At 53.2% G+C, this 136,971-nt stretch overlaps 7 protein-coding genes across 23 annotated transcripts in view; 4 read left to right on the forward strand and 3 right to left on the reverse strand.

The window, feature by feature from the left end:
* Positions 1 to 486: 486 nt before the first annotated feature.
* Positions 487 to 60,527, forward strand: RANBP3 (RAN binding protein 3). 13 transcript variants are annotated; one of them, XM_047777367.1, is made up of 18 exons: positions 491 to 665; positions 22,641 to 22,696; positions 29,254 to 29,442; positions 38,120 to 38,156; positions 38,242 to 38,328; positions 41,260 to 41,331; positions 46,514 to 46,579; positions 47,479 to 47,571; positions 48,779 to 48,897; positions 50,011 to 50,130; positions 52,151 to 52,254; positions 53,267 to 53,345; positions 54,461 to 54,563; positions 54,978 to 55,102; positions 56,549 to 56,669; positions 58,317 to 58,459; positions 58,856 to 59,048; positions 59,147 to 60,527. In XM_047777367.1, exons 1-18 carry the CDS (start codon positions 644 to 646, stop codon positions 59,188 to 59,190), a joined length of 1,773 nt encoding a protein of 590 aa, XP_047633323.1. In that variant the 5' UTR covers positions 491 to 643; the 3' UTR covers positions 59,191 to 60,527. The 13 variants fall into 13 exon arrangements, with proteins under 13 accessions (XP_047633327.1, XP_047633323.1, XP_047633325.1 ...); XM_047777369.1 differs by having other exon boundaries at positions 494 to 665; positions 54,993 to 55,102; XM_047777368.1 differs by having other exon boundaries at positions 530 to 665; positions 58,856 to 59,039.
* CAPS (calcyphosine) lies at positions 60,454 to 62,192 on the reverse strand. 2 transcript variants are annotated; one of them, XM_047777382.1, is made up of 5 exons: positions 62,100 to 62,192; positions 61,909 to 62,015; positions 61,658 to 61,835; positions 61,316 to 61,396; positions 60,454 to 61,247 (listed from the first exon to the last, which is right to left on the reverse strand). In XM_047777382.1, the coding sequence occupies exons 2-5, from the start codon at positions 61,989 to 61,991 to the stop codon at positions 61,146 to 61,148; spliced, it is 444 nt and encodes a 147-aa protein (XP_047633338.1). In that variant the 5' UTR covers positions 61,992 to 62,015; positions 62,100 to 62,192; the 3' UTR covers positions 60,454 to 61,145. The 2 variants fall into 2 exon arrangements, with proteins under 2 accessions (XP_047633338.1, XP_047633337.1); XM_047777381.1 differs by having other exon boundaries at positions 61,316 to 61,522.
* Positions 62,193 to 63,805: 1,613 nt separating this feature from the next.
* Positions 63,806 to 67,565, reverse strand: VMAC (vimentin type intermediate filament associated coiled-coil protein). Its single transcript, XM_047777383.1, has 2 exons — positions 67,325 to 67,565; positions 63,806 to 66,033 (listed from the first exon to the last, which is right to left on the reverse strand). The coding sequence occupies exons 1-2, from the start codon at positions 67,513 to 67,515 to the stop codon at positions 65,715 to 65,717; spliced, it is 510 nt and encodes a 169-aa protein (XP_047633339.1). The 5' UTR covers positions 67,516 to 67,565; the 3' UTR covers positions 63,806 to 65,714.
* A 374-nt stretch (positions 67,566 to 67,939) lies between these two features.
* NDUFA11 (NADH:ubiquinone oxidoreductase subunit A11) lies at positions 67,940 to 75,505 on the forward strand. Its single transcript, XM_047777385.1, has 4 exons — positions 67,940 to 68,735; positions 73,684 to 73,776; positions 73,889 to 74,011; positions 75,330 to 75,505. Exons 1-4 carry the CDS (start codon positions 68,639 to 68,641, stop codon positions 75,440 to 75,442), a joined length of 426 nt encoding a protein of 141 aa, XP_047633341.1. The 5' UTR covers positions 67,940 to 68,638; the 3' UTR covers positions 75,443 to 75,505.
* A 32,229-nt stretch (positions 75,506 to 107,734) lies between these two features.
* LOC125124298 (3-galactosyl-N-acetylglucosaminide 4-alpha-L-fucosyltransferase FUT3-like) lies at positions 107,735 to 109,082 on the forward strand. The gene has a single exon (XM_047774445.1). It carries the CDS (start codon positions 107,735 to 107,737, stop codon positions 108,818 to 108,820), a length of 1,086 nt encoding a protein of 361 aa, XP_047630401.1. The 3' UTR covers positions 108,821 to 109,082.
* A 2,733-nt stretch (positions 109,083 to 111,815) lies between these two features.
* NRTN (neurturin) lies at positions 111,816 to 125,593 on the reverse strand. The gene is made up of 3 exons (XM_047777386.1): positions 125,491 to 125,593; positions 115,259 to 115,470; positions 111,816 to 112,405 (listed from the first exon to the last, which is right to left on the reverse strand). The coding sequence occupies exons 2-3, from the start codon at positions 115,425 to 115,427 to the stop codon at positions 111,981 to 111,983; spliced, it is 594 nt and encodes a 197-aa protein (XP_047633342.1). The 5' UTR covers positions 115,428 to 115,470; positions 125,491 to 125,593; the 3' UTR covers positions 111,816 to 111,980.
* Positions 125,594 to 135,106: 9,513 nt separating this feature from the next.
* DUS3L (dihydrouridine synthase 3 like) overlaps positions 135,107 to 136,971 on the forward strand; it is a 5,058-nt gene continuing 3,193 nt past the window's right edge. For 3 of the 4 annotated variants that reach the window (XM_047777387.1, XM_047777389.1, XM_047777390.1), the window contains exons 1-3: positions 135,107 to 135,331; positions 136,070 to 136,358; positions 136,580 to 136,971. The exon at positions 136,580 to 136,971 is cut by the window's right edge and continues 118 nt beyond it. In XM_047777387.1, coding sequence (XP_047633343.1) covers positions 135,225 to 135,331; positions 136,070 to 136,358; positions 136,580 to 136,971 — 788 coding nt within the window. In that variant the 5' untranslated portion in view covers positions 135,107 to 135,224. Of the gene's footprint in view, positions 135,332 to 135,411; positions 135,550 to 136,069; positions 136,359 to 136,579 lie in introns of those variants that run through there. The other variant, XM_047777388.1, reaches the window with a different exon arrangement.

Raw genomic sequence — 136,971 nt, forward strand, 5'->3', positions numbered from 1 at the left:
CCAAAAGCCAGTGATCTTTAACTTCTGACTTCCACTTCCCCCAACCATCTCCCACGTCTCCACGTGATCTCAGAAAAACGTCTGCTCAAAGTACTGGTCCCTTAGACGGAGAACAGGTCTGGGGTGACTTAGGGCACCCCACGACCCTCCTGCAGGCCCCAGGCCTGCCCGCGTGGAAAGCCCCCCACTCCAGATCCAGCGATTTACCTATTAGAAGGCCTCGATCGCGGCGCCCACCACAACTCACGCTCCCACCGAGGAGGGCGGGACCGCAAAACGAGCGAAATGCCGGACGGTCAGAACCCATCCCGGCCCGGCCGCCTTACCGACCGTTGCTTCCCGCGTCGCCCGGGAACTCCACCACGCATGCGTCTTAACCTACCCACGCCCACACACCCCCCACCCACCCTTGATCGGCGGGAAAGGGAGGCGGGGGCGGTTAAAACGCAGGCTCGTGCTCCGAGCTTGGTCGGGCGGGGACAGTGATCCAGAGCCCCACTCCGCGCCTGGCTCAGCGCGCATGCGCAAGCTGCCTGCCTCGCTCGGAGTCAGCTTGGGAAGTACGCACGCGCGGGAGTTTCTGGCAGAAAGCAGACGAGCCCCGGCCGGCGCGAGGCCTTGTGGGAGGGCTTAAGGAAGTAAAATGGCGGACCTGGCGAACGAAGGTAGGGGAGGCGCCGTCGGGGGCCAGCTGGCGGCCAGGGTACGGGCGGCGGGAGGCCTTGGGACCACAGGCCCGAGGGGTGAGCACCTCGAGGTGCGGGGAGCCTGTGTGCTCCGGGAGGGCGGCCCAGCGGGCCCTGCAGCCGCCCCCCATTGCGTCCCCTCAGGCCGGGCTATCCGCCCGGCCTATCACTCCCGGCAGCCCCAGCCTTACCACGGTCTGGCTAGACGGCTCGGGAAACTACGGGGGGCTGCGGCCCTGAGCTCTTTCCGCCTCGCAGGCCAGGCCTGAGGCTGAAAAGGGGCGGGAGGCGCGCCCTCAGCGCCTCGGTCACAGATGTAAATAGATCTCCGGGCCTGGTCGTGGGCCCAGCGCGCCACGCTCCCTCCCCGCCCCCTCGTTCTCGGTACCTGGGCTTCCCCTCTTCCCTGGCCTGGCTGCCGTGCCGCCCCACCCCCTAATCCTCCACCCGCCTGGAGGCTTCTCATCCTCCACCCGCCTGTCCCACGCCGAGGATGGAGAACGTCCGGTTTGTTTCGCCCCCACCCCCAACACGGCCCCCCAGTTCCCGCCAGTTCCCCCGGATCCTTCGTGGCGACCCGCGACTCCGCTCATTTAGGCTCAGTCTCAGGATGTGGGCCGCCGAAAGCCCTGGCTGCCTTTCGGCCCTTTTTTGTTGCACTTCCAGAAAGAGGCAGGCTGTATGATTCTCTCCTGCGGAGCGCTGACATCCCACCTGAGCGATTTTGACAAGGTTACAGTTCGGAATGGCCCAGAGAAAGCGCTCCATAAGTCGATGTCTGATGAAATCAACCGTGATGTTGAGATCGCTGTAGCTTCAGGGCCTCTGAGGCCTATTTTTAGTTCCTCCGTTTCTAGGTGCACAACTACAGGCAAGCTCTCTACCTGCCTGGCCCTGATTCTCCCTTACCCTTGTCCCTGCTGTCCTGAGGTTTCCATACTGAACTGCACGAATGGCAATAATATGTGCTCACCCTCGTGGAGCGTTTGGCCTGGTACCAGGTACTGTTCAAAGCCTTGAGGTGTTACCTGGATTAAGCCTCACTCCTCGCAATAGCGCCCTGAGGAAAGGACTGTTAACCCCCTTCTTGGTGAGGAAACTGAGTTTAGAGTGGTTAAATTACCTGTCCAAGGCAGGTCACACAGCTAGTAAGAAGCAGGGATGTGAATCAAGGTGATCTGGCTTCAGAGGCCCCCACCCCCCATTTATGACTGTGTAAGATAAAGGAGAGGGGTGCAGAGGGGTGAGGCATTCCATTCATAAGATCCATTTAAAGGCGGAAGGGGGAGGAGTTCCCTGGTAGCCCAGTGGTTAAGGATTCGGTGTGGTTTGGGTCACTGCTTGTGACTCGGGAACCTCCTCATGCTGCAGGTGCGGCCCCAAATATGAAAAAATAAATAAAAATAAAGGCAAGACAGGGACTGAATGAATGGGAATCAGTATGACATAGTTTATATATTTGCATATTTCATTGTCTTGAACTTAGGATCATCGTATCCAGCATTGTATTTGACATCTCCACTTGGCTAATAGGCAAAGACAAAATCCCTATCTTTCTCCCCCAAACCTGCCCACCCCACCATCTTTCTCCCCTGTAGTAAATGGCAGGTCCATTCTTTGAATTGCTCAGTCCAAACACCTTGAAGTCACACTTGACTTCTCTCTTTCTCTCATATGCTGCAGTAGATCTTGTCAGTTCTACCTTGAACTTTATTTCCAGAGAGTGACCACTTCTCACCACCACTGCTGCCTGCCACTGCTGGGGCCTCCCTTCCACCTTTACCCATCTAACAGTTTCTCACCCCCAAGGCAGGGTGGACTCTTGAGACCTCCCTGCCCTCTTCTCCCACCACAGTGTTCCCACCTTACTCTGCTTTAACCATTCTGGCTTTCTCATTGTCCCTTGAGGGGTCCATATCCTGTCTCCTTTACGCCTTTGGACCTGCTGGTTCCTCTGCCTGCGTCAGCTTTCCCCCTGATATCCCTGTGGCTTGCTCCTTCACCTCCTTCAGGTTTTTACTTAACAGTACTTTATTACTGAGAACTTCTATGGCCCACCTGTTTCAAATGGTATCCACATTCCCTATTCCCTCCACCCTGTTTCATTTTACTCTGCAGCACTTAGCACCCACTGGTGTGCTAGGTTTACTCATTTGACTATTCTTATAAAATATAAGCTCCATGATGGAGAGGATTTCTGTCGGTCGTGATCACTGACTGATCCTTCACATCCAGAATAGTGCCCGGCACAGAGTAGGTCCAAGATACGTTTATTGAATGAACACATGAATTCATCAGTGATAACCTTAATTGTGAGGTAGAACTTTGAGCACAGGGAAGAATTGTGGATTCCTGTTTTTCAGGGATACCATTCTAGCATATGCTCCAACACATCTGCTGTCAGTTGTAAATTGCATAGTTGAATGGGTAAGTGTAAAATAGAGGAAAGAGGATGTTTTGTACTTAAAAGTTTTTGCCCAGTAAATGCTACACTGAGTACTTTGACTTTAGTTCTGGCGTAGCTGTCCTAAAAAAAAATAAGATAAAATCTTAGTGGTTTTTTTATGCCTCATGTAACTCTGCCATTGATTGGTTGTCATGTGTTTTTTTATTCCATTTCTGATTTTGGCTTGTGCACCCAGTAGGATGTTTAATTTCTTATCTACAGTGTGAACTAGGACTTCTTGCCTATGCACTTTGAAGCTCTGGGACTGCCCCGTACGTGTGCTTTCCCACTTGTTTAATTTCACATGTCTTCTTGGCGTCTGTCTTTCCAGAGTGGGTTCCTAAGCATAGCCATCCTCACAACCAGCTCCTCCAAATCCTGGGCATCGGTACAGTCGGAAAGCAGCACAGGTGATCCTGATATGCAGCTAGGGTTGGGAGCCACTGGAGTGAGTAGTACAGGTTAGGAGTGCTGTGCTTGTATGCAAAGAAACATTTCCAGTTGTGTATCCAGTACAGCATCTTGTTGACCCTCGTTGCCATGGTGATCTCTTCAGGGCTGTTGACAGCAACTCCCACAGCCCTTTGTTGGTAGTCCTTAGTCCCTGAGTTTTAAAGGCACGTTGGAGTGCTTCTCTCTGGGGGGCGGGGGGGGGGGAGGGGGTAAGAGTGTGTGTGTGTGTGTTTTACTTGTGTCTTGGGATATTTTCTGCTTGGCATTTCGCTATTAATACATCCAAGAGTCATTAATCATCCTGTCTCTGGAGCTGTCTTCCAGCACCAGAATTGGAAGGCAGCATTTGGTCCCTGGTAAAGGTAAAGAAGACTGGGAAGAGGGTGAGTAAGCAAAGCATATTTGAGCTATAGGAAATCTTGGATTCCAGATCCCGCCTTAAAAGATACCATGTGTGTATGAATCGTTGCCAGCCTGTGGACACTTAAGGTGGAAACCCGAGAGACAGTATAAATCAGGGTTCTCAATTTGGTCCTGTCAGCATTTTGGATCAGATGATTTTCTGTTGTGGGGGCTGTCCTCTGCCTTGCAGATTGTTGGGCATCATTGCAGCATACCTGACTCTACACTTAAGATGCTGGTAGCACACACCCTCCCCTGCACCCCTGCCCCAGGGTGCAACCAAAATATGTCTTCACACCTTGTGAAATGTTCCAGAGCAGGAGGTGGGCCCTCAGTTGAGACCCGATAGTATAAAGTGCTGGTGGGCTCAGGCTTTGCCTGAGAACTAGGTTTGTATTTTGACTCTGCCTTGTACTCTAACTTTGGGCAGATTCTTAACCCCATTGAGCCTGAGTTTCCTCACCAGTAAAGTGAGAATAACAGTGATTCTATCCATCCCACGGTTGCTATGAGCCTTGGCTGAATCAATGCATGATAATTATTTAGCGCTTATCTCAACCCAGTAATGAACAGTCAGGAAATGGTAGCTATTTTTACTATGGGAGACTCATGGACACATTTAGCTGAAGTACTCAGCAAAGCAAGAGAGAATGAGAAGTGAGTCTGAACAGGCAGGTGAATCCACCCCCACTGAACAAGATGGCCCTGCAAGAGCCCAGAGCGGGAGGCAGCCAGCACTGGGCTGTTGTCCTCTTCAGTTCTGTCTTGACTTTGACTGCGTGATCCTCTAGGCATGGGTACTCAGCCTCAGCACTATAGGTCTTTGGGACCAGGCATTAATTCTTTGTTGTGTGGCTGCACTGGACATCATTAAGATGTTGATCTGCTTTCCAGGTCTGCGACCTGCTTTGTGCCAATACCACCCTCCCCCTCCCCCAGTCAGGACAACCAGAAATCTTCAGGCGTTGCTCTGTGTCCCCCAGGTTTGGGGTGGGCGGTGGGTGGTGCCTGCCCTCCGTTCAGAACCACTGATCTGGCTTGACCAAGTACCAGTCTAGAGATTTTCAAAGGTGGTTTGAGTTTTCTCAGTTCTCACCTTCCTTGTTGACTTAAACCCTAAGCCCTGAGAGGCTGAGATGCCATTGAGTTTTTATTGATGAGCTAGAACTCAAACAATTGGAATCCTCCTTCACTTGATTCTCACCACCCACTTCCATTACCCTAAACTTAATTTTTAGGATAAGTGAGAAGCAACTTGAGAAAGTTTTCATGAAGTTATGATAAACATTAGGCCTGAGATTTGTCCTGAGTGCAGAGTATACATTTGACTCTCCTGTGCCTCTCACACCTGTAGCAGATGGGGCCTGGTGGTGCTGTTCTGAAGTCTTTATACACCTGGAAGAAATTTTGTTTTGCCCGAAGTCCTGTGTATAGGCAGAGAAGCTAAAACTTTCCCACCAGGTCTTCAGCCTACCTCCCGGTTATCAGGAAAGTGGACTTGCCCCGGCAGTCCCATCACTCTTGCACATCATTGCGCATGAGGGCTCGTCAGGATCTGCCGTGCGCTTCTGCTCTGAGAGGAGGCAGCAGGAATTTGGTAAGGTTAGAGCATGTGAGCGTAGGATGGAGTTCGGAGCAGGGAGAGTGTTTGAGGCTGGCGAAGGGGACATTTTAGGTACCAGTCCAATTCCAGCCTAGTAAGTGGGTTCAGGCACGGAGAATAGGCTGGGGTAGAGTGGAAGATGCGGGCCATTTGGGGAGCAATAGGATGCACTTGGGATGGCTGAAAAGGGCCTTTTGAAACAATTTTTTTAAAGTATAGTTGATTGGGCCTTTCTTCTGTAATGAAAACTGTGGGAAAGGCAGACGGCAGAAGTGACTGCTATTGACTTGGCAGGTCCTTGGTAGCTCTCCATGGTACTTCGAAGCCATCAGAAGGCAGATGGGTTTGCATCCCTCTATTCAGGATCTTATGGTAGTGCTGGCAGCAGGCAGCAGGGGTTCTTTGTTTTGTTCAAAGGGAATTGTTGTGGGGTTTTTTTTGCCACCTTTGTGCAGTAACCTTATGGTCTCGTGGAGTTGTTAGGTGTGGCTGTGCACTACTTGGTAGAAAACTATGTAGCACAGGGCCTCAGAGTAAAGCCCTCATGTGTCCACACCCTGCTACATACATGGTTGCTTGGCACTTGCTACTCTTGCATGGCACTGGCTGTGAATCCTAACCCTGATGGCACTTTGTGCTCATTGAAGGAAATTTTAAAGGAAAATAAAAACTGATGCCCGGGCTGCAACATTGGAGATTGTTGTAGGAAGTCCAGGTGTCTAGGCCCCCACAGATGTTTTACACATGAAGCTGGAATCAGAAATCACAGGCAGGAAGACGTTCCCTTGTAGTACAGTGGGTTAAGGATCTGGCATTGTCACTGCAGTGGCTTGGATGGCTATTGCGGCACAGGTCAGTCCCTGACCCGGCAACTTCCACATGCCTCGCGTGTGGCCAAAAAAAAAAAAAAAGGAAGAATTTTGAGATTTCAGGGGAAAAGTAACCCAGGTTTCTAATTTCTCTTAAAAAATAGGAACCAGCTTCAGCCTGTATTCTTGCACAATAATGATTTGCCAGGACTGAGGAGCAGCCACCACCTTGAGATAGACTATTTGCCTTCCTGGACATCACAGTCCCCACCAAGCTTCTTGGGACTTGGCCTGCTTCCTCCTTTTCCAGTGCCTGCCTGACCTTGGGTTTCAACCCTATTATAGCAGCTCTTAGATGCCGTGTTCATTGCACTCAGGGTACTTTTTAGCAAAGAACCACAGCAGAAATTTCCTGACCCTGTGATTAATTCAGGGTTTAGTGTCCTCGGAATGCTTGTCCTCAGGACAGCATATGGCAGCGAGTCTCCAAGATGGTCAAGGGGCCCTGGGAGTCCCCAAGACCTTTTCAAGGGGACTACACTTTCAAAATGGTTTTTATAACAATGCAAAGGCATCATTTGCCCATTTTACACTTACTCTCTTGTGAACGGACAGTTTTCCAGAGGTTGGGATAGAGTGTTGTAGCAGCAGATGGACTGCAGAAGCAGACAAGAGAACCCAACTGTCTTCTGTTAGGCCAGACGTTAAGAGATTTGTCAAAATGTAAAATAACACCCCTCTTCTCCCTAGTGTTTTTGGTTTCACAAGTACTTATTGTTTATAAAAGTGTATTAAGTAAATCTTACAGACTTATCTTAACTAAATTAACTAATTTTTGACATTTTCGTAGTGACATGGTAAGTATCAGTAGCTGTGGCTCACATTCGCAAAAACTCTCGGGGATTCTCAATAATTTACAAATGTGGAAAGGGGTCCCAAGGCCAAAAACTTTGAGACCCACTGCATGTGAGATGGGAGCCCCAGTGTGAAGGGCCTGAGTGGGTTCTGTAGGTACATCCATGTGAGTTTCTCCCCTGTCTCTGGCCTCCAAGGAATTTCAGACTGGAACTGACCAGCTCCGGCTGATAGCTTGTGGCACAGTTGGAAATGCTTTGGTTTGTGTCTTGCCACTCACTTGCCCAGGAGCTTGGGAGAATTGACCTCAGTTCCTGCATCTGTGGAATGGGAATAAGGCTAATCAAATCTGTGGATTATCATGTGTCAGGGACGTATGGCAGGTAATTGGCCCACTGGCACATGCAGATCTACATCAGTTACCCCTGGCTGTTCCTATTCTAATTGGAGGCCAGAATAGAGAGAAAGCTCCTTTTGGATTATAGCCGAGTTCTCCACCTCACTGTTAATGACATCAGTGCTGATGGGAGCTGTCCTGTGTATTGTGGGTTGTTTAGCAGTGTCCCTGGCCTCTACCCACATGATGCCAGTGGCATCCACCTGTCCCATCATGACGAGAGAAAATGTCTTCAGACATTGTCAGATGTCCCTTTGGGGACAGAATCGCCCCCATTTGAGGACTTCCGGTTTAGGGGATTCCGTTGACACACACCTCCCCACCCCACCCCCAATACTCTTTGTGACATAATCATCTGATCTATTAAAGTCCTAGGATGCTACACACATTTAAATACAGAAACTGAGTGGAGAGGGAGAGAAGAGGTAATTCACAGGAGCTGGGGGGCGGGGGGTTAGCCTGGTTTGTACAGGTCTGACCTACTGAGGATTTATTTGAGTATATTATGTGAGTTAGGGATCTGACTCAGTCTTTTTCTAATTAATACATGATTTCTTAACCTCAGCATACTTGATATTTGGGGGTAGATCATTCTTTGGAAGACTATCCTTTGCACTGTAGGGTGTTGATTAGCCTCCCTGATCTCCATCCACCAGATGCCATTAGAGCTTCTCCCCATCATGAGAACCAAAAATGTTTCCAGGCATTGCCCAATGGCTAGGAGCTGAGGCTGGAGCAAAATCACCCCTAGTGAGAACTAGTGGATTATGAGATTAAGTAAAACTATCTGGGAATAAATTACTTGCCGACTAGAGCTTAGGGCTCACCCTCCCGACCTTTTTTTGTCTTTTTTTGCTCTTTCTTGGGCTGCTCCCTTGGCATATGGAGGTTCCCAGGCTAGGGGTTGAATCGGAGCTGTAGCCACCAGCCTACGCCAGAGCCACAGCAACGTGGGATCCGAGCCGCATCTGCAACCTACACCACAGCTCACAGCAACGCCAGATCGTTAACCCACTGAGCAAGGGCAGGGACCGAACCCGCAACCTCATGGTTCCTAGTCGGATTCATTAACCACTGCGCCACGGTGGGAACTCCCCCGACCTTTTTTTTTCCTTCGTGGCCTTTTGGCAGCCATAGGCATCATGGCATTGTGGCCTTCATGTTCCCTGTTAAGGAGGGACAGTGCTTTCCATGACCTTCAGCACTGTTCCAGGTTCAAGGTGAGAACCTTCCGGATGCTCTGCGTCTGGACCAGTCCCTTTCACTAGGGTTGAAACCCAAGGCATGTCTGCAAGAAGAGTCTGCCTATCCCATTGTCCCCTCCTGCCGCTGAGTCTTGGAGCCCAGCTCATCCTTTCCAGTGAATCAATAGCGCTGACACACGGGGCACTTGTTCTGAAACCTGACAGAAACCATATTGGTTAGTCCATGCACATGTTTAGGAGGCAGGCCTTGGTTTTGCAGTAAGTTTTAAATGCTTTTGCTAAATTAAACTCCCCTAGGCTTGCCACACAGAATTTCAGGAATTTGTCGGCTCAAAATTAATGTCCATGTTGCATCTGTAACAGCAGAGTGGGAACGGGGAAAACAGTTCTTCACTTTGGCTTCTCCAATGGCAAGTTTGCCAGGCTCCCCTTTGTTCAGAGGAGAAAGGATGTTTTGCAGCATTGGTGTGGCCGCTGGGGGTCTAAGAGGCCGGGGTTATTCATCATCAGTGCCACCCTGGGGGGCCCTGCTGGTGGAGTCTCGTCAGAAGAGTGAGCGTCTTGTGTGCTGACAGCATTGGCCCCTGAGTGAGGGAGACGTGCTTTCACAGCGTCCTGGTCATCTCAGTCTTCCCTCAGCTCAGGCATCAGAAGGCTCTGTCCCCACAATAGTCAGACTCCATCCACCTCGACCTGGTTCCAAGGCTGCAAGGCTTGCCTGAGCTGCCATTGTCGCTGCCACTTCTCACCAAACCCGGACAGCAACCTGAGGGCTCTTCTCTGGTCCCCTGGCACCTCATTCTGCCTCCCTGAGATCTCTTCTAACCGCTCCCACTTCCCTGACAGCTTACTATTGAACTTTCTAACACACAGAAATGGAAAGGGTTGCATGAGGCCACTGCCGGGGTGATCTTTCAGAAATGCGAACCAGGTCGTGTCAGTCCCTGCTTGGACTCCTCAGCATGCGCCCTCCCCAGACTCACTGCCCACCTTCCCCGAAGGAAACTCCAGTCACGTTGGCCTCCAGGTTCTTTCTGTCCTTAAGACCTTTGTACTTGGGATTCCCTCTGCCTACTGTGCTCTGCCCTCGCTCCTGGCTCACTCCGTGTCTGAGGTTCACATGACACTGGAGAGAGGCCTGACCCAATCATGCCCCCTACAGTCCCCTTTTGCCCTGTCACTCTTTCTCAGTGCCCTGCTTTATCCTTCTGGCACCTGTCTCCAGAATTATCTAATTATCCCTACTAACTTGTTTTTCTCTTCTCTTCCCACGAGGGCTGTGGCTTTGTCCAGCTTTCACCCTGTCCCCAGTGCTTAGCGTCTTGCCTGGCACATGATGCATGCTCAGTAAATCATGCTGCTGTGAGCATGGCATGGCTAGTCGGCCTTCTGCCAGGTGTCACCTCAGTGATTCCCTTGGCTTCTGAAGGACTCGAGGAAGGGGCTGAGCGACTGAGCATCTGTGTTTAGGTATCACTTGTCCAGACAGCTGTTGGAATGGGCCAGATCGTGTGGAATTTATCATTGTTGGGATCCTGGTCTTGAATCCAAGACCCCTGCTTTGAGATGGCATCAGCATATTTGCAGTTCTGTATATAATTATGGAAATGGTAATAATGCTGACATGGAGTTTGTACAGAAGACCAGCCACTTCCAAGCACTTGATGTGCATCATTTCTTTCTGTCCTTCCGACTGGGGTGTGGGTACCATCCCTGTTGGACAAACACAGGCAGTGTGTGGAAAAAGTGAGCTGACTTGTTCGGTTGTCGAGGCCGATCTGAATACACATAAACACACATAAACCAGCACCCGCATTCCCGAATTTCATCGGTTCGTCTACAACTTCAGCAGAGGTCCTGTAGTTCTTAGATTGCCTTCCTTTGAGGGGATTTCTCTTGTCTTTAGTGGATGATGGGTCTCCTGGGTCTTCAGCCACTTGGACTTCACCTCAGCTGTGCTCATGTTGCACCACCTAGTGGCAGAATAGAAAAGTGCTGTCAAAGCCAGCCACCTGAATTTCTTAGTTTTAGGTGAAGTTGCTGACTGTATGATGTATTTAATAGGTTTATGGGATTTCTGTTGGATTTAAGGCACAGAAATGTCCAAAGTACAGGGTCTGTCCCAGCAGCTCGTGGCCTGTGTGGATGGGGTGGGGGTGGAGTGGCAATACTTGTAGAAGTAAAGAAGGTAGATGTGGCCCCAGACAGGTCGTAGGGAACGTGAGGCACCTAGCTTAGAAGTCATGCTTAGGGTTCTTGTCCCACCTTTGCCACTTACCAGTTCTATGACTTGGGCATGGTACCCGTCTCTCCAAGGCCTCTCAGTCTTGTTTGTGATTTGCAAGTAATATCTATGCAATAGGGCTCTGATGACATTGAACCAGATGGGGTGTGTAAAGCAGCTACCACTGGGTCTAGGAAGGGCCATTCAACAAATGTGAGTTGCTCATTATCCCCACTGTTGTCAGAAATGTGGGGTGAGGTTAGAGCATTGAGAAATGGCTTGGGTTTCAGTGGGTGAAGGTAACCACATTCCAGAAAGAAAGGCATAAGATCAAAGATACCGTCCTCTCCCAAGGCTCTGCCCCACTGTGGTCTCTGTGAGTGAGAGTTGCCTAAGGAAAAATATATTCAAGTACCCAAAAAAAGGATGAAGGGGCCCACCGCCCACTAGCTGGGCTGTGTAGCCGCTGCGCCTATGGTACACTAAGGTTGAGAGAGGCATCGCCTAGCAACAGCATGATTGAGATAAGTTCCATTCTTCACCAAAGAATTAGTTGGCGAACAGAGTTGACACATCAGTGACTAATTCACCTTTATGTTGCTGCACAGGACTGTTTATAATAATTCCTGAGAAAAGAAACGACTTGAAGGATCGAGATAGTAAGTGTCACAGGATTAAAGCAGTTGCCATGTATTAACATACTGTTGTTTGTGTTGGCAAGATGCTTTCCATATTTTTTGCACAGATAATAAGATTAAAACACATCAGCCCAGGATTAAAGCTCATTTTGCACAAGTACCTTGCTGACATTTTGGTCAAGAATTCTAAGTGTCTTTCCAGATGGGGGCTGTTTCCTGGCAGGTGTTCGAGTCATCATTTAGGAGAGAAAATAAACAAAACAGGCAAAGATAATCCAGATTCCCTTCTCTGTGTGTTTTCCTGGGTCTACATATTTTCTTCTATTTAGTTCTACAGACATTCTCAGAGACAGGATGGTGCCAAAGCTTGTTGCAGGGCAGGCCTGCCCATGGTCTTGTGTACATTACTCCCTGCACAGCATGAAGAAGGGAAATTTGTGTGCTGGAGTGGATGTGTGTGTGTTTTCAGCTTAGGCTGAGAATGTGTTACAATTCACAGAGCACCCATGGTTACACACTGGACAGATGAAAGGTCACATGGCTTGCTTCACCCTTGAGTGTGCACCTTGGAGCGGGTCTTGATTCTTCCCTTGAAGATCCTAAGGGTCTGCTGTTGGCTTCACTACACGCTTGTCCAAAGCAGATGGTCACTGACAACTGCTTTAGACTGGATATTACTTCTCAAAACAAAAGTGTGTTAGTTTCTTAGTGTCAGGGCCCACCTGAGCGGAAAAGATGGGAGGAGGCAAACTGGGATGGTGACCTGCAGTACGTGGATAGCAGCAGTCAGGGGCCCGGGCTCCCGGGTCAGGCCCACCAAGTTGGAGACCCAGCCCCACCATGGACAAGTCATTCACTCTCCCTGAGCCTCTGTCCCCTGTTCTGTAAACTAAGGAACTAGTTTACTCTGAAGGTGGCTGTGAAGATTCAGGAGGATGATACGAATAAAGCGCTGAGCACTTGGCCTGGCCCATAAGTACTACACACCCAGTACCACTGGGTTTCTGGGAAACCCCATTTGGGGATGTCCTTGCTGTGACTGTATGGCACAGGCTGGCATAAGTCTAAAGATGGGATCCTAAGACCTCTGTCACCCTGGAGAGTTAGGACACACACCCTTCTACCCCAGGGCCACCTCCTTCCCTTGGTTGCAGCAGGGCCTTTGCCTCCTTTCCTCATGTCCCAGCAGGTGCTGCTACCCACCTTGTGCCTAGGGGCTCCCCCTTCTTAGACTGGTTTCAGGGAGGTGTCCCCTTGCTTCCCTTTCCTTGCTGTGTCTGAAATAAACACAGGTCATTTTGTTTTAAGGGTTTTTGGCACCAGTCACTCTCTGGACAGAAAAGATACAGATAAAACCTTTGAGTCCTGTACCCTCCCATACCTGTGGTGGTGTCAGGAAGCCCAGTGTTTTATTTCTCTCAAATGTGGGGCTTTTGACTTCCCCAACCCACTAAGTATACAGGCCCTCTCCCTGACATAGGCTTCGCACTCTGATGACAAGAGATGACTTGGGGCAGGGGCTCGGGAGAGAGCTTTTAGAACTTCCCATGCGTGCACCCCGGAGCCACCTGAGGATGTTCTCCAGTCTCAGAGCCCCTGGTCAGTAGTTTGTTTCTTTTCCTTCCTTCTTCTTGCACAGATATTATTTAAGCCTTATGTTAACATCGCTCACATCTCTACAACTTTGCAAAAACCCAAGAGATCAAATAGCTCACTTGCATTTGTGTTGCTTGCTAGCATGATTAACTCTCTACCTCTGTTATCTCTTTTTTTTTTCCAATTCTTTTACAATATTTTTTGAAGTATACTTCATTTATAATGTTGTGTTAATTTCAGGAGTACAGCAAAGTGTTTTAGTTATGCATGCATATATATCTTTTCTTCCCCAGAGTCTTTTCCCTTATAGGGTACTACAAAATATTGAGTATAGTTCCCTGTGCTATACAGTAGGTCCTTGTTAGTCATCTATTTTCTATATAGTAGTGTGTTTATGTTAATCCCAAACTCCTAACTTGTCCCTCCCCACCTCTCTCCCCTTTGGTAACCAAAAGTTTGTTTTCTCTGTCTATGGGTCCATTTCTGTTTTATATATAAGTTCATTGGTATCATTTTTTTAAATATATTTCTGCATATAAGCAATATCATATGATGTTTTTCTTTGGTTTACTTTGGTACGATAATCTCTAGGTCCATCCGTATTGCAGCAGATGGCATTATTTCATTATTTTTATGGCTGAGTAATATACCACATCATTTTTCTCTATTTCTCTGTCCGTGGACATTTAGGTTGTTTCCATGTCTTGGCTACTGTAAATAGTGTTGCTGTGAACATTGGGGTGCATGTATAGTCTCGGCTTCATTTTTTTTCCCCCAGATGTATGCCCAGGAGTGGGATTGCAGGATCATAAGGGAGTCTCCCCCCCCCCCCTTTTCTTTTCCTTTTTCTTTTTTTTTTAGGGCCGCACCTGCAGATTATGGAAGTTCCCAGGCTAGGGGTCGAGTCGGAGCTTCACTTGCCAGCCTACACCACAGCCACAGCAACATGGGATCTGAGCCTCATCTGTGACCTGTACCATAGCTCATGGCAACGCCAGATCCTTAACCCACTGAGCAAGGCAAGGGATTGAACCCACATCCTCATGGGTACTAGTCAGGTTTGTAACCTCTGAGCCACAACAGAAACTCCTGGGAGCTCTATTTTTAATTTTTTAAGGAACCTCCTTACTGTTTTCCATAGCGGTTGTACCAATTTATATTCCCATCAACAGTGTAGTAGGGTTCCCCTTTCTTCACACCCTCTCCAAGCATTTATTATTTGTAGACTTTTTGATGATGGCCATTCTAACTGGTGTGAGGTGGTACCTCATTGTAGTTGTGATTTGCGTTTCTCTAATAATTGGTGATGAACATCTTTCCATGTGACTTTTGGCCGTCTGTCTTCTTTGGAGAAGAAGTGTCTGTTTAGATCATCTGCCTTTTTGGGGGGGTGGGGGGTGCATGGCAGGCAGAAGTTCCCAGACCCAGGCCAGGGATCGAACCTGCATCACAGCAGTGACAACACCAAATCTTTAATCACTCCTGTAGGTAGTCTTTACATTTTGTTGGTGGTTTCCTTTGCTGTACAAAATATTTCAAGTTCATTAAGTCCTATTTTTTTATTTTTGTTTTTATTTCCATTACTTTAGGGGACAGATCCAAAGATATTGTTGTGATTTATGTCGAAGGGTACTCTGCCTGTTTTCCTCTAGGAGTTTTATAGTAGCTGGTCTTACGTTTAGGTCTTTAATTCATTTTGAGTTTCTGTGTGTGGTGTTAGAGAAATGTTCTAATTTCATTTTTTTTACATGTAGCTTTCCAGTTTTCCCAGCACCATTTATTAAAGGGACTCTGTTGTATATTCTTGCCTCCTTTGTCCTGGATTAATTGATCATAGGTGCATGGGTTTAGTTCTGGGTTTTCTATCCTGTTCCATTGATCTGTATTTCTTCTTTTGGTACCAGTACTATATTGTTTTGATTGCTGTAGCTTTGTAGTGTAGTCTGAAGTCAGGGAGCCTGATTCCTCCAGCTCTGTTTTTCTTTCTCAAGATCACTTTAGCTATTCGGGGTCTTGTGTTTCTGTACAGAAGTTTAAATTTTTTGTTCTGATTTTGATAATTTTTTTAATAAATTTTTTTTTTTTTTTACAGTTGCACCTGTGTCATATGGAAATTCCCTAGCCAGGTCTAATTGGAGCTGCAGTTGTAGTTGGTGCCACAGCCACAGCAACACTGGATCCAAGCTGCATCTGCTCTGCAGCTTGTGGCAACAGCAGGTCCTTAACCTACTGAGATGCCAGGGATCGAACCTGGATCCTCAATGATAGGTCCTTAACCTGCTGAGCCACAGTAGGAACTCCCACTATTGGGAATTTGATAGGGATTGCATTGAATATGAAGATTGGCTAGTATAGTCATTTTGACAGTATTGATTCTCCCACTCCAAGAACATGATAGTATCTTTCCATCTGTTTGTGTCATCTTCAGTTTCTTTCAGTAGCATCTTAACAGTTTTCAGAGTACAAGTCTTTTGCCTCCTTAGGTAGGTTTATTCCTAGGTATTCTTTCTGATAGGGTGGTAAATGGAATTGTTTCCTTTTTTTCTCTTTCTGATCTTTCGTTGCTAGTGTATAGAAATGCAACAGATTTCTGTATGTTAATTTTGTATCCAGCAACTTTACTTAATTCATGGATGAGCTCTAGTAGTTTTCTAGTAATAGCATCTTTGGGATTTTCTATGTATAGTATCATGTCATCTGCAAACAGTGACAGTGTTACTTCTTTTTTCCATTTTGGATTCTTTTTATTTCTTTTTCTTCTCTGATTGCTGTGGCTAGGACTTCCATAACTCTGTTGAATAAAAGTGGTGAGAGTGGCCATCTTTGTCTTACTCCTGATCCTAGAGGAAATGCTTTTAGCTTTTCACCGTGGTGTATGATGTTGACTGTGGGTTTATCATATGTGGCTTTTATTATATTGGGGTAGGTTTCCTCTGTGCCCAGTTTCTGGAGAGTTTTTGGTTTGTTTCTTTGTTTGTTTGTTTTAAGGGCCACTTTCATGGCAAGTGGAAATTCCCAGGCCAGGGGTTGAATCGGAGCTGCAGCCGCCAGCCCACACCACAGCCACTGCCACTGCCACAGCAACGTGGGATCCGCACTGCATCTGCAGCCTCCACCACAGCTCATGGCAACACCAGATCCTTTAACCCACTGAGTGAAGCCAGGGATTGAACCTGAGTCCTTATGGATACTAGTTGTGTTCATTACCACTGAGCCATAATGGGAACTCCTGCAGAGTTTTTATCATAAATGGATGTTGAAGTAGTTTCTGCTTTAGGAGAAGGGCCTGCCACCTTGGGAATCCCTTTCTTACCCAGAGACCTCTGTACTCTACAAGGAGAATGGTCTGTGGCCCCTTGGGTCAGGAGGCAGCCTGCATCTCAAGGACTCCCAACTTCTTTGAAGCCATCTTGATTCATTTGCTCAAGAAAGAAAGTACCTGAATGTGATTGGTGCTTACCTTCCAGGAGCCTCTATGCTGGGCCCATGCAGGTGTGAATGGACCAAGGAGGGGATGCATTTCACTCCTGTTGCCCTGGGCTGCGGTGTTTCTCATCTGTCTTTAAGGGTCTGGAGTCCGATTGTGCCCACCCTGACCATTTTCCTTCAGTGCTGCCTTATTCCTCCCACTCCTGGCCACCTGACTAAATGCCACTCATCCTTCTGCTTAAGTGACACTTCCTTTAAGAAGCCCTCCCTGATCCACTCCTCCTCTGCAGCCTCACCATGTTGGGTGCCCCAGCTCTGTGTTCTGAGTCTCTTCTCCATGTCACCTGAGTCTGATGTCAGCTCCTCGCAGACAGGGGACATGCCTCTCCATGTCATCACCACACCCAAAAGCCAGCATGATGCCTGGCGCACAGTGGGCACCCAGATGTGTGGAGCCACAGAAAGTTGCAGTTGTCAAATGGATGTTATTATTGAATCTGTGAAAGAGCAAGAGGTGCATCTGCGGAAGTGGTTCCCAAGCTCAGCAAGGTGGACCCTGACAGTCACAGCCACGACATCAGTGCTTCTGGGAGCAGGGCTCCGAAGAAGATGGGTTAGAAAGTGTGTATGGCAGGGCCCACACATCTGGGAGGGGTATGGAACAAAAGCAGAGATCTGCAGCTTTTGCATCTAGGCCTACCTGCCTGTGCTTATCAGCAGAACTGCAAAGACTACATCCAGGACGCAGGCTAAGCTGCCCCATTTTACATCCAAACTGCACGGTTAGGTGGAGGGTGGCAGGGGAGAGGAGGGAGAGCCTTTGCTCTGGGCTGGGATGTCATCAGGAGCTACTCAGTTCAACTTCTGGCCAGGTCTTTACCCTTCCCCACCCCCGCCCCCATGCTCTTTGCCTGGGGATTGGGGAAGCAGGGGACTTTCCCTGGCTGGAGCAGCAGTTGGGCTCCAGCAGGGTGCCACGTGGGGCACAGGAGCTGAGGAGGGGCATGTGGAGGATGCTGAGGGGGGGGGAGGGGTTGGGATCAAGCAGTTGCCAGCTTAGACTTGGCATCAGTGCCTTGAAAAGCCAAGGTGAGGCCAAAGCACCCAATGCATCCCAGAAGCGCCTGGGCCACCCAGAGGCAGGAGTGTTATTTGAGGTGACTCGGGATTCTGAATCTCACCTACTTCACACAACAGTGTTGGCCGCAGTTGGCCACAGATCTCAGGTGTCTACGGGTTTTCCTGGAAAGGGGGTGTTCCCTGGTCAGATAACTCTGGGGAACTTTTGGTGAAACAGGTTTCTTTACCATTGTTTTCCATAACCTTTCTTATGTTGATGAGTCTTGTCCATCTCCAGGCAGCCTGCTTTTTTACAAACTAATTTGATCAGAGAGCGTTTCACAGAACCAAAAAATAGAAAAGCACCTGGTGGACAGAGTCTGGATCAAACAAGTACATATATTTGGTTAACATTTTAATATTTTGGGTCTTTCCGGTAGCCTAGGTCTCTCCACAAATCTCTGGTGGTGGTTTTCCCTTCAGTCATGAAAGAAAAGCTGGGCCAGAAGCCTCCTTGCTTCTGTCCTGTGTTCCCCAAACTTGAGTTTTCAGTTACATAAATGATGCTGGTAATTCAGTGACAACCAGGAGCAGTGGTGACATGGGAAGATTTTAAAAAAAGAAGTGCTTACTTAAATTTGGGGCAGTTCTTGCGTGGAACAGGGTCCATGTGTGTTGTCACCATGGAATCAGTGCTGACTTAGAAGTTACGGACTTTGGGCCCTCTTGGCGTTGAGCAGAAACAAAACTTGCGTGGCTCTGGTGCTTTGTGTCTTTGATAGAGAACTGGCTGAAGTTCATGACCACCAAGGCTTGCCCTCCTCGGGGGTCTCTTTGACCCTCCGAGTGGGCTGCTAGGGCCCAGGCCTCCCGGCTCCAGCCTGTGTGACACAGCATTTCGCTCCCTCTGTAACTGCTTGTTGAGCAGGTATTACACTTGAGACTGTTTGGCTCTGACAAGACAGAGGTGAACCCAACAGAGGCCCCGTTCCTCTGGAGCTTTCCATGGGTGGACATTGCTGGTGAGCAAATAAACACATCACATAGACTCCCCCCCCACACACACACACTCAGCTCCCAGACTTTGCAGTGCCTGGCCAGGTTGGCACACATAGCCCCTCCCTTTTCATCAGATGTTTTACTCTAAAGTTTTTTGCCCCCAGCTTCCAGTTGCCTGTTTTCCCATGGTGCCTTGCACAGAATAAGGGCTTAGAAAATACTTCTGTGATTGCATAGCAGCTGTTGTTACACATGTGAGGAAGTACAGAGGGGGTTTAGTTCAAACATTTATCGGACAGTTCCTGGATGGCACGCGGGAACTGTGTCTGTGGTCTCTCAGCCTCCCTGACAGGTAGCCTCAGTATAACCCGTGCTGGGTGCAAGCCAGAGCTCGCGTCATTAAGGAGCACAGTTCAAATTGGGAGCCTCCTTAAGGAGGTGGTGTCTGTGCCTGGGTGTGTGTTGACCACAGAAGAGCAAGTGAGAATGTCTTCTAGGTGGAGGAACTAAGCCAGGCAAAAGCCTAGAAGCATGACAGAAGCGAGGGGCGTGCCGGGGACAGGGACACTTCAGTGCCACAGTCATGGTCAGCGGCAGGGTAGCCTTTGAAGGGCCTTTGCCCCTAGTCTGGGAGGCCCTTGCCAAGTTTTGAGCATAAGTTTCACAGCAGTGTTCTGGCCGCTCTGTGGAGGCCACCCTTAAGGGGGTGAGAGTAGAGGCAGAGAAGGAAGGGAGCTCTCAACTATGACTGTGGTGGCAGCAGGTGGTTGAGAAGCAGGAGCCCGGACTTAATGAGGGCGGATCTGCTTTTGGAGCTCAGACCGAAGTGTGTTCTCCATGGCTTCCCTCTGCAGCCCCCCTACCCCGCCCTGTGCAGCGTGCCCAGTTGCAGTACAGGGTTGTCCTTCCAGCAGAGGGGACCTCTCCCAGCTTATGCCTGGACCATGCTGGGTGGGACCTTCGCACCACAGACAGCCGCCTGCTCAAACTAATTCCCATCCTGTCCTGTCCCACGGACCCACAGGCAGCCCCTCCTGTGCCTGCCTGCACATCAGCCAACACAGTCCCAGCAACAGGAAGCTCTTCCTCTGCCATCCAAATGGTTCTCTCCATTCTAGTCCTTACAGTCTGGCCGTTGTTTTCTGCAGTGCCCCCTCTTACTTACCTCCCCACCAGATACTTGAATCCCTGCAGGGTGCCAAATACTGCTCTCAAACTGTGGAACATGGAGGGGACAAGGCACTCTCCAGGCTCATGGAGTTGATAGCTTAGTAGGGGGAACAGACCACAAACCCCTAAATACATAGCATATCAGGTGAGGATATCTACTGTGACAAGAAAGAAAGTCAAGGTCAAACACAGGGTTTGGCGTGTGTTTAAGTCTATGGCAGCTAAACCTCACCTCTCAGAGAGGCCAGAAGCTGTTAAAGACTAGGAACAGGAGTTCCCTTATGGCTTCACAGGTTAAAGAACCCTGCTGTTGTGCAGGTTCAGTCCCTGGCCCAGGAACTTCCACCTGCCACCGGTGTGGTCAAAAAAAAAAAAAAAAAAAAAAGACTAGAGGCAGAAATCAAGCTCAGACTGGCTTAAACAAAAATCTGCATTTGCTGGCTTAACTGAAAAGTCAGAGTCAGGTGAGGGCTTAGCTTTGGGCCTCCAGGGTTCCATTTCCTTCTCTATCTTTAGCTCCGCTTTCTGCTGGATTGGCTGCACTCTGTGGCCCCTTGTTGTGACATCCCTTCCACAGTGGCTCTGGCGAAAGTCCTGGGCCCAAGTCTCTTTTGCTACCTGGCCTGATTGTTGTGCCGTGGGGTGCCCTGGGGCAGGAGCCTGCAGTTCTCCCCTCTGTGGACCTGGAGCCCAGATTGGGCTCCCTGTAAACCATGGCAGGGGCGGGGGATGCTGCGCTGGCCACAACCCCAGCTCCTGCCTCTGCCCCTCTGCGCCTTGCAGCTGGAAGGCCCAGAGTCAAATGCAGAAGTGAGGCTGGGCCCTAACCTGCAGCCCTGGATGTTGGGCTTGTGGGGTGAAGGGCAGTAACAGAGGATGACTGGGGTTCCCATGGTAGACATGGTGAGGGTAAGCTGCCACTGTCCCCAGAGCCCCTCCAGCATTCCTTTGCTGTCCTTGTTGCCTGACAGTAGTTACTTTCATTCAGTCCTCCGTGTTTGTCAAACAGCAGCCATCTGTGCTGGGGTGATGGCTGTTTCAGGAAGCGTGGAAGGCCCTTTGGCGCCCCCACTCTCCTCCCTTATGGCATTTTGCTCTTGTAAATGTTGTTCACCCCAGTGTTTGCGTAGACTGTGTGTGGTGAGGATTGTTGTGTCGGACCAAGTGTCACAAGGCTTCAGTGAGTGCAGCAGGGGGAATGGTCTCCATTGGTGGGTCCTGCCACCAAAGTCAAGATTGGCATGTGTCCTGCCCCTTTGTGGGAGTGGGAGTTTTGAGGGGTGGGGAGTGGGACAGTGTCTGTGTGACCATCTCAGTCTTGTGCTTTTACTCCTCAAACCTTGTCCCTGCCCCATCTTCTTTATTGTGGGTGATCCCCATTGCCTCCTGACAGGTCTCCCCATGTCGCCTCCTTCCCCAGACTCTGTTCTTTCTGTGCTTCCCCCACTCCTTTTACAGTTGTCCTGGTTCCTTAGCATTGCCACAGTCTGCCCCTTGGGCTCCCGGTCACCTGTCCCTCTCCCTTCTGGGCTCTTCTTGAGACTTCAGCCCAGCCACCTCTTCTCGGGGATGTTTCCCTGATGCTCCAGACCAGACACTCAGACCAGATCCCACTTGAGTGCTCGTGTGGCCTGCAAATTTTGCCCCCTCCTGTGTAGCAGTCTTGCCGTGGTAAAGCTGTGCCAGTGCAGGTTCCTGGTTCACCTTAACTCCCCATGGCTGAGGGGAGGGGGAGGGGCTGTGCAGGTGCTCCCCAAACTCACGACTCCCCTTGCTTCCCATCCAGGCTGCCCTCCAGCCTCAAATGTTGAGGCAGGCCCTGGGCGCATACCACAGGGTTCACGAGTGTACCCACAGCCTCCCTGATGGGTCACGGTGGGCCTCATCCAGAACCCCATGGCTGGCTGCCGCCTGCTCAAGGACAAGTGACAAAGGGCTGTGGACTCAGCTACCCCTGGATGAGAGACAGATGGTGCTGCCTGAGAATGACCGGCAGCATCTCGCTGGTCCATTTGTGTGACAGCATCCCAAAGGGTTTCCTTCCTTCATCAGCACCTGTGCAAGATGGACTCCCAGACCTTCACACCTCTATGCATTGTTTTAAATGGGTGCTCATATAGAGACCTGGGTGGAACACTGGGCTATCTTGAGTGGAGTAAGCTCTCCAAAGAGCATGTGCCGTGTGGGGATGGGTTGCAAACTGATCACCTCTGGTCCCGGCTGGCCTGCAGACTTGGAGAAAACACACACACACACAAAGATTAAAACCCTAAACTAGCCTCCAGCATTTGGAATTGGGAACCTGCTGTCTCTGCTCCTCGTTCCTGCAGTGCCACACTTGGTGGCACTGAATAGCAGCCTGCCACACTCCCCGCTCTGCTTCCTCCATCAGTGACATGGCCTGTCCTAAGTGAGTTTTAAAACCTTTTTGTTGGTGTATATATGCACACAACAAAGTGCACATATCATCCTGTTCAGTGTTGGGTTTTTACAACTGAACACTTCCCCACATCCATGACAAGAAACTTTTGTAAATGATTGGATGTTCTTTCGAGTTATGGGTTTTATATCGGGTTTGTTTTTTGTTTTTAACTTATTACAAACGAATGTAGCTTTGTTTACGAAAAATACAGTGTTGGGGGGAAAAACACCAATTTTTCTTTTTGCAGAAAAGCCTGCCATTGCTCCGCCCGTCTTTGTGTTTCAGAAGGATAAAGGACAAAAGGTAAGGGGCCGGTATGTTCTCCCTTCACATGGTTACTCTGACTTGGTTTCTCCCCAGGTCTCATGGCTGAGGATCTTCTGCCTTTTAAGCCTTCACGTTGAGCTTGGAGGGGGCAAAAGGCCTAGTGGCTTTAGGTTACTGCAGCAAGAGGTTAAGAATGGGGTGTGTGGACAGGGCTCAGAGACCCTACTTTGAAAAACAGTGGTAAAAAGCTTCTTTCTCATTGCAGATGATTTGTTTTAGAAGTACTGCTGTGCTTTAGGAAAACTGGTTGGCCTGTGGGGAGTGGGGGCTGGGGAAAGGGAGGAAGGTAAGGAAAGGAAGCTGTGCTGGTTAAGGGCAAAAATAAGACCTTCAAAGATTTTAGGGGGATTTGGCCGGCGGGGGGGGGGAAGGGGGGAGACAAGCTACTTGGCATAAATGCATTTAGAATAATTACTAGTTGGCTTGCATTATGTACTGACCACCCATGGTGTTAGTTTACTTCCCCCCTCGTGGATTTTAAATGTCTTGTTTGCACTCTTGATGGAAGTACTCTGCCCAATTCCTCATGATGAGCTAGCAGACTGGTGGTGTGGTGATGCATTCCGATGTCTTGTGTTGTGGTTTACCTTGAAGTCCCTGGTGTTATGTCCCTTCCTGACAGATCAGTGTTGAATGTCAGTTTAGTGTCCAGAGTTAGTTGCTGTTCTGTGGTGATGCCTCCCAAGCTTTATTTGTCCAAAAAATGGATGGTCTCTCCCCTCATGCCTGAGGACCGAGGGGTGCAATTGCAGTATTTCTGAGTGACCAAAGTGCTGCGTCGATGCCGCTGTTCTGAAATCCTTTTATCTTGTTGATAAGGACAGCATGTGAGGATGTCCTCAGCTCAGGGCTCATGACCCACAGACCAAGTGCTCTGGTGGATCTCCGGTCCCCCATGACAGTGGCTGGCTCTGAGCTTGGGGGCTGCTGGCCCGGTGATTTGGGATTCTTGGCAACCCAGCTGCCACCTGTAAACCCTGTCCCTTGGTCTGAGAAGAGAAGCCAGACTTCTCTTTCTCAGTGGCCCAATTTTCCCAGGCAGTGTTCAAGTGCTCTGTCACGGAGAATGCATGTGCGTGTGTTTATGTGAGTGAGTATATGTGTGGAGGGGGCAGGAAGGGAAAGCAGCTGCCTCAAACCCCCATCACACCCCTGCACAGGGTGTGTTCTGTGTGAGCAGGGGCTTACCTGCTAGGCTTGTTCTTACAGTAGTCTTTCCCATTGTTCATTTTTTTGCTGAAGAATCAGAAAACCCAAGGAAATGTTCTTCCCATTTTGGTTCAGTTTTCCAGGTGGTATTTTCAAAATACATCAGCCCCTGCTGTCTCCACTCCCTTGGGCCCTAACCAACACATGCAGCTTAATGACATGTGTTTTTATCGTTTGTTCTTTGGAAGCTCAATCACTGTGAAGGGGCTGATGTGTTTCTTCTGGCTTTCAGAAGTAGGTGCCTTTGGTTTCTGTTTCAGATATATAAGTCACTTCTCTTAGGTTTTCCCTAAAATCAGGATTTTCTAGAATTTTGAAATTTATTATGATTATCTTTTGAACCACTTTTAGTTTAAAACAGGTGTCAGCAAACTAAGGCCCACCATCACTACCTGTTTTTGTAAATAAAGTTTTATTGGCACACTGCCATGCACATGCCTGGAGGCTGCAACTGCTTGCACACTGTAAATGGGGCTGGAATGGTTTGGACCATAGAACCTGTAAAGTCGAACATGTTTAGTATCTGGCCCTTTACAGAAAAGGTTTGCCAACCCAAATTTGAACAAGTAATAGGCATTAATAGTTCTTAAAACCTGGACACTTTTGGACAACCAGCAAGATAAAACACCAAAATGTAATGCTCATCTGACTGAATTTAATTCTTTTTTTTTTTTCTTTTGTACTTTTAGGGCTACACCTGCAGCATATGGAGGTTCCCAGGCCAGGGGTCTAATCGGAGCTGTAGCTGCCAGCCTACACCACAGCCACAACAACACCAGATCCTTAACCTACTGAGGGAAGCCAGGGATCGAACCCGCAACCTCATGGTTCATTTCCGCTGCACTACAACGGGAACCCCTGAGTTTAATTCTTAGTTCAGTACTGTTTTCACAGTTGAGGTGGTCCTGCTGTTTTGTAATTTTGTCAAAGGCTTTCTTACATATATCACTTTCACAAGTTTGTTGAAATTATGTAAATGGTGAGGCTGAACCTTGAAAGTAACGGGGAAGGCACTCATCCTTGTAAAAATGTGCACATCAAAATATGGACTCGGTGCCAACTCTAAATGGGCTTCTAAAAATAACTGACCTCCAAATCTTCTGTCACACTTGTTTGACAAGATCAGCAAAGGGCGTGGAAAACCTCTTGTGTTTTAACAGAAGAAGCAGGTGGCCTGAGCTGTCCATTAGGGCCGAAGTCTGAGCTGTTGGGTGGGTAGTGGCGGAACCTTCACGGAACTCCTTTCTCTGCTGCTCATGGCAGCTTGAGCGAGCATCGGGCACAAGGGGAGCAGAGTGGTTGGACAGCTAGCTGTGTTTCCTCAGCTTCCATCTCAGGGAGGTGGGGGGAGGGCAGATCTGCAGGGAGCAGCCATGACGCTTCTGACTCAAATGAGAGCTTGAGACCCTCCCAGTTTCCCTTCTCACCAAAGAGATGGGAAGACCTGTTCAGGTTGCTGTTGGGTTTTTTTTTACTTTTTATTGTGAATTTTTTTTTTTTTCAAATCCTCAGAAAGGTTTAAAAAATTGTGCTGTGAGTATCCTTCACCTGGCTTCACCATTAACATTTTTATCATAAATGCTCGACTGTGTGTTGCACCGACCTGACGGTTCTCCCCAAAATGCTTCTGCAGGCATCTCCTAGGAATTCCTCTCCATGGCACCAGTGCCATTGTCACTCCTGAGAACATGACCATGAATTCAGAAATACCTTCTAATATATATAGTCCACAGTGAAATTGTCCTGATCATCACCCAAGTCTGCCATACAGCTCTTTTTGAGCCACTTCTTGATCCACAGAGATCACGAAGTCCCATTGTCAACTGTGGGACCATTAACTTCTTTCAGTAACTGATCTCTAAACCACCAAGTGAGATGCACTCAAAGAACCCATGCCACCTTCAGAGGAGAGTGCTCCACAGGCCCAGCTATTATTACTGAGTCATGATTGAGAGAGAAGATTTGAAATCGAAAAGAAAAAAAAATTAGGCTGCCAGCCCACTTTTGGTTTGGGTTTGGTGATAAAGCTACACAGGATCTTCTGTCAGCCCCATGGACAGTTCGAGTTGTATTCTCAGCAAACCACAGATTGGAGGCAAGGGCCTGCCGGTGGCATCACTTGGTCTCAAGACGAGTTGTCAGATCCTACTACTGTTTGTTTTTGTTTTTTTGTTTTTTTGTCTTTTTGCCTTTTCTAGGGCCGCTCCCGTGGCATATGGAGGTTCCCAGGCTAGGGGTCGAATCGGAGCTGTAGCCACCAGCCTACGCCAGGGCCACAGCAACACGGGATCCAAGCCATGTCTGCAGCCTACACCACAGCTCACAGCAACGCCAGATCCTTAACCCACTGAGTAAGGCCAGGGATCGAACCCGCAACCTCATGGTTCCTAGTCGGATTCGTTAACCTCTGAGCCACGACAGGAACTCCCCTACTAATGTTTTATGTTGGAGAGAGCGGTGAGCAGCTGGAACTCCAGTCAACACCTAAAACCCAGAGCCAGCAAGCCAGACCACCAGCACAGCTTTTCTTGTTCCCATGCTTCCTCAAGATGGCGCTCTTCACAGGATGCTTGCCGCGATTGTGTTTGTTTGAGGGGCAAAAATGAAACCTTTTCTTAACTGCCTTGAATGGAGACAGACAGGTTTTTTTCTTTTTAACGTGAAGAGAACTTGAACCTCCTTCTGTAGGTTGTTTCACTGTGATGGCTGAATGTTCTTTCATTTACTTTATCTTCCAAATATTTGTTAATCTGAAGGCAGAAGGCTTTGCAGTTGCACTGACAGGATAACGTCCATTTAGTAAAAAGACAGAAAGCAGTAAAAACAGCAGCCTGCTATTGGGTGGAAAGCAGGGTGTCACCGAAAACGCTGGAAGCTCAGTGTTGGTGTGACAAGCATATCCTGTGTGCATAGTTTTTTGTCAGCTACATGTATTTTAGGGTGATGTCAAAGGCTGCCAGAATCCCAATGTCGAATTTAACAAACATGTTGAAAAACTACAGGCTCTATCTTTGTTCTTTAGAGCTTTCAGCAGAAATTCTTGGACCCAAATAGAAAATTCTGGGACAGCATTTGTATTTCTTTTTGGTCCTCCAGTGTAGGCTTCATCTTGAGTCCACCATGCCATGAGGGATTTGAACATTTATGTTGTAAAATCAGAGATTTAATTTAAAGGGGGAAAAAAAATCCAAGTAGTTCTGATTGGAGATAGGCAGTTTCCCACAGAGCTCTGGATTTAATTTTCTCTCATTAGGTGTTAAATCTCTAGCCCATAAAGTTGTAGCAGACTAGTGCACAGATTGACTTTGGTGCCCTGCACAGGTTTGAGGAACAGCCTGGGAAGGAAGGCCTTTGTGTCCTGGGTCTTCTCTGCATAGGAAATGTCGATCTGGGTGACTTTTTAGATGTATGGGTGAGTTAATGTTATGTTACTTTTGCTTTTCTGAGAATGTTTGAAAGTTCTCTTAAATCCTCTTTATATAGTTCCTTTCATCCAACAAGATCACACCTGTAAAAATAGTCCCAAGCCTTATCTAAAAAGGTTTCAGTCACTTCACAGGCAGGAGGAACATTCACTCTCGGTCATTTAGTTCACAAAGTGAAAGAAACGTGTGGTGGACGATGCCAAGCAGGAGGTTTGGGAACTGGAGCCCATCTGTTTATCCCAGGACACCAGCTTTTAAAACCCACTTCCCAAGAAGAGCCTTGGTCACAGAGTCCTCGGCTCATGGAAGCTCCCCCAGAATCCCAGGTACCACCTCAAAGGATGCCAGAGGTGTTGTGTTTTTGAGGACGAAGACTTGCAGAACCGGCTTTCTCTTAGCCTGGCTGTTTTCTAGATAAGCCCTTGCTCAGGTTGTTTGGGGGGAGCCTGGGAGAATCCTAGGCCCAGGACCTCCCTTCTTCAGTGCACTCCCAACCCCCCCTCCCCCTTCGCGCTGATGGGAAGCCAGCTCTCTGTGTCTGTCAGCTCCTTGGGTCCCCTCGCACCTGCACTTACTGAGCAGGAAAATGTTTCCTTCCTCTCAGGTTTAAGCAGAACAGATGAAAGGTGCTGGAAGAACTTGAGCAAGGTGCAGAAGCCTGTGACCCCAGATGCCCCACTTTGTAGCTGTGTGGTGTTCCAGGCCTGCCTCCCATTTCCTAGCAGCTAGACAGGTGCTGGTGGCCACCTCTGTCAGGAGGTTTGGGGGTTTTTTGGTTTTGTTTTTTGCCATATGTGCAGCAGATGGACGTTCCTGGGCCAGGGATCAAATCCAAGCCACTGCTACAGCCATGCCAGATCCTCAACCCACTGAGCAAGGCCTGAGACAAAACCTGCATCCTCACAGAAACAGTGCTGGGTCCTTAACCCACTGAGCCACAACAGGAACTCTGTTCCATATGTTTTTAATATTAAAAAATAATAATTGCCTCCTTGGAGTTTCTGTCAAAGCTCAGCGGAAACGAATCTGACTACTATCCATAAGGATGCAGGTTCAATCCCCGGCCTCGCTCAGTGGGTTAAGGACCCAGCATTGCCGTGAGCTGTGGTGTAGGCTGCAGACTTGGCTCAGATCTGGCGTTGCTGTGGCTGTGGTGTAGGCCCATGGCTACAGCTCTGATTAGACCCCTAGCCTGGGAACCTCCATATGCCACAGGTGCAGCCCTAAAAAGACCAAAAAAAAAAAAAAAATGCCTTTTCCATGGTGTCTAAATCAGCATTTAGGTACTCCATGAAAAATACGTATTGTACAAAGGAATTGGCAGACATTATTAACCTTAACAGAAAGAGTCATCTGGGCTCCAACATACATTTCCAATATTGATATTCACTCAACATCTTAATATCTTTCCAGCTGGGTCAGGAATCAAACAGCAGCAACCCATCCAGCTGCAGAGACAGTGCCAGATCCTTAACCTGTTTCACCACAGCAGGAACTCCCCATCATGAGTATTTTTGAGGAGATGGATTATTATTTGACATTATTGATATTATTGTCCCTGTTCCACTCTGATGGAGGCACCGCCCCCGTTTTTGTCACCATATTGTTTTGCCGTCAACAGAGTATCTCTGTTCCTCAAGGGGCCACCTTGCAGTTTTGAAAACGAGGGTCTGACTTCTTGCACACCTCGAGCTCCCTGCAAAATCTGACAGCAGCAAGTCCATATTCACTGCCCTTCTCTTAGTCTGGAGGGCCAGCTCTGTCAGCAGACGGCAATAGCACACTCGACCTGAACTCCTGAGCAGGAGCTGTCTCCAAACCTTTGACCCCCACCCCCTCCCCTGCCCCATGTTGCAGGCTTTATTGACATTGAAGGAAAATTGTCTTTTTTGCTCCCAGTCCTCTGCAGAGCAAAAAGACTTGTCGGATTCGGGAGAGGAGCCTCGGGGGGAGGCTGAGGCCCCCCACCATGGCACGGGTCACCCCGAGTCAGCTGGTGAGCATGCCCTAGAGCTACCTGCCCCCGCTAGCGCTTCAGCCAGCACTCCTGAAGCCCAGCTTCTTCCTTTTCCACGAGAACTGGCAGGGGTAAGTCCACCTCCACCTGGCATCCCACGGCCCGGGGGTCCCAGCCCTGACCGGCCCCTTTCCCTTCGAGTTCCTCAGATCCAGACCCCGGTCTCGTAAGCAGCTGATGATAACTGAAAAGACAACAAGGCTTTCTTCAGCTCCCTTTCATTCCTGCTGCCAAAAAGACGGGAAAGATTAAATCCCCTTTTACATTGAAACTTTTCTCACTGGGGGAATGTATACCATAGCAAGAAGTTAATCCTGTTTCCTGAAAGAGACACACGGGGTCCAAAGAGGAATTGAATAGTGGGGTAGAAACTTCCAGATCAGAATCTGCCCCTTCTCCCTCCTTCCATTTTTCTTTCTCCTCTCCCTGAATTTGGGCATTCAAGTTCAGTGTCTTAGAAATGCAAAAGGCTCCGGCTTCCTTGATCTGTAGGAAGAGGAGGTGTCTAACGCAGATTTCTTTACAAGGCCGGTTGTGTTTGGACTGTGGTTAGGCTGTGAACTGCTTGTCTTCAATCAAAGCAGGAAGAAGAAAAGACTCTTCCTTTGAATCCAGAGGGAATCCCTTGAGCCCTTTATCTTTGTATTAAGAAGGCTTTTGAAGATTGTAGGTGGAGAAGATTATGAACTCTCGAGAACAAGAAATGTCTTGAGTTTTTGGAGTTTGATAAATTGGGAAAGGTAAACATCCTACATTCAGGATCAAAAACTCATCCTTTCGGTACCTAGTGACTGAATCCCCCATTTTTCTATTGGGGGAAAATGACTCAACAAGAAAACAAAGGATCCCGCTTTGTCTGCCACACTGAGCCCTTGGCGACCTTTCTCAGTGTCAGTGTCACAATCCCAGGCCTTACCCCACACCTTTAGCGATCCCTTGTGTCACATCACCAGTCTCCTGTGTCCTTAAGTAAACCACTAAAATTCAGTTAGAGCCACCAACCCGTGGGATACTCAGAAGTGAGATGCAGTGAAGGTGAGGTTGGAGCCATATTTTAAATTTTGGCGGAACCACCATATGGTGGGAAAAGAAGAAACAGTCTTTGCCATGTGCCGGGCGAGATGAGGGGGCAGACCTTCCTGGCATAGAAGTGAGTTTGGGGTGGCGAAGCCCAGTAAAGGTTCCAGCCAGGAGGTGCTTACCATGTTGTGGGAGCACAGCCTTCAAGTGAGGGCTGACAGCAAGAATCAAGAGGCGATCACTTTTTGGGTTGGGGGCAGAGCAGCTTCTGGAACCTTCTTCCGAACCAGGTGGTACGAGTTAGTGTGCCTTCAGCCTCCACAGGCACGTGTTCTCCATTCCCTGACAACAGAAATTCCTGGTGTGGGTCTGCCCAGGAGACTCTGGGCCCTTCTGCTGCTCTTGGGTCGAAAAGCACAGGTTACAGAGAGTCTCCAACTGAAGGTGAGGGTGTTTACCTGAGCAGCAGACAGGGAGAGGTTGTGTCCTGGCAGCTACTCTTCCAGAGACATGCAGGCTCTTCGAACCCCACTTATTTCCAGGGCCTACTTGGTGAGATGGGTTGGGCCCCACCCCCCAGAGGCCAGTGCAGGAAGTACCCTGGGGGCCTCACCTGCCTGGGCCCAGGCTACACCTTGATCTCTGAGGCCTGGCCAGTGGAACTCAGCTCCTCAGTTCTTGTGGACTGTGAGTCAGAGACTCTAATTCCCAGAAGTTTAAGTTTTTCAGGGAAATTACTCTTATCTGAATTTGATCTAGGTAGGTCGTTCGTGGTACCAACGGCGGTGCCCAGGCTGGCAAATGCAAAATCAAGTGTGATGGCAGGGAACCTGGAGATGGTTGTGAAGTCACTGTGGGAGAGAGCCAGGACTGGGAGGAGCGGTTTCTAAATGTACCAGCCTAACAGTCAAGGCTGTGCATGTGACATACACACAGCTGCTATGTAGTTTTAACATTCGTGATTATAGGAATCCCCAGTTCCTTCAGAGGTCTCAACGGTGCCACTGTCACATCACTTGGTGACAGCTTTGAATCAACCAGGGCATGGTCCATTGGGCTCTCAGCAGAGTAAGGCCTGTCTGATTGCTAATGGTTCCCCTTAATTGGATTTCTCTGCTGATTGGGCATGTTCAAGACCAAGTAAACTTTGCTCCTTTAGGTCAATTATGGGCATAAATCAAGGCAAATGGAACCCGATCCCAGCTGCTTATCCAGCTGAGGTATTTCTGTGGTGAACTTGGACTAGTTGCTCTTGTATCAGAGCAGGTTAGGAGCTTGCTCCGTACCACACTGGAATGCAGGAAATGCCTACACATTACCCAGGTCTCTTCCCTCACGTTTTGTCTGTTCTCTCTTCCATGATCCCTTGGGGAAATGTAAAGCTCTGAGTTCTTTGTAATAAATAGTGGCTCGCATTGTTGCTTATAAAGGGCCCTTGTCATCCTTGAGTCTCATCAGAACTCTGGCTAGTTAAGGCTCAGTACCAGGAAAAAGTCTCTATATATTAGGTTTCCTGGCTCTCAGAGGCAGCTTGAAGGACACCATACCACATGCAGATTAAGTTCTCCGTTTGATCTGGAAAAAGCAAGTGAGTATTCCTAGTGCTCACTGCAAGCCTGGCTGCAGTCTCTCCTGGACTGAAGCTCTGCGCCAAGGCGCTGCTGAGCCTAAAATATGTTTATGAGACCCACCAGGAAGCTTAGAAAGAGTCTGGAGTGAGTCCCCTGGCTGGACCGCGTCCCCTCATCCTCCAGCCTCTGCGTGAGATTTGACCCTCGTTCTGCCCCTGCCCAGCATTCGCGTCTTTGGAGGCCACCTCTTTTTTTCAGTGTCTGACTTTTTGGTAAAAATTTCTGAGCTGGTTCCCTCAGTCACAGAATAAACAATAAATTGCCCTGGAGTCCACATGAAGACAATAACAACTCAGCAGTTCCCTCTCTTGAGTGACTTCACCCCAGGTGTCCATTTTCCTGCAGCCACAGCAGTGGGCTTTCTAGCTGGGCGTCCAGCAGAGAATCACTGAGTCCCAGGCAGGCCAAATGGTGTCTGGCATTTTCTGGAAGGAATTTCCCTGATACGGTCTTTCTTTCTGGTCTCTTCCTGGAGGTCAAGAAGGCAGTGCCATTCGTTCCTGCCCCTGCTTGTTTGTCTGTGTGTGTCAGCTTCTGAGATGCAGCCTCCAGCTTTCTCCCCTCTTCCTGGACTGGCCTGGCAGCCTTGTCCCTCGAGGCCACACCAGGCAGCCTCATGAGAGCCATGTTTTTGGGAACGGTGCAAGCCTTAATAAATCAAGTGATCTTAATTTTCATAGTTTCATCCTTTATACGAAGAACAGAAAATTTTCACGCCTGTGGTCCCTGGGTTAGATGATCCCTTGTATTTTGCACTTGGCAACAGGGACTTACACACCTCCCAATGAGCTACTCCCTGCTGAGGTTCCCGTGTCTGCTGAGGGGAGAGAACTGTTGCCTGCCCCATCTGCTTACTGGACTTGCGCAGTCAGGGCGGCCGTGCTTGTTAGGCCACACCCAGCCATCCTCTGCTTCATTTGTTCACATTGTCTTGATGCCAGAAAATAAGTTGAAACATTCTCTTTGGTCTTCCTTCTCCTCAGCCTCTTCATGTAAGTGTTAATTGGGGATATTTTCCTCATGGTGTCCCTAGTGGGTGCTGATCCCAGCATCCCCAAGGTGACATCCTGAAGCCCTAATCCTCACTGAGGTGGCCTTTGCTCTGGGAAGAAGCAGAGAAGGAAAGGAGGCTTCACACCCTGCTTCTGTCCTCACTCCCTCCCAGAAAGTCTGCTCTTAAAATCCTCCTCACTGCCTATAGCAGGGACTCCTGAGCTGTGGGCTGCAGGCTCTTGGAGTCCAAGAGTTGGAATGGCAAGCCCCAACCCCTTGTGTGTCCCAGGCATTGTTTGTTCTAAGCTGACCCCTGAACAGCTGCTTCCTTGGTTGGAGCCGAGGGTGGTGCCAGGCCACTTTGACATGGAAGAGGTCCTGCCCATCGGGCTGCTGTGTCCGAGGACAGTGTCTGTGGAGCTGACATTTGGCTTTGTGTGGGGCCAGGAGTGGTTGAAGGGGAGTTGCTGCACACCAGACCTTTTCCTGCTTTGGGAGAAAACAGCATGAGGCAGCCAGGCCCAGACAGCAGCCTCAGGCTCGCTCCAGCGGGGGGCAGGCTGCTCCTCGCATGGCAGCTCTGGAGGGTTGCCAGCTGTCCTAGGCATCTCCAAAGGCAAGCAGAAATGTCTTCGCTTTGCATTGTCTTCCTGCTTCCTTGCACTGGTTCCTTTTGAGGAGAGTTAATGGTGTTACTTTCCTCACTGCTTCTGAGTCAGCTGTTTAAGAACCCACAGGAAGTTCCCATCAGCTTCTGGGAGGTTCTCCCAGTGAGAGAATCTTCCTTTGTTGTCCTTCTCAGGTCTTGGCCTCAGCCTTTCTAAAACCAAGAGGCCTGCCACATGCCTGTGGGATGGTTCTTAAAATAGATTTGGGGTGTGGATTTGAGGGTTTCCAGGGATCTAGGAGTATCTGGTTTTGTCTGGCTAGGTGCCCTTTCCTTTCCAGGTCACTGAGGAGGCTGTGGCAGAGGACGTAAGCTCCATTTGTGCGGTAGCTACTTGCCAAGCGTGTTTTGTGCAGAGCCAGGTTTTGGGTGTATGAACTATGAGCAGAACAGACAGGGCAGGGCCTCCTGGTAGCAGGAGACAGACAACAGACACATTAGATCTCTTCCAGTTGTGATACACAAAACAAGGTAGAGGCCCAAGAGAGTTTGGAGGATCGGGTAGAGAGGACTGCTTCTGTTTGCTGGGTGATGGGAGAGCACGTGAGCAGGGGTTCACCCTGGAGGTGGTCAGGGATGGCCGTGGGAGCAGCACGTGGAGAAGTAACACCAGGTGGGAACAGCATTGACATGTTTGGGAAACAGGAAAGAAACAGCAAGGCCGGAGTGTAACGGCAGGGAGGGGTGGTGCAGGACGGACCAAGGGGGACAGGGCTGCAGGAGGCCATCCAGGGCTCAGTAGTCCTAGGCCCTGAGAGGTGGGGCTGCAGCCCCAAAGGTCTGGGTACGCTTCTGGGGAAAGGCTCCTAACACTCATCAAATTTTCAAGAAGACCCAGATCCCTGCAAGCCTTGGGGTGTTTCTGGCAGAAGTAAAGAAAGGTGACATTAAAAGAGCCCCAGCGTAGATTTCCCGTTGTGGCTCAGTGGAAACGAATCCGACTAATATCCGTGAGGATGTGGATTCGATCCCTGGCCTAGCTCAGTGTCTTAAGGATCTGGCGTTGCCATGAACTGTGGTGTAGGTTGCAGATGCACCTCAGATCCAGCGTTGCTGAGGCTGTGGTGTAGGCTACCACCTGTAGCTCTGGTTAGACCCCTAGCCTGGGAACCTCCGTGTGTTGCAGGTGTGGCCCTAAAAAGCAATGAAAAGGAAAAAGAGCGCCCCAGGGAGTTCCCACTGTGACACAAAGGGATCAGCAGTATCTTCATAGCACTGGGATGCAGGTTCAGTCCTTGGCCCAGCACAGAGGGTTAAGGATCCGGGGTTGCTGCAGCTGTGGTGTAGGTCACAACTGCAGCTCAGATCTGATCCCTGGCCCTGGAACTCCATGTGATGTGGGGCAGCCAAAAAAAAAAGAGCCCCAGAATACACGAGGCAAAAACTGACAGAAAGAAGGGAGACTAGGCAGTTCTGTCACATTGTTGGAGACCTCAGTGCTTCACATCAGAGAGGATGTGAGTAGTAGCAGAGTGCATGGTCCTCTCAAGGGCAAGTAGGGAACTGCAGGGTGGACCACTCACTAGGCCACAAAATAAGTCCCTATAGACTTAAAAGGATTGAAGTCACAGTCTTCTCCAGCCACAACAGAATGAAACTAGAAATTCACAGCAGAGCGTTCCCGACATGGTGCAGTGGGAAGAAATCCGACTAGGAACCTCGAGGTTGTGGGTTTGATTCCTGGCCTCAATGGGTTAAGGATCCGATGTTGCCGTGAGCTGTGATGTAGGTCGCAGATGCAGCTTGAATCTGGCATTGCCGTGGCTCTGGCGTAGGTCGGCAGCTGCAGCTCCAATTTGACCCCTAGCCTGGGAACCTCCATGTGCTGTGAGTGTGGCCCTTAAAAAAAAAAAAAAGGAAGAAAGAAATCCACAGCAGAAGGAACCCTGGGAAATTCACACATGTGAAAATTAACCTAGCTAGCCATTGGGAAAGGGCAGCTGTGAGGGAGCGGGTGGGGGGGGGGGGAACCTATTGAGACTGAGGTGGCGGAGGACTGTCCTCCACAGCGCCTGAGAGACAGAAGGAAGCTCAGGCCTCACAGCCTTCAGGACCATTGCTCTGTGTATAACTTGGGGGACACGTGCTTTGGCTGCCTCTCAGTGGCCCAGAGAGTGCCTGGAACTGTGTGCTTTACTGAACACATTCCAGGAGAGCCCCCAGTATGCTGGCCACCAGGACCCTCCTGGAACTTACAGGCTAGTGAGGGACCCTGACGCAGACCACACGACCAGAATAAGAGCCACAGAGGAGTGCAGGGAGCGGTGAGGCCACAGGACCAAGGGGTTCTCCTCTGGGAGGTGAGGGAAGGGAGGGTGTCAGTGGTGAGGGAATAGCATCTATAGAGGCCAGAGAGGGTGGCCATTTCCATTCAGGACACAGCAGATCCCACTGGCCCCAGGGGGTTGCTGTGAGCCAGTTTGGTAGAGTTGAAATGCTTGTTGAAGGAAAAGGGGAGAAGTTGAGGATGGGACTGAAGGGCGGGGTGGGCTGGGGATGGCCTGGCCTGCTCTGGGGCAATAGAAGGGAGGGACCTGGAGCCTGCACCTTGATGATGTTGCCCAGGGCAGGGATGATCCCGAGAGAAGGCCTGATGTTCTATGACACGGCTCTGAGCTGTCAGAATGACAGTGCTGCGAGAATGCGTCTCTTGGCTCCCCCATACTAAGACACTCTTCATCACCCCTCCAAGGGTCCCTGACCCTGGTCCCTCACCTGGCTCTCCCATTCACACCTCACCCTGCACTCTCCTGGGTGTGTCTCCCTGAGCTCTGCTCCACCTCCCCCAGCGCTGCCCCTGGGTGTGTCATCTCCCCACAGAAGTGGGCTTGCTGGGAGAGTGCTGCCTCACCTGGTCCAGGTGTGGGCCACCTGCTTAGCCCATTGACCTTCTGCACCTCCCTCCCTGCGGAGGAAGCACCTGCACCACCTTTTTCCAAGTGAGGGAGTGGAAGCCTGGGCTAGTGAAATAATTTGCCCAGGTTTTCACAGTTACGAAATGGCAGAGCTGGAAGAAACCAATTAGATTCTACTGGTTTCCAAGAGGGCTTTGACACCTCCCTCCTCTCTCAGGCTTTGGTCACTGTTTCATGCTCATCTAGAGCCAGCCTGCTGGATTCCTCTGGTATTTTATTTGTCTGGGGCTCCATGGTATGTGCACAGTTGCCTCCAAGGACTACCAAATCCCTGTTGTGTTATGAGGGTTTCGCATTTCCTGAGCATTTTGATGGATGTCTCGGGTGGGGAGGGGAGAGGCCAAGTCAGGATCCTTTTCTTACTACTGCTCGGCCTCTCACTGTCCTTTAGGACAGGTCTGTAAACTGGCCCACAGCCTGTTTTTGTCCAGCCTGTGAGCTAAGACGGTGTCTGTTTTTAAAGGATTGTAAAAACAAAGTAAAGAATATACAGCGTGCAGCCTGTGAAGCTGAAAATACTTTCTGGCCCTTTATGGGGGAAGTGCCACCCGGCTCCTCCTGCAGTTTCCTCGTCCACAGTCTTTACTGCTTTTACATGTTGCTCTGCAGCTTGCAAAGCACTTTCACGTGCAACATCTCATTTACTCCCTAACAGGTCCTCCAGGCAGGTGGTCCTCATTTGGCTAAACTGGACCCCTGAGGGGCTTTTGTGAAAATAAGGAAATTGGCTCCCCTGCTTGCTCTTGAACCAGTGCCCCAGGGGTCATGAAGTCACCCCTTCACAGTTCACTTTTGTCTGCTTAGTTCTGAAGAATCCCAAGTCCCTGAGAGGGGAATGAGGAATTGTGTGTTATCCCAGAATTGGGGGGCGGGGGAAGTGTTGCTTTAAGACTTCTTGATTGCTACTGTTCACTTCTAAAACTAAAGGTTGTTGAGGAGGAAGTTCTTTAGTTACCTTTCTATCTTGGCTTGTGATTGTTCAGTGGGTTTTACAGTCTGAGTTGTTGTACCTGGTAATTCTGTTCTGAACACTTAGGTCCAAGGCATCAAAGCTCTTCATTGCTCTGGAAATAATAGCACACCTGGAAACAGAGTTCCACACCATGGGCTACACCAGGGCAAGGAACGGACCAATGTCACGCGGCTAGTGTCAGGGTCCTGCTGCCTTTCAGAGTGGAGAGAGGGTTGCTTTCCAGCAGTTGACAAAATGCGCTTTGGCCAGATTCAGTTTCACAGGTGGGGCAGGGGGGCACGCCAATTAGCTGCACTAGCGGAGAAAGAAGGAAACAGATCCTGTGCTGAGAATGCGTCCCCAGTCACTAAGAGGGTTCCTTGGCACAAGGCCTGGCGAGGCAGACGCGGAAGGTCCACGCGGGTTTTTGAGTGTTAGATTGAAAGTCCGTCTGATCTCGGTGGCTGAGTTCACCCTCAGCACTGCATTTTGGGATCCGTTCGTGGCAGAACTCAGGGCCCTGGGCAGCTCAGCCCTCTCTGACTACCCTGACATGTGTTCTCGTTCCAGAGGTCAGCCGGAGGCTCCAGCCCCGAAGGTGGAGAAGGTGAGGACATCTCTCAAATGTTTCACCATCTTTGGTTGTAAAAGTAGAAGCAGCCTGATTTTTCTCCCCTTCTTATTTTCTGTAGATTCCGACCGAGAAGATGGAAATTACTGCCCTCCTGTCAAACGAGAAAGAACGTCCTCTTTAACACAGTTCCCACCTTCACAGTCAGGTAATGGTTGCAGACCTTTATTGGATGGTAAAAGCGTCCATGTGTGTAAGCCCGCTGCTCCCCTCCAGCGTCTCACACCCCTGGTCTGTTCCCCATGCACATCTGGTTAGAATCAACCCGAGGCTCAGTCTCTGTCAGGAGTGAGGTTAGAGTGTTCCTGCGTGTAGCACAGGTGCCCCTGTCTGGAATCAGTGACACTTACAGAGGATTGGGAACTAGTGGAATAATTAATTAGGAAGGCCCATGAAGAAGTCAGCCCTGGAAAAGGACCGTCAGGGCTCTGTACACATTCACCTTGCACAGACTGCCAGCTGGCTATGTCTGCGGGGTGTCCTCCTGACCCTTTAGTCATGTGCCTAGAGCTTGGTGGTCCACTTGAGAAGCCCAGACACACACACACACACACACACACACACACACACACACAGCCAAATGGCCGTAGCAGACACTTTGGCGGTGGAATGTTGTGAGCTCCCAAAGGGGAGGGGACCTTAGGGAAGCCTGGAAGGGTTGGCCAGACCAGGATCCCATCCCTGTGGAGTGGTTGTGCCCAAGGGCTTGGAAGCTGGAGGCTGAAGGAAAAGTCTGCACAAACGCAGAGGCCAGCAGACCAGCTGGTGTACAAAGGCTGGTGCAAGAAAGAGATGGGTTCCCAGGGTAGATGCCAGGCTCCTTAGTGGGAGGCTCTGCAGGCCTGGGCATGCCCCAGTGCTTTGGAGGGTAAAAGCTGCAGCAGGGCTTGGCGCACCCCTGCCCCTACTGTGTCCTGGCTTGGTCCACTCTGGAATCATTCCATGCTCTCTGCTGCCTTAGAGACTCTCTCCAATTCCCCAGCTTGAAGTTCATTCTTGGGAATTCATGTAAAACATTTACAACTGTGAGCCTTAAGGGTATCCACTTGAAGGGAGAAAAGACATTCCTGTAAGCTTTGTTTCTACTTAGAGTAATGCAGGAGTTCCTGGTGTGGCTCAGCAGTAACGAACCCGACCTAGTATCCATGAGGATGCGGGTTCAGTCCCTGGCTTCACTCAGTGAGTTAAGGATCTGGTATTGCCGAGAGCTGCAGTGTAGGCTCAGATCCTGCATTGCTGTGGCTGTGGTGTAGGCCAGCAGCTGTAGCTCCGATATGACCCCTAGCCTGGGAATCTCCATATGCCCTAAAAAGCAAAAAAAAGAATCCAGGGAGTTCCCGTCGTGGCGCAGTGGTTAACAAAGCTGACTAGGAACAATGAGGTTGCGGGTTCGGTCCCTGCTGCTTGCTCAGTGGGTTAACGATTTGGCGTTGCCGTGAGCTGTGGTGTAGGTTGCAGACGCGGCTCGGATCCCTCGTTGCTGTGGCTCCGGCGTAGGCCAGTGGCTACAGCTCCGATTTGACCCCTAGCCTGGGAACCTCCATATGCCACAGGAGCGGCCCAAAGAAATAGCAAAAAGACAAAAAAAAAAAAAAAATCCAACTGCAGTGGCTGGGGTCATTGCAAGGGGTGCAGGTTCGATCCACAGCTCAATGTAGTGGATTAAAGGATCCCACATTGCACCTGTGGCATAGGTCACCACTGTGGCTCAGATTCAATCCCTGGCCCAGGAACCTCCATATGCTTCGGGTGCAACCATAAAATTTTTAAAAAGAAAAAAAAAAGAGCAATGCACACATTACAGGAGTGTACATGGTAGAGAGTGAGTGTCCTTTTAAGATCATCCCTGTGACACACTTGGTTTTATACCTGTTCCCCGGAACACTGACTTTGGACATTAACACGTCCTTTTTCCACGCTGTGGGAGACTCCTCTTGAATAGAGGCACTGTCTTTCACCTACCAGGCTTTGGGAAGCTGTCTAGACGATTTGCAGTCCAGGCTGTGGTTGACATCCTGGTTTTTTTTTTTTTTTCTTTTTCTTTTTCTTTTTCTTTTTGCCATTTTTCTTGGGCCGCTCCCACGGCATATGGAGGTTCCCAGGCTAGGGGTTGAATCAGAGCTGTAGCCACTGGCCTACGCCAGAGCCACAGCAACGCAGGATCCGAGCCGCATCTGCAACCTACACCACAGCTCACGGCAACGCCGGATTGTTAACCCACTGAGCAAGGGCAGGGACCGAACCCGCAACCTCATGGTTCCTAGTCGGATTCGTTAACCACTGCGCCACGATGGGAACTCCTGACATCCTGTTTTTAAGGATCTCTGCACGCCTGTTACATGGCCCTAACTGTAGAAGGGAACTTGTGCTCCCTAGCCATTGATTGTGTTCCTTCCCATCCTCCACCCACTGCTGAACTACACTTTCTGCAGTGGGGGAGAAAGGAGGTGATTTATGCTATGGCCCCAGGCCGAAGGGGCAGAGGACCACTAGACATTGTCCTTCTCCTTTCATGCATCACCACCCAGGAGCTGCTTAGCCCTCAGCCATTAGGGAAGTGGAGAGACAGCAGTGCCTCTGAGCCCACTTAGCTGCCCTCTCTCAGCATAGTTAGTTCTTCAGCCCTGCTACACTATTGCTTGGTCTGCTCCCAGAAAGCAGTTGATATTGTGGAGTAAGATCCTGGACAGGTGAGGGGAGGCAGATTACAGCTGAGTATGACAAGGAGCAGGGTCTGAGATTCAGCCCCAGGGGAGACTCAGAACATCTGGGGCGTCCATTTCCCTCCTGACTGCCTCTTCAGGGGCACGAGGACAAGGCAGGTGGCCATGGAGGACCAGAGCCGACTGCTCAGTGTCAGTTTAAGCCTGCTCTGACCCACTTTTGCCGTAGAGTCCCTGGGTCACTTTTATTGGGAGTGGCTAAAGGCCGGAGCCTTAATGCTGACTTCCTCCCCCTAACAGTGGGGGCCTGGAGATAAGCCCTCAGGTGAGGGAAGTGATCCCTTGCACATCTGCCCCGCCTACTCACACTGTTTTTCCTCTTGTTCCCTCCCCTGCCTGCACCTCTTTGTCGACAGTATCAAAAAACAATGTTTTTATGCCATCAACCTTCTGCGAGCCATCTGCAGGCAATTCTGACTCAGAACCAGGTGAGCCCTCACATCCCCTTGCCTTTGACAGCCAGCCACTGGGGGTTTCCTGGGATGAAAAGCAGTTGATGTTATAAAGTAAGATCTTCAATGGGAATGGGCAGTTTGAAATCAGTAGTCTTTTTCAGTTCCTAAATGTTTCCCAACTTTTCAACTCGTAGACTTGGAATCCAGTGTGAGATGGTTTCATAAGCCCTTCTGCTTCTGCTAGCAGGACCTGGTTACAAGGAATTTCAAGTCCTTTTTTTAAAAGTGTTTAAAAGCAAAAAAAAAAAAAATCTATAATGGGGCATACTACTCGTTTTTCAAACTTTTACACCGTTAACACACTTGTATCATTAGAAAATTGGAAATACATCGAGTAAAAGAATCTGCCTGCCCCTTTCCCATTCACTCTACCACCCCAAAGGTAAACTATTCTGAAGTTTCTGTAATTTTCCAGACTCCTCTGTGTATTCTCAACATTAATTAATATTACTTAGATCTGTTTAGATAAATACATTTAGTCATAGCTTTAAAACTTTAAGGAAAACCGCTTGATCCTTTCTAAAGAATGTGGAGCCTTCCTTTTTTGGTCTTTTGCTAGAGAACCAACTCCAAGATTTCCTGAATGTTTCTCCCACGTGGCTAAAATTCCTCGTAAAAGATTTAATGACCAAGTGTAACCACCCAAATTCTGTAACCCAACCTGCCTTATATAAATTCATTGCTGACTTCAAAAGCCTGGCAAGATAAGTCACACTCAGGCATGAGGGCACCATCAAGGGGAGGGGCAAGTTGTTAGAACTTTGAGGGTTGATTTGATGGCACTATTTCAAACAATTGAATTCGTTTTGAGTCTAAACACAGACTGTTTTGAGCTGACCCACTCATGGCTCCTAAAGAAGAGCTTGGTTTTTAGAGGTTCTTGGGGAGACCTGTTGGCCTAGAGGGTCATGTTCCGAATGGTGGGGGCAGTGCCAGCCGTGGTGGGTCATCAGCTGCTGAAGCCAGCTGTCCGCCCTCTTAGGAATCTCGTGATTGCCTCTGCTGTGTGTGAGTGAGGACCTGGCTCTCCCTTCTCCCCCAGAACCTTCATTTTGCAACGTTGAGAGTGGGTGGCTCCAAACGAGGGAGGCAGCTCAGACCTGCCCCCAAGGCCTGACACAATCCAGTCCCTGGACCCCGCTGCCATGTACGGTGGCGACAGACTGGCCCAACCGCTCTGCAGAGTGAACTTCTTAGCTCCTTGCCTGCCTGCCTGTTATTTTTTAGCTTTAATTTTTGGGAAGCCTGTATCCCATTACCTAGAGACCCCGTTCAATTTTCCCCAGTCATCACAACCATGTCCTTCATAGCAAAGGGGTCAGCTCCTGGCTCACACACCATGTATCTGGAACAGTCCCTTGGTCTTTTGGCTTTTATGACCTTGAAGAGTGCAGGCCGGTTATTTGGGAGGAGCTCATCAGTATGATTGTCCAGTGTATCCTGGCGATTGGAGCTAGAATACCACAGAGATGAAGCTGAGTTCTTCCTGGTGCACTGTAGCGGGTGGCACATAGTGTTGACTCTCCTGTTACTCATCCTTCGTTAGGGTGGGATCTGCCCGGTGCCTTCACTGGAAAGTGGTTTTTCACCCTTTGATTAATATGTTCCACTGGTGAGATACGCTGAGACTCTAGGACACCTCCTTTCCCCTCCCGCTGTGGCCCTCCAGTGATTAGCATCCATTGATGTTTTCTTGCTTGGGTTAATTGTAGCTTGCTGGTAGGGATTTTCTGCCTTCCTCGTTGGCCCCTGTCTCTGATGTTTGGCACCCTGCTGGGGAGCTTCTCTCATCTCTGCTTACCATGTGTTTATTAGGTCCGCGTGCATGTTTGTACCCCTGTTGTGGTCAATGAGTTATAATCTGCTGTGACCACAATTTATCATAACATTCAGATTTTATTTTCATTATTTCATTATTCAGATCCACCCCAGATTTGGCCAGCAGGAGCCCCATCAAGCAGCTTCCTGTGTCCTTTGGCCATGTCCCCATCGTTCTTTTGAGCATGTCCTTTTCTTTCTGTCATAAGACGTTCCAGGCTCATCTTCTCTCCCTTTTTCTCCAGGGGTCCTGGTTCTGCTTAGTGGAGAGTGGTGTCTAGAGATCAGGATCTGGGCGTTCAGCATGCTTGTCGCTGTCGGGCTGTCACTGCTCCCAGGCCCTCTCCATGCCCAGAGCCAAGAACACTCACACACCCTGGACCATGTACATAGATAGGCCTGTTTCCATGCATACTGTCGCATCAGCGTGTGTTTCTGTGTCTCCATTGCTCACCATCTTCATGTATAGGTAACCCCAGGTTCACCTGAATGTACCCAGTCCAGCGCCAGCAGTGTTCATTAAAGCCTCCCCCCTTCACAGTTCTCCCTCTTTCTGAAAATAGGAAACCTGGCTCCCTTTGGAGTTCCCCTTGTGGCTCAGTGGTTAACAAATCTGACTACGAACCATGAGATTGTGGGTTCGATCCCTGCCCTTGCTCAGTGGGTTAAAGGATCTGGCGTTGCCGTGAGCTGTGGTGTAGGTCGCAGACGCGGCTCGGATCCCGTGTTGCTGTGGCTCTGGCGTAGGCTGGCAGCTACAGCTCCGATTTGACCCCTAGCCTGGGAACCTCCATATCCCTTGGGAGCGGCCCAAGAAATGGCAAAAAGACAAAAAAGAAAGAAAAGAAACCTGACTCCCTTTGTCCTAGTGCGTTTACTCATCGCTCAGGCTCCCACCAGGCCATCTTCTCTTGGATTCATATTAACTTGCGGTACACACCAGGTGAAATTTCAGTCTGTCTTCCTGGTTAAATCCAGAGTTCCCTCAGGGGCCAGCACTGCCTCCTGAGACATTGTTCACGGGGTCTCTGAGGTGGAACAGAAAGCACCCCAGAGAGAAACCTGCTTGCTTCAGGCATGATTCAGAGGAGGGCAGAGGGAGCCCCAGAAGGAGTGTCCTCTTCCCCCAACAAGCTCAGGGTGGGGGGGTGCACATGCCTTTGAACAGACACCAGTGCAGTGGCCTGTGCACCCCTGTGACCTTGACGGGCATGGTGGGGCTTTGGCCATCAAGCAGCACCTCTTCAATGCAGATGGGGCCTGCAGCAGGGCCTCCAGAGTTTGCTGCCCCGTAAGCACCCCTCCCTGATGTTCAGGGTCCCTTCTGTCCCAAATCCCCAGTTGCCATCAGGAGTGTGGCACACCTTGTCTGTCTGTGCATCCATTCACCTCAGCATTCAGCGTGGATTTCCTGTGTGTCTGTGGGGTGGGCCAGGCACTGGGCCCAGTGCTTGTGGTCAGTGGCATCGGCTGTCCAAGCCTGTCACCCCTGCTGGTCAGCCTGGCTCAGCTCCAAGGGTCAAATGAATCAGAGCAGAGCCGTGAGATCAGCCTGTAACTGCAGTGTGAACACTGCAAAGCCAGCTCTAAAGGGTCTTTGAAATTAACCTAAACTGTGACTTTCGTCCTAGTTTTAAAATATTTCTGAATTGCCAACCATCTTTGGAAATGTAATTCAGTATTTCCCTTCCCAAAAGAAACATCTGGCAACACATCTTCCCCCGCATCCTGTGCTCTCTTACTCTCCTGAGTGTGGTTTTTATGACCCTCTCTTACGGGAGAGATTCCACCAACGCAGGCTCCTGGAAGCCCGTCAGGCTCAGCTCCTTCATACTAACAAGCAGTGAGAGTTGTTTTAATCCTGTTTTTGCCCATGGAGAGCAGTTTGGCTCTCCAACATGAAGGCAGCAGGAAGGGGGCCTTCCCGTTTGATTGGGAATTCTGACTTGGTTTTGTTTCATACCCGAAAATTTGGATTGACAAGGTGTGCTTGTGGTGATGTTTTTGTGTACGATTGAAGGGTTTCTTATATATCCACAGAATTGTGCAGCCATCACCATAATATATTTTAGAACGTTCTTGTCACTCCAAAAAGAGACCCAATCCCTCAAGCAGTCACTCCCCACTTTGTCTTCTGGCAACCGTGAGTCCACTTTCTGTCTCCATGGATTCGCCTGCTCTGGACATTTCATATAAATGAAATCATGCACTATGGGACCTTTTGGGGTATCTTTCTATTAAGCCTTTACATTTCTTCCAACATGTTTTATAGTTTTCCATTTGTTAAATTTATTCCCAGGTATATATATATTTTTTTTCTCTTTGGTGCTATTGTAAATGGAATTGTTTTCTTAACTTCACTTTTGGATTGTTCACTGCTTGTGTGTGAAAACACACAACTGATGTTTGTGTTTAATCTTGTTCCCTGCGACTGACAAGGGTTTTTTCCTCATGGTTGGACCTTAGGCACAAAGGCAAGGCTACCTTTGGGGCCCAAAGTGCTGCTGTCCTTGTGCTCTTCTCAGTAGAAACCTGTCCTCTTGGAAACACGGGGCTTTTTGTGCTGGTCCTTCTGGTCAGGGATTTCATTAGACGACCCCTCTCCCCCACTCCTGCAATGGGCAGGGTCATCACGACACAAGGATTAAAGGATCTGTGTGCCCCGGTGGCTGAGCTGAAACCATGCCCTGAGCTCCCCAGGAGCCCCTATATTTGTCAGCTCTGTTCCCCGTCAGTCCTGCAGGAGAGCCTGCCTCCTCCTCCTCCTGGGCCTTCCAGTGCTTTCTTAGTGACAAGGTGAAGCTCCCCACACACATCTGGAGAGAGAGCAAGCCTGCTCTCTGCCACCTTTGATCTTTCACCACAGAAAACACATCTCATCTTCCAGACATCTGCTGGTAGGACAGAGGCTTTTCCTGACTGCGGCCATGTCCTCCTGGAAAGGGAGCCGGGTCCCAGGGACCGTTACTCTGGCTCCCTGACATTCCGCTGGGCCCGCGAGGGCAGCACAGCCTCCACCTCTGAGCCCCTGGTAGGCAGCTGGGTAGGTGCCCATGGCTTAACCAGCCTTGCACTCGCCCTCCAGTCTTCTGTTGCCAGCAGTTTTCCCCAGAGCCAGTGCTGCCTGCAGCCCTCTGCCTCCTCCCTGGGCTGCTGTACAGACTAGGGGATTGGTTGGGCTTCTGCTTTGCTGTTTTAAGTCGGAAGTATTTTCCCCAGTTCTCCAGCCCCATGGTCACTGATCCAGACCCGAGTACTCTTCTGCTCCTGTTCCCTCCCAGCTTTGTTGCCCCACCCCAGGCAGGCCTGCTTTTTATCTTTCATCTTATGCTTGTAGAGGAAAAGAGCAGTGGATTCCGGTTGAAGCCGCCAACACTGATCCACGGCCAGGCACCCAGTGCAGGTAGGTGTCCTCCTCTGAGGAGGAGCGTGGAGTGGCTTTCTCGCCACCTTTGCAGCCTCTTTTGTCTGTGCGCTCTGGCCTCTGCTCACTTCCTGACACAGGAGCACTGGGAAGAGCCTGTCAGACCAGGAAGGTTCTCCTGCCTGTGAGCCTGCTGCCCTAAGTAGGCGGCCACAGGGGAGCAGGCGTGACTTGGCTACTGTGCTCACTGGATTAATTTGAAGACATGATTGGTCATCTGGGCTCTGTGCCCGGTAGTAGCTCAGTTTGTCAGGCTCTCTCCAGAGTGTTCTGGCCACAGCATGCCGCAACTCTAACCTTGATTAGAGTGTCCAAGATGCAGTGGCTGCTAGTGAGTGGGGCTCAGCGATGGTGCCATTAGGCGCATCAGATGCAGCAGGAAGCCCCTGCAGGGCCTGAAGTGTCTTGTGGTCTCTGCCCCATAAGTTTGGCCGAGGGATTTTCTCAACGTGGCATTTTGAGAAGCAGGTGCAAGGGGCCCTGTCTGCACCCCAGGCAGAGTCCTAAACTGACTGGTCAGCTGTGCCTTTGCTGCCTTCCCCTCACCATCTGCACTTGACCCTTGAGGCCTCCACTTGGATAGCTGCCCCTTGGCTCCCTCATAGCATTACTGTGCTCACTGGATTAATTTGAAGACATGATTGGTTGTGTGGGGGTTTCATTTAATCACATATAAAAATAACAAAAGCTAGGATTTTTATGTCGAGCTGTAAAGTAAGTATCTTGGGTTTGTTTTAATGTGCTCCCCTGACATCAAGTGGTTACTGGGGTTAACTTTTCTATAAAGTGCCTGAGAGCCAGTGAGGCGGGGTGGTGTTGCATCTCCCCTTGGCCACATGGTCCAAGGGCCCGAGGCAAACCAGCCACTCTGTTCCCAGGTCTGCCAAGCCAGAAGCCCAAGGAGCAGCAGCGGAGCGTGCTTCGCCCAGCAGTGTTACAAGCTCCTCAGCCAAAGGCACTCTCACAGACCGGTGAGTCACTCGCCCTGGCCCCTGGGCTCCTGGCAGGGAGAGCTCTGTTTCACATGGGTGGCTTTGGCCCGCTCTGCTGAATGCACAGGAAGTAAAGAGCACTGAGGACAATCCCTCAAGTCCTCGTGAGCCCTGAAGACAGGGTGTTCTGCGCGCACCCTGGCTTCCCAAGAGAGAGCAACCCCTCACTGAGCTCAGACTCCAGATTTGTCCCTACGTGTTCACAGGCAAAACTCAGCCCTGTGTGTGTGAGAAAGCAGGAGATAGTTGATGAGATGTGCTTTCTCACCTCACCTGCCAACCTAGAGACTAAGCTCTGAAACCATGTTTTCGTTATATCCACACAGGCTGTGGTTTTCCGTTAATCCTTATTTTTTATTTAAATACTAATAAGCTATTCTTCTCTTCCTCTTAATCTTTCTCTCCTGTTCAAGAGCTCTTTATCAGGAGGAGTGCAACATCCTGCCTAGAAAAATAGTTACTGTTTCTGAAGAGTTTTTATTATATGGGAATTTTTTTTGGTCTGATGCTAAATAGTCAAGGCCAGATTTAAAGTTGTGTGTGTCACATAATTTCAACTATTAAATAGGAGACTGCATAGAATAAGGACTTATTAGTAAAATGTGTTTTGTAGAACTCATAATTCTCCCCCAAATATATTTTGGTTTTTTTCTTTTTTTCCTCCTAACCATATCATTTCTAAATACACGGAAAAGCCACATGGTTCTTTGTGGAATAAACAATAAGGAATTCTTGGAGTTCCCATTGTGGCTCAGCAGGTTGAGAACCCGACATAGTGTCTTCGGGATGTGGGTTTGATCCTTGGCCTAGCTCAGTGGGTTATGGATCTGGCCTTGCCGTGAGCTGTAGTGTAGGTTGCACACGTGGCTCGGATCCCGTGTTGGTGTGACTGTGACTGTGGTATAGGCTGGCAGCTGTAGCTCCGATTTGAACCCTAGCCTGGGAACTTCCATGTGCCGTGGGTGTGGCCCTAAAAGGAAAAAAAGGGGGGGGGTATGGGATTCTCAGTTTTGTGAGGTTTTAGTGTAGTTTCTTTTAACCTAAGAATTTGTGACTTTCAGTCGTGATGCCAGATCATTTCCTTAAAAAAGGAGACATTACACCGTTGGCCGAATGGTAGGAGGGAGCTTGGAAGGTGGTCCAGAGCTACCCTCCGAGGTGCCCACTGTCTTTTTTCTCCCCACAGTCCCAAGCACCGGCACCAACGGGGTCAGTGTCCCGGCAGACTGCACAGGGGCAGTGACATTGGCCTCACCTGACAACCCCGCCCGGAGAAGTCCATCTGATGAGGTGCCAGCACTTGAGGTCTGTCCGCAGTGGGGCATGGAGCGCGCACTGCCTGTGGGGCTTCTCAGGGCCTGGCTGAGCCAGTGGGCCATCAGCCGCTCTGAGCAGGGTCCGAGCTGGCCTCTGCTAAGGTGTCTGGATTTGCTTAGAGGAATCAATGTGTAACTGCAACTGGCGAAGCTGCCAGACTGCCAGGAACTCCAGGGTTCCCGGAGAAAGGGGCCATAAGCAGGGTTCTGCCTTTGAGGGTCAGATTGCCCAAAGTGTGCATCGTTTCCATGCACATGGTCTGTTGGAACCTGGCCAGGCCCTTGGACCACTCTTCTTGGAGAAAGGCGCCCCTCCCTCTCCCACAGCTGAGCGGCTCCTCAAGGGTTCATATACATGTGTGTCTTCTCATGGAAGAAGTGTGCCTGGGGAGTTGGCTCAGAAGTCATTGGTTTAAAAAAAAATGTCCTTCAGGGCTTCTGGGATTATATAGGCCAGGAGCATGATGTTTTCCAGTAGCACCGCATAGCAGCTGGAAAATAAGGGGCATTTAGTGAAGAGCCTGCATTTGCAGTTGGCAGAAACAGGCTTGAGATCTGAGTTGCAGCAACGCCCACCGTGGCCTCCATACACAGAGACAGGTGGCACCTGTGCGTTTATTTCCACTCTCGTTCTTTTCAGCAGATAAGTTGCTGCCTGCAGTCCTACACCCTCCACCTCCCTGCACACCCCTGCTAGGTGTTCTAGTTCGAATGATAGAAATCATCATCTGCAGTTCAGTTTTCAAACGTCCCTGAGCCCCCACCCTCAGACCACAGTTAGTGGAATTGTAAAAAAGAATCATTTTTGCAACTTACTGCTTCTCAGAGACTAGTGGCCGGGGTCTCCAGGGTGGTGAGTGGGCTTTACAGTTCTGAGCTGGAAGGAGACACTCTCCCCTGCCACAGTGCCCTGGGTGAGGATTGCAATGCCAAGAGCTCTCCCCTCCCTGGAGGGGTATGGCCCTCCCCAGTCCTGGGGTCTCTCCAGTTCGTCCCCCCGCCAGGACCACGCTGAGCAAATGCAGTCGTGTGAGATGGCTCTTGCCTGTCAGGGCGAACATATCCCTTCTTCTCAGTTGTTTTGTTTGCTTGTTTGAACTAGGAGAAAGAGTCCCAGAAAAATGAATCCAGCAATACTTCTGAGGAGGAGAACTGTGAGAAGAAGGAGCAAGTTGCACAGCAGGCATTTGTGTTTGGGCAGAACCTGAGGGACAGAGTTAAGGTATGTAGTCAGGGGGCTGGAGGAGCTAGTGATCTAGAAAATTGATCTTACTATGCCTACCCCAGGTTCAGCAGCGGGAAGCTGATTTTCGGGGAAGGGGCCACTGTGTCTGGGGTGGTCCTGTGACTCAGCATCTAGCAGCTGTTTCCATGTGCTGCTGGCTCCTGGCACACACCCTGGCCAGCAGCCTATCCAAGTGTGGGGCTTGACAGCAGCTCCCGGAGGCAGACTCCCTTGTTCTCCCAGGAGCCAGGGTCAGTGGGGCGACTTAGTCCTGGGAACTGACATTTTTGTAGCAAAGGAAAAAGCAGACATCAGGATCTGATGCTTTTGACATTGCCAGAGAGACTTTTATTTCCTTACTTAAGGGTTTCTCTTTGTCAGCACTAGCAGCACAGAGACCAGATCCTTCTCAGTCTGTCCTGGGCACTGTAGGGTGTTAAGCAGCAGCCCCAACCCCACCCTCCAGATGCCAAGAACACACCTCTCTCTGGCCTCGGTTGTAACAACCCAAAACATCCCCGAATAGTGCTGAATGTTACTGTGGGACCAAATCACCCCCTATTGAGAGCCATCACCTTATTTTTTTCAAGTAGGGCAGGTAGAAAGATACTGTTTTCTCTCCCACAGGAGGCAACAGGATCTGTCACCTCCTGGCTGCCCCCCAGGTGTGTTGGTCTAGTCTGGGGACTTTGAGTTGGGGTGGGGAGCATGTGGCAGTGGCAGGGGATCTGGGTCCACCCCACACACTGGCCCTCTGGGAGATGATTCTCAGCCACATCAGTGCTATTTCCAGGAGCTCATCTGGCAAGAAGCTCTTCTAGAGGCTTTGAGGGACAGTAACAGTGGCTGTGTCTGGGGATATTTGTGGTTGTCACAACTAGGGGACAGATGCCACTAGTGATAAGTAAGTAGAGGCCAGAGATGCTTACCAATACCCCCATGGTGACCAGGCCCCTCCCCTTCCCCCTAAAGAACAGTCGGGCCCAGGATCAGTGATGCGGAGGGTGAGAGCTCCTGAAGTAGGGAAGCGAGTCTCCAGTGGAGAGAAGGCCTCAATCTACCTGCTTCCTCTTTAGACCTTTTTGTCTAATAGAAGCACAGATGCCCTGAGAGACACAGAAATGGGTGTTGACATTGCACAGCTTTAGCCAAAATAACCAGTCCCTTGAGGAGGAGAAAGCAAGAGAAAGGTGGGCCTGGAAATGCACCTGACCTGGGCTGTCAGTCAAGTCTGTTCCTCCCTGCCTTGAGGTTGGGGTGGGAGTCAGGAGTCCAGGGGCTCCACAGCCACATCCCAGCTACTCCATGGAGGGTGACCTGAAGCCGTGATTTCTTAACCCCTGAGCCTCTGACTCCTCACCCAGAACGAGGTCGCTAATACCATCTCTCAGCATTCCCAGGAGAATGTATTTAACCAGGCTGTGTGGCAGTTGGCATAAAAGAAGCTTCAAGAAATGATGCTTCTATTTTGTTTATAATAAACTCCTTAAGGGTTTATTATAAACCTTTGTGGCTTAGTGGTAACGAATCCGACTAGTATCCATGAAGACATAGGTTCAATCCCTGGCCCACTCAGTGGGTGAAAGATTCAGAGTTGCCACGAGCTGTGGGGTAGGTCGCAGATGCGACTTGGATCTGGCATTCCTGTGGCTGTGGTGTAGGCTGCCAGCTGCAGCTCCAATTTGACCCCTAACCTGGGAACTTCCATATGCTACAGGTGCAGCCATAAAAAGACAAAAAAATAAACAACTCCTTAAAATATAGAATTTGGAAGTGATCTGTGATCTCTTGGTGCAGAGGCATTGATGAAAATGCCACCAGGCTGCTAGCCTGAGTGTGTTTTGTAAACAAGGTAGAGAAGGCTCCCTGTCGCCTCATGAGCCCACCACACCCCGAGCCTACACATGTAGGTGGGGCTGTGCCATGTGCGCAGTGAGGGGCTGTGCAGGCAGGCTGAGCTCTAGAGGTCCAGGAGGAGCCGTCTGTGATCAATGAGTGTTTCCTCTCTGTCTCCCAGTTAATCAATGAGAACACTGAAGTAGCGGACATGGAGAATGCCGGACACCCCAGTTCAGAAACACCAACTGCCACCAACTACTTCCTTCAGTATATCAGCTCCAGGTGTGTGCCGGGCCTGGCGCCCAGCCTCATGTAGGGTGAGCCTCAGAGGGGCCCATGGTCATCCACTGCCCCTGACCCAGAGCCCAAGAGGGGGTAGCACCTGGGGCAGGTGCTTCTTTCCCACTCTGGGTACAGATGTAGAGGGGCCAGGGGGGTGGGCTTCTGTGCACTCCCAAGGCAGGACCTCACTTCTGTGGGATTATCTAGCCCAGCCCTCGGAGTGATCTCTGTCACTCAGACTTCGTGCCAGTGGTGGCCCAGCTGCCTCTGGGTGCTCCTTAGCCTGGATTAGTGTGCACTGTTGGTTGGCACAGCTGCTAGCAGTGCTCAGGAGCAGCCTGGCTGCTTGGGGTGTTTCAGAAGGAGGGCGTGTGCCTGCCTACGAGACAGGCCAGCAGAGCAGGTACAGCATGGGCCTCCGCCTCCAGAGGCCTACGTGAACCATGACCTTGCTGCTTGACTGCCTGGCCCCCGGTTAACAGAACACATCAGATACTTTAAGATGTACTTTTTGCACCTCAGCATTTCCCAAATCAGGAGGCATGTACCACCTGTAATGTCTTAAACTGGATGAAGTGTGATGGCCACAGCGGCTGCCGTTTGCCAAGGGCTCCCCAAGGGTCATCCTCCTGCATCCACCAGTACTTGGTGTAACCTCCTTGGTGTGAGCCAGAGGAGGGGGCCCGAGTGCTGCAGGGACAGCCCGCTGCCGAGAGACGTAGGGGAAGATGGGCATCTGATGGTGCCCGTGCTCACTCAGTGCCAAGCAGTGGGAGCTGAGGGTCCATGTTTTTCGCCTGGTGCAGCCTGGCATGGAGGCCTGTGGGTCCCTGTCCCTGGCATGCCAGGTTCATGCTTCAAGGCTGAGCAGTGCCTCGACTGGGCTTTCCGTGCTGCGTGTGTAGCTCTTGCCCACTCTGACCATGTGCGTGCACATGGTGTATACAGGCATACATACTGCTCTGCCCTGTTCCTCTCGACACCCCACATTCATGTCACATCTCCTCTTCAGTTTAGAGAATTCAACCAACAGTGCCGACGCCGCCTGCAGCAAGTTTATATTTGGCCAGAACATGAGTGAACGCGTGTTGGTGAGTGGGCCCTGTGGGGGCTATCCTTCCTGGGATACAAAGGCTGTTAGAATCTCTCCCAGGTCACGGGAATGTGGGGTGTGTCTGCGGCATTTCTCCCATGACATTAGGATGCTTTCTTTCCAAGTAAGAGGAAGACGGCCCAGCTTAGACTCAGCTTAAACGGGGCAAGGTTGTCAGTGCTAATGGCCCAGGGAGGCTCTGCAGGAGCCAGTGTCACACTTCCTGTCTCCTCATCCTAAGATGGGCTTCGCGTGAGTCATGGGCCATGCTTCCTCCCAGCCAAGGGCAACTGTGGCGAGAGCCATGTGTCCAAAGTCCTCATCTGTGTGCTGCTGGGACCACCCTGAGCCACCTCTGAGGCCAAGGGAAGTCAACTCCTCCTTGACCATGAGGCTGCAGCCCTGAGTGAGGAGTGGGTACAGTGGCCTTGGAGGACACCCCCCCCCCAGTGTCCCCTGTGTCCCTTGCACTCCTGATACACACCACAGCTATGGCACGTGGGTGATCTTTGCCTGTCTCCCAGTGCCAGAGAGCCTGGCCAGCCCAGGATGGGCTCCTGGAGTTGTTTACCTGCTTCCTTATTTCTGTTCCTTTTCTTGCCCAATGATATGCACACAGCCCTACTGTGTCCATTGTGAAAGTTCCTGCCACCTTGGCCTCATTCAGTTACCTTAGGGAGCCTTCTGTTTCTTGTCTCAAGTGTCAGCACTGTTTTTTCATTGCAATGAAGTAGTCAAAGAAGGTTAGCTGATGGTGGCTCAAGGTTAGCTGATGGCAGGTCACCCAGTGATGCCACAGAAGCCCCATTTGGGGATTCCAAGGGCAGTTCGTGAACGATGTACAGGGCGGGTCTGTGAGGGTGGGAGCTGCCTGTGTTGTGAGGGTGGCAAGCAGGCACTTTCTGATGATGCTTGAGGAGTGGAGATGGGGCTGGGGCTGGGTGGTTCCCAAAGCAGCGGAGGAGAAGCCACTGTTGGCAGAAAGAAGTCCTCTGCCCAGGCAAGGATGTGCCAAGAGCTACCACTGCAGCAGAGGGGCTTCCCGCTCCATAGCGGTTGGCCCACCAGGACCACCCAAACATGCCCTCCTTCTGTGCCTCCGCTTCCCTGCAGAGTCCGCCCAAACTAAACGAGGTCAGTTCTGATGCCAACAGAGAAAACATAGCTGCTGAGTCTGGGTCCGAGTCCTCGTCCCAAGAGGCCACCCCTGAGAAAGGTAGGCCTCGTTCCTGCCCCGTCCTGGGAGAGGACCACCTCACTGTGAAAGGCTACGCCCTGGGAGCTGGGCGGGAAGGGCACAGTGCTGCCTGGTGACCAGGGATGGGGATAGAGGTGGTTGTCACCCCTTCTTCACCCTGAAGCAGCAGAGGGCAGTTTCTCTTCGGCGCCCTCTCAGAAGTCTCTTGCTGTCTTCTGTCCTCTGCTGAGTGGGAGAGTCAGAAATCCGGAGCCCCACTGCCCGCTCCCAAATGCTCTCCTTGCAGCTTCCCAGGAAGAGTTACGTGGTGTGTTTCTGAGGTCCTCACCAAGGCGTGACTGCGGGGGGGTGACTGGCACCCTTGAGGCTAGCGCCAACCCTTTTGAGGTACACCCTCTCCCCCCCACCAAATAAATAGTCAATGTCGTTTAGCTAATAATGTTGCAGAGTCCCTGGCCGAGTCGGCAGCCGCCTACACCAAGGCAACGGCGCGGAAGTGTTTGCTGGAGAAAGTGGAGGTGATAACCGGAGAGGAGGCAGAGAGCAACGTGTTGCAGGTGAGGCGGGTGACCCGGCCAGCTCCCCGCAGAAGTGACAGCTGGGCTGTGACCTTATGGGGACTTCAGTAGAGAGCTTAGCGAGAGCCAGTGGGCCTCTTGTATTGCCTTGTTTTAGAGCAAAAGGATCTGTTTTGAGGCATTCTCAATAGTTCAGAGACTTATAAAGACTGTAACAAACACCTTCTCTTACCACCCAGAGAGAGCAGCTGTGACGATTTGTCACAGTGGGACTGTGTTCATTTATTGGGGAAAAAAGTCACAGATGCCACGCAGCTTTCTCACACTCTTGCCCCCACCTTCCTCCCCTCCTGGGGCAGCGTGTCCAGGGTGCTGGGCCTCCTTCACCTGCCCTTTGTTCCCTCACACGTACCTGTGTGTGTGTGTCTATAAACTACGTATATATAGCATTGAGGAGTTTTCAATGGTATTTCTTTTCCTCTCTCACAGTTTTTTTTAATCTGTCCATGTGGAGAGATACTGACTTAGAAAGATCTGCAAACTTTTCCTGTAAAGGGCCGCATGTGGTCTCTTCATTTGTTTTTTAATGTGTAACAGCTTTTTTGAAATACAATTCACATACTATGAAATTCACGAGCATACAGTTCGACGGTTTTTAGTGTATTCAGAGTTGTGCAAATGTCACAATTTAGAACACTTTTATCCCCCGTAAAAGAAACCCTGTCCCCATTACCAGTCACTCCCCAGCCCCCTCCCCCAGCCCCCGGCAACCACGAATCGACTTTCTGTCTCTGTGGCTTGGCCTGTTGTAGATGTTTTCTATGAATGGCATCATAGACTCTATGGCCTTTTGTGTCTGGCTTCTCTTACTAAGCACCATGTTTTCAGGCTCCTCCGTGTTGTCAGTGCTTCGCTCCTTTTCACGGCTGAATAACTTTCCACTGCATAGATGGCACCACATTTGTTCATCCATTCACCTGTTGATGGACACTGGGTTTGTTTCCACTTCGGGGGTATTAAGAATGATGCTGCTATGGACATTCATGTACAGATTTCTGTGTGAACACATTTCATTTCTCCTGGATAGATACTTAGGAGTGCAATATCTGGACTCCGGTAACTCCATGTTCAACATTTCAAAGAACTGATTTTATTTTAAAAAAAAAAAAAAAGACCAAAAAAAACCCACAGCAACTGCACCCTTTTCCATTCCCCTCAGTAAGGTGTGAGGGTCCTGATTTCTGCACATCCTCCTCAGAACCTGTCTCTGTGGTTATAACCGTCCTCATGGGGGTGAAGTGCTATCTCATTGTGGTTTTGATTTGCATTTCCCTCATGATTAGAATCCTAGCTCCAAGGCAGGACAGAAAACTGGCTAAGGGCCAGGTGTTGACCCAGGTGTTCACACAGGTTTGGTGCAGGCTCCCAGGGTCCAGCTGCCCAGCCAGGGTCCTTGCTCACCTGGAGGGCTGCCTTGTGTTCCAGATCCAGTGTAAGCTGTTTGTCTTTGACAAGACTTCACAGTCGTGGGTGGAGCGAGGCCGGGGGCTACTCAGACTCAATGACATGGCATCGACCGACGACGGGACGTTACAGTCCCGACTAGGTGAGCTGCAGCCGGGGGGTTGGGGGTAGGGGGGAGCAGAGCTTCTGAGGCCTCAAAGGGGAGGTGCACCCCCAGCCCTCAGCCTGCAGGACCTGGCCTGACCCAGCAGCATCAGCTGCCAGCCATTGGGATTCTCCTTCTGAATGTGAAAATGGATGAGGGGCTTTTCTCACTTGTTTCCTGATAAAAGTGCCAGTTTTTTTGTACTAGAAAGGAAAAGGAAGAAATCAAATAGCAGCTAAAATCTCTGTATAAAGGGGGAAATCTCCGCAAAGAATGTTCTGGCGGTCCATTCCTGTTCTGTGGGTCTTTTTAAGGATTTTGTCTCTTGCTCTCTTTACTTGCTGTTTTGTGAGCATCCTGTGTCTTTGTTAAATGTTTCTTAAAGTGCAGCCTTTTTAAAAGATTTCTGAGTTTGACAGTGAATGTTTTTAACCATTCTCCCTTGGTGGACATTTAAGTTGTTCCTCATTTTTTTTCACCTGTAAATAACACTGCTGGGGCTTGCCTCTACCTGAACCTTAATCTCAGGAGTGTGCTTTTTACTGAAGTGGATGTGCGTGTGAGTGTGTTTATGTACACACCCATGTATGCATATTTGAAGAAAATCTGCCTCTGTGAGTGTGTATATGTGAAACGTGTGTGTTCATCTTTTTTTTTTAAACCCTCCCAAATTAAAGTTGTCCTCCGGCCTTTCCAAAAACATCAGTTCCTGGCCAGGGCATAGCTCACATTGTGTTCTTTAAGCAGCTCAGGATCACTGAGCCCAGCAGCACTGGGCTCGGGATCGTCCCAAGATTGGAACAGAAATGAAAGCGGCCCTTCTCTTTGGGCACATTCTTTTTCCCTGTAGACTTCTCATTTTTTCTCCTGGAAGTGTGCAAGCATACATGGACAGAGAGCACAGGATTTCAAGCCCCGCAGCTCATGGCTCTCATCCTCAGCCACAAACCTGTTACCAGCCTCATAGCTACACTCTCCCTTCCCTCATCGATCCATCCCAGGCACACTTCCCTTTCACCCCACACAGGCCTTGGTCCTTGTCACAGACCTTCTCTCCAGGGCCCCCTCAGAGGCAGGCAGCTCCAAGGGCTCAGGGTGGTCACCAGGGGATCTGGTCAGTTGGAGCCCGGAGTTGGGGGGAAAGCTTCCAGCCCTGTCCACGTTTCCCAGTGGGGAGAGCTGGGCTGTCAGGAAGGTGAGGGGTCAATGTGTGCACAGAGTTGGCACCTGAACAGGGTAGGCAGGATGGTGTTGGCCTTGGGCCCCCTGTGAGCAGAACTCAGGGTCTCATGTGCATTTCCTGGGGTGGGGGGTGTCTGTCCCCCTTTAGCCTCCACCAGATGCTACCCTCAGTCTGTTTCTGTCTTCCTCCTGATGGCAGCTCTGAGCAGTGGGCAGGAGACCGGAGGCTGCCTGTCCATCCTGGCCGCTTTTGTGCGCTTTGGATATACCTCGGTTCTGGGCCAGGGAGCTGGCTGTGCCAGGGCTGTGGCTCCACAGATAGGCAGGAGGCTTTCGTGGCCATTGGGAAAAGTGTGGGACTTCACCCTGGGGAGTTGGCTTTCCTTCCAGACTGTGTCTGCTCTCATAGCTGGCCATGGGTGGTGCTTGGAGGACCAGGGCTGACGACCTTGTTGGTTGCAGTGATGAGGACCCAGGGCAGCCTGCGGCTGATCCTCAACACCAAGCTGTGGGCCCAGATGCAGATCGACAAGGCCAGTGAGAAGAGCATCCGCATCACAGCCATGGACACTGAGGACCAGGGCGTGAAGGTCTTCCTGATCTCGGTGAGCAGCCCTGGGACAGGCTGGGCTGCTGCCGCCTCTCAGGGAAAGGAGCTACCCAGGCAGCGCCCTGGACAAGGGCGGTGCCCCCACTCCCAGCCGCCACAGGAGGCTCTGCCAGGCAGGCTGAGGGGTACCTTTGCTGCCCCTGGTACCCTGCACTGTGGGTGTGGCCTGGGAGGGGCTGGCTCGGCTCAGTCTCTGTGAACAACTCCCTCCCCCCACCACAGGATGACAGCTGTGAAGCTGAGGGACTTGTCAAGGAGAGAGGTTAGGTTCCTGTCAGCCCCCAACCTGAGGGTTTTGACATCACGTTGTGGCAGGGACAGTGGCCACACCAACCAGGAGGGGTCTCCTCATGAAGCGCTGTAACCTGGCTCTTCCCTCTGCCTCCTGCAGGCCAGCTCCAAGGACACAGGCCAGCTGTATGCAGCCCTGCACCACCGCATCCTGGCCCTGCGCAGCCGCGTGGAGCAGGAGCAGGAGGCCAAGACACCTGCCCCGGAGCCTGGAGCAGCTCCATCCAACGAGGATGACAGTGACGATGATGACGTCCTGGCTCCATCGGGAGCCACTGGAAGTGGTGAGCCAGGGGAGTCCCAGGGGTAGCCTCTGGGCGTGGGGGTTGACATAAGGGGAGGGGCTTTGTCCAAGGCAGAGATGTGACGCCGAGGCCACTGCTTCCCACAGGCGCTGGTGACGAAGGGGACGGGCAGACAGCTGGGAGCACATAGCGCCGGGAGCCAGCTGCCCACGAGCCTGCTGCTTTGTCCGTCTGTCTGCCCGCCCGCCCGCCCCTCCCGCCAGCAGCGTCGAGGCGTGGGGCTCGGGAACCACTCTCCCCGCTGGGTTGGCCACAGTCTGGATCCGCACGTCCCGTTCAGAAGCAGACTCGGGAACTGCCTGAATGTGGTTTGGGACACGAACCTCATCATATTGATGAGCAAAACAAAAAAGAACATTTCTTCCTTACCCCTTGAATTGAAATGGCACATTAAGACTTGTCACGGCTTCTCACTGGGACTGGGACACCTTGTTTCTTCACCCTGCCCTCCTTGTGTCGCCGGCTCTCCCCGCCACCGCCTCCTGCCTGGGCCTCCAGGTCTGTCCACACATGTGTAAACACTGGGCCTGCTGGACCTTCTGTTAACTACTATCTTTACCTTCCATCTCCCACATTCTGATTGGGGGCTTCTATTTTCAGATCGTTTTTTCTTCCCTCAAGGCTTTGTTTTGGGTTTCGTCAATGAAGGCTTTTGTGTGTTGCAGGCACAGCCCCGTTGTGGGCTGCATCCTCCTTTTCCCTGTGGCCCTGGGCCCCTGTGCTCAGAGGGCTGCTTGGGGCCAGCCCCTACTCGTTCCCCACCCAGGGTTCCTCCAGGCCAAGTCATGGGGGGAGGGGTTGGGCCCTGTGTAGTAAAGGGTCACTGGATGTTGGAGGGCCCCATCCTCCTGTCTGTCCCCATAACATGGGTCACCCATCATCAGGCACCCAGGTGCACACTGCTTCCTGCTGTTGGCCATTCCTTCTTTGCCCCACCCAGGACGTCTCTGCCCCCAAGATCATCCAGGGCCGGGGGCCTCTGTGTGTGGCAGAAGGGGACACTAGCAGGGCCTTCAAGAAGGGGCCAGGGGCCGGTTCCAGACAGTGGGCAGAACCCGTGCTCAAGGTACACACATTAGCAGACACCCTCTGCCCACCCCCACCCTGGAGCATGGCCAGGAGCCAGCTGGGCACCGCCCATCTGGGAGGCCCACAAAAAAGCTCTGTGCATAGGGCTCTGCGAACTTTCAGAGGAAGCCACCCAACCCCTCCTCAGAGGGTGAGGAGAAGGCGTCTCTGCAGCTGTGTCGTCTATCCCTCGGGTTTGCCGTGTGCAGCCCAACCCCGAGCCTGAGCCATGGGAAGACACCAAAGGCCCTCCCAGCAGATCCGGTCACACCTCTCTGCTTTAAGCCTTAGCCAACTAGTGACAAGTAAAACCAGATAATGCCCATGTGTTTTGGAACATTTATGTAAGATTGTCATATGAAATGTATTTGGGAACTACATTAAAACTTTTAACTAAAATGCTGGCCTCCTGCCTGCCCCAGGGGGCCTCAGGAAGCCAGGCAACCTGGCCAGGAATGGCCTCTGCCTCCCTAGGCAGGCACGCTTTCCTCCAGTGGTTTGGCCTGACTGCGGTCTGGGGGCCTCTGCCCCACACTCCACACCTGGGCAGGGGACCAAGCTCGGCTGCCTTCCAAGACTGGCCGCCTCAGTGCAGAACCTCCAGTCACAGCAGAGCCGTTCGCCTTCCCACCTTGGTGCTGCCTGGCTTCCCAGGGACCCACAGGTTGGGGCAGGAGAGAGGTGTTGTGCTGCAGAGTTCACTGAGCCAGAGCAAGAAGAGCCCTGGGGTCAGCATGGCATGAGGAGGGCGGGCCTTTCTCCCTGGGGTCTGGAGCCAGTGATCCATCGTTGGAACCATTTTCCCACTAATTCCTGGTGGCGAAGTGGTGTGGTGTCCCTGGAGACCTGATCCAGCTAGTTCTGTGGCCTCAATCCTCCTGCACTCCCCTCCACCCTCTACCTCAGGGGCTGCTCAGCTCAAAGCCCAGGTGAGAGGGGCCCTGGGTCAGGGGTGCTAGCTGGGGCGGGGGGTGGGGGGTCCTACACTACAGTGGTCCCGCTGAGCGGGTGCGCTGCTCACAGCCGCCAGGCACGGGTCATCATGGCCACAAACTCCTCATCTGTGTCCACGGAGGCACTCACGCCACTGTAGTAGTCCTGGAACTCAGCCAGCGTGACCTGGGGGCAGATGGGCTGTAAGGGGGGACCAGAGGCTTGGGCGGAGGGGATGGGGTCTTGGCACCCACCTGCCCGTCCTTCTCAGAGGAGTCAAAGTTGTCCAGGAAGTGGCGGAGCACCTCCTCCTCCGTCCACTCCCCACTCCGCACCTTGGGGTGAGCACGGCCGCTGTACACCCCCCGGAGGTCATCCACAGTCACCACTCCGTCCCCGCTGCGGTCCAGCTTGGCGAATGCAGCTGTGATGACGGCCTCCCGAGCCCGGGACATTGGGGGCTAGAGGGGAGGGGTGACTAGGGGTGTGGAGCATGGGAGATCCCCAGACTCTCAGCATTGACACAGAAGCTCAAAAGCTCAGCACCCCCCCAAACAGCGTGAAGGGACTTGCCCGAGTCACACACCCAGCCTTACCCGCAGCGCCCGCAGGAACTCTTCCAGGTCCAGCGTCCCACTGCCGTCGCGGTCCCAGCGCCTGCACACACCCCTTACTTCAGCCATGTCCAGTTCCAGCCCCAGGTCGGCCAGGCCCCTCTGGAGCTCCTCCGCACCCAGGGACCGGCTTCCATCCTGGTCCAGGCGGCGGAAAAACCTGGGGAACGGGGCTGGTTGGAAAGTGATCCACAGGGCTGGGAGCATTGGGGAGGTGTGAGAAGACAGCTCACCTGGCCAGACCCTGGATGCCTGAGGCCCCTCGGGACAGACACTGAGCCCGGAGCTTCTCCATAGTGGTGTCCACAGCATCCATGCTGAGTCAGGGCTCTCTGGGCAGCTGGTTGGAGAGAGATCCAGGGGGGTTCTCGTTATGGGCCAGTTGTCATAAGCCCACTCTAGCTGGCTGCCCCCACTCTCTCACCTGGCCTCTGTCTGTCCTAAAGTCTGGATGGCTGCTCCGCCTGGCTCCTGCCTGCTTTGCCCACCACTGGCAGTGCGTCCTGCCAGGCAGTTCTGTTGCTAAGGGACGGTGCCCTGGAGACTGGGAGGGGCCCCAGCTGTAACTCTGTCTGTGCCAGTGCCTCCTGGCCTAGAGGCACAGGACAGTGCTCCACAAGCAGGATGAGGGTGCCATGGCCCTTTAGGGACTAGTGTTCTGGACAGAGGCCAGGTCATGGCCGAGGAAGCCCGAAGCTCAATTCCTGTGTGACCTGGGGCAGGTCTCTAAGCTTCACCAGCCCTCTGTCCCTTTACACAGAACAGAAGCCCACAGCTGCTGAGGGATTCAGGCTTTAAGGGCTTGAGGTGGCCTGGGCCCAGGTCCAATGGGAGGTGCTCCGAGCTGTGCTGGCTAAGCTGAGACCCAGTTGGGTCCTACAGTCGTGTCAATGTTGAGCTGCTCAAAGCAATTCCCAGCAGTTATTTAGGGCCAGTTGTGGGCGTTTTGTCAACATTGGTTTTTTGGCAGTTGGTTTCTGGTTCACAAATGTCATTTGGTGGGCCTGCTCAAGATAAGCTCCTGAGGAGTTCCCGTCGTGGTGCAGTGGTTAACGAATCCGACTAGGAACCATGAGGTTGCGGGTTCGGTCCCTGCCCTTGCTCAGTGGGTTAACGATCCGGCGTTGCCGTGAGCTGTGGTGTAGGTTGCAGACGCGGCTCGGATCCCGCGTTGCTGTGGCTCTGGCATAGGCCGGTGGCTACAGCTCCGATTCGACCCCTAGCCTGGGAACTTCCATATGCCGCAGGGGCGGCCCAAGAAATAGCAAAAAGACAAAAAAAAAAAAAGATAAGCTCCTGAGCCAGGGGCTGCGGTACCATACAGAGAAGTGACCCTGGCCGTTGACATAGATAATCCAAGAGGAACTAAGGCAGCAGTCACAGAATGCCTTCAATGGAGACTTTGGACATCTGTGTCAACTGAGAGTGTTACCCCAACAGGCAGGATGGAAAACAGTGTTGGATTTCCCAGGACTTACAACGCAGCCACATTTGGGGACCCACCACCCACCAAGACCCAGAGAGCATCAGAGGCTTTTCAAAGCGCAGACTTGGACACAGCACAATGGTATTGTCAGAAGTTGCTGCTGCAGTCAGAAACCAAGCCATAGATGACAAGTGACCCAGCACTGTGATTCATCGGTTTTATGAGAAACTGCAGTGAGTGACATTCTGCTGCAGAAATGTCACAGTAGTCCAAAATTCTTTGGGTAGGCAAAGAAATGCCCCATTATGTATTTTTGTGAGGATTACAAATGTCCAATTTTTCTCCCATAGAAAAATGTAACATGTAACCACAGTTATTGTAGTTCTGTTTTGAGATCACATCTTTAAGAGAATCAGGATTTCAACAATTAAAAGTCGGGAAGTGGCCGGGGGCCCTCCAACCTGGAGGCTTTTTCACTTTACCTCTTTGAGCCTCACTTTCCACAGCTGTAAAATGGGGCAATGCCTTTGTCCATCAGTGGCTGAGATTAGACACAGCCATGTGTGCAGAGTGCGTGGCACAAGCTCCCGGGGCTGTAACTTCTGTCTCCCCACCCAGCAGGGCCCCACCCTGGACCAGGAACAGCACAGGGGCAGCCTCTCGAGCCCCCACACCAGGAAGAAAAGAGAAAAGGACCAAGGCCGTGAAATCATTTGGTTTATTCTTGAGCTCAGACAGGCCCCAGCCTGCCTTCCCCTCATACAAAGAGCACCCCCCACCTTATTCGTCCAGAGGAGAAGACGAGGCCATTGTTACCACACCGAGGGATCACTGTTAAGACACCATACGGCCGCCTTCTGAGGGCCAAGGAAGGACACTGAGCTCTCTGGTCTGAAAGGGGCTGTGCCCCGCAGCAGTTCCTGGTGTGACAATTCCCTGAGTAAGAAGGCTGGGAAACAGCTGCCATGGGACCAGGCCAGGCACTTGGGCTGGACAGAGAAGGGCGTAGGAATCCCTGGTTTGATGAAAAGTAAAGCACCCTGAAAACATCGGGCCAAGAAAGGTGGTATAGAAATAAGGGGTTAAAAAATAGATTCTCTAGGGAATATAAAAAAGAACCCACTCCTGCTACAGAAGCTGCACTGGCCAGGGGGCCACACCAGATAGGCTGGGGTCCCTGACTCCTTTCAGGACTCATGGACTCACCCTGTTCTTAATGGGGTCCCAGGATGTGCCAGGCACTGGTGACAAGAAACAAAAACCGTGCCCTCATGGAGCTTATACTCCATGGGAAATAAAATGGTGGAGGGGGAGGAATTATCTTAGATAAGGAGGTCAGGGAAGGCCTCTCAGAGCAGATGACATTTGAACAAAGACCTGAGCAATGAGGAGCTAGTCCTGTGACATATGGGGGGAGAATATTCTAGGCAGAGGGAACAGCCTGTGTAAAGCCCCTGAGGCAGGATGCTAATAAAAAAAGGTTATGTGAGGAGTTCCCCAGTGGCTTAGTGTGTTAAGGATCCAGTGTTCCCACTAATGTGGCTCAGATCACTGCCCCGGTGCAGATTCAATCCCTGGCCCAGGAACTTCCACATGCCATGGATGGGGCCAAAAAAATAAGGCTATGGGATGCCCACAAAGGCTGGCTGCCAGCATCTCAGCATATCCCACTTGCATACTCTTTCCTGGGTTGAGGGAAGGACAAAGTTAGGGAAAAGTTTAGGATTAAAAAATGTGAGTTCCCTTGTGATGCAGTGGCTTAAGGATCCAGCGTTGTCACTACAGTGGCTCAGGTCGCTGCTGGAATACGGGTTGGATCCCTGGCCCAGCAACTTCCACATGTCAGAGGGGGCAGGGCATAGCCTTTAAAAAATTTTTTTGTTTTCAGGGGTTCCCTGCTAGCCTAGCTGTTAAGGGTCTGGTGTTGTCAACGATGCGGCACATCATGTTTGATCCCTGGCCTGGAACTTCTATATCCCTCAAGCGCAGCCAAAAAAAAAATTCATATAATCAATGCAAAATGGCCTGAGGCTTGCACCTCCCAACTCTGGTCTGGGATGAAGAATAATAAAATGCTTTAGGATGGGAGATAATGCTTTAAGAGGAACAAAAATCAGGGCAAGGGAGGAAGAGAAGGAGAAAAACTCAGATAACATTGAACTTGACGCCATCTGCCTCCACCAGAGAATAAGGTCTCAAACCGATTCTTCAGGGGCAGACATCTGGTCCTAAGAAAGATGTGGGGGCCAGCTGAAACTCACACCAGCTGAAGAGGGTACCCTGGACTCTGATCCAGGCAGGGATGTCTCATTCTGAAGCCAGAAATCCAGATTTTTATGTAAGTGCTGGCAGTTTTTCCAACAAGGGTGATTAATTCAAAGTTTCAGTTTAAAAAAATAATAAACTTCTGTCCAGGTTAAACATCCACATTCGGCCTGCAGGTGGCCCATTTAAAACCTCTGACTTGTTAGCAGGCTCTGATGCTTGGAAAGGATTATGGCTCTGCCACAGGATCCTCTCCAGCATACTGGTGATGCCCAACGACAGGCACAGAGGTGGGAAAAGTCCTCATAGGGGCCCTCTTTCTGCCTTCTGAAATCTGCTCTCTCGGGTTCACACAGTAGTCCCAAAAAGGGCAGGCTGGCGGTGGTCCCTGTCCTCTTCCTCCCCAGTACTGTTGGCAAGAGGTGAACTGGGACCACCAGGGAGTACGTGGCTGGGGTCACTGGCTGGCAGGGGCCCCAGCCGCTCAGCCTCAACCAGGGTGGCCAGCAGCCCAGCCAGGGGTGGCCGACGGCGGCAGATGTCCTGCAGCAGTTCCGCCCGGGGCAGCAGCTGCCGGATGAGCTCTTCCCTCTGGCGCACAGCAGCCTGCAGGCTCTGGACAGCAGCCTCGGAGGTCAGCAGCTGCTCCTGGAGAGCGGCAATCTCACTGGCAGGAAGGTAAGACGGGGCAGTTATGGTACCCGGAGCCCAAGGCTCTCTTCCCCTGCTCCTGTCTTCCTTCCGTCCCTGTCAAGATAAAACTTACTCCCTTGTTATGGACCGAATGTCTCTGTTCCCCCTGCCAAATTCATATGTTGAATGCCCACCCCTAATGTGACATATTTAGAGATGAGGCCTTGAGAGGAACATAAAGTTTAGATGAGGTCATGAGGGTTTCCTTACAAGGAGAGACCCCAGAGAGCTTACTCTCACTCACTTGCTCGGTCGCTCGCTGTGTGTGTGTGTGTGTGTGTGTGTGTGTGTGTGTGTGTGTGCGCGTGCGCGCGCGCCATGTGAGGACACAATGAGATGACCATCTACAAGCCAGGAGGGGGACCCTCACCAGGAACTAAATCTGTCAGTATCTTGATCTTGGATTTCCCAGCCTCCAGAACCACGAGAAATAATTTGCTGTTGTTTAAGCCATGCAGTCTGTGCCACTGTGGTAATGGCAATCTCAGCAGACTAACACTCCATTGATTACCCTAGCTCCTCCTGCAGTTCTCTTGTCGTATTTGTTGTTCATCTTAGATGGCTCCTCGTCCAGGAAGTCTTCCCTCTGGGCCCCCTCAGAGCTGCATGGCTCTCCATCAAACCCAGATCACCCCATGTTGGTTGCCTCGCCCACAGCATGTGGCCCAGGACCGAACCTTAGCCACAGCAGTGACACCAGATCCTTAACCTCTAGGCCACCAAGGAACTCTAAATCAGCCCCACGTTGTAACTGCCTAGGAATGTATCTGCTTGAGGGCAGGGCTGCATAGATCTCACTGATGTGACCTGATAACCAGCACAGTGCCTGGTACATAGCGGGTGCTCAGTAAAGCTGAAGTAATCCAACCAGCCCTGACTTTTTTCCCACCTGGGCCTCAGCACCTCCTTCCTCCCTGGGCACTTGTCTCATCCCTTTCAATCCTTCAGCTACAGGGATTCTTCAAAACGGCTGATAGGATCTCATCCTCCTCAAGAACCTGCTGTAGTTCTCTGCGCCACTCAGGACCAGCCAATTTTGCCTAGTGGTAAAACAGGCCCTGTTTAAGTTAGCTATTCACGTTTGTGTGACATCCCTCAACCTTACACACTGATGACTAATGCAAATATTTTAGTGTTTGTCAATCCCACCAGTAGTCCAGCTGCACGTGAATGCACGATTTCCCTGGCCGGTCCTCCTTTTCAATATCGGCTCTGCCTCCGCCCACCTCTTCCGAGAAGTCCACCTGGCGGGCCCAGAGCCTCACCGGTCCTTGGCGCGGCCCAGCTCGTCCAGGGCTGCGCGCAGCTGCTGGTCATGGCGGGCCAGGCGCTCCGCCTGGGCACGCACCGTCCGCTCCGCCGCATCCACCCGCGCCTCCAGCTCCGCCGCGCGCCTGTGCACCGCCGCCAGGTGTGCGTTTGCCTCGCGGATCTGCAGGGGTGGCGGCGCTGACATGGCCCCTGCTACTGTCCAGGCCCGGCCACGCCCACGCCCACAGGCGGCCCGGAACAAGCCTAAGCCAAGCCCCCTGGAGGACCGCGCCCCTAGAGGTCCGTCCAGGACTTCGGCGTGATTGGCCATAACCCCCGCTAGGCTCCGCCCCCAGGGTGCTCCTTCCTCAAACCCAAACACCCTCACTGGTTCCAGCAACTCAAAACTCCGCCCCTTAGCCCGGCCTAACTCCAAGATTGGCCAAAGTCTTGACAAACCACGCCCCAAATATGTCGTCACGTTCCGGCTCTGGCCACTGGATTGGTCATCCCTTAGAGACAGGCACCGCCCTACTCAGACGCTAACGCGCGAAGTTGGTCAGAGCCCACAAGCTTGACCACGCCCCAGAACCGCCCCTTAGGCAAAGGTACAGCTCGGGATCAGTCACGTCCCCTCCAGGTTCTATTTCGGTTCTGGTCACGCCTCAAGCCTAGGACCTCCTACAATCCGCCCAGGAGTTGGACTAGCCACAGACTGGGCACGGACCTAGTCTCCCTAAGAATCCTAGTACTAGAATTAGTACTTTCGCATTAACCCCAAGAACCTGGCCACGCCCCCAAATAGTCGCATGCGGTTCAGACTCCGGTTTAAGACTGGCCACAGGACATGACCACGCCTCCCCACAGATTCTGGCTCTGGGAGTGGCCATATCCCCTCTATGCCCCGCCCCATCTTGAGGTCTCGCTCCTATCAAGTGGAGCCTCTCGTCTGTGCGCCTGGATAGGCTTAATACCTGTGATGCTCCCGCCCTTAGGCCCCACCTCTGGGAGTCAAATCTTTCCCGGTCCAGGTCCTTCTGAACTGGAATTAGCAACATTTCACTGGTCCTGGTCGGCCTCAGTTTCCCTTTTCAGAAATCGGCCAGGGGTGCACGTGCACTTCCTTTACCGCCAGACCAGGCTGCAGCACTTGCGCGCTGCCGCGTGTCTACATCCGCGGCGCTCAATAAAGTTGCTCGCACGTTGCCTGCCAGCCCGCACCAGAGGATGCGCGCGCCGCCCGGGAAGTCTCGCGAGAGCAAGCGGCGTTCGCCCTTGGGCTCTAGGAGCAGGCAGCTGGTACAGTTCGGGACGAGGGGTTCGCGGTCATGGCCAAGACGCTTCTTCACAAGTACTCGGATATCCCCGAAGGCACCGAGTGCCACCGCAAGGCCTATGCCAGCACCAGTATCGGTGGTGCCACTGGTGAGCGCCGGCCGGGTCCCGAGGGCGGAGGGCGTAGGGAGGTCTTCGGGTCACTAGGGGCTGCCCGAGGGCGTCTTGAAGGGTCTGTGGATCTCGCAGCGTGGCATATGGTTGTCGGGGGGGTCTGGGGCGGCCTTGGGACCCTGGGAGGGCTCTTATACAAGGTGCACTTTGTGGGGGTGACGGACAATTTAGAGGGCGCAGAAAGGTCATAGAGTCATTGAGAGCTGCCCGAGGAGGGGTCCCATGGGCACTGGGAGTGTCGCAGAGTGCTATGTGGTCGTCGTCGGGAGCGTCTGTGAGAGAGAGCTTGTGGGGAGGTCCAGCGAGGTTGGAGGACCCCGGGAGGCCATGGTACATGTGACACACTGGTCACTGGAGTCGTCAGAGTCTCTGGGTGCTGACATTGTAAAGTTATGGTGGAAGCGCTCACCAGGCTCTGGAGAAATGGCTGAGTGGAACGTGGCCACTTATTAGGGCCAAAGGAGCTGAGGGTTGAGACTTTCCATCTGGGTGACTTTGAGATTATTTGGGAGGATCATGGGTTATTATTGAGGCGTCTGAGGGGAGAAGTTGGCAAAGGTTCTGGAGTGGGATTGGGTCTTTTTAGAGTTCAAGAGAGCTAGGTGGTCTTAGACATCTGAAGCTTTTATTGGGGCCACAAGAGGGGTTATAGGGGCCATGAGGAGATGATAAATGAAGTGGATCAGCAGCCACTGTAAGGTAGGCCTTGGCAGGGGTGTCAGGGGACCCACAGCCCTGGCATTCCCCTGCAGGGGAGACCACAGAGTCTCACCTCTTCCAGTCCCCTTCCCAGCCTCAGTCTGAGATGTAGAATAGGATTTTGGCCACCTCTGTATCTCTAGCTCCTGAAACAGGGCCTGGCAGAATTTGAGTCTACACTGGGAGGCACTTGCATTAGGGTAGAACTAAAAATGCTACCATTTTCCGCATATTTAGTAAGATCAACCCATTTTTCAGAGGCGGAAGCTGGGGGTTAAGGAGGTGGGTGAACTTCCCTGGGGTCTTTTGGAGCTGGGCTGCAAATTTGGGCCCACTGGTCTGCTCCCGGGGTTGACTGGGACAAAGAATTTGCCTCCAGGGTCCTTATGAAGGCTGAAGGTGGAGTCCCAGCGGATGGGTTCTGTGACATCTGCTCGAATGACACGTTGTTGGGATGGTCGGGTGTGTGGTGGGGTCTCTCTCTAAGCTGGGGGCGCTTAGCCCTGGAGGGCTGGGCAGTCTGTGTGATGGATCATTGTAGGGTAACATTATTCTGGAGGATTCATAAGGGGGGGGATATTGACATTGGGGAGTGCCCAACAGAACTTTATGGAGGGTCCTGGTTGTGTCCCAGGGGAGACTAAAGCAGGAGGGGGTAGCACTGGGGGAGATTAGGGAAGGTGAATGGTTTGGAGGATTTCAAACTGAGAAAGACTTAACAGGCATTTGCGAGAGGGCGTGCGCATGTGCTCAAGAGCACACACCGTGGGGGTGGGCTGCTGGGGAAGACCACGCACCTCCCAGGAGTGGGATGCTGCCTAGTGAAGGAGGGGGACTCGCAGCAGGGTGTTTGGGAGGGTTGGGTGGGAACCTTTGACAGAGGTGCTGTGCAGGCGGGGCAGCGTGGAGAGCTGGGATTTGGGGGTGGTCACTGGCCTCCGTGAGCCCTGCAGTGGCCCAGGGGTCTTTGAGGACATCCCTGTGTGCTGCTCACTTTGCCTGCTGGCATTTTCTCACCGGCCAACTCCACTCAACACCCGGGGTCTGGTTAAACATGCTCCTGGATCCTCCCTTACCTCTTTCACTAGCTTCCCCTGAGGGCAGGGAGCCCGCTCTAAGTGAGCCCAGCACTGTGTGGGTACAAAGAAACAGAATGAATGAGTGAGTGAGTGAAGGCAAGAAGGCACACAGAAACTATGAATGAGTGATGGTACAGTAATGAATGAAGGTGACTGAAGGAATGAATGTGAGCCATACAGTTACTCTTCGTAAATGAATGAATGAATGCATGAATGAGGGCACACAGTTACTGTTTATAAATGATGACTGAACAAACCGATGAATGAGCACTGTGTCTGGAGGTCACTTCAGGAGGCTGAGGGGAAGCCAGGAACAGGAGATGAAGGGGAGGGGTCTTTTGAGGGGGGTGACAGTGGCCTGCAGTGCTGGGAGGGAGGCTGCAGCATCTGAGGAGTCAGGTAGGTTCCTGGAGGTGGGCTGTGGCGGGTCACCTACTGAACGATTGCTGGGGGAGAGCTGGACAGTGCAGGCATCTGACACTGGGATAATCCAGGGGCTTCCAGGTCAGTCATCTGCTCCCAGTTAAAGGACTTCTGAGTGGACGTAGGATGGTGGGGTGCTGTTTGTGTCCAGCGTGTATGGTGAACTGGGTGTTCCTCAGCCAGGACTGCAGGCATACGGGGGTGGGGTCACTAAGGTTCCCTCCATGGCTCACTGCATGACTGGGTTTGGGAACAGTCACTGAATCTTGTCTGTGGTTCCTCTTCAGGGTCCAGCTCTGGAGATCATGCCTCCCCAGGTCCCTGGCGGGATGGGAGACCCTTTTGATTAAGTCTCTACAATCTCAGGTTGGGAGGGGGCATGTGTGAGAGAATGACTGAGGAAGGGGGCCTTCCTGGGCCAGGGCAGGCAGGTGGGGATCCCCAGAATACTCCAGCCCACTCCCCCCTTGCCAGCCTTCTTTGGCCTCTCTGAGGGCGAGTGGGGGCACCAGGGTTCACCGTGGGATTGGGAGGAATAAGATCTGGAGGGTCTATGTTCCCATCATGGCTCAATGGAAACGAATCTGACTGGCGTCCATGAGGATGCAGGTTCAACCCCTGGCCTCGCTCTGTGGGTTAAGGATCCGGCGTTGCCATCAGCTGTGGGGTTGGTCTCAGACTCAGCTTGGATCTAGCATTGCTGTGGCTGTGGTGTAGGCCGACAGCTGCAGCTCTGATTCCACCCCTACCCTGGGAACGTCCATATGCTGAGGGTGCAGCCCTGAAAAGACAAAAGGAAAAGGGAGGGGGGAGGTCTGGAGAGTCTCCAAACAGATGCCTTGCCTGTGGGAGCCCTATTTATTTATTTTTTTTCTTTTTGTCTTTTTGTCACTTCTTGGGCCGCTCTTGTGGCATATGGAGGTTCCCAGGCTAGGGGTTGAATCGGAGCTGTAGCCACCAGCCTACGCCAGAGCCACAGCAGCACAGGATCCGAGCCGCGTCTGCAGCCTACACCCCAGCTCACAGCAATGCAGGATCCTTAACCCACTGAGCAAGGCCAGGAATCGAACCTGCAACCTCATGGTTCCTAGTCAGGTTCGTTAACTACTGTGCCACGACGGGAACTCCCCTATTTATTTTTTTAAATGTGTTTGTTTTTTTACACTTGATCTTAGCCAAAAGGCCGAGAAGCGATTAAATGTGTTTGTTTTTTTAATTGGATGGCCACACCTGTGGCATGTGGAAGTTCTGGGCCAGGGATTGAATCCGAGCCTCAGCTGCAACCTATACCGGATCCTTTAACCCACTGTGCTTGGCTTGGCCAGGGATTGAACCAGAGCTGCTGCAGTCAGATTCTTAACCCTCTGTCCTGTGGCAGGAACTCTGGAAACCCTCTTTATGTGCAGCTTTTCTCCCCCATTCCTGGGCCTCATCTTCCCTGTCCGTGAAGTGGGACAGCTGTCTTGGCCCTCCCCAGGGTTGCTCTGGAGGTTACCCACACTGTCTGTGAGCTGCAACCCAGCCAGATCTAGGGGTTGCTGCTCAGCCAGAAAGGTCACATGGGGGCCTGCACGCTAGCTGGCAGGGTCTCCAGATGCTGGAAGCCTGGGGTCTGGGCGGGGCCAACATCCCTGGGGCATCTATAAAAGGTGGCGCTTAGCCCTTGGGTCAGACTCTCCTGGTTTCTAGGGTCCTTCTGCCTGCCTGAACCCCACTCCCTGTCTCCAACACCACCAGTTGACAGGCAGAGGGAACTGAGCCCTTCTGGCCTTGAGAATGAGTGGGGCAGTGGATGCCCTTGCTGCATAGCAGGTGGCCGTTCTGTGGGGTGGCCTGGCCCTGGAGGTCTCTGCTGGCAGCTGGGCCACACTGGGGGTCTGGAGAGAGAGGAGGGGTGCATTGTCTGCCTTGAGCAGGGTCAGCTGCAGGATGGGGAGCCCTGTTTGGGGCTGATTTAGTGACAAGGAGCCCACCAGGTGGGCATTGGTCTGCCCGTCCACTGAGGAGGATCTGCCTGGGGGAGCTGCCCAAGGGAGCCCCGGTCTCACCGCGAACCCACACGCCTGCCCGGGTCAATCAGTGTGTGCACAGGGTGCCCCCAGGGTGAACCTCAGTCCTGGCCACCCACCCAGGACTCGGCTCCAGGCCCAGCCCCCACAGAGCCCCTCACTCATAAAAGCCGAGGTCAGGGGTAGGGCAGCTGGGGCGACGGCAGAGATGGAAAAGCTGCCCAGAGTGATGAAGCTGGGCAGGTGTGGGTGGCCGCCTAGCCAGTCAGCTGTGAGGGATGGGCCCAGTGGTGGCAAGGAGGAGGCCTCTGCCACGGAGCCCTGCGCCCCTCCGGAAGATGGAGCCTTTGATGGGAGTGGGGGGCCAGCCAGGGTGCCAGGGCAGCCACCAAGGCCCCAGGCTCATCCTCACGTCTGCCATGTGCTGGGCTGGTGCCCTGCGGGGGGCTGGTGAGGGTAAGGGGGCGCAGGCAGCATTCCTAGGGGCTGGAGGCAGAGGAGAGAGTTCAGGACTTGGAGCAGGAGAGCCGGTTTCGAGTCCCAGCTCAGCGGCTCTGGGCTCCTGGGTGATCCCCTTCCTGGGGCTGCGGTGGTGCTGGAAGCCACCTAGGTGACTGCCGTGGGACGGAGGGGCCTGCCCCCAGCCAGGCTGCTGCTCCGGGCCCAGGTCTGAGGGCCCAGGTCTGACTCGTCTTGCCTCCTCTCCTCCCCCAGGCCTGATTGTCTCTGCCTACAGTATTGCGCTCAAGCCCCCAGCCTCCTTCCTAGAGGGAGTGGCAAGGACAGGACGGTACACATTTACCACAGGTGAGCAAGGCTGAGGAGCAGCTTGGCTTCTCCCCAAGGGTTCCTCCTCCTGGCACTGGTCTGGGCCACTGACTCAGACTAAGGACCTGTCCCTCCCCATCTGTCCCCACAGCTGCCATCGGCGCCATATTCGGCCTCACATCCTGCATCAGCGCCCAGGTCCGAGAGAAGCCTGACGACCCTCTGAACTACTTCATTGGAGGCTGTGCCGGAGGCTTGACCCTGGGAGCACGCAGTGAGTGACCTCTCCTCGCCCTGAACTCTGCTGACCCCCCACTTCCCACTGTTCTCTCCTGGATTTCAGGCCAGGCCAGGCCAGGTTGGGTGTGCAGAAGGCTGGTCCCAGTATAGGAGAGGGCGGTTGTCCTGAGAACTCCCAGTGCTTTGGAACCTCAGCCACCAGCACCTACTGTGCACCCACCGTACCACACCCTTGCGCCTCCCTCTCCTCGCCTTGCCGGCTATGCTCTAGCTCCGCCGCCGCCTCCCCCTCCTCCTTGCTGTTACTCCAACTGGCCTGGCATGGTGCTGCCCCAGGGCCTTTGCATGGGCTGTGCGCTCTGCCTGACTGCTCTTCTCCCAGATGCTGGCTTGGGTCCCTCTCTCACTGTCCCAACCCCCCCGCTAATGATCTAGGCCCTTGACTGCCCTTACTACATATCTCTCTTCTCCATCTGCCGCGCCTTGTCTGAGAACAAGAGGTCACCGCCCGTCTCCACCCGGGCCCCTGAGCACAGAGGAGGCAGTGCTGGGCCTGGCACTGCCGACCCTCTCCCAGCACACAGGGCCTTGGTTGACTGAACACGTGGCCCTTGCCGGGGCCGCTCTCACCATTCCCACTTTACAGGTGCAAGGACTGAGGCTTGGGGGATTAGGTGGCCCAAAGTCACTCAGGAAGCTGGAGAGGGTGCCTCCCTATTGGGAGGCAGGGCCGGGCCCCAGGCCAGCCTGGCACAGTGGAGCCGCCTGGAATAGGAAGCAGACGCTGCTCCTCCTGCTTCCCACAGCCTCGGGATGGCGGGGGAGGAAAGGAGGCCACACGCAGATAAACTGCACAGGCCAGGCCAGCTGGGAGTGCTCCGTGGAAGGTTCCAACGGGGCAGAGAGGGAGGGTACCGTGGGGGGAGGCCTGAGCCATCCTGGCCGTTGCTTTGAGACCTTGGCTGAGGTCTGGGTATGACCCGTGCCCTTGAGCCTGCAATGGGGGCGAGAGCCCCACACCCAGCACACAGACCCCCTCTTCCCGCCGCGGTGCAAGTAGCAGGCCTCTTGTCTTTGCTTCATGGACCACAGGGTAGACTTGGCCAGGACACAGGCCGAAACTCAACTCTCCATCCACACCCCATCCCCAGACCCGACAGCCTGCATTCCTGCCTCCGTTTCCACACACATCTTCCAAGTCAAAGCCTGGGAGCTTAATCCCTAAGGAGCCTGCGATCCCAGTTAGCTGAGCTTTGAGGGACAGCCGTTCTCTTGGGGTCCCAGCCTGGCTCCCCAGGGTGGGCCTGGGCAAGCCCCCCACGTGCCTGATACTGCCCTTCCTGCCCCCGCAGCCCGCAGCTATGGGATCGGAGCCGCCGCCTGCGCGTACATGGGCTTGACAGCTGCCCTGGTCAAGATGGGCCAGCTGGAGGGCTGGCAGGTGTTCGCAGAGCCCAAGGTGTGAGCCCCGCCGCCTCCCGGGACCTCGGGCAGGTGCAAGTTCATTGCAAAATAAATTCTGTGTGTATTTGTGTGTTTCCCGCCCTTCCTGCCGTGTTCCCCAGGGTGAAGACCTGTACAAGGATTGCTGGAGAACAGGCCAGCACCAGCAAGGGAGGCTCAGGGTGGATGCAGGGGGTGGTGAGGAAGGCAAAGGAGATAAGGCAGGGTGACAAACAGGGCCAGGGGTGCCAGCTGGGCCCTCGAGGAGGGAAGGGGTAACAAGCAGGGGTCACCAGGCCTCAGCTAGTTCCCATAGTGGCCGTGGAGGGTGAGGAGCCAGGCCTGCATCCACAGGCCTCCCAGCAGCCCCCTGCAGGTCGCCAGCCAGCCCCTCCCTGGGCCTCCCCCCAAAGCCAACAACAGCATGTGGAAAACACGCCCAGGCCCCACACATGGCCCGGTTCCAAATTCCTAGGCATTGGAGCAGAGAGCCCTGAATGGCCTGGCCCAGGAGCCTTGTCCCCATCCGACAGGTGGGTGACAGGCCACTGGCAGCCTGCAGGGCAGGGGCCCTCAGTGGCAATGAGAGGAGGGATCAAGGTCCTCACCCGCTGCTGCCTGTCAGGCCCAGTGATTTAGGCGGCCCCAGAATGCTGGCGGGCCCCAGGCCCTGGGTTTTCTGCAGAACTGGCTCAGTCCTTCCTGGCAGCCAGAAAAGAAAGCCCGGCATGTTCCAGCATGCCTCGATGGGCCATAAATTAGGGCTCTCTGGGCCCCACCCTAGGGAGCAGGGTCATTGCTGGCCAGATGGGGTCTAGGGGAGGGGGTGGTCTGGGCACTGCAGGTGGCCTGGGGGCTGTGGGAGCTGGCCCGCAGGTCGCAGCCCTTGCCTTTCCTCCTCTCGAGCCTGCCCTGGGGGTCTGGATGTGATTGAAAGCCAAGCTTGGAGCCTTGCTTTCCTCCTCCATCTACCCTCGGTAATAACTCACCGGTGTTGGGCAGGGCACAGAGCCCCAGCCGTTCTGCCTTCAGCCGCGCTGGCCCCATGGCCACCGTTTCCTTACTGTTCCAGCCCCATACAGCCCTTTGGGTCCTCTGTGTCCTCACCTGCCACCCCAAGCCTCTCTGTGCTCACACAGCCCCTGCCCAGCATGCCGTCCCGGGCACCAGCAGCCATATGAGACTGGTCATGTCCGGGCCTCAGTGCCTGAGCCAAGACTTGGGGTCTCCAGAAGAGGAAAAGGTGGTCCCCTGCATCTGGGCTGGTGCGGGAGGGCAAACAGTGCTCTGGGCTCCCAGGTGTGCGTTCGAGTCCCAGCACTTGGATCTTTCCTGGCTCTGTCCTCACCTTCCCCACCTGGCAAGTGGGGATGACGCGGTCCCTCTCTCAGAAATGGTCCCTGGAGAGGAAGAGTGACTCCACCCCATGGAAACACCCCTTCCAGGCCCCTGCTCCTGCACCAGCCTGGCCAGTCCCTGCGGCGGCCAGCAGGGGGCGGAGCCACTGCGCTCAGCACAACAGCCAGTCTCTCCAGGTCCCTGGCCCTGTGGCCCTGCAGTGACCACAGAGAAGTCAGCTTCTGTCCATGTCTCCCTTCTTCCATGCCTTCCCATCACTCCCGTCTACGGCAGCCCAAGGAGCAGGGGTGACAGATTGTCAGAGTCAGTAGCGTGGACCTGTCACTGTAAGTAGGGCCTATGAATGTCATCGGGAACGCTGAGGGCCGGAGCTGGGAGGACCTGTTCAAGGGCCGGTAGATGGTCACTTCCCAGCCCCCGCATAGCAGTAGCTTCCAAAACCAGATCTGCCCAGGCCTCCCCTTCCTGCCCACCCTTCCTCAGCCCCATCCCTCCTCGAGCCCAAACCCTATGCCCAGACCCAAGGGTGCACAGAGGGGAGGGCCTGTTCTCAGCCAGCCAGCCAGCCCCTGCCTGCCTCCCAGCCTTCGTTTCCCCTCTAGCTCGGACCAGGGCTGTGCTGCTGCCCCCATCCCCACCCCCAGCCCTCTGCCCATTGGAAGCCAGTGAGCAGGCCCAGGCCCCCTCAGCCATAAACATTTACTAGGCCGTGAGGGGCTGACATCATCCCCACACACAGGCCCATGTCCAGAGGATCCATTTCTTACCCCCACCCCCCGCCCACTCCTCTTCCTAGAACCCTACCTCCTGCCACAGCAGCCGCTACATGGGGCAGTGAAGGGCCTTCCCAGAGTCACCCATCCCCCACTGGCAAGCCGTTCCCAGGCCTGTGCAGTCTGGAGTGGAACGGGGCGGGGGGGGGCGGGAAGCAGGGGCCTCCTTGGAGGGGGCCAGGAGGGCTTCCTGGAAGAGGCAGAGAAGGGAAGACCCAGAGATGAAGAGGTCTTTCTAGATGTGCACGAACGGGAAGGGTGTCCCAGGCAGAGGACAAATCCAGATCAAAGGCCTGGTGTGGGTGCAGTGGGCACACCCTCCCCTCGGACCCCGGTGCTAGAGACACTTGCCAGCGGGGGGAGTGATGAGCCCTCAAGGACTGACCTAGCCCTCCAAGCCAGGGCTCTGGCTCTTTGTACACATGAGCAATCCAAGTAGGCTAGAAGGAGAAAAGCCTTCCCTCCCCACCTGCCAGCAGGGCCCAGTTGTCCATAGCGATGTTGCTGTTTTCCTGTTTGCTCCCTGGATCCTCGCAAGCAGCCCCGGGGGGAGCTCTTCACATGAGTCCCTTTTTACAGATACAGAAACTGGGGCTGCAGGAGGCGATACTATTCTAGGGCCCGGCTCACTCGGTGTTAGTTCGCTTATTATTACTAGCTGTTACTGGGAAAGGACATTGTAACTGTCTCTAAAAGACTTCTCAAGTGGTCGCCATGATGGGAACAAAAGCAGCCTGAGAAAACAGGAGGTTTTCTCGCAGCCAAGTGATCTTTTTTATTTTATGTTTTATTTTTTTTTATTAAAGTATAGTTGGTTTACAATGTTGTGTTAATTTCTGCTACATAGCAAAGTGACTCAGTTACACCTATGTATACATTCTTTTTTATATTCTTTTCCATCGTGGTCTAATCCCAGGAGATTGGATATAGTTCCCTGTGCTCTACAGTAGGACCTTGCCGTTTGCCAAGTGATCTTTTTTTTTTTTTAATTAAAAAAATTTTTTTTGATCTTTTGTCTTTTTAGGGCTGCACCAGCAGCATATGGAGGTTCCCAGGCTAGGGGTCTAATTGGAGCTACAGCTGCCGGCTTACACCACAGCCACTGCATCCAAGCCGTGTCTGCGACCTACACCACAGCTCACGGCAGTGCCACATCCTCAACCCACTGAGCAAGGCCAGGGATCAAACCCACACCCTCATGGTTCCTAGTCGGATTCCTTTCCACTGCACCACCACGGGAACTCTGCCAAGTGATCTTAAAAGCAAAATCATACCCCCACAAATTCCTTTTAAAAAGTGTTGTTGGATATGGGCTAAGGGGAACACTCCAGGCTTTTAAGGAGGCCCCGTTGGGCCTGCCGTTTGCCCCTGGGGACCTGGGTCTGGTCATCCGCCCTCAAACCCTTCTGCCTTCAGAATCCTCCCTGGATCCGCTCACGTGTCTCTACCTCTGTGGCTCCAAGGCCCATCCAGCCCCCATCAGCACTGCATGGACCGGGACTTTACCCTATCCTGGTCCCTGGCTCCCACCCTCACCCCCTGTTCTGTCCTCCCTGGAGCAGCCTGTATCCGCACCCAAGTCGGGTCACAAACCCTCTCTGTGCACAGCGCTCCAGGTTCCCGCCTCCCTGGGGTAAAGTCTGAGTCCTCCCCACAACCCACAAGGCCCTGCATGACCTGCCCAGCCCCCTTCCTGCCCTCACCTCCCTCTCTGCCCCTGTCTCTGCTCCAGCCACAGGGTCTCCTCACTGTTCCTCCAACACACCAGGTCCTGCCCCAGGACTTTTGCACATGCTGTATCCTTCACTGGGACCCCTCTCCCCCAAGATGTCCCCTATAGCCCCTCCCTTACCTCCTTCGGTTCTCAGTTCAAATGTCACCTCCTTGGAATTCCCTGGTGGCCTAGTGGTTAAGGATCCAGCATAGTCACTGCTGCGACTCATTGCTATGGCGCAGGTTTGATCCCCAGCCTGGGAATTTCTGCCTGCCACTGGTACAGCCAAATAAAGTCACTCCTTTATTGAGTCCTCCCTGTCAGGCCACTGAAATGGCACCCCACCCCACCCAGCCAGCAGTGCACCCACACCCTTTACCCTCTGCTATTTTTGTTCATGGTGCTCACTTGCTTCTAAATCCCACGTCATCATCCCGTGTACTGTTCAATGGAATGCGTGAGCCCTTGAGGGCTGGGTCACAGCCTGATGGTTATACCTTGGGCTAGCACCCAGCATAGGAACGCAGCAGGGCTCCATACATATGGGGCCCAGCCCTGCTCTGGGCAGGGTCCCACTTCATCCCCAGGCGATGGCTGTGGTGGGAGGGCAGATAGGAACCATCTGGATCTGAGGGTCTGGAAGTCAAGACCCAAAATTCCCTTACAGTATTTACCAAGCACTACACGTGTCAGGCAGAGTCTTAGGTCTGGGATCCTATCGGCTAACAAGAGCCACTGGGTCCCCACCTTCCTGGAGCTCAGAGTCTGGTCTGGAGGAAGAAATAGTAAGACAGTAAATGAGCAAACATGTACAAGAGTGGTTTACACAGAACTGTGCTTAAGAGAGAAAACCAAGGTGACATGAAAGCCAGGGTGGTGGCAATGGTGGGTTCTCTCACGGGGCACAGTCAGGGAAGGACAGGGAGAGACCAGCCTCGGGGCAGCTGGAGGGAGGATGTTCCAGCCACAAGGAGCAGAGGGTGCAAGGGCCGAGGTAGGAAGGATCTGGGTGCACCCCCACCCCAGCTGGGAGCCCACGTGATGGGGTGGGGTGGGCCATGGGGTGAGAGAGGAAGGGCCAAAGCCAGGCACATTACCCAGGTGGACACAGCAAGTCAGGGCCGATGCCATGACATCCATCCTGCCTCCACCATAGCAGGTGCTTCTGGGTACAGACATCCCCCTCATCCCGGCCCGTCTGAATACCCCCAGAAGGGCTGCTCCGGAAGGGAACCGAGGCCCTGAGTGTTTTGGGACACCCCACAGGGTCCCCACACAGAGGGGAGGGTGGAGCGAGCCAGGAGACTGGAGGATGGGGGCTCTCAGAGAAGAGGAACCTCGGGAGTTCCCGTCGTGGCGCAGTGGTTAACGAAGCCGACTAGGAGCCATGAGGTTGTGGGTTCGATCCCTGCCGTTGCTCAGTGGGTTAAGGATCCGGCATTGCCGTGAGCTGTGGTATAGGTCACAGACGCGGCTAGGATCCCGCGTTGCTGTGGCTCTGGTGTAGGCTGGCGGCTACAGCTCCGATTAGACCCCTAGCCTGGGAACCTCCCATATGCCGAGGGAGCGGCCCAAGAAATGGCAAAAAGACAAAAAAAAAAAAAAAAAGAAAAAAGAGGAACCTCGAGGGTCTGCTGGCTGGGTTCTGGTGAGGGTGTGGGACCCCGGCTTTACCACCCCACCCTCAAAGCCTGAAGCCGGGTTAGTTGTCACTTCCGGGGTCTGGAAGCGGGGGGCAGAGCTTTGCCCCTTGTCACGCTCCGTGGCTCCAAATCCAGGGCTCAGAACCCAGCGGAGCCCCCAGTTCCTTGGAAACGGGCTATCTCCAACAACCCCAGCCAGAGAGTGACTGCAGTCCAGGGCTCCTTGGATTTGGCGTCCAGAGAGGCCTGGCTGGGCCCCCAGCCCCACACTGGCACTCAGGGGTCCCCCTCAGAGCCAGCCAAGCCTCCCAGGGCCTTCCCAGAACGCTGGGTGGTCGGCACAGACCTTGAGGGGCTCAGTCAGGCCTGGCCCCAGCCCAACCCGCATCTCACCCCCCAGGCCCCGCCAGGCTGTGAACCTTCCCTGACCCAGAGCAAGCAAGGTGTGAGCCAGGGTGGGAGCGAGGCCCCAGGGGCTGTGGGAGGCACCGAGGGGCTACAGGCAAACCCATGGCCTGGCCTAAAATCCCACCCCCACACCTTCTTCCTTTAAAGCCCATCCAAACACTTTTATTTATTTCACCTTTTTTTTTTCATAACACTCTATGTATTTTAGTTTATTTTTTTTTTCAATAGGCAAAACAGACTCAGGTCACACACCTTAAAATGTACTAGAAAAGGAGTTCCACGATGGTATGGGTTCAATCCCTAGCCTCACTCAATGGGTTAAGGATCCTGTGTTGCCATAATCTGTGGTGTAGGTCACTTATGTGGCTCAGATCCCATGTGGCTGTGGCCGTGGCTGTGGTGTAGGCCAACAACTGTAGCTCTGATTTGACCCCTAGCCTGGGAACCTCCATGTGCCATGGGTGTGGCCCTAAAAAAAAGCAAAAAATGTATATGGCATATGGAGGCTCCCAGGCTAGGGGTTGAATCAGAGCTACAGCTGCTGGCCTGCACCACAGCCACAGCAATGCAGGATCCAAGCTGTGCCTGCAACCTACACTACAGCTCATGGCAATGCCAGATGATTAACCCACTGAGCAAGGCCAGGGATCAAACCAGCAACTCTCATGGTTCCTAGTCAGATTTGTTTCCATTGCGCCACAACGGGAACTCCTGTCTCTTGCCTTTTAACAGCTGTGAAATAATTCCTCCTGTGGCTGGATTGCCATCCCAGGTGAGGAGTGAGGCCCCGGGAGGCCATCCCATTAAAGGGCATTTCCTCATTCATAGCCTTTTGCCAATTTCACATAGTGCCGCCATGAAAAACCTGTAACATATCATTGTGCATGTGGGTCAATATAATCCTTCCTGAAAAAAATTTTTGGCCACACCCACAGTACATGGAAGTTCCCCAGCCAGGGATCAAACCTGCACCACAGCAGTGACCCAAGCCACTGCAGTGACAATGCCAGATCCTTAACCTGCTGTGCCACAAGGGAACTCTCCTTTCTTTAACTGAAGTATAATTGATTTTAAATGTGTTAATTTCAGGTGTATAGTAAAATGATTCTATTCTACATATTCATAAATCCATTCTTTTTCAGATTTTTTTCCTTCATAGGTTATTACAAGATATTGAGTCAAGTTCCCTGTGCTCTACAGTAGTAGGTCCTGGTTGTTTATTTTGTATGTATGGTAGTATGTGTATGTTAATCCAAACTCCTAATTTATTCTTCCCCCACTTCCCCTTTGGTAACCGGAAATCTGTTTACTATGTCTCTGAGTCTGTTTCTGTTTTATGGACAGGCTCATTTGCGTCATGTTTTAGATTCCACATATGTAAGTGATATCATGTGATACTGTCTTTGGCCTACTTCACTTAGTATGGTAATTTCTAGGGCCATCCATGTTGCTGCAAATGGCATTATCTCATTCTTTTTTATGGCTGAGTAATATTTTATTGTGTATATATACCATATCTTCTTAGTCCATGCGTCTGTCCATGGACATTTAGGTTGTTTCCATGTCTTGACTATTGTAAATAGTGTTGCAGAATTCCCGTTGTGACTCAGTGGTTAACAAATCCGACTAGGAACCAAGAGGTTTAGGGTTTGATCCCTGGCCTCACTCACTGGGTTAAAGGATCCGGCTTTGCCGTGAGCTGTGGCATAGGTCACAGACACAGCTGGGATCTGGCGTTGCTATGGCTCTGGCATAGGCTGGTGGCTACAGCTCCTATTAGACCCCCAGCCTGGGAACCTCCATATGCCACGGGAGCGGCCCTAGAAAAGGCAAAAAGACAAAAAATAAATAAATAAATAAATAGTGTTGCTATGAACATTGGGGTGAGAGTTCACTCTTTTTTTTTTTTTTTGTCTTTTGTTGTTGTTGTTGTTGTTGTTGTTGCTATTTCTTGGGCTGCTCCCTCGGCATATGGAGGTTCCCAGGCTAGGGGTCGAGTCGGAGCTGTAGCCACCAGCCTACGCCAGAGCCACAGCAACGCGGGATCCGAGCCGCGTCTGCAACCTATACCACAGCTCACGGCAACGCCGGATCGTTAACCCACTGAGCAAGGGCAGGAACCGAACCCGCAACCTCATGGTTCCTAGTCGGATTCGTTAACCCCTGCGCCACAATGGGAACTCCTTTTTTTTTTTTTTTTTGGCAACACATGAAGCATGGGGAAGCTCCTGGGCCAAAGATTGAACCCTTCTCACAGCAGTGACAACACTGGATCCTTAACCCACTGAGCCACCAGGGAACTCCAAGGGTTCAATCTTGGTGCTATATGTTCTATGGATTTGGCCAAATATATAATAAGGATCCACCATTATAGTATCATGTGGGGTAGTTACACCGCTAAAAATTCTCAGTGCTCCAGCTCTTCAGCCCTGCCCCTGCCACCCCTGGCTGCCACTAATCTGTCTCTGCAGTTTCACCTTTTCCAGAATGTCCTATAGTTGGTATTATGCAGTTGGTAGCCTTTTCAGAGCAGCTTCTTTCTCTTAGTAACGTGCATTTAAGCTTCCTCCACATCTTGAGTTTTTGTTTGTTTGTTTGTTTGTTTTGTTTTGTTTTTTTGAGCACCAAATAACATTCTGTTTTCTGGATATCCTACGGTTTATCCATTTACCTGCTGAAGGACATGACTTGCTTCCAGGTGCTTGCAGTTATGAATAAAGCTGCTATGAACATTCACGTTCAGGAGTTCCCTCATGGCTCAGTGGGTTAAGGATCCAGCATTGTCACTGCTGTGGCTCTCTGTGGCCTGGAGGCACTTGCACATGTCAGAGGCGCAGCCAAAAAGAATAATCAGTTCATGCACAGGTTATTGCGTGGACGTCCATTTTTGACTCCTTTAGGTGGATACCAAGCAGCATGAGTGCTGGGTTGTGTGGTCAGAATATGTTTCGTTTTGCGAGAAACTGCCAAGCTGCCTCCCCAAGTGGCTGGACCATTCTGCGTTCCCTGCAGCAATGAACAAGAGTTCTGTTGCTCTGCATCCTTGTCAGCATTTGGTGTTGTCTGTGGTCTGGATTTGGGGCATTTCAGCGGGTACGGAATGGTACCTCATTGTGGCTTTAATTCACCTACATATTTAGATAAACATTTGTTGAGGTTTCTCCTGGGAGCCAGGTATGCTTCTAGCATCTTTTGTATGATGCAAGCTAGGAAGGAGGCACTGGTACCCCATTTTGCAGGGGGGAAACCAAGGCCCAGAGAAGGATGGCTATTTGCCCAGGGTCACACAGCAAATGGAGGTAGAGCCAAGGCCCTGTAACTGATTCCAGAGCACTTCCACCTGCACTGTCCTGGGCCCTATGGTAGGCACTGGGAACATAGTGGTGACAAAGACAGACCCAGTCTACCCTCTCAAGGTTTACAATCCAGTGAGGGATTTGGGGGAGACAGATGCATGACCAGGCAGCCCTTGGGCTGATCATGATTGTAACTTGGGAGACCCAGAGGAGGCACCTGACCTGGCCTGGGTGTCTAGGGAGGCTTCCTAGAGAAAGGGGTGCTGAAGCATGTAGAGGAGCTTTCTGGGAGAAGGGGAAAAAAATGACCCTAGCAAGAGGAACAACATGGAAGATGTCTCAGAGGTAAGAGAGAAGAGGGTGTGGCTAAGAGCACTGGCTCTGGTGGGAGAGAATCCTGGGTTCCAGTCCCAGCTCTGCCACTGATAACCAGCCGGTCCCTTCTCTGGGCCTCAGTTGGTGGCCACTTCTCAGTGCAGGTTAGCCATGAGGATTCAGTAAGTCCTGGGAGGAAGCCAGGACCAGAGCAGCCGCAGCCCCGCCCCCGCCTGCACATCTAGGACACTGGGGTCCAGAGGACCTGGCCCAGGTGGTGGTGGAGACAGGTAAAAACAGAGAGGTGCAGCCCCTGGTCTCCGGTTTCAACACGAAAGGAAATGGCAGGGTGCCGTAGGGGGTCTCATTCCTGCCCCTGCCCCAAGTTAGACACTTCCTGCCACAGGCTGTTCCGGGGGGGGGGCTAGTGGGCAAGGACCACCCCCCTTTCCCAGCCCCCACTCACACTCTAGCCCCCATTAGTGAGGCCCAGGTGTTGCCCGCCCATACTCTGCCCCAGTGACCCGCCATTAAAAATGAATAATGGGCCCAGCAGGCAGGACCTGGGGGGTGGGGGTGGGGAAGAGAGGCCAAGTAGCCCCCTGGAGCTCAGCAGGAGTCACCTCACCATCCAGCACCTCCTGTGGCTTATTTAACCTCCTCCTGCCTGCCCGGTCCCCCTCTCCAGGAGGTGGGGGGGTCAGGACCCCCCCCCCCGCCAGCTAAAGTTGTCAGATAAAGCAAATAAGAATACAGTCAGCCAGTTAAGTTTAAACATCTCATAAGCAGTGAACCATGCAATTCGTGGGACATGCTTCTACTAAAACAGGATTCATTGTTTATCCGGAGTTCAGATTCAGCTGGATTCTCTCCAGCAGCCCCTTCCTGATCCTGCCTGGGTGGACAGCGGGCCTCAGTTGGCCTTCCTGCATTATGGGCGAGCACCCAGATGCTGATCCACACTGACTGATCAGACAGGCCCTGGCCCCACGGGACCCTGGGGGCCTCCATCTTAGGTTCTGGACCTGGGACTCCTGGGGGGCCTGGGTGGGGGCTCAGGTGTGGTTGAGGCCGCATCTGTCTGCCAGCCATAGTTGACCTATTTTAATCTGGATGCTGACGTTGGGACTCTGGACAGGGCCCCGTGCCCACCTCCACCACATACCCACTGAATGGGGTTTCTGTTAGCTCCCCAACCTTCAGCAAGACCCTGATAGCGAAGGCACCATCCCTGAACCAGATTCGAACCCCAGCCCTGTGCCTCGTAAGTCATGTGCCTTAGAACCAGATGTTCTCTGGAGTTCCCATTGTGGCTCAGTGGGTTAAGAACCCAGCTAATATCCCTGAGGACACGAGGTCCATCCCTGGCCTTACTTAGTGGGTTAAGGATCTGGCATTGCCGCAAGCTGCCGTGTAGGTTGCAGATGCAGCTCAGATCTGGCGTTGCTATGCTGTGGCCTATGCCAACAGCTACAGCTCTGGATTCAACCCCTAGCCTGGGAAACTCCATATGCTGTAGGTGAGGCCCTAAAAAGACAAAAAATTAAAATTAAAAAATAAAAGGGAGTTCTCGTTATGGCACAGTAGAAACTAATCCAACTAGTATCCGTGAGGATGCGGGTTCAATCCCGGACCTTGCTCAGTGGGTTGGGGATCCGGTATTGCAGAAACAGCTCAGATCTGGCATTGCTGTGGCTGTGGTGTAGGTGGCATCTGTAGCTTTGATTAGACCCCTAGCCTGAGAACTTCCATATGCTGCGAGTACAGTCCTAAAAAGCAAAAAAAAGAAAAAAGAACTAGCTGTTCCCTCAGTGCCTCAGTTTCCTCATCTGTGAAATGGGGATAATAATAACGCTGCCAATAATAGTATTGACTATCACGGTCATTGAGAGGATTCCAGGCATTCACATATTGGAGGAGCTTGGCCTGACACAGTTAGTGCTCGCTTAAGTGATGGCCTGTCCGGGTCTCCTGGCCCAGGAGGGAGGGGCTGAGCGGGAATTGGAGGCTAATTTTAGCCCTGATGACACCCCCTGGCCGCCTGCCTTGTCCAAACATCCTCAGCCAAGCATGAGGTTCAAGGCGTCCCCCACCCCCCCACCTCTGACATCCAAGGAGCCTGTTTATTCATTCCTGTCGGCCAGAGCATTCCTCGCCTGCCTGCCTGCTTGCCTGTGCCTGCCATCCAGCTCCATCCAAGCCACTTGTCACCTGCCCCATGTTGCCCAGGGTCAGGACCACCTCACCTGTAGGTCCCTAGAAGATAACCCATGGCCAGGGGTGGCCAGGGCTGGGGGCAGGGGAAATGGTGGGCAGGAGTCACTCCCAGACCAAAGTCTGGAGTCCCCTGGTGGCTTCGTTTACAACTCTCCAAGTAAGAGTCCAAGCTTCTGTCTGTGTAGACTCCAGACGCCGTAATTTATTCCACCCCCAGTTCCTGAGCACCAAGTCCTCCTGGAGACTCAGGCCATGCCCCACGGGGCTCCCAGTCTCGGGGGGAAGGCAGTGACAAGCCAGGAAACAGAATTTTCCAGCATGCTTAATACTGTTCATTCATTCGTTCATTCATGTTCATTCATTCATTTATTCAAGGCGTGTTTCCTAAGGCCCTCCTGTGTGTCAGGCACTGTTCAGGTGGTCGAGGCTCAGCAGGAAAGAAAGCGGACCAAAGATCCCTCACAGAGCTGACCTTCTTGGTGGGGAGAGAGGCAGAAGATAGTAAGTCACGCAAATAAGCCAAATAAATCATGCAGATAAGTCAAATACACGGTATTTGATGCTCTGTTCTTGTTGTGGAGAAAAGTAAATCAGGAAACAGCACGGGGAATGCTGGGAATTGAAAGTAAAGTGATTTAGGAGTTCCCATGATGGCTCAGTGGAAACAAATCTGACTAGTATCCATGAGGACGCAGGTTCGAGCCATGGCCTTGCTCAGTGGGTTAAAGATCCGGCATTGCCGCAAGCTGCAGCGTGGGTCACAGATGTGGCTCAGATCTGGCGTTGCTGTGGCTGTGATGTAGGCACAAACTGCAGCTCCAAATTGACCCCTGGCCTTGAAACTTCCATATGCCCTAGCTGTGGCCCTAAAAAGAAAAAAAAAAAGAAAAAAGAAAGAAAGAAAAGAAAGTGGTTTGAGGAGTTCCTGTCATGGCACAGCTGAAACAATCTGATCAGGAACCATGAGGTTACAGGTTTGATCCCTGACCTTGCTCCTGGGTTGAGGATCCGGCATTGCCGTGAGCTGTGGTGTAGGTTGCAGATGAGGCTCAGATCCTGCATTGCTGTGGCTGTGTTGTAGGCCAGCAGCTGTAGCTCCGATTAGACCCCTAGCCTGGGAACCTCCATGTGCAGGTGTGGCCCTAAGAAGACCAAAGACAAAAGAAAAAAAGAAAAAAAAGTGGTTTGAGAGGGAGAAATTTGTGGGAACTCTGTCGCTGTCAGGCTGGAAGGCATTCTGACCAACAGGAACTGCACATGCAAAGGTCCTGGGGCACAAATGGTTAGGAGGCACATGGGGAGATGCAGCAGGACTTGTGGGCTTTGCCTCTGAAATGGGCGGGGGCCATGGGAGGGTCTCAAGCCAAGGATGAGCCAGATGTGGCCTGAAAGTGCCCTGCCTGACTCTCACTGCCCTCTGAGGTCCATCCCCGGAACTGTCACCCTTGAGGCTGAGGGCCTGCCAGGGGCTGCAGCTGAGCTGGGGACCCAAGTGGCTGCAGGTGGATTCCTATGAATGAGGACTTCCAGAACATTTGGAGAGCCTGCATTTGGGGAGGGTGCAGAATTGCTGCTCTCTGGGAACCGCTAGCCGCAGTGGGAGAGAGAGCAGAATTCTGGGCTCATCTTCCGCACGTGGCGTTGCCATACTCTCCCTGCAGGGCCGGGCTGGGTGCCCAAGTGGCGGGCGTTCTGGGCCGTGTTTTGCCAGTGAAGAGACAGGTGTCTTAGGAAATTGGAAAACATCCTCCAAAAGCAAACCTCCGTTCTTCTGTTCCCTTGTCCCAACAGATCTTCTCCGAACTGTTTTCTTTCTTGCATAATACCTTCCCTGGCTTTTCTGACTCTCAAAGCACCACACACGCTCCATGGAACCTTTCCAGAGTGAAAGGGCTCTTTGTTCCCGGGCCCCAGTATTCCCTGGAATTTTCTGTCTCTCGACGGCAGCGATGCACCTAGGCGCTATTGTTTTTTCACAGGCAGTTTTGCAACGGGTTTTTTTCCACTCGACAATAGGTGGCCCCACAGCTTTTATTTCCAGAAATTGGAAAATGAAGCGTGTCCGGCTCCCGCCTCTTCACCCACCAGAGCCTGAAATTTAAGCCCCATGAACCCGGCTGGGCTGGGGTGCCGGGGCGGGCAGACCCCAACGTGCCAGGGGGCCCGGGGTGAAGAAAGGCTGGGGGCGGGCAGCACGGGGATGCCAGGTTTCTGTCACCTTGTGTTCCCCCCACTCCCTCTCCACACCGCAGCCCCCAGCACCATGACGCCTGGCAAGAAGAGGCTGCATTCTTTACAATGTCATTGGAGGGGAAACCGAGGCCCAGTGAGGGCCAGGGGTGGACCCAGACCTGTGGGTTTCCAGCACACAAATCTGCCCTGCAGAAAGGGGATAGAGGGAAAATCACCTGAAGAGGGTACAAGCATTGGCTCTGTTTGGCAGAGGACATGACTGAGGCCCAGAGAGTCTGTGCCACTCACCCAGGATCACTCAGCTACAGGCCAGAGAACAAAGTCTCTTCTCTGAAACTCTTGGGGTCAAGAGCTCTGTGATCAGATAGGCCAGCTCTACCCACCGCAGGTGGAGTCTGATGCTAAATGAGGACTTCCTGAACATTCCAGAACCTTCTGGAGCTGGGGGAAAGGGGATGCTGTCTGGAGAAGGCCAAGGGAGACTGAGTTGGAAGTGGAGGTGAATTCCAGGCACTCTCTGAGCCTCAGTGTCCCTGTCTGCACCGTGGACACTCAGGGATCCCTGTGCCGCCTGTGACCGGGGCCAGGATGGAAAGGGCACTGGTGGAGGGTGTGGGGGGTCTGGAGCGCCTCTGCCAAGCCCACTGGTAACCCAGGGCCTGAGCCAGCTTTACTGGGCCCATCGCTCACCCACCACCCACACCACACACCTGGGGCCCTCCCTACAGGCTGGCTGCAGGCCAGGGTCTTCAGAGGCAGATGGGCCCCCGGGAGGCCAGGGTTTCCTTGCAGGCTGGGGCAGGGCTGGCTCCGGGGCCGGGTGGTCGCAGGGTGGTTGCTGTCTCTAGCTGAACTGCTACCTGGCCGCTGAACATCTCGCTCTTTCTCCTTCTCTCTTTCTGGAAGTTTCTCTGAGGATCAGAGGGGAATAGGAACTCTCCTTGGCCCCTAGCCACCTGGGTCAACATAAGGAGACACCAGGGCAAGTACCGTCCCCGCACCCCGATCATCTTCCCATTTGCCCCTCATCGCACGTGTGGTTTGTATGGTTTGTTCCTCACCCACTCCAGGCTGGGGGGCAGGGGTGCCCTCCTTCTGAGCCACAAGCCGTCAGCTGCCCCTTGGCTCACAGCCCGAGGCCCCAGGGGAGAGCAGTTTCCAGCGGGCTGGCAGCTCCATCACCCACCAGCCCAGGCTGAGCAAGGCCCTGGGGTCTGACCCAGGCAGAGACCCCGGCGGCAGGGGAAGTGCAGATGCCCCACGTCGCCCCACACGCTGGTTCCAGCTCATCCCAAGCCTGAGGGCGGGGTCCCCAGGGTCCCCCACTCTAGGCCCTGGGACCAACCCCTTTCTAGGGAGTCAGGAAATCTCTTGGCTCCCTCTGGTTTGGGGCGGGGGATTCCTCTGCCCCAGAAAGGCTGAACCCCAGAGGCTGGTGGTGGATCCTGGTGCACATCCAGGAGGTCTCAGTTCAGATCCTGATTCTCTCCACCCCTGACCCCCCTGCTCCACTTCCCAGCTGTGAGAAGCAGGTGAAACTGTCAATAAAATCTGAAATAAAATTGTAGACAGAATAGGTGGTTTGAGGCCGTAAAACTAAATGATGGGAGGGACAGTGGCAGGAAGCCTCCTGAAGGTCGTGGCTCTCTGAGAAGGAGGATTGTGAAGGTGGGGGAGGGGATCACTGCGTGAGGTCAAGGTCAGCTCTTCCAGGGGTGGTCTCAGGTGGAGCAGGAGCTCGCTTGGCCAGTCCAGGGGGGCTTTGGATGGATAGGAGGTGACCTGTATCCCTGTTACACATATGGGTTTCCTTTTTTTGTTTGTTTTTGGCGGTGCTTGTGGCATAGGGAAGTTCTGGAGCAAGGGAGCAAACCGGAGCTACAGCCCTGACAGTGCTGGTTCCTTAACCCACTGAGCCACAGTGGGAACTTCACACCTGGGTTTCATTTCCAGTCCCTGTGAAGTGACAGGATTTGCTGGAGGGGTGTGGGTGGGCAGAGTATTGGTGATCAAGAACCCCAAATGCCCCCTACGAACTCCACTCATCAGCTTCCCCTTCTCTGCAATTGGGGTCATAGCTCGGGATCAGGGCTCAGCCTGGGGTCATTCGGGGGCTGGCTTGAGGTCGGAGTTCCACCTGGCTACAGTCTGACCCCGGAAACACCACTGCTGAGGCCAGCCGGGTCATCCAGCCTCCCGTTGCCCTGTGGGGCCAAGTTCAGGCCCGTGAGAGGCTCAGGCAGGCCAGGTTGCAGGGTTGGCGTCTGGAAAGATCCCTCTCAGTGAGCCCCGCCTAGCTGCCTCTGCCCCAGTCCACATCCTACCCATGACCTGGTGACAGATGGCTAGAACTCCCAGGGAATGGAGGGGTCGTGGAGTCCTGAAGCGCCGCAGATGTGTGTGCGGACCCCCTGGGGATGCACCCCCACCCCCGCCCATCCCCCACACAGTAGCAAGAGGGTCTGGGCCGGGCCAAAGCAGGTGGAGAGGGACAGCATGGGGGGGGGGGAGCCCCTCTGGCTGCAGGCCCAGCCCATCAGGATCTGACAGACAGAGGCCTCCTGGAACCTTCCTGCCCGCCGTGGTTCCCCTGAAGCATCTCAAAGGGGGACTCTTTTTTGTTTGGTTGGTTTGGTTTGGTTTAGGTTTTTTTGTTTTTTGGGTTTTTTGGCTACGCCCAAAGCAGGAGGAAGTTCCCAGGAGGAAGTTCCCAGGCCAGGGATGGAACCCACGCCACAGCAGTGATAACACCAGATCCTTAACCCACTGAGCCACCAGGGACTCCTCAAAGTGGTTTTTTGGTTTTTTGGGGTTTTTTGTCTTTTTGCCTTTTCTGGGGCTGCTCCCACAGTATATGGAGGTTCCCAGGCTAGGGGTCTAATCAGAGTTGTAGCTGCTGGCCTACACCAGAGCCACAGCAACACAGGATCAGAGCCGCGTCTGTGACCTGCACCACAGCTCATGGCAATGCCGGATCCTTAACCCACTGAGCAAGGTCAGGGATCGAACCCACAACCTCATGGTTCCTAGTTGGATTTGTTAACCACGGAGCCACGACAGGAACTCCTTTCAAAGTGGTATTTAACAGAGAATCCTTCCACAGCCGAACCATCCTGCTTGGCCCCTCCCCTTGTTGGGGAGCTCATTCCCTCTAGAGACAGTAAAGGACACTCCCACAAGGGCCAGCACAGGCCCTGTATTATATGGGGGGCGCGGGGGGACTGAGGCTGCCAGAAGGGCTGTCCCTCTCCTCATATCCCTCCGTGAGTAAAAGGCAAGACTGATGGCCTGGTGGTTAGGACTTGGCGCTTTCACCGCTGCACCCTGGGTTCAATCCCTAGTCTGGGAACTGAGATCCTGTATCAAGCTTCTGTAGGCTGCGGCCAAAAAAAAAAAAAAAAGAAAAAAGGCAGGATCAGAGTCCCAACCCGACACACTTACAGACAGAGGAGGTACAAACTTTGATCACAAGTATGGTAGGCAGTGCCCTCCAGGCCTTCACGGGAGACTGGCTTTGGGGTTTTAAATCCTGGAGATAGAGCCCAATTTCTTACTCTCTCTTCCAAACTCTTGTGCCCTCCTGGCTTTTCTATCCTCATGGGGCTGTCAGCACAGCAGAGGAAGTGACAGTGTGGCCAGAGCTGCACTGGGAAACACCAGGCAGCTATGGGAGCCAGAGGAGGGATCTGATCTGGTGCAGAGGATGGGAGGAATCCAGGGAGGCTCCCTGGAGGAGGTGCCTGGCCTGAGCTCTGTGGGATGACTAGGGATTAACAAGTGGGGGAGTGGGGAGGCACAGGGTGTTCCTGGCAGAGCAGCTTTGTGTAGTGGAGACCCCTTCATGCCCTTGAGATTCTGAACGACCCTCTGGGTCTCAGTTTTCATGGCAGGGTGGCTATGGGAAGGCTGAAGGCCTGGAACTAACCGGATGCTCTGATGGTTAATGTCCGGGCAGCGTGAAGTAGCCTCACAGAAGTGGTTTCTCATCTGGGGACAGGGGAGTCGTGGTACCTGGGAGGTGGACCTCTGGCTTTGGCCCGCCTGCAGTAGCCCCCTCCTTCCCAGCTTCTGTGCCTCTGCCCTGCTCTGGAAGCTTCCCAGGGCTCCCTGTCACTCTTGTATTGAATAGCCATCCCTGACCACAGCCAGACACAGCTCAGTGAGGCTGACCTCATCTGCTGCTCATGAACACCCAACCTTACTGGCTTTCCTCCACTGCCGGATTCCTTGCTGCCTCCGGGCCTTTGCACAGGCTGTCCCTTCTGCCTGGAAAGCTCTTGCCTCCTCCTTTTTCCTTAGAGAATTCTTATGAGGCTTTAGCTCCCAGATCATACATCCAGGAAGTCCAGACCAGGCCACAACCTCCTCACTTTTTGCAAATTATAATTTATGTTTGTTTATAAGCTTCCTTACGGGTTATTGGTCTCACCCACTTGCTTCCTGCAATATCCCTGGGGCCTGACACGTAGCAGGTATTCAAGAAACGGTTGCTGAGACGGAACAAGGAGGTGGAATCTGCTGGGAGTGAAGGTGGGGAGCTTGAAATTCTGCTCACTGGCCCCTTCGCACCCTCCAAGGAACCCCTGGTGCCCCCATGGAAACCACTTTGAGAACCAGGGGCTTGGGTCAGCCCTTTCGCTTTCTGGATGGGTCAACTTTATGCCCAGAGCCATATGAGCCTTGGGGCCATGGGGTGGTGACTCCAGCCCTCAGCTTCCTCCACCCTCTCCCTCCTCAGGTCGTATGTTGATTAGGGGAGTCTCACCTTTGCTTGTGGATGATGGCCTGGCTCATGGGACAGGACACCTTGCGTCACCTGATGGCAGGTGCACGGGTTGGGCTGAGCCGTGCTGCAGCTATAGGTACATTTCCTTCTCCTCCCCTGGTGTCGCCTTATCCATACCCGGGGAGACTGTGCCTCCTAAACTTCCTGGTCAGCCGCTCACTGCCCCACACGCACGCTGCCCCCTAGGTAAGGCCTCGGGGGCAGGGGGCGGGGGATGTACCCTCTCCCAGAAGGCGTGGGTGCCCCCTGGGAAGAGCCTTTGGGCTGCACTCCCAGGGGTCTTTCTGGGTACCCAGCGCACCAGAGTGGGATGTTTGGGTTGATTTAGGAAACCAGGAGGGATAGGGTTTCTCTCCCTGTGTCTTCCATCTCCACCCCATCTCCCACCCCACCCCCCGTCTTTTCCTCTCCTTCGTTCCCTCTTTCTCCCTCTCTCATCCCTCTCTCCCACCCTCCATTTCCCTCTCCCCCCGCCCCATCTCTCTCTCTCTGGTGAAGTTTTGGATGAGAACCCCCACTGCTCCTGGCGCCCCCATCAGCACCCCCAGAGTCGTTCTTCCTTCCTGACCCATCTCATGGAAAAAAAGGACCTGGGATGCTGCGGGCAAGGTGGGGGGCGATGTTTGGATTTTCTGATCTTTGTGGTGTCCCAGCATAGTGGCATTTTAAAAAGTTCCTTTCTAGGAAGAAACATCCTGGGTTCAAATCAGTGGGATCTCAGCCGTAGCCTCCCAAACCTGTCCCCCAGTCTGTGCTCCTCACGGTCACTGTCAGGGGCCCCCGTGCCTCCTAGGAGGAGCTGCCATAAACCCAGGACAAACAGACTATATTCATTTTGTATTCATTTTAATTACATTGCCACGTATTAACCTTCTCTGCATGGCCAAAACCCCCAACAGCACAAAGCAGCTTGGGGTCGAAGTTCACCCCCTGCCTGCTCCTTCCTTGGGCTGTCCCCCCAAAGGCCTGTCTTTGGGGACTCGTTCCAGAAACTCGGGGGTGGGGGGACATGGAATTCCAAATCCCGCTCCATTCTCCTTGCACAGGGCCACCCGTCGACTCCTCCATTCTGCACTCACATGTTTGTGGCAGCTCCGCCTAGCAGGAGCCTGCCAACCATCAGTGGTATTATTTTATTTTATTTTTTAATTAAAAAAAATTTTTTTGGCTACACCCATGGTGTGCAGAAGTTCCCGGGGCCAGGAAGTGAACTCAAGCCACGGCAGTAACAATGCTGGGTCCTTAACTGCTAGGCCACCAGGGAACTCCTACATTATTTTTTAAATTGTGATAAACATGGAGTTCCCATTGTGGCTCAGCAGGTTAGGAACCCAGCTAGTATCCCTGAGGATGCGGGTCTGATCCCTGGCCTCGTTCAGTGGGTTAAGGATCCAGCATTGCTGCGAGCTATGATGTAGGTTTCAGATGTGGCTCGGATCTGGAGTTGCTGTGGCTGTGGTGTAGGCTGGCACCTGTAGCTCAGTTTTGACCCCTAGCCTAGGAACCTCCATATGCCATGGTTTCAGCCCTAAAAAAAGAAAAGAAAAGAAAGGAAGGAGGTTCCCAGACCAGGGATCAAACTCATGCCCCTGCAGTGACACCACTGAATCCTTAATTACTAGGACACCAGGGAACTCCTACATTATTTTTTTAAATTGTGGTAAAATATATATGACCTAGGAGTTCCCGTCGTGGCTCAGTGGTTAATGAATCCGACTAGGAGCCATGAGGTTGCGGGTTCGATCCCTGGCCTTGCTTAGTGGGTTAAGGATCTGGCATTGCCGTGAGCTGTGATGTAGGTCGCAGGTGCGGCTTGAATCCCTCATTGCTGTGGCTCTGGCGTAGGCCGGTGGCTACGGCTCCAATTGTACCCCTATCCTGGGAACCTCCATATGCCGCAGGAGCAGCCCAAGAAATCAAAAAAAAATATATATATATATATATGACCTAAAATTCAATGTTTTACTCATTTAAAACATTTTTTTAATTAAAACAATTTTTATTAAACAAACTTTTTTTTTGACTGCGCTCACGGCACGTGGAAGTTCCTGGGGCCAGGGATCCAACCCAAGCCACAGCAGCGACAATGCCAGATCCTTAACTTGCTGTAGCACAACAGAAACTCCAACGTTTTACTCATTTTAAAGTGTGCAGTTGGAGTTCCTGTCGTGGCTCAGGGGAAACAAACCTGACTAGTATCCATGAGGACTCTGGTTTGATCCCTGGCCTCAACTCAGTGGGTTGAGGATCTGGCGTTGCCGTGAGCTGTGGTGTAGGTCGCAAACAAGGCTTGGATCCTGCATTGCTGTGGCTGCAGTGTAGGCTGGCAGCTGCAGCTCTGATTCAACCCCTAGCCTGAAAATTAATTAGCCTGGGAACTTCCATATGCCATGGGTGTGGCCCTAAAAAGCAAACAAATAAAAAAAATAAAGTGTGAAGCTGAGCAGCATGAAATATATTCCCAATGGCATGCAACCATCACTGCTATTTCCAAAACATTTTCATCACAGCAGAGAGGCTCTGTATCCAGTAAGCAGAAACTCACCATTCCCCTTCTAACCCTCCCAGCCTATGAATTTATCTATTCATAGAGATATTCTAGATTTCGTAGAAGCGGGATCATAGAACATGTATCCTTTTTTTTAATTTTAATTTGTTCCCAATTTTTTTTTCATTTTTTTTTAAGGGCCACATGTGCATATAAAAGTTCCCAGACTAGGGGTCATATCAGAACTGCAGCTACCAGATTCAAGCCACATCCGCGACCACAGCCCCAGCAGCACCAGATCCAAGCCACATCTGCGACTTACTCCACAGCTTGCAGCAACATGGGATCCTTAACCCACTGACTGAGGCCAGGGATTGAACCCTCATCCTTGTGGATGCTAGTTGGTTCTTAACCCACTGAGCCACAATGAGAACTCCTTTTTTTTCATTTCTTAAAGTTTTATTGAAGTGTACTTGATTCACAAGGTTGTGATAATGTGTCCTTCTGTGACTGGCTTATTTCACTGAAAGGTTCATCTATGGTGTAGCAAGTGTCAGAATTTCCTTCCTTCTTAAGGCTGAACAATGTTTCATGGTATGGATGGAGCATGTCTTGTTTATCCACTCATCCTTTGTTGGACCCTTGGGTTGTTTCCAACTTTTGACTATTGGAAATCATGTTTTTAGGAGTGTGGGTATACAAATACCTCTCAGAGTCCCTGCTTTTTCTGTTCCTCTGGGTAGATATCTAGTAGTGAAATTGCTGGGCCATGTGGTAATTCTGTGTTTAGCTCTCTGAGGACCCACCAGACTGATTTCTGCCACATATATAATTTCCAGTCTTCTACCAAACACATTAAAAAGGATAGAAAGAGGAGTTTACAGAGTTCCTGTCATGACACAGCAGAAACAAACCCGACTAGTGTCCATGAGGATGTGGGTTTGATCCCAGCTTTCATTCAGTGGGTTAACGATCCAGCGTTGCCATGAGCTGTGGTGAAGGTCACAGAGGAGGCTGAGATCCGGTGTTGCTATGGCTGTGGCTGTGGCCAGCAGCTGAAGCTCCAGTGTGACCCCTAGCCTGGGAATTTCCATATGCCTCGGGTGTGGCCCTAAAAAGCGGGAAAAAAAAAAGAAAGGAGTTCCCACTGTGGTGCAATAGGATTGGCAGCGTCTCTGGAGCCCTGGGATGCAGGTTTGATCCCTGCCTGGGCACAGTGGATAAAGAATCCAGCATTGCTGTAGCTTGGGGCATAGGGTCACAGCAGTAGCTCAGATCTGATTCCTGGCCGGGGAACTCCATGTGCTGCGAGGTGGCCAAAAAAGAAAAAAAAAAAAAGTAGTAGTAGTATTGAAGAGTTCCCTGGTGGCTCAGTGGGTTAAGAATCCATGCTGTGGTGTGGGTTAGATCCCTGGCCCCGGGAATTTACACATTCTATGGGTATGGCCAAGACAGAAAGAAGTATTGAGATAATGTAACAGGGTCATCCTCATCCTAAGTTTTGAACATCCAATGTGTATTTTACACTCACAGCCACCTAATTCAGACATTATTTTCATCGTAGATGCTTAATGTGTAATTAGACTCCATAAAAAAATAAACCATTGGCACGGATTTGCACCTCCAGGACAGCCAAAAGGTACTGTGAATTTTTACAGTCATTCCATTGGGGAATCAGGGGCCGGTTTTGCTTTTGTTTTTACTGGTTTTTTTTGTTTTTTGTTTTTTGTTTTTTTTGCTATTTCTTGGGCCGCTCCCGCGGCATATGGAGGTTCCCAGGCTAGGGGTCCAATCAGAGCCGTAGCCACCAGCCTACGCCAGAGCCACAGCAACGCGGGATCCGAGCCAAGTCTGCAACCTACACCGCAGCTCACGGCAACGCCGGATGGTTAACCCACTGAGCAAGGGCAGGGACCGGACCCGCAACCTCATGGTTCCTAGTCAGATTCGTTAACCACTGCGCCACGACGGGAACTCCTGTTTTTACAGTTATCTTGATGTTGTCTTAAAAGAGATTTTTTTTTTTTTTTTTTTTTGCCACACCCAAGGCATACAGAAATTCCCAGGCTAGGGATCGTGCCCAAACCACAACAGTGACAATGCCGGATCCTTAACCCACTTTGCCACTAAGGAACTCCTTGAATTTAATTTAGCTTTAAAAACTCTGTTCCTTCAACACAACAGCTCCTCAAGCACCATAGGGGCTAGCAGCCACCAAACTACATAGTGCAGATATAGAACATTTCCATGACAGCAGAAAGTTCTGGACTTCCCGTGTGGCTTACAACATGACAGCAGAAAGTTCTGTTGGCCAGTGACAGGCTGTTGATCGGAGCTCTACCTGCAAAGTGGGAGAGGAATGTAGAATTACATTAAGACGGGAGATTCTGGATCATGATGGCTCTAGCTGTATGTAACAGGCAAGGGACATACTTGTCACTCACAACCTCAGTTTTCTCATCTGCTCCAGGGGCCCAGGAAGTGGAAAGGGGCAAAACCAAGGTCCTAGATTTCTGCTCCGGTGGTTGAGATCTGGGGTCTACGAGGGCTTTGTGACCGCCTACAGGCACGGGAAGGACCAAGGAGTGGAAGAAGATCAGCCAGACTGAGACACCCAGGATGTGGGACCCCAGTTGTGGGACCAGAGGGGCAGTCTCTCTTTTTTTATTTTTAGGGCTACACCCGTGGCATATGTATGTTCCCAGCCTAGGTCGGGGGAATCGGAGCTACAGTTGTCAGCCTACACCAGAGCTCGTGACAATGCCGGATCCCTGACCCAGTGAGCATCCTCATGGGATTCGCTACTCCACAATCAAAACTCTTTGTGGTCTGTCTTTGAAGTGCTTTATTCCCTAAGCACTCCCCTTGCTCTCCTGAAAAAGAGGCCAGGCTCGCTGCCACCTCTGGGCCTTTGCATGGTCTGTTTCCTTCTCCAGAAACGCCCTTTCCCCCAACTCATCCTCTACCCTGTGAGCCTTCACATAACCTTCAAATGCGAGAGGGTCATACCCCTCCCAGACGGAGCCCTGGATTCAAGTTTCCAGGGCACTGGGGGGCCTCTTGTTACTGCTGTGGGTTCTTGGCCTTCCGAGGCCAATAAAAATTGACAAGAGGCCAGAAAGGAAAATTTCAGGCAAGGCTTTATTGGGGCCCCTGTTGTGTCAGGGAGGAGTGACAGCAAACAGGTTCCCTTGCTTGCTCTGCTCCACGGCGGGGGCTGGGAGGGGAGCCCAGAGCTGGTTCCTTATATGGGGCGAGGGTAGGAAGGAGCAGACCCATGGGTGGTCTGCCCACCCCTTTGATGGTGTCATTTCTGGAGGAGCCCCCGGAATCCCTAGGCTGCCTCAGTCATCCAGCATGACCTACCCAGGAGCAAGGGCCCCCCTTCTTCTGGTCTAGGAACAATCCCATTTCCAGTGACCGTTTGCAGACTGGGCATGGACCAGGGGGCTGTTTCCGGCACTTTCGGGCCCAGGGGCAGGCTGACTCACACCAGATGTGTTCTCTCTTGCTGGTTTTCTCTCCAGGTGGATGGTGAAGCTTCCTTGATCCCCTTGGGTTGCCCTGACAGCAATAGCCACCGGTTTAGCTTGAGCCCTGGCCTGTCTCTTTGCATGCTGGGTTCCCTCTTCCTCCTCACCTTGATCTCAATTACTAAATACCCCAAAGGCCACCTCTAGGAGTTGGGGCATAGAGGTTTGTGGGCCCAATTTGTAACTTTTGGAGTTTCCGCCTAATGTCGGGGGTGGACTGGCTGCTAAAATGTAGTCCCAGGAGTTCTCGCTATGGTGCAACAGGATTGGCAGCATCTTGGGAACCCCTGGGACACAGGTTCAATCTGCAGCCCAGCATGGTGGGTTAAGGATCTGGCACTGCCGCAGCTTAAGCTTAGGTCGGCAGCTACAGGTCAGATCTGAGCCCTGGCCCAGGAACTCCATGTGCCTTGGGGCAGCCCAAAATAAAAAAAGTGTTGTCCCAGCAGGGATTGACCCTCAGGAGCAGAGGGATCAATGTTGGTAAATTTTCTTTTCTTTCCTTCTTTTTTTTTGTCTTTCTGCCTTTTCCCACGGCACATGGAGGTTCCCAGGCTAGGGGTTGAATCAGAGCTGTAGCCACCTGCCTACACTCTGATGGAGGCCAGGGATTGAGCCCGCAACCTCATGGTTCGTAGTCGGATTCGTTAACCTCTGAGCCACAACGGGAACTCCCCGTTGTTGGTAAATTTTCTAAAAGCCTCCACAGAGCATCCCTGAAAGAGGTCGGGATTTTCTCTTTCTTCTTGGTCAGCCCTTTAACCTCTTAGTAGTTAACAGTCTCTCTGATACACTTTCTCAACGCTTGTAACACTCATTAAACCATGTGGTTCCCGGCCTCTGTTCCCTCCTGGGAATTGTAATCCCAATGGGGCTCTGGATTTGGGACTGCGTCTCCGCCCATAGCAGCTGGGGTTGGTCCCTGGCAAGCTGGTCGCTGTGCCCCTGGGCTGAGGCCCAAATTCTCTGCTTTTCCTCAGGAGTACAGCAAGAAGATGGGACTATTTGGACCTCCTTCCAAGTTAAATCCAAGGCCAGGGTTAGGGCCCAAATCCCTTCAGCAAATTTACCACAGTCTTCAGAAAATCAGCCCAGTCTCTGCTTTGAGCTGAATGGGTTCAAGAGAAGGTCACATGTCTTTAACAGGCCCTTCGCAGGGTGCCACTTTCCTAAGTGGGCGTATTTCCCCTGATCCTGGGTGCTAGGAACTTCCACGAGGAGTTAACCTGGTGGGACTAGTGTTCTCCTCCTGGGGCAACAGAGGATATAAAGGGACATAGGGAAAAACTGTGGTCTCCAGAGGAGACATTTTGGGGGGTTGGGGGGATGTGCTTGGGTTATGGGATGGAAATCCTGTAACATTGGATTGTTGTGATCATTATACAACTACAGATGTGGTAAATTCATTTGAGTAATAAAATAAAATTAAAAAAAAAAAAAAGGGGCATAGGGAGGAGTTCCCGTTGTGGTGCAGCAGCAGCAGAAACAAATCCGACTAGGAACCATGAGGTTGCTGGTTCGATCCCTGGCCTCACTCGGTGGGTTAAGGATCCGGTGTTGCCGTGAACTGTGGTGTAGGTTGCAGACGCGGCTCAGATCTGCGTTGCTGTGGCTGTGGTGTAGGCTGGTGTCTGTAGCTCTGATTCGACCCCTAGCCTGGGAACTTCCATATGCCCCAGGTGTGGCCCTAAAAAATTAAAATAAAATAAAATAAAATGTTTTCTGATTCCTCAGGCTTTTGATTACAGAGGCTGCATAGAGCAGGGGTTCTAGTAAAGGACCATGAAGGCTTGCACATAGGGAACCTCTCAGTCCATTTTCCCACCTTGCGACAATAAAGACCCAATTGCAAGATGGTATTATAATTTAGAGATCCATTTTCAGGCCATTTTTTTCCACTTCCCAACTTTTATATATAAAGGCCAGGTGGTGCTGGCATAGAATGTAAGTTTTTCCCTTCTATTTTGAAAAACTTCCAGTTTTCAGGGATACATTCCAGAGGTGTTGCTTCTGGCTTAGAAGAGGATCCTCCCATGTCAAGCAACCTGCAACCAAGAAAGAGCGCTCCTACAAACGCAGTCCGGCGTCCTGGAGACGTGCACCAGGAGGCTTTTGTCAGAAAGGGGTCAGAGTGTCCCCCTGAATTCCCTTCTTACCTAACGGGGTTCTGAGCATCTTCTACTCTCCCATCACCTAACCAGGCGTCTCTGGTGGACCCAGTCCCTTCCATAAGGAGTTCCCCAGGGGGACATTTGAACCAGAGCATTCCCAGGACCCTCCTTGAGAGGGATCTGTTGTCTATAAAGCTTATGTCCCTGTGGTGCTGCGGTGTCCTCCTTGAGATGAAACGTCGATAAAGCCTAAGATGTGAGCTGTTCGGAAGTGACCAGCCCAATAGGGAGTTGGCAATAATGTCTGGGCAGCCGAGGCCTGGAGTTAAGAGGATCCGAGATGTAAAAAAAGAACTGGAGAAATTGGAGTTGGGTGCAATGGAGGATGCCATGGGGGTCAGGACCTGAGGGCCTCAAAGGGAGAGTATTCCTATAGTGGATTTTTTTTTCCAGCATAGAGGAAAGTGAGAAACTAGATGGCACAAGAACCCCAAACCTTTCCCTTATCTGGCAGTTACAGTAAAACTGGGGAGAACCTGATGATTCCATCTGACATAAGCAATGTTCCCATGTAAACTAACATACCACATGAACCCAGGTAGTTTGGGATCTCTCTTTGGGATGCTCCATGGGCCCTTGGAAGCATTCCAGAGTTAACTAGAAATCACAAGAACTTTAATTAGAATTTGATATTTGGGGGAGAGTTCCTGTTGTGGCTCACGGGGTTAAGAACCTGACATACTGTCGGTGAAAATGTGGTTCCATCCCTGGCCTTGCTCACTGGGTTAAGGATCTGGGGTTGCTGAGAGCTGTGGCATAGGTCACAGATGTGGCTAGGATCCGGTGTTGCCACGTCTGTGGCACAGGCCGGCAGCTGTAGCTCCGATTCGACTCCCAGTCTGGGAACTTCCATATGCCGTGGGTGCGGCCCTAAAAAGAAAAACAGTGAATTTGATATTTGGGAAGTCCATCAAAAATTTCAAGGAGTTCCCGTCGTGGCTCAGTGGTTAACGAATCCGACTAGGAACCATGAGGTTGCAGGTTCGATCCCTGGCCTTGCTCACTGGGTTAAGGATCTGGCATTGCCGTGAGCTGTGCTGTGGGTTGCAGATGTGGCTCGGGTCCTGCGTTGCTATGGCTCTGGCGTAGGCCGGTGGCTACAGCTCTGATTAGACCCCTAGCCCAGGAACCTCCATATTGCCACGGGTGTGGCCCTAGAAAAGGCAAAAAGACAAAAAAAAAAAAAATTCAAGAAGCTTTGGAGTTTCTGTCGTGGCTCAGCGGTTAAGGAATCTGACTGGCATCCATGAGGATGCAGGTTCGATCCCTGGCCGAGCTCAGTGGATTAAGGATCCAGCATTACCGTGAGCTGTGGTGTATGTCGCAGACGCAGCTCAGATCCCACGTTGTTGTGGCTTTGGCATAAACCAGCAGCTACAGCTCCAATTTGACCTGGGAACCTTCATCTGCCACAGGTGCAGCCCTAAAAAAAAAAAAAAAAAAAGCTAAATAAATAAATAAATAAATTTCAAGAAGCTTTAAAACAGTCAGATAGGAGTATAGGTTACTGTGAAACAATACTCATTCCTTGTGCTAACGTGGAAAAAGTTTTCAAAGGCACATACAGATCACTTTAAAGGCACAAAAACTCACTCGCTCAGTGATCAAAAGCAGCATTCCAGGAAAACTTTGTTCTCTTAAGTGAGAGAGACCAAATCCAGTCTTGCATCAGCTTCCTCTTAAAATGCATTTAGCTAGTTCAGTTTAATCCAACCTTAGAAAATTCTGACTATATACAAAATTCTTTTCATAGTGTTTCCTTTCCTCAAGGCTTCTGCAACTTTCTGTGTCCATATTATTACTGTTATTATTATTATTGCTTTTTAGGGCCATACCTGCAGCATATAGAAGTTCCCAGGCTAGGGGTTGAATTGGAGCTGTAGCTGCCAGCCTACACCACAGCCACAGTCACAGCAACACCGGATCTGAGCCGAGTCTGTAACAACCACCACAGCTCAGAGCAACACAGGATCCTTAATCCACTGAGCGAGGCCAGGGATCGAACCCACATCCTCATGGATACTAGTCTTGTTTGTTACCACTGAGCCACGATGGGAACTCCTGTGTCCATATTATTTTGTCCCTTTTTTCCTTCAGAAACAAGCACCTTTAGGACAAAAATCACCTTTTTTCCTTTAACAAAATGTATTTCCATTCCTCATGCCTTTTTACTGACAGCACATGTCCTACATTCCTAAGCAACTGTGAACTGTCTTTAACATCAGCGTTCTGTAGATTTCTAGACAACATCTCAGGGCGGCACCAAATGTCTTTAGTTTCTCTCTCATAAGAAGACAAAAGTAGGTAAATTTAGACCTGTTCAGCAATTGATGTTCCAATATTTTATCTTATTTGAAATGGTCTGGGAGTTCCCGTTGTGGCTCAGTAGTTAATGAACCTGTCTAGGATCCATGAGGATGCAGGTTCAATCCCTGGCCTCGCTCAGTGGGTTAAGGATCCAGCATTGTCATGAGCTTCGGTGTAGGTGGCAGACGCAGCTCAGATCCCGTTGTTGCTGTGGCTGTGGTATAGACTGGCAGCTGAGCTCCTATTGTTGGACCCCTAGCCTGTGAACCTCCATATACTGCAGGCACAGCCTTAAAAAGCAAAAAAAAAAAAAAAAAACCCAAAAACTTCCCAGATCGCATGAGCCTAAAGAGGATTCTGGTGAGTTTCTTTTACATTTCTGAGAATGTCTATAACTCCTCCATTTCCTTTAAACCAATTAAATACAGCTCATTTACACATTAATTTTACCTAAAGACAGACTGAACCAGAGATCAGATCTCAGTTTTCCAGTTTGAATTTTTTTTTTTTTTTAGGGTCGAATCCGCATCACACGTAAGTTCCCAGGCTAGGGGTCTAATTGCAGCTGCAGCCACTGGCCTACACCACAGCCACAGCAACACGACATCCAGATTGGAGCCGCTTCTACGACCTACACCATAGCTCACAGTAACGCCAGCATGAATTTTAAAAGCCCTCGTTCTTGTCCCCTCCCCCCAAATCTGGGGCACTACAGGCAGAATAGTTACATTGCAAACGCAGAGGAGGGAAAATGCAAGCTCCTTTCTTTTTTCTTCTTCTTCTTTTTTTTTCTTTTCCTTTTTGCTCTTTAAAACCCCACCAAGTAATCTAAGTCTGGGAATCTCAGCCAGTGGAGGCTGTACGAGGCTCCACCACGCTCACAATTTCACAGACTTGCCAGAACAGTTGGACAGTCCAAAACTACCTGACACAAAGATAACACTGACAGAAATTAAACACAAAGTTTTCTTGGTAAAGGGAATGGGAGCATAAGGCTCAAGGGAGAGGTAAGGGGGGGAGAGCCAGACAAGACAGAAAAAGAGGAGGAGGCAGCAAGGAAATAAAGGTGAGTGTATTGGGATGATCTTGGACTTCCAGCCGCTATAGACGAGAGGTTTGAACCTCCGTCACGTTCATAAATCAGGGAGACCCCCCTGCACCAGCATCCACACTGGGTGAGGCAAGCCTCCCCCACCTGCTTGTTACCGTCCGGGTGAGTCATTGCTGCCCAGAGGGAGCAGGTCTCACAAATGAGAGGAGTGATTCTGTAACTGCCCAGTGTCCATGCTAGAAGTAGGAGAGGACAAAGGAAAAGTAGAGAGACCTCAGGAGAGGGAAAGGGACAAGGGAGAGGGGAAAGTGTTGCCCGAATGAGGGGACTGAGGCCCCCAGGGCCAGGTAGGCGCGCTCGCTAAACAAGGTGACACTGAAAAAAAAAGGTTCAGGAGTTCCCACTGTGGCGCACCAGGATCGGTGGTATCTTGGGAGGGCTGGGTCGCAGGGGTTTGGGGTGTTTTTTGTTTTTTGTTTGTTTGTTTTTGTTTTTTTATGTCTTTTGTCTTTTTAGGGCCGCAGCAGAGGCATATAAAGTTTCCTAGGTTAGGCGTTAAATTGGAGCTGTAGCTGCTAAGCTACACCACAGCCACAGCAATGCTGGATCCAAGCCATGGATCACAGGACCTACACCACAGCTCACGGTAACGCTGGATCCTTAACCCACCGAGCGAGCCCAGGGATCGAACCCGTGTCCTCGTGGATACCAGTCAGATTCATTACCGCAGCACCGCAACAGGAACGCCAAGCTGGTTCTTTTTATGGGGTGAGGATAGGGGTGGGGCCAGAGGGGTGGCTTAGGTGGTCTCCCCACCCTTTTGGTGGTGGTATGTGCAGGGGACGTGCCTAATACCTGGCTTTTGCTCTTTGATCTTCAGAAATGGCAGTTGGGTTTTTTTGATTTTTTTGTATCTTCTTTCTGGTAATTTGCAGAGACTGCGCATGTCAGCAGTTATTTTTAGTCTCTTACAGTTTCTTTGTATTTTGTTGGAGATGTTTGTCCAGATGCAAGCATGGCAGCCACTTCAGCAAAGGGTCCTACATCTCATAACCTGCTCTGTGTTCTCCCCAGGCTGGGGAAGAAGCTGGGAAAGCTGGGCAAGTGCAGGGTCAAGGTCAAGGCGGGACCTATCCCAGGTCAAGAGGTCATGTTTCCTAGCTGCTAGGAGAAAGTAGACTGTGGAGCCAGATGCTCTTGGTTAGAATTTCAGCTCTGGGAGTTCCTGTTGTGGTTCAGCTGGTTAAGAACCTCACTAGTATCTATGTGGATGCGAGTTCGATACCTGGCCTTGCTCGGTGGGTAAAGGATCCAGCGTTACAAGCTTCAGTGTAGGCTGCAGATGTGGCTGGTGTTGCTGTGGCCCTGGGGTAGGCTGGTGGCTGCAGCTCCGATTTGACCCCTAGCCCGGGAACTTCCATGTGCTGAGGCTGTGGCCCTGGGCGGCGGGCGGGGGCGGGGGGGGGGGGGGGGGGAATTCCAGCTTTGCCATTTCCTCGCTCTGAGTCCCTTGGGCTCAGTTTTATCATCTGTAAAATAGGAATAATAACAGTGCCTCCTGCTGGTTAAGAATCCAACTGCAGGAGTTCCCATTGTGGCACAGTGGTTAACAAATCCAACTAAGAACCATGAGGTTGCGGGTTTGATCCCTGGCCTTGCTCAGTGGGTTAAGGATCCAGCGTTGCCGTGAGCTGTGGTATGGGTTGCAGTCGCGGCTCGGATCCCGCGTTGCTGTGGCTCTGGCGTAGGCTGGTGGCTACAGCTCCGATTCGGCCCCTAGCCTGGGAACCTCCATATGCCGTGGGAGCAGCCCAAGAAATGGCAAAAAGACAAAAAAAAAAAAAAAGTCCAACTGCAGCACCTCAGGTCATTATGGAGGCACAGGTTCTGTCCCTGGCCCGGATCTTCCAGATGCCATATACCCAGGGTGCGGCCGTTAAAAATGCAGAACTCGTGAAGATTGACCATGGTAACCCGTATCTGCCTGCTAGGCATGTGTTATTACTTTTGTTATCAATGATGTGGTCTCTGCTCTCCCCTCCTCCCAGCTCTTCTGATCCATGGATCCCCTTGACTCGGCCAAGATAAAATGTTCCTGGCGTCACTATCTCCCTTGGCTGTTTTTGCAGCTGCTTTTGGCTCTGTGCTTTTTCTCCTACCTGCGTGTGTCCCAGGACGCGCCCACATGGGCCCCTGAAGCAAAGGCCCCCTGCCAGACCACAGCGGCGCCCTCCAGCCACCCACCCCTGCTTCTGCTGCTGTGGACGTGGCCCTTCCATGTCCGGGTGGCTGTGTCTCGCTGCTCGGAGCTGCGGCCTGGCACGGCCGACTGCCAGCTGACTGACAACCGCGGGGAGTACCCCCGGGCAGATGCAGTCCTCGTGCATCACCGGGAGGTCAGCTCCCACCCCCGAAGGCAGCTCCCGCCTTCCCCTCGGCCCCCCGGCCAGCGCTGGGTCTGGTTCAGCATGGAATCGCCCAGCCACTGCCCACAGCTCAAGGCCCTGGACGGGTACTTCAACCTGACCATGTCCTACCGCAGGGACTCTGATATCTTCATGCCATACGGATGGCTCGAGCCATGGCCCGGCCAGCCTGTGGACGTGCAGCTCAACATCTCGGCCAAGAACAAGCTGGTGGCCTGGGTGGTGTCCAACTGGAGGGAGGACTCGGTCAGGGTGCGCTACTACCGGCAGCTGCAGGCCCACCTCCAAGTGGATGTGTATGGGCGCTCCCACAAGCCACTGCCCTCGTCAGCCATGACCACGCAGCTGTCCCAGTACAAGTTTTACCTGGCTTTTGAGAACTCCTTGCATACTGACTACATCACCGAGAAGCTATGGAGAAACGCCCTGCTGGCCTGGGCCGTGCCCGTGGTGCTGGGCCCCAGCCGGAGGAACTACGAACAGTTCCTGCCCCCCGAAGCCTTCATCCACATCAATGACTTCCAGAGCCCCAAAGAACTGGCCCAGTATCTGCTGGCACTGGACAAGGACGACGCCCGCTATCTGGGCTACTTCCGCTGGCGGGAGACCCTGCGGCCTCAATTCTTCAGCTGGGCCTTGATGTTCTGTAAGGCCTGCTGGCGGCTGCAGCAGGAGCCCAGCTACCAGACAGTGCCCAGCATCGCGTCTTGGTTCACATAAGCCAGGCAACCTGGGGCCTGGGCTGCCGGGAGCCTGGGGGCATAAGTGGCTGGAGCTTTCGCTTACCGGTGGCTTCTCCTGCCAGGCACCTCTGATGCCAGGAATCTTGCCTCCCTGGGAAATGGCTTTTGAGGAGCTCCCCCTAATGGAGGGCTACCTGCCAGGGGCCATGACTGCTGGGGACCTCCCCAACTAGGTCACTCACCCCCTGGGGAACTGGCCTTAGTGTCCTTAGTGATAGTGCTGATGGATTTGCATGTGATTACTGTGGCTGTTGTTAATTAACCGCCTCTGGGCTAAGCAGGTGGCAACATGACACTATTTTCCAGATGGGAATGCATGTCTTCCCTACCTCCAGATCGGTGGTTTTCGCCCCGGGGCGACTCTGCTCCCTGGGCCTAGGGATGTCTGTAGTTGTTACAGATAAGGATGGGATGATAGGAGTACCCGTTGTGGCTCAGTGGTTAACAAATCCGATTAGGAACCATGAGGTTGTGGGTTCAATCCCTGGCTTGCTCAGTGGGTTAAATGATCCAGCGTTGCCGTGAGCTGTGGTGTGGGTCGCAGACGCGGCTCAGATCTGGTGTAGCCGTGAGCTGTGGTGTAGGCTAGCGGCTGCATCTCTGATTGGACCCCAGCCTGGGAACCTCCATATGCTGTGGGAGCGGCCCAAGAAAAGCCAAAAAAAAAAAAAAGAAAGAATGGGATGATAGCATCGAGTAGATGGGGAGCCAGAAATGCTGCTCAACAGCCTGCAGTGCCCAGACAGCTCCCTACAACCGAGAATGGTCCAGCCCCAAGAGAGAAAAACCCTCAAGGTCAAGGCAGGATGGGGGACCGAGGTCTAGAGGGGGTGGGAGTGTGGGGGCTGAGCAGTCTAGCGGTCCACACAGAGCAGGGCTGGGACAAAGGGACCTTCTACACCCAGCACAAGGATAGAGGGGCAGGGACTGCCCCCCCCCCCCCTGAAGGAGGGAGAGGGTGTGATGCTGTGCTTATGACTATGAGTGGGTATGACAAGTGATGACCATGTGGGGCTTGGCGCACGGCTCTGTGTGACTGAATGTGCGGCCCCATGTGTTTTTTCAGATAAAGTGACTTTGAGGGTCCCCCATTCTGAGTGTGAATGTCCACTGAGCATGTAAGCATGTGGGCCCTGGGTCTGTATGTGATCCTGTTTGCTAAGCCCCATGTGGGTGTGCCCTGTGAGCGTGTGTGTGTGTGTGTGTGTGTGTGTGTGTGGTGTGCACTGCTGAGAACCCCATCCCTGGGGTCTGTGGGGGCAGCTCTGTTTATGTTCCAGTTTTCTGGTGGGCTGGGCCAGTGCCCTGTGGTTTGATCCGAGTGGGAGACGAGGATGCTGAGGTCCCAGGAGGCCCCAGGAGAGTGCATGCACGCACACGCACACACTCATTCTCTCTCTCTGGTGTATGCGAATACTCTCTCCCTCCCTCTCATATTGAGGCAGCCAAGCTTCAGGGGCCCAGACCTGGGCTCCGAGACCAGTTTTCCTGCTGTGTGTCCTTGTGTCCTGGGCCAAGCAACTCCCACCTCTAAAGCTCTGGGCCCTCTAGAACAGGGAAACTGAGGCTCAGCTTCTGCAGCATCTGAGAACTCTGGCCTCTCTGCCACAGCCAAGCTGAGTCAGCCCAAATGGTATAGGAATCCACCACCCAAAACCTCAGAGTCAGAAGACTGTGGGGGTGGCTGGGGACCCCGGCCAGCCAGCCTGCCCTGGAACTGCCTTCCAAGCAGACCACCCACCGTCTGGGGCCTGGCCTCGGAGCCTTGCTCTCAGGGCTCCCTGGAAGTCCTGCCTGTTAGCTGCCTCCAGTGTCTCCTGCTGCAGCCAGGGGTCTTGGGCACAAGGGAGCTGGGGATGTGCCTGCCAGCCTGCGTGGACCTCCCTGGGGGCAGCTTGTGATTCGAACCCTTCAGCTTCAGGATGGTGATTGAGTTTGGGAAGGATATGATGTTTAGAAGGTGGTTCTGAGCAGAGATGTGTGGGAAAGGGGAGGCGGGGCCAGTCTATGAGACAGCAGTAAGGGAGGGAAGCGGCTGCTCTCTCTGGAGCCCCAGTTGGGAGTGGGAGGAGGGAAGAGGAGAGGAGAGGAGACCAGGTCCTCAGGAAAGCTGTCTGGGCAAAGGGGGAACTGTGCGCGCCGGACACCCGCCTCCCCAGTCTGCTGGGAAGGGTCTGAGGCATCTGGTCTCCAAAGTGGGGCTCTCTACACCCTCCTTCGTCCCAGGCCCTCCTCATACTGTAGGACCTGCCGCCCTCTCCCCATCCGCCGAGAACCCAACACCCCACGTCGTCCTGGGCCTGCCAAGCATCAAGGTGACCCGCAGGCAAATCTAAACACCGCACCGCTTTTTCCATTCTGCGCGGGGTACTCATTGTAAATTCTCCCTGGAGCTCTGGCCAGAGCTTTTATGGCCCTAGGACCTAGGTCCCTGGGGACCCAGCTTGGCCCCAGCAGGCGCCGGTTTGGGGCTGGATGGAGTTGGCGCCAGCCCAACCCAGCCCATAGGGAGATGGGCAGCACACACATATATTTTTAGCAAGTGAAAGGAGATAGTGGCTCAGAGTTCACCCTGGTGGGAGCTGAGGAGGCCTGTCAGGTGAGAGAGGCCTGGAGCTCAGTCTTCCCATCTGCACTGTGGCTCCATCTTTCCAACCCAGAAAGATACCTTGCAGGGAGGTGAGGATGGGACACACGGGGAAGGGCACGGGGACCTGCAGAGAGGTGAGAGAAAGGGTCCCTGCTGACATTCCTCTATTTACCCCATTTTCCTTTTTGAACCCTGGAACTACGATCCTCTTTGCATCTGCTTTCCTTTTCCCCCAGAGCAAATGGGATCCTCCCAGCATCCTGCAGGTGGTACCTACATCCGTCCCCATTTTCCCAATGGAGGTGGCGCCTCCTCCCCACACACCCTCGCTCCTCCAAGAGGTGGGCATCCCCGGGGTGGGGGGCAGAATCACAACTAGGGCTCGATTTTACACTCTTTATTTTAGTACAGTTATCACGAGAGTCCTGAGGCCTCGACGGCATCTTCTGCCCATGGGCAGTCCGTCGTGGGGCTTGCCAGGCCAGACGGTGGGTGCCGTCGGGACGGGAGGCGTGGCCACCATCTCGCCGGGCCCAGTGAGGTAGGGTCACACGCAGGCGCACTCGCGCGCCGACAGCTCGTGCACCGTGTGGTAGCGGCTGTGCGTGTCCAGGAAGGACACCTCGTCCTCGTAAGCCGTCGGGCGGCAGCAGGGCTGCGCGCGCACCCGCTCCCGCCGCACTCGCCGCCGCTGGCGCAGGCGCCGCAGCCCCAGGTCGTAGACGCGCGCGGCCGCCTCGCAAGCGCCTGCGCAGTAGCGGAACAGCACTGTCTCGTCCGACGCGTAGCCCAGGCCCAGCTCGCTCACGCGCACCTCGAGCTCGCGTAGTCCGCACGGCCGTGTCCCCGACCGCGCGCGTGCGCGCCGCCGCCGGGGCCCCGCCCGACGGCGCGAACCTGGGGACCGCCCGGCCCACGGCGTCAGCTCGCGCAGCTCCACCGCGTCCGGGGCGCCCTGCAGTAGTGCACGGTCTGCAAGCGGAAGGAGAGAAGGGGGTGGGGGGGGGGTCAGTGGGTGGGTGGGAGGGAGTCGGAGGGAGCCCTCTCCCCTCGCTGTTCCCATGCAAAAACGGACCTTTGTGGAGACGCTAGTGCACCTTTTCCGGACCGCTTTTATCTCGCTCCCGGATTCCGGCTCATGCATCTTCTCGGGAGGTGTAAGGGGTGCATATCCAGATCCTTATGCCGTGTCCCCTTTTCTGGACCCTACACCTATGATGGACTACTCAGAACCTGGTACATCCTTCCCGGGTGCCCTGTACCACTTTTCCAGCCTGCCCCCACCTTAAGCTGAGCTGACCTGGGTGACTGTCTCCCACTAGGCAACTCCTCCCCCCCCCCCGCCCTGCCCCAGCACTCTCTGGGGACCCCATCCCTATGCAGGGCAGCATTGGGGATTGTTCCCCTTTTCACTGAGCTGCTCTTACCCGGTTGCAGAAAAGAAAGGGAGGGCTCAGCAGGTGGTGTGGTGATCTAAATCCCTGTCCCCGCTGGGCTCCAGCTGCCCACACCCCTATGCAGAGCTGCCCAGGGCACTGTTTCCCACACTCCAGCTACCATCAGGAAGCTTGAGCTATCGTGGTCTCTTGCTCACCCTCTGAGGTTCCAAAGCCCCCACATCTCTGAACCCCTGGCCTGTTCACAATCTTCCACCTGTCCCTGCTGCTCCACTGTGTAGCAGAACTCGGTTTCCCTCTTCACAAAACCAAGTTGGGGCTGTGCGGGCTTCTCAGAAGGCACCGAGGAGTAGCAGGCACTGAGGTCCTATGTGGGGACCTCACCTCTTGAGGAGGCAGCCGCTGGTGTCAGGGAGACCCCCCCTCCCGTGTTGTAGGTGAGGAAACTGAGCATCCAAAAGGGCAGAGACTTGCTGGAGGCCACACCATGAGCATGTGGCACAGAGAAAGAGAGATGAGCCCAAACAGCAGCCTTCCCACTTCCATCGTGTGCCCAAGTTTGGTCCAACTCCAGCCCTCTGCTCCCATAGCTGCCAGGAGTTGCCCCAAGCCTTAGATTCCCAGGGCCCCATGGCCTAAATTTATTTCCCAAGAGGCTGGCCCTGCCCCTCCCCCTCCCCCATACTCCTCTGCCCCAGGAGAGAAGTGCAGACTTTGGAATGGCAGACAGTGATGATCGGCTGCAGATCTGCAGGCAGGGGGCTCCCGGCCCCTGAGCAGGTGGCAATCACACTTGTGGTTGAGAGAGGAAATCTTGAGTTTAGCCCCCGCCTGTCCCCAAGGCTGATGCACCTGGCTGTCAAAAGAAATGGCTTACTGGGAGGCCCGAGGGGAAAGGGCTGTCAGGGGGTCTTGCTCTGCCACTCTCGGCCTTGTAGTTTCAGGCAGGCACTGGCCCTGTTCTCTTCCTCAGTTTCCCTATGTGCTCCGTGAGGCTTATAGGGACCCCATTTAGCTGGGGCTGGGAAGGTAGAAAGTTGGGGTGGGTGGGTAACCAAGCAGCATCTTCTGAGTTCTTGAAGCCCAGGGGCAGGAGCAGGGTGCCCCATACTGCCTGCTCTGGAGTTGGGTTGAGCCTAGCTCACTTCTGAAGCCTACAATTCCAACACTTAGTGTCCCCACCCCAAAGTTGTGTATCCAGAGAGTTAACTCAGGGGTTGCCAGATAAGATACAGATGCCCTGTTAAATGTGAATTTTGGATAAACAATGATATTCTAGTATATCTGTCTACCTCCCTCCAGCAGGCCTAGCCACGTATGCTGGGTCTGGAACACAAAGAGGTGAGATCTGCACCCCCAGGCCTAAGCCTGAAATTCCACCATCAGCGCGTTAGTCCCAGGGCCTAGGACATTCGACTTGGGGGGATCGGGAGCCATTCCCTTCCCTCAGTAGGGCTGGGTCCAAGGACAGGATGCCAGGCAGGCAGGGGCTGACCATGAGCCAAAATCCTCTGCTGTGCCTGAAATTCCACTATTGGTGCTTTGCCCCCAGGGCCTGGAGCGCTAACTTTAGGGGGCCCACCCGGGTCCCTGGGACCCAGTGTCCTGGGAAGGACTTTGATGCCTATAGGAGGGAGTGGTGGAGGCGGAAGTGGAGACTGCGCCGGAGGCCACCCACCCTTGTCCATTGTAAAGACAAGAAAGAAGGATTGTGTGGGCTGGCAGGGCGGGTGTGGACGTGCACACAGGCGTGCACGCAACCCCTACCCACAAGGGTCCATGTATGCGCCCCCCCATCCCTGCTCCTAACTCCCCCTCCATCTGTGCGGGTGCTTGCGAGGACATGTACGCGTGCACACAAGGTCGGGGCCCATGCACTGCCCTGGACCCACAGAACCTGCAGAGGGCAGGCGCCAGGGGAGAGTGGGGAGCAGGGTGGACACGCCCCCCAGTGGGCGTGTCCACTTTTCTACCTCCCTGCCTGTTCCCATCCTGTGTCTCTGTGCTGTTCTCTCTCTCTCCCCCCTTCTAGGTCTCTTCTTATTTCTAGGTCTCTCTCTCATCTTCCCCTCCCCTTGGTCCCTGTCCACCCTGGCAGGTCACTAGGGCCTTGGGTCCAGCCTCCCTCTCCCTCCACCCCCCGCTGCGCTGCAGGGCCGCCCGGGCCGAATGCCCAGGTCTAATCTCCATCTGGCCCCCTGGCCCCTAAGGGCTAGAGCCTAATTCCTTGTGACAGCTGAGCTGAGAGACCCCAGTTCCCAGGAGCCATCCCATCCGACGCCCCTGCCAGGCCTTTGGGGGGATTTGCATCCTCCCCCCACCCCATCTAAAATAAGCCTCGGCGGCCCCGCTCCACTGCGTGGAATTCCACGATTGTGGCCGCTCCGATGTTGGGGGTGTCTGACCCAAGACAGGGGGAAGGGCTTACACTGGGCCAGGCGGGCGATTCGGGCGTCCAGGGTGCGAGGGGGCCGGCGCAGCGGGGCCAGCGCGGGTCCGAGGCGGTGGCTGAGGAGCAGGCCGTCCCGACACATCCAGATGGAGAGCACCGAGCTGCAGAGCACCGAGGCCAAGGCCGCCGCCTTCCAGCGCTGCATCCTCGGCCTGCGTGCACGGGATGGTCAGCCACACGGCCTCCGTCTGTCAGGCAACAAGTGAATGGACACAGGGTACTTGGTCAGGCACTGGGGATACAGTGGGGCCTCTTATTTTGAACCCCTCCTGCTCAACGATCAATAATAACATAGAAGGGATATATCAAGGAACCAATGAACAGTGCTATGAAAAACGCTGCCAAGGAGGGCGTGGGAGCTGTGCCAGGGTTAACGTGGGAACCATCCCCATCTGGGGGGCCCAGAGTGCTTTCCTAAGGACTGAGGAAAGTTGAGATTTGAACAAAGGTAGGAGGTGGCCAGGCAGAATAGAGTGGCACCTCAGGCAGAGGAAACAGCCAGTGCAGAGATCCTGGGGTGGGACCAGGTGTAGCCAGTTTAACCAGGAGGCTGGGGTGGCTGGAGCCCAGTGAGCTTGGGGAAGAATGGAAGGAGGTGAGGCCGTCCCCAGCAGGGGGCACTGTGGGACTAGGGCGGCGAGGAGACGTGGTGCTTAGTATACCGTCTGGGAGGTAGGAATCCTGGGATTTAGACAAATAGATGTCCCTGGGAGTGACTTCCTGCGCCACTCTGAACCACAAACTAATGCCCCAGAAGTGGGCAGCAATGGACCAAAGCTGCCCTTGACACCCCCCACCCCAGGCCTTTGTAATACGACCAGGCCCTTCTATCCAGAACATACTCTTCTCCTCTGCGGCCCACTCGCATTCCATTTTCAGTCTTAGCGTGGAGGGCGCCTCCCCCAGGAAGCCTTCCCTGACTACTCCTCCCCAGCCCCAGGTCGGCGCAGGGGCACCCTCTGGGCGTCCACAATGCCCTAAGCTTCCCCCCGTTAGGGCAGTGATTACTCAGAGTTGTGGCTGCCTAAGTCGCGTCGTGCTCGGAGCAAGCAGTAGATGTTTAATAACCCATGCGCGCCCCACACCTCCACCCTGTCTGAGAAGCTCCCCGCCGCTGGGTGGCCCCCAGCCCGCGTTTACATTCCCCCGCCCGGCTGCCTAGTGTCGGCCCGCGCGGGGCCTGGCGGCCGGCCCGGTGTAAACATTTACACGGAGCACTGAAAGCCCGGCTGGACCGCGGTCAGCGCCTGAGCTCGGCCGCGGGGCGCCGGGCGCCCCCACGCGCGCGCCTCGGGCCGCACAGGCAGGCAGGCAGGCGCCGAGCCGAGCAGTTATTCGCGTTTCATTTGCGTGTAATTTGCATGTGTCCGCCTGCGGGGGGCGTGGTTAAGGGCAGTAGGGCTGGAACCGCCTCTCCCCCCTCCCACCCATGGACGCCCCCGGCATAGGAGCTACACTCACCAGACAGTAAGTAAAAGGATATTTATTAAGAGCCTGCTGTGAACCAGACCCGGTACTGAGCCCAGGAAGGAAGCAATATAACCTCCATTTTACAGCTGGGAAAACCGAGGCAGGGGCTTGGCCAAGGGCACAGCCAGGAAAGGGTCTGTTATTCACACCTGGGTTCTTTGACCTGACACACACCACGTGGGGCAAGCAAATGCTGTAGACTCATTCCGAGGACTTCCCACTCCTGGTGGTATTTGATACTGCCATTCTTATTGCTGTTGGTGGTGACAGTGGGGAATGAGCTCCCCAACTCCGGGACGTGTCAACAAACATGAGCCAGCTTGGAGATCTGAGGGGCAGGACTATGCCTAGCTTGGGGAGGGAACAATCAAGGCAGCGCCTTGTGTTTGAGCAGAGTGAATGAAGGAGGAGGTGAGGGCAGGGAGGTGACCAGGGTTGTGGGGAGATTTCACTCTCAAAGTTGTATAGCAAGCGGAAATTTTTCAGGTGCCCAGACCCATGGCCTTTATTTAATGTATTTATTTCTAAAGAAATTATACTTTGGGAGTCCCTGTTGTGGGTCAGTGGTAACAAACCCGACTAGTATCTGTGAGGACGCAGCTTTGATCCTTCGATCCAGTGGATTAAGGATCTGGCCTTGCTGTGGCTGTGGTGTAGGTCAGCAGCCGCAGCTCTGATGCGACCCCTAGCCTGGGAACCTCCATATGCCCTGGGTGAGGCCCTAAAAAGACAAAAAAATAAAAATAAATTAAATTTTTAATTTTTAAAAAGAAACCAAATTTTCCCCCTGGGTGCACTTGCAGCATATGGAAGTTTCCGGAATCTGAGCTACAGCTTCAACCTATGCCGCACCTGTGGCAATGCCAGGTCCTTAACCTACTGCACCACAGGGGGAGCTCCCACTGCGTTTATTTTTAATGAACGTCCCTTTTATGCCAGATCCCATTCTACAACCTTAAGGACATTATTAAGTCATTTCAACCTCACAAGGGTCCTTATTCTCATTTTATAGATGGGGAAACAGACCCAGAGTGGTGAAGTGACCTGTCCAGGGTCACAGAGCTGAGATTAGCACTCTGGTGGCCTCACCCCTCCTGGGAGAGGGAGACGGGCAAGGAAACCCGCTCAGGCCCAAGACCTCAGGTGGTCAAAGCTCTCTCTGCCCCCCCCCCCACACACACACCTTGCTTGCCTCACACCCAAATCCTGGAGTAGCGTGCCTCAGATTCCCTGTTAGGCTGGAACAAGAGCCCTGCACAGAGTTGGCCTAAAATTCGGGACTGAGAAGGTAGATGAGTCGCCAGTCCCAAGATAGTCCAGCATGGGAGCCTCTGGTGGCCTTGGAGCCGCAGACCCCCCCGGAGCTCTAATGGGGGTCAGGAAAGCAGGGGGCCACCAGTGGAGGGGACCCAACAGGTGCGGCTGATAAGCGTCTGCTAACAATGAGCCTTTCTGTAAGGGGGTCACCTAACTGGTTTGTGTCTGGCATGGACCTGACTGGGAGCGGGCGAGGCAGAGGGCACGGGGAGGGGACCAGGTGTGCTCGATCAGTGTGCTTGTGTCGTGGGGAGGTGGGTTCACTCACACAGCCAGCATTCTCACACTCACACATTGACCCACTCACGCGCACACACTCTCAGGTGCACCCAAACACTATTGCACACTCTGGGATACTACCAGACACACTCTCACATGCACAAATGCCACCCCACATACACAGTGTTCTCATACTCACGCCCTCAAACAGGATTGCACTCACACACCTGACCACCACCACACTCGCATGCCAGTGTTTCACACTTTTACACATGGGTATTTTACACCACACTCAAACATGATCACATTCAAATATTACCACACTCACACACTCATGTGTGAGCACACTATAGACTTGCACTCGGGAAGTGCCCCACTCATGCCCACTCGGGTGCCCTTACACTTTCTCATACCCTCAGGAGCTCCCACATGCCTTCAATACTCACGCTCCTACACACTCAAGCTCATTCATACCCTCACTCACTGTCTCTTGCACGCTGACACGGAGAATGAGCACACCACACACACGCCACCTCCAAACCCTCCCGTGAGTGTTTGAAATTGTGCGTGTACAGGCGTGCCTGTCCTCATCGGCTTCCCGCATTCCGGGCACACACATGAACACGCTGCCGTTGCTCGCGGGCCTTAGGCTGAAAGATCCTGGGGTGGGGGGGTGAGCTGCACAGACAAGGTGAGCTGCGAGGCGGGGAGGGGAGAGGCAGAGCGACCTAGCGAGAAGAGCCCGCCCTGGCCACTGGTACCCAGCCCAGGCTCACACCTGCTCAGACAGGGCCTGGCAGGGGGTCCCCTCCCAAGCCAACAATGTCCAGACCCTGGAGAATCCTCATGGCCCGGGGAAGAGAGCACCTCCCTTCTGGGGGCCAGGGCAGTGTGAACTGCAGCAAGAGGGATCTGGCTTGGACGTCCTCTTCTAGCTGGAGGCCACAGAGGGCTGGGGCACTAAGGGAGGGGAAACTGAGGCGCAAAGAGGGGCAATGAGTAGCCCAGAGTCACATAGCCAGCTAAGTTCTTCCAATTAGCCATGGAACAGACAATTAGGCCGAGGGTGTGTGGGTGTATCTGGCAGCTTCCTTGATGGTGCCAGGAAACACTGCTCATTATCTCGATGTCCTGGCAACACTCCAGGTCTCCACCTTTCCACAGGTCTTCTCAGGGAACACCCTCTAGGCATACCTGTTCCTGGGGTCAACAGCCTGCATCCAGCAAAGATCCTGGCCTCAGGGTGGGACTTGCTTCTGGCTTGTTCCCAGGAGAGGAGAGGAACCCTCCCTCCATCCATTCATCTCTCTAGTCTGGGGGAGGCCTGGAATCAGGGCCTGTCTCCATGAGGCAAACTCCTATTCATCCTTCAAAGCCCCAGCTCTTACAGCCCCTCCTCTAAGAAGCCATTCCTGTTTCCTGCCATGGCCCCCTAGCCCCTTCCCTCTTTCCCAGCTCAGGCAGCATAGTGACTGGGTCCATGTCTGTCTTTGCTGGGCAGGGGGCTTCATAGCCTGGGCTGGGTCCTCTCAAGGTTGGGGCAGCCTTTGATAATTCTGTCCACGGTTTCCCGGCTTTTGGCCATGTGGTGCCTCTCTCCACAGGCACCTTTCTTCTTCCTCTGTACCTCACTCCTGGACATGTCTCTGGTCCTCCTGTACCTCTTTCCCCATCCTCAGAAAGGGCCTGTGGCGGGGGCAGGGGGGGGCACCAAGCACTGTGGGAATGACCAGGCAGCTCGTGGAGCTGTCTGTCATTTCTGCCCACAGGCAGAGTGAGCCAGTGAACCAGGCTGGACAGCCACATGGGCAGATGTCAGGGTGGCTGCATGTGCGGGCCAGCCTGTGAGGAAGGGCGTGTCTGGGCGCTGCAGCACGTGAGGCCTGGACAGCTGAATCCAGATCCCTGCTCTGCGTCTTCCTGGCTGGATAACACAGGGCAAGGCTTCTTGTCTCTGAACCTCAGTTTCCCATCAATTTCCCAGGCTGCATGGGACCTTTTCTTCATTGGGAGGGCCATTTAATTCAATGAAGTCCCGCAGGTCTGGCTTGCGTGACATGCGTGATTGCAGGCCTGGTCTCTGGTTTCCTCCATCAGTGCTGACAGCTCCGGGGCTGGCAGCTGGGCCTATTCCTGGGGCAGCCCTGCTCATCGCCTTTCCTCAGCTGGCCCCTGGGGGTTCCCTAGGGTTCCATTGATGGGGAAACTGAGGCCCCACAATGGGCGGGGCTTGGGCCTCTCTCAGGGCAAATTCAACTGTTCTGCAAAACAAGAAACAAATTCCACAGTCTGCAAAAATGTGCCCCCTCCCTTGGAGAGCCCCAGGGCCCAGCCCCACCCCATGGGGGGGGGAATGGGGAGGCCAGGGCAGGCACAAGCCAGTGACGCACATCTGGGGCTAAACCAGGAACATCTGGATAGCACAGCTGGTTCCGATGTCGCGTCTGTGGAGGCTGGGGGCCAGCCTGTGAGGCGGCCTCATGGGAGGGTGCAGGCTCAGACACCCCCAGCAGACCCCTCAGGCCTGGCCAGAGGTGGGAACCCAGCCTCTCCTCTTCTTTCCCCAACCTGGAAGCTGCCTGCTGCCCAATCACTAGAACCATCGCTGGCTCCTTGCTACTCTGATGGTCAAGTCTCGAGTTCTGAGCTTGTCTTAAGGGGCTCTGGGTTCTATCTTTGCCAAAATAAGGCTGAGGGGTGGACAGAGTGACTTCTGGGGAAGACCATGTCTGTTGCTTTGTGAGAATCATAGCAGTAAATAATAATAATAATAGCTAATATTAACATTATTGAATAACACCATTGGTGTACCATAGTGACCCATAGCAAGGTGTGGACCATTTTATCCCCATTTTGTAGATAGGAAAACTGAGATCCAAAAGACTGAAGTGACTTCTTCAGGGTCAAACAGAGTGTAAATGAGATTTGAATTCAGATGGCTGGGCAAACTCCTACTCATCCCTCAAAGCCCCAGCCTCAGTGCCCCCTCTTCCATATTCTTGACCACTGCACCATGTGGCCTCCCTAACAATAAAAACAATAATAATAACATTAACACCTGGCAATGTTAGCTATTCCATTTATTTAGTGCCAAGCATTCTGCTAAGTGCTTTCCATATGTTTACTTCTCCCCAGTCCTTGGAAGAGATGTCGGTATTATTATTAGCCCCATTTATCTCACAGGAAACTGAGATTGGAGAGATAGAGTGACTTGCTCAAGGTCATACATGAATTAAGTAGCTGAGCTGCAGTTGAACTTAGGTCTGACTCAGAACTTGTTCTTTGCATGTCTCCACAACCCCAGTAACAAGGGTAATGCTGAGGGCCAGGGGAGAAGCAGGGAGGGCATGATAGGTCCTACTGTTTGGGACAACAGTGGGCCTGACGTCCAGGGCAGTAAAAGCTTTGCTCAAAGACCACACAGCTGGAGTTCCCGTTGTGGCACAGTGGAAACAAATCCTACTAGTAACCATAATGTTGCAGGTTTGATCCCTGGCCTCGCTCAGTGGCTTAAGGATCTGGTGTTGCCGTGAGCTGTGGTATATGTAGGTCGCAGACATGGCTCAGATCCTGCGTTGCTTTGGCTCTGGCTTAGGCCGGCAGCTGTAGCTCCGATTGGACTCCTAGCCTGGGAACCTCCATGTGCTGTGGGTGTGGCCCTGAAAGGCAAAAACAAAAAAACAAACAAACAAAAACACACAAAAAAACACACATCAGAGCAGAAATAGCAGAAAGCCCAGTGTGCCACGCTGGGTTCTGCCCCCAGCACATTAACTCAACACTTACTGAGTGCCTACTGTGTACTGCACCAGCCAGGGAACTCAGGATGACCAAGGCCAACCTCCCCCACCTTTGCCAAGCTCACCATCCAATCAGGGAGACGGCTTATAAACAAGAAACAAGTAAGGTAATTTAGATGTTGACAGTGCAACAACCACCCCAAAATAAAACAAGGTGAATCATTAGTGACCCGGGCTGCTTTTAGGTGGAGTGGTCAAGAAGGGCTTCTTAGAGGAGGCAGCGGTTATGCTGAGTCCACGTGAAGAGTGTTCTAGGCTAAGGGAAGGGCAAAAGGCTCAAAGGCAGGACTCTAGCTTTGCGGGTGACCTGTGTGACCAGGTGAGCCACGGGACAGCAGGGGAAGATGAGTAGGAGAGGTAAGGAGGGCCCTGTGTCCTGCAGGGCCAGCACTCTGTCCCCCACCGAAGTCTGGAGCCCTTCTGTACTGGCTGCCGCACAGGCGTGTTATTGGGAAGGCTGGCTGGGGATCATGGGTGTGTGTATGTGTGTGTGTATGTAGCTGCCAGCTTTTCAGACCCGCAGTTTCTGGCCCAGCCCTCTGCGGCTGGCCTGTGAAATACCCACCTTGACCATACCAGCCTGGTCTGGCTTAGCCAGACCGGCCTGGGACTGGCCCTGCAGGCATCTGGGGCGGGCAGGAGGGGCCTCCCTGGGGTGGGATAACAGGATCAGCCTAATGAGGCCTGGCATGGCTGAGCAGCTGGCATGGGGCCCAGCGGGTGGCTTGAGGGACATGGGTCCTCTGGGAGTGGCTGGGAGGACACCACACAAAGCTGGTCATCTGACAGAAAGGGAAACCGAGGCACAGGCCCTGGTGAAGCCTGAACCTTAACGCTGGTTGCCTAGGAACCAGGGGACCTGACTCACCTCTCCCCTCTCTCCAAATGCAAATTCTGCCGGATCCTGACACACTGAGCTGTTTAGGCATGCATGGTGCTCTCCATCTGGGCCTCAGTTTCCCCAACTGGGAAGCGAGATCCACCTGCTGGATTTCTTTCAGGACCAGCCAAAGCCTGATGGCACTTGGATTTGAAGGGAAGATCTTTCTACTCCTAAGCATCCTTGCCAAAGCGCCCCAGGCTTTCTTTCAGGCCGTTATGTCCCAGGAAAGTCCAAAAGACAGGCTGGCTGGTTTAGGAGCCTCCTGTCCTCCCCTCATCTCACCAAATGCAGCTAGCACCAGGGCTATCTTGTTCTCGCTTCATCACAGCACACAGCCTGGCACACAGCAGCTTAGGGCTTGGGAATTAATTACATGGAGCATGAAAGAAAGCTTGCCCAGCCTCAGTTTTCTCAGCTGTGGGGTGAAATGGGAAGAATCAGCCTCTCACTGCACCTGCTCAGTCGATGCTCACTGGGCAGAGGGATGTCCCTGTCTCCCCTTCTGAGCTTTGAGGCTTGGATCCCTCTGCCCAGTCTTGGGGGACCAGGAAAACTGTATCTGCAGCGGAATCCCTTCTCACCAGTGATGGGCCCAGGGATGCCAGATGCATTAAAGACCCATTCCTCTCTCTTCTGTGTTGCCAGCCTCAGGAATCCATCCTTGAATGCCCCCGGCCAATTCTCTAGCAACACAACAGTCTCCCTCCCACACTCACACAGGCCCCCTGGATTTCCCCAAACCACCCCTGCTATTTCCCACCTCCAGATCTTTGCATATGCCATTCCCACCACCTGGAATACCCTTTCTTTTCCCATTTAGAAAACTCCTATTCATCCTTCACAACCCCAGCTCCAATGCCCTTCCTCCAGGAAGTCTCCTCTGACCCTCCTTCCCTGAGATGGAGCCTTTGCTCCCCTCTCTGGGCTCCACTCTGGATCCAAGTCTGTCTTCCTTGAAGGACAAGGCCCAGGAGCCTGACACCAAACAGTCAGCCAAAATGTTGCTGTCCAACAAACATCTTGATTGTGTCCTTGTGCCTGGCTGCAAACTGGTTCTCTCTCCTGCCCAGACTCTTGAAAGCCATAAGCCTCTTCTCATCCAAAACTGAGGACAGACACTGATGGTGGAATTTCAGACACTGCCTAGCTATAGTGGGGAGTGGTGGTAATATTTTGTTTTCTTCCCTGGGCCCTGGAACTAGCTCTTTGAGACTTGAGGGGAGTGGACTGTAAGACCTGGGAGTGGCCATGGAACCCCAAACCTCAGGAGTCCTAGAATGAAGAGTGTGGAGAGGGGGGTGGTCCAAAGGGCCCAAGGCCAGGGGCTGGGGGTGGGGAGAAGCTGGCAAAGTTGGGAGTCACCCCCCCACACACACCCGACATCCGCCTAAACCAGTCACGCCCCACTGGGACTTCCTCAGCCTGGGGCTCTTGAAGACAGACAAAGAGTGTCATGGAACACAGAGAAAAGGATGTAGAGCAGGGAGAGGACGGGGCAGCAGGCAGGAGTGAGGAACGCCGGGGTCTGACCTTCCACACCCCCTACCTAGGTCCTTGGCCCAGCCTTGCAGGTAACCACAGGCCCCCTGAGATGGGCCATTGGCACCACGGTATATGCTGGTACTTCCTGGGGAGGGGCAGTGGTGACCTCCACCTCTGCAAAAGCTATTTCTCTCTCCAGTACCACCCCACATCTACCCATTTTCTGAAGCCCCCTCAGCCTAAAGCCTGCGGCAATCTGACAAACCGAACTTCTGGGAAGAATTCTGAGACCATCCTGAGCAAGAGATGCCTTTTACAAAAAGTCAGGAAGGAAGACACAGCCTTCTCTCCCTCAAATAAGCTCTTTGCCCTTAAGGGACCCCCCCCCGCCCCCCCACCCCCCCCGCAATGGTTTCGCGCCCTCTTGTGGCTGAACAAGGGCTCCAGGAGCCGAGAGAGCCCGGCCCTTACCGGAGGACACCGTGTCCCCAGCGGCGGCGGCGGCGGCGGCGGCGCGCAGGGAACGCGGTTGGAACGCGCCACTGACAGATGTTTACTTCTGCGTGCAGCTGGGCTGCGACGGCAGCCCCCCACCCAGGGTCTGCGGGATCCGGATGCCCTCCCCCCGCGGCCTCTTGCAGACCGCAAGGCAGAAGGGGTGTCTGGGTCTCGCCCTCCTAGAGGCTGGGGAAGGGATTCCGGCTGCTCCTGCTTCCACCCTTCTCCAGACCCACACATGGGGGTCCGAGGAGGCAGAGGCGCGCCCGCCCCGTCGGACAGGGAGGCCCCCCGCCCCCGTCGCCAACACCGGCCAGACTGGCTTGAAGAAGGAGCTTATGTTCGCACTCCCGCCCCCCTGCCACTCGCGGACCTGTCGCCCCTTGACCCCCACCACCCTCATACACACGCCAGTTCTCGGCTCGAGGCGGGAAGCTACTGGTCTACCCGGAGTCCCTGGAAGCCCCCCAACCTCCATCCGTGGGGCCAGTCCTTCCCCCGCGCCAGTCCTTGCGGGCCCACCGCTGGCCCTTGCTTACCTGCTCTGGGCGCCCAACTAGCCGTCAGTGGCGGCCGCGCCTGCCGCCCGCGCCAGCCCCAGCCCCTGCCCCTGCCGCCGCGACCGCCATCCGGGCTGTCTGGGCCCGCGGCGCCCGGGGGGGCCCGGGCCGGAGGGGGCGGCCGCAGGGGGGCCGCGGCGCGGGCCGGCCCATGGGGCCCCCCCGGGCTCGCTCAGCCGCGGGCTGCGGCCATCCCGGCCCGGCGGAGGCTGGGGCTGAAGGGGTGCCCTGGACGGCCGGCGGCTCGGAGGGCGCGGGGCGTAGAGGCGCACGGACGGCACGGGCGGCCTCGGCGCGCGGCGGAGGTCTCCGGGACGGCGGCGCGAGGGGCCTGGGCGCTCAGAGCTGCACCGCAGCCCGCTCTCCCGCCGCCTCCGCCGCTCCCGCCGCGGACGGCTCGGCCGGCGGGGCCGGGGGCGGGGCCAGGGGGCGGGGCCAGGGGCGGTGGCTCGGGTTTCCCAGGACAGGGAGCCGCCCCCGCCCCGTCCCGCCCCGCCAGAGGGGGACCAGAAGAGCGCAGGTGGCAAGGGTGCGGAGGACAGAGCACCCCTAGACGGCGAAGTCCCTGGCCCGGAAGGCTGTGGTGGTGCTCCTTTGGAAAAGCCAGGGCCCTGAGATGCCCCACTCTGAGGGCCCCCTCCTGAGATAAGAGCCACAGCGCCCCCGACGCCAGTCCCGCAACCTTCAGCGTCCCCCATCCCTCTGAGGACCTGATCTTACAGACATACACACACACACACACACACACACACACACCCCTTCCCGCTCTGGTATCCTGGAATGCAAAGCCCCAAGAGGTCCCCTCACCAAAGAGGCCCCTCAGGGGAACCCCCAGGACAGCTTCTCCCCCAGATTAGCTGTTTCCCACCCCAACTCCAGGAACCCCGACGGCACATCTTCATAAATTCAGGACGCACCAAGACCCCCCCCCCCCTTCTGGGGTAATTAAGAGTCACAGCATCCTCCCAGACGGCCGTAACCACGGCCTATAGTCTCGCCTACCCCACTGAGGATTGTGGGGCACCCAGTCCTTTCCAAGGTCCTCTTTCCAGAAAGCTAAAGAAGGCCCCCTCCTAAGGAGGACATTCCAAAGAAGTGAGACCCCCGATTTTTTCCTAAGACAGCAAGTGATACCCTCAGACTGACTGAAGATACCCGCTGTCCATGGCACCCCTCATCAAGTAGCAGTTCTCTCCAGTCTGACCTCCGAGCTAGATCCTGCAAGGGATACCTTTCCTACCCCTGGCTCCCGGGAGCGCTCTCTTGGGCCCAAGGCCCACCGCTGCCCCCGACCCGCCTGCGATCCTAAACCTACCCGGCCCCCTCCCCGACGGCTTCGCGTTCTCAACGCGCCCCCTAGCGGCCCCAAACTGACTCGGGGGGTTGGTGGAGGAGAAGGAATGGGGAGGCGCGGGACCCGCTCTGGCCTAATTTCGGAGAAGCACCTCCTGGCAGCCCAGCCCTCAGACCCCCGCACTCAGGCTCCTGCCCGCTGAGCCCGCGCTGCTGCCTGCGTTCTTGAGCCGGGTACTCTGGTTCTCACAACCGCCTCCTGACTTCTTGGGGCTTCCTCACTCTGGCTCAGGCCACCTGCATTTTTCTAATCCCAGCAGCCTGGGGTTTTTATGGACATTAGATCTTCCTAAGACCCCCACCCCCAGCCCCAACACACACACACACACCTGGCCAGCGGCCTACCAAACTTGGCACTACTACTCATTGTACGCAGTGATGGGGGAACACTTAGGCTGTACACGGGCTCATGTGGATGATGTGGGGCAAACTGGACCCGCGAGGACCATGTAGCGGGAATGTGAGTTTGTGGGCGGTAGGGGCACATGAGGATGAGCGAGAGTCCAAACAGCGGCGCCTCAGCTGCCCCATCAACGTCTAGGATGGAAAGAACAGGAGTCTGTGCTCGCCTCTCCATGTCTGGGTTTTCCCATCTGTAACACGGAACGTTAATATGAGATCCTAATAGGGTTGCAGCAAGGATCCAATGCGTAACCATGCGGGCTGAAGGTGAACAACACCCAAGCGTCTGCCACCATTGGTGTTGCCAAGGGCTCACTCTCAGTGACACACATACCCTGGCTGGAAGGAAGGGTGAGGCACTGGTGATCATTCACACACAGACCCTCAGACCTTGTTTCAGGCCGGGTCCTACCTAGCGCTCTTGAACACCCTTCTGACCACAACGCCATCCCCACCACACACACAGCTGTCCAGTCCTCCCATGCAGGCACACACTCACACAGGTGTCCTTACTTCTTTCCCTTTGGACACACTCGTGCGCACAGATATGCAGCTCTCACTGTCCCAAATCTCGAGTGCGTGCACGTGCACACACACACAAACACAGAGAGTTCCCTGTTGAGACACAGACATGTGATATTCACATGATTAGCAGCTCATGCATCCTCACAGCAGCTCCAGGGGCCACTCCGGGCAGCAGAGTAGCATTGCTTCTGCACACGCATGCACACTTGGCAGATGGTTACACACTTCTGTGCTGCTAGGTTAACATGCGTTCGGTGCTCACGCACGCTTTTCATACAAGACACTCACACATGACCTTAAGGACCGGGTACCCACCCCACAGCCACACACCCACAGGAGTTGCAGAGATCCTGTTGCTGTGCACACATGGGCCCACATGCACACACTGGGCCAGCCCGGAAGCACAAGCTCCTCTGTGCATACATGGCCAGCCCAGCAGCCCACCCCCACCCTGGCCAGTCATCATTAAGCTGTCACCAGCTGCCCCTGGGCAGCCTCTGCTCACCTCACACTGCCTGGGCCCCCCTCCCTGCCCAGGGCAGGGGGCTGTGGGGAGGGGGAAGGGGCATGCAGACACAAGGGGTGCAGGACATAACATGTGCCCACCATGTGGATTCTTGTAAAATGGTTGCCTTGGTAACAGTGTCTTGAAAGACTCAGTTCTTCCTCTGGGGTGGGGGGGGGTGGGGAGCCAAGGGGAACGGGTGGGATCTACACCCACCTTCCGTCGCTGGAGATCAGGTCACACAGTCCCGGAAGCAGACACACACAAACTGCCACCTGGGAGGAGACCCCTCCACACACATTGAAACACACATGGAGACCCCCATCACACTGGAGCCCCCAGAGACCCTGCCCTGCTCTGGGCCAGCCCCACATGATCATACCAGACACAGGTGTGATGCCCTTGCACAACACTGGGACGCCACCTCATACAACCCAGCACCCTGGCTACTCTCTGTTGCCAGCCACATGGTTTGTCACCACCTGGACAGGTGGTGACAGAGACACCCCGTCACACTGGCTGACTCACAGGGCATCTGGGAACTGGGGCACACCCACCCTCAGCCCCCACCCCACCCCCAAGTAGCTGTCTGGGCTCGGCTGCCTGGGAGGCCGAGGGGATTCAGGGGCTGGTTCTATTTGCAGGAAACATGGGTATTTACAATGCTTTATTTTTAAACCTCTCTCGTTCCAGACTGGGGCTGCTCTGGGCGGGGTGGGTGGAACTGAGACTTGAACCTCCCACCCTAAAAGTACCGCCTTTGGGTAGGGACCATGGTCTCCCCAGGGCACAGATGGGGGAGACAATCTCAGGGATGAGCAGGGGGCATCTGTGGCTGATTTGAACTTTTCAGCCTCAAGGTCAAGGCTGAGGCAAGGGTGGGACAGCCAGAACCCAGGCCTTGCCACCTGCCCTTCTCCTCAGTGTTTGCCAGGGAAATTAGTTCTGCTCCTTCACAGCCTCCTCCCCTAGGTAGCTCACGGCAGCACTCCCCATCTCCAGCCTGCTTTGTGCCTACTTGGCAGTTGTGAAACCTGAGGATCAGAGAGGTCAAGATGCTGGCCCAAGGTCACACAGGAAGACAGAGCATCACATCTGGGGCTAGATGAACACTCAGCCACTGCCCTTGGCCCCTTCTCCACCCCTGTCCCCTGGGGCTGGCCCCTTTCCCTCCCTGGACAGTCACTGCTCCCAAGGGGAGTGTTCTGTTCGCGGATGGAGGCCCAGGCGGAGGTCCTGGGAGGCCGCGGCTTCTGGCCAAGATGTAGACTTGGCTGGTGGAGAAGTTTCCATCTTAGTGCCAGGAGCTGCTCCAGGCCCTGCAGGCTCAGGGCTGCACCTCGGGACCCTCCAGGGACCAGCCCTGTGGGGGTGGAAGTGGCCTAGCACTCTCTGTGTCCTGTGTCCCTTCACTGGCCCCTGGCCAGTGCTTCAGCCGTCCCACACACTGAGCAACACACCATCCCACAACGTGCAGGTGGCTGAGCTCCATGGGCCTCAGTTTCCCCATCTGTGAAATGGCTCCTGCGTTTGTTCTGTGCCCAGTGCAGACCTGTGGCCGTGTGAAGTGTTCTGCCCTGGAGATGAGATGGGGCTCTCCCAGGGTCAACAGGCCAGCCCAGCCCAGGTCTGCCAATTACCAGCCACAGGCTCCCCAGAACTGGGATTTGGGGCTCTTGATTCCAACAAAGTTATTCTCACCTCGAGCTGGACGATGCTGAGGGTGGAGAGAGACCTCGGCCCCTACAGGGAACACAGCTGGACACCCACTCCTGGCCAGAGGTCAGAGCAAGGGCCCCAGGGACCAAGGAAGGAGTCGGCAGGACCAGCCAGGATGGGGCCCATGAGGCCTGTGGGCGGCAGGAAGGAGCCGGCTGGATCCAGGCAAGGATGGGAAAAGCAGGGCCGGAAGGCGTCCCCATAGGGCCATTTGCAGCAGGAGGTCACAGGTTGAGGGCCCTGTCCCTGGGGGCCCCAGGTCGGCAAGGTGGGAAAGCCATCAGGCCTGGGGGCAGAGGGACAGGGAAGTGGTGGGGGGGTCAGCTTGGGGGACACCTGAGGGCGGGCCAGGGCTGAGGCCCAAAACGGAAGCTCCCAGACACCCCTCCACACACAGAAGCCACAAATGTGTGCCCACCGTGTGTATCCACGCATGCACATACAACAGACACACAGACACACGCTCAGAGACACAAATATGCCTGTTGACCCACAGACCCATAATGACACACACAGACACTTCCCAAAGTCAATCATACTCGGCAAATGTGTACACACACCATCACACACACACAGACACAATACATACCCCCCACACTCACACACTCACAGCTGTACACAGCCGCCTCAGGCCCGGAGGCTGGCAGGCGCCCCGCAGCACACACACCCGGCACCCTGGCTCTCGCCACCCAGTTGCTTGGCCCTGCCTTCTCGTGTCCTTGGCCCGGGCTGCCCTAATCCTGGTCTCGTGTCCTGAAGCCAGAAGATAAGGGGCAGCTGCAGCCCCAGATAAAGGAGGCGCAGCCACAAATCCTGGGCGGCCCCAGCAGCAACGGGCAAAGAGCCCGGGCTGCACCTGCCCCGTGCTTCCTCCCCCATCCGGCCCAGAAGGACAGAGAGAAGGCAGGGGAGACAGAGACCAGAGACGTGGAGGGAGTCAGAGACAGGGGCGGGGGGCAACAGCAGAGAGAGGAGAAAGATGCAGAGAGAGACGTGGAGGGACATAGACACTGGGGGAAAGAGAAACGAAGAGAAAGATACATGACAGACACACAGAGAAAAGGAACTACAGAAAGAGAACAAAAAAAATTGAGGAGTTCCCGTGTGGCTCCATGGGTTAAGGATCTGGTGTGTTCATTGCTGTGGCTCAGGTCACTGCCATGGCGCGTGTTCCATCCCTGGCCCCAGAACATCTGTGTTCTGTGGATGCAACCAAAAAAAAAAAAAAAAAAAAAGAAACAGAAACAGGAAGAATAAAAGAAAGAGACAGAGGCAGGGAAAGCACATGTGGGCAGAGTGCCAGCGGCACTGTCCCTGGGCCCTGCCCCACCCCTTCCTGGGTGCCTCAGTCTCCCCACCTGCCCACAGGGGCCCCAGTGCCACCTGCCTCCCTCTTGTTTCCTCAGATTGGCCAAGGTCAAGCATTTCTAGGACTCAGGTCTGGTTGGGGGGGGGGCGGCGCATCTTCCTTAATGTCTCCACACCCTCCCAGGGTGACACCTGGGAAATCCCCAGCTTCCTGCGTAACCTCCCAGGGTGACACCTGGGAAGTCCAGCCAGTTCGTGCCCCCCATGCCTCAGTGTCCCTAGCTATGACAAGATGCATTCACTCAGCAAGTGTTCACTGAGCATCTACTGTGTGCTCATCCTGGTGCTGTGTGCTGGAGATGCTGAAAGCCCGAAGCAGACCCAACTCCTGTCCACTATGGGCTCATAGTTTAATGGGGAAGATCCCTTGTGCATCCCTTCTCCAGAGGAGAAGCTGGGAATGGAAGGGTGTGTGGAATGAACAAGGTGACTGGGTGCAGGGAATAGTCTTCCTGGGAGAAGGAAGAGCATATGCAAAGTCTGGGAGATCATACTGGCTCATGGGAGGTCTGGAACAAACTTGGTACTTGAGTTTAGGAAGTGAGGAGGTGATGAGGGATGAAATTGGGAAAGGCAGCAGGGGCCGGATTATGCAGAAACTTCAGGGGTGTGCTATAGGGCTGGGGCAGTAGGGAGCCATGGAAGGATGGGGAGCAGGGGAGTGCCATGGTCAGAGCTGTGTTTTAGAAGGAGCTGTAGCGGGGTTCTCACTGTGGCACAGTGGGTTCATGATCTGGCTTGTCTCTCTGTAGGCTCCGGTTCCTTCCCTGGCCAGGCACAGTGGGTTAAGGATCCAGCATTGCAGAATCCTTGTAGGTCAAAACTGTGGCTTGGATTTGATCCCTGGCCTGGGAACCTCCATATGTCACAGGTGCAGCCATTTAAAAAAAAAGAAGAAAAGGGATCTGTGGGAGGCTGGACTGTTGGGGTCAGGATGGGAGATTAAAGCCTGGAAGGGGGGTTGCTTGGAGAGGAGATGGACCAGAGAGAGACCCTGGAGGGAACGTAGGCAGGACACGGGGAGTGACAGGCTATGGGGGGAGTGGCAGGGTGTGTGTGTGTGTGTGTGTCCTGATGCCCAGGTTTCTGGCTAGAAGGTGGGGCAGCCCTGAGCCAGGACCCTCTGCAGGCTATGGACTCAGGGAGTTGGGATGAATGCCTGTTCCCTCCATATAAGGTCTGAGAGAGGAAAAATATGAGCTAATACATGAAAAGAGCCTAGGACAGAGCCTGGGATACAGTAAGTGCTCAATAATTAGCTACTGGTGAATAATTAATACTATGCCATTATAGGAGTTCCCATTGTGGCTCAGCGGTAAAGAACCTGAGGAGTATCCATGAGGATGCAGGTTCAATCCCTGGCCTTGCTTGGTGGATTAAGGACCCAGCGTTGCTGTGAGCTGTGGTGTAGATTGCAGACGAGGCTCGGATCTCACGTTGCTATGGCTGTGCTATAGACCAAAGGCTGAAACTCTGATTTGACCCCTAGCCTGGGAACTTCCATATGCTGCGGGTACGGCCCTAAAAAGAAAAAAAAACTATTCCATTATAATAATATAATGAAAACAAGAAATTAATATTATGTCACTTGTAGTAATACCATGGTTATTAATGGCCAGTCCACAGGCACACTCCTCGCTGCTGCCCCCCCCTTTACACGAAGCCTTCCTGGATCACGTTACACAGAGAAAAAAAGTCATCATTATAGGGCAGAGCCAGGAAGCCCTGGGAGGGTTCTTGGAGGCTGAAGCCCAGAGAAGTGAGGCCAGTTCCTGAGGTCACCCTCTCTGGCCTCAGTTTCCCCAGCTGTCCAGTTGTCTCCCCAAAGGGACCTGGGTGCCTGTGGGATGATACCGGGAACATGATGGTAGAATCTTGGAGGGCAATGGGACAGGCACCTCCCATTGAACAAGTGAGCTCCTGTCCCTGGACATGGGGGTGGGGGGGGGGGCAGCGGCAAGAGTCTCCCAAGGACTGCGGTGGTTTCCTCCCAGATTGCACCACTTTATTCCCAGATTGTCCGATAGAGGGCAGCCAAGGCTAGAGATGGAAGACAAGCTTCTCCCCACCCCCACTCCATTTTCTCCCAGGCCTTAGAAAAGCTGGTGCTTAGCCTGTGGCCTCAAGCAAATCCTTTCTCTCCTCAGGCCTCAGTTTCCCCACTTGTTACCTCTAGGAACACAGTTCCTGCCTCACTTCCCTGCTCAGGGGAACATCATCAAGTTTAGCCATGAGGAGATCCCTTGTGGCTCAGTGGGTTAAGGATCTTGCATTGTGACTGCAGCAGCTTGGGTTGCTGCTGTGACATGGGTTATATTCATGGCTCAGGAACTTCTATTCCATGCTGCGGACTCGGCCAAAAAAAAAGTTTAGCAGTGAAATGCAAGGGCCGCTATAAGGGCTTGGTTGTTCCCATTCTGCGCTATTCACGTAATTCAAGGCAAATAATAGTAGTAAAGTAACAGTAACAACAGTAGTCATTAATGTTCATTGTTATTTATTGAACCCTTACTTTCTTTTCTATTTTTGGCCACCCCTGAATATGGAAGTTCCCAGGCTAGGGGTCTAATGGGAGCTTATAGCTGCCGGTTTACACCACAGCCACAGCAATGCAGGATCCGAGCTGCATCTGTTACCTACAGTACAACTCACGGCAACGCTGGATCCTTCCCCACTGAGTGAGGCTAGGGGTTGAACCTGCGTCCTCATGGATGCTAGTCAGATTCGTTTCCACTGAGCCATGACAGGAACTCCTCCCTTACTTCTTTCAAAAACACTCAATGTCGACTTCTCAGTGAAAATGTTTTCCCTGATCATTCTATTAAGCATTGAAGCCACCAAAAAATGACATTCCTGGGAGTTCCTGCCCTGGCACAGTAGGTTAAAATCTGACTAAAGTGGCTTAGGTTGCTGCAGAGGTGGGGGTTTCACCTCTAGTCCGGTACAGCAGGTTAAAGGATCCCACATCGCCACAGCTGCACTGTTAGTTGTAGCTGCTGCTGGGAACTTCCATAGGCCATGTGTGCAGCCATTAAAAAAAAAAAAGGCATTCCCACTTCCTGCTTCATTACCATCCAACATACAGTATACGTATGTATTATGTGATCGTCTTCATCACTCTTATCTGAACTCTTAAGGGCAAAATTTTTGGTTTTTGTTTTTTTTGTCTGTTTTATTCATTGGTGTATCCCTAGGACAGCATCTAGCATACAGGCCCTGAACAAATTATTTGTTGAATGAACGCCCCAAATAAAAGCAGCAGAATTTTAAAAATTTTAGGAGCTCCTGTCGTGGTTCAGTGGTTAACGAGCGCGACTAGTGTCCATAAGGACACAGGTTCAATCCCTGGCCTCGCTCAGTGGGTTAAGGATCTGGCACTGCCATGAACTGTGGTGTAGGTCGCAGAGGCAGCTTGGATCCCCTGTTGCTGTGGTTGTGGCGTTGGCCGGCAGCTGCAGCTCTGATTCGACCCCTAGCCTGGGAACTTCCATATGCCGCGAGTGAGGCTCTAAAAAGACACACACACAAAAAAAAATTGAAAATAAAAAATTTTAAACCCCATCAGGAAAACAACACTTCCTTGGGCCGATTTGTGGCCCGGAGGAGGCCAGTTTGAGCGAACCTAAAGGATCATTTAACATTTCCCGTTCCCACGAGAGGATCAGAGGTTTGTACGGGAATCTGAGGCCCCACCCCCACGCAGGCTCCGCCCCATGACACGTACAATGGCGTCATTTGGAGCGACCCGGGCAAGAGCACTTCCCCGGCACAACCAGGGGAGACACACGGGCGACCCGGAAGGCCTTCCCGCGACACTCCAAAGCGGGGGTGAAGGGGACCGATGGCGGAGGGAGCGGCGGAGGCCCCAGCAGAGAGTGGTGGTGGTGGTGGTGGTGGCAATTCCGGAGCCGGCGAGCCAGAACGAGGGGTGGCGCCCATTAAACCTCAGTGAGTCTCTGGGCGGGGGGAGTATCTCAGGGCCTTCCCGGCACCCGTAAGTGCGGCCCGAACCGTGCATGCTGGGAGGTGGGGCCGCAGCCCAGGGCGGGAAGCTCGCATGCTCTTCTCACTTTCTTTTCTGCTCTCCTTTCTTTTCTACTCTCAGGGCCGGAGAGCACCTGAGATCGTGCACGTTGGGAACTGTCACATGCTCGAAGGACAGCACGGTGCATGCTGGGGTGGGCGGGTTTTGATGCCAAGGCCAGCATGCATGCTGGGGACTGTAGTCTCAGCATTTGGCGGGAATAGCGCATGTGCACCCCTAGCCAGCCGCAGATAGAATCTGGGATTGAATCTGAAGCAAGTGCTGGGAGGCGGGGAGGCGGGGAGGGGGCGTACTGGGGGCTGTAAGGCTGAAGGGCGTGCTGGGAAATGTGGCGGGCTGCGGCCTGGTTGCAAGGCGCTCTGGGACTTGTAGTTTCCTTTATCCTAACGTGGACAGGGGTGTTCACATCTATACTTCAGCTCATCAGTGTGGGCTCTGGGGACCTAGGAACAAAATAGGTCCTCCTTGTGGCCCTGAGGTGCTCCCAAGTTGGCAGCTGACTGATTCTAAGTGAGCACCCCATCAGCAGAAGCATTTAAGCAGGGGCAGGTGTTTTCAGCCTCTTTTCTCAGCGTTCATTGACTCTGAGCTCAGAGGGACTTCTTCCCTAACTCCTGTTTCCCCTGCCTGTCTGTTGGCAGATACCTCACCACCAAGGAGCAATTCCACGAATTCTTGGAAGCCGAAGGACGGGAGGAGCCCAGCCAGGAAACCAAGGCAGGGGACCCTGATGACAGTGACCTGGTTGAGCCTGAGGCCAAGCGTATCCGACTGGAGGATGGGCAGACAAAGGACGGGCAGACAGAGGAGGCAGCCGAGCAGAGGGAGCAGCCGCAGGCTCAGAAGAGGGCCCGGGGCCAGAACAAGAGCCGGCCTCATATGAAGCCCACCCACTATGACAAGAACAGGCTCTGTCCCTCCCTGGTCCAGGTGAGTGTCATTGTCACCAGAAAGTTTTAGAGGACTTGAGTGTGTGCCTCTCTGCCCTTCATTCAATCCTCGTGACTTTGTGATATAAGAATCGTTATCATTCCCATCTGCCCATGAAGAAACTGAGGACACCCTGCCAGGAGGAGAGGGACCTGCATTTCAATCCCTGGTTGCCTGACTGTCTCCCTGTCTTCCCTCATTGCCGGCTTGTTTCCCTGCAGGAATCAGCCTCTAAATGTTTCTATGGTGATCGCTGCCGCTTCCTGCATGATGTGAGCCTCTACCTGGAGACCAAGCCGGCTGACCTGGGACCCCGCTGTGTGCTCTTTGAGACCTTTGGCAGGTGCCCTTATGGCGTGACCTGCCGCTTTGCTGGGGCGCATCTGGGGCCCGAGGGCCAGAATCTGGTGCAGGAGGGGTTGGTCCAGGCCCCAAACATCCGCAACGGCCTGGACAAGGCCCTGCAGCAGCAACTGCGAAAGCGCAAGGTCTGCTTTGAGCGTTCGGAGCAGGCCCTGCGCCAACTAAGCAAGGGCCGGCTGCCAGGCCCTACCCCCACCGCTGCTGAGCCTGAGGTCACGGAGGCTGATGGTGCCCCAGAGCAAGATGGCTG

Source organism: Phacochoerus africanus, chromosome 4, assembly GCF_016906955.1.
Source record: "Phacochoerus africanus isolate WHEZ1 chromosome 4, ROS_Pafr_v1, whole genome shotgun sequence".
In the NCBI taxonomy this organism is placed as follows: Eukaryota; Metazoa; Chordata; class Mammalia; order Artiodactyla; family Suidae; genus Phacochoerus; species Phacochoerus africanus.

Bases quoted from the DNA above. Each gene is read 5' to 3' on its own strand.
- RANBP3 (XM_047777367.1), top strand. From the start codon at position 644: ATGGCGGACCTGGCGAACGAAG. The intron at 22,697-29,253 runs GTAAGGGGCCGG...TTTTGCTCCCAG, and splicing joins AGAAGGATAAAGGACAAAAG to TCCTCTGCAGAGCAAAAAGA. The intron at 47,572-48,778 runs GTGAGTCACTCG...TTCTCCCCACAG, and splicing joins AAAGGCACTCTCACAGACCG to TCCCAAGCACCGGCACCAAC.
- CAPS (XM_047777381.1), bottom strand. From the start codon at position 61,991: ATGGATGCTGTGGACACCACTATGGAGAAGCTCCGGGCTCAGTGTCTG. The intron at 61,523-61,657 runs GTAAGGCTGGGT...CCTCCCCTCTAG, and splicing joins AGTTCCTGCGGGCGCTGCGG to CCCCCAATGTCCCGGGCTCG. The intron at 61,248-61,315 runs GTGGGTGCCAAG...ATCTGCCCCCAG, and splicing joins CCTCTGAGAAGGACGGGCAG to GTCACGCTGGCTGAGTTCCA.
- VMAC (XM_047777383.1), bottom strand. From the start codon at position 67,515: ATGTCAGCGCCGCCACCCCTGCAGATCCGCGAGGCAAACGCACACCTG. The intron at 66,034-67,324 runs GTGAGGCTCTGG...CCTTCCTGCCAG, and splicing joins CTGGGCCGCGCCAAGGACCG to TGAGATTGCCGCTCTCCAGG.
- NDUFA11 (XM_047777385.1), top strand. From the start codon at position 68,639: ATGGCCAAGACGCTTCTTCACAAGTACTCGGATATCCCCGAAGGCACC. The intron at 73,777-73,888 runs GTGAGCAAGGCT...CTGTCCCCACAG, and splicing joins ACGGTACACATTTACCACAG to CTGCCATCGGCGCCATATTC. The intron at 74,012-75,329 runs GTGAGTGACCTC...CTGCCCCCGCAG, and splicing joins CTTGACCCTGGGAGCACGCA to CCCGCAGCTATGGGATCGGA.
- LOC125124298 (XM_047774445.1), top strand. From the start codon at position 107,735: ATGGATCCCCTTGACTCGGCCAAGATAAAATGTTCCTGGCGTCACTAT.
- NRTN (XM_047777386.1), bottom strand. From the start codon at position 115,427: ATGCAGCGCTGGAAGGCGGCGGCCTTGGCCTCGGTGCTCTGCAGCTCG. The intron at 112,406-115,258 runs GTAAGCCCTTCC...TTCCGCTTGCAG, and splicing joins AATCGCCCGCCTGGCCCAGT to ACCGTGCACTACTGCAGGGC.